This window comes from Electrophorus electricus, chromosome 16 (genome assembly GCF_013358815.1).
Source record: "Electrophorus electricus isolate fEleEle1 chromosome 16, fEleEle1.pri, whole genome shotgun sequence".
In the NCBI taxonomy this organism is placed as follows: domain Eukaryota; kingdom Metazoa; phylum Chordata; class Actinopteri; order Gymnotiformes; family Gymnotidae; genus Electrophorus; species Electrophorus electricus.
In genome coordinates this window covers 16,194,629-16,338,807 of record NC_049550.1, presented here as the reverse complement: position 1 = coordinate 16,338,807, position 144,179 = coordinate 16,194,629, and the positions used below count along the sequence as shown (strand labels likewise).

Below are 144,179 nucleotides of genomic sequence, written 5' to 3'. Positions count from 1 at the left end.
TTGTACTAAGCTACTGTCACAAATGGCCACCCTCCTGGTGCCACTGTTTCTTTAGTTTCCCTATCATGTCTGTTTTCCTTTACTTCCTCGTTCCGCTCCTTGGTTTCATTTTCTCCTCCCCCGTCTGTTCCTTTATTCTATTCATTGTTTTAGTTTTCACTGTTCCCATGTTCACCTTTATTTGTTTAGTGCCTGATTGTTTTGGTTGTTTAAGCCCTGTGTTTTGTTCCCTAGGTTGTCGGTTATTTTGGTAAGTTAGCTTGAAGTGGGGGAAGCGAGCTGGGGTCTGTGCTAAAATAACAGCTAATCCTAGCAGACCAGCTCTACCATCTCTATTCCTCTCAAATGTCTGCTCCTTGGATAATAAACTGGAATGCATCAAACTCCAGCAGACTACACAGCGAGAGTTCAGAGACTGCTGTGTTTTAGTCTTTACTGAAATGTGGCTCAGCTACAGCATTCCAAATGCCACCATTCAGATGGAGGGATTAGTCTCAATCCATACCGATAGAGACAATGCACTCTCCGGCAAAACACACAGTATATGCGTTTATATCAATGAGACCTGGTGTAAAAACTGTGTGCTTGTCACCGCTGGTGGAGTTTGTTAGATGCAGACCTTTTTATTTACCGCGGGAATTCACCTCCATGTTTATAATCGCGCTGGTCGTGCTGTACATTCACCCAACGCGAACACACGAGATGCTCTCCAGGAGTTGTATGGAGTGATTAGTGAACTGCAGAACGTTCACCCAGACGGACTGTTTATTGTTGCCGGAGATTTCAACCACACAAATCTCAAGTCAGTACTGCCTAAATTCCATCAACATGTGAATTTTGCAACGAGAGGAGCGAACGCGCTGGATCTCGTTTACACAAACATCTTCAGTGCGTACCGGGCGGAGCCCGGTAATGTTGCCTGTAATGTTGCCTGTAATGTTGATCCCTGCATATAGACCGATTGTCAGATGCTCAAAACCGCTTCTGAAGCAGGTGAGAACATGGCCAGCAGGAGCCATCTTTGCTCTTCAGGACTGTTTTGAGCAGGTGACACTGTTAACCTGGAGGAGTATACAGCATCAGTGACTGGCTACGTAAGAAAGTGCATTGATATTACTGTCTCCAAGACCATCATCACACACCCCAACCAGAAGCCATGGATGACTGCTGAGGACCCACGACTCAGCCTTCAGAGCAGATGACAGAGGCTCTTAGAAAAGCGAGAGCCAAACTGTCAAGTGCGATCAGGGAAGCAAAGCATGTACCCACACAGAGGATCCATGGACACTTCAGAGACACTGGTGACACACAGCGCATGTGGGAGGGTATTCAGGCCATTACTAACTACAGGGAAACATCACTTTCCTCTGATGGTGATTACTCCCTCCCAGATGCACTGAATGACTTCTATGCACAGTTTGAAGCACAGAACAATGTTGCAGTGGCAAAGTCCATTCCTCCGTAAAAATGACCAGGTGCTGTGCCTGACTGTGCAAGCTACTGGACCAGACAACATCCCAGGTCGTGTGCTCAGAGAATGTGCTGACCAGCTTGCAGATGTCCTGACAGACATCTTCAATATCTCTCTGAGCTGCACTGATGTCCCAACATGCTTCAAGATTACCACCTGCTTACCATCACTTGGCTCCTCAGTGGAGAAGGTCAAGAACACCAAGTTCCTTGGTGTTCACTTAGCGGAGAACCTCACCTGGACCCTGAACACCAGTTCCATTACCAAGAGAGCCCAGCCACGTCTTTACTTTCTTCGGAAGCTGAGGGAAGCCCATCTCCCATCACCCATCCTCACTACCTTCTCTAGAGGTACTATAGAGAACATCCTGAGCAGCTGCATCACTACCTGGTTTGGGAAAATTCATTTTTGGAGGCATAGTAAGGTCACTAGTGTCTGTAGTTTCCTTGCTTTGCCCAGTTTGAACACCGTGTGGTGTCAGAGGTAGCAAGTGTAAATACAGTATAAGGGAGCAACAGGCACTGTCATGAGAAATGCACTAGAAACTGGACTGGAGACACATTTGGAGGAACTGTTTTTTTTTTTAATTATTATTATTATTTTTTTTTTTTACATTTTTATGTTTGTTTGAAATCTTAAAGCTAAATCTGTTTAAAATTATTATTTTTTAAATTTAAATAATAAAGAGATGCAGCTTTAAGATTTCTGGTAGCCTGCATGTAACCATGCTCACACACATCAGGCCTCTTTGTGACTGTGCTAGAAAAGGCATTGTAATTCTATTACAGGTGTAGGCCTGCTAATGACCCATAGTCATGACTCACCCCATGGCTGTGTGATAGTTATGACTCATCCCATAGATGTGTGATACAGTCATGATTCACCCCATGGCTGTGTGAGGAGTCTTGGACAGACTGGCCTTTGGACAATGCTGAGAAGGAATTAAGGAATTAATCACAAATTAATAAATTAAATAATAAAATGTTACATGAATACATGATATTGTTCACATTAAATCTACAATGTTTAATCTACAATGCTTACAGCACAGATACATGCTGCACTCACATCTGGACATACATCTGAATGTGTTATTCTTATGACAATGTTGATTGATAAGCATTGCTTTGTGTGATCATTTTTGAAGGGTGTGTGTGTGTGTGTGTGTGTGTGTGTGTGTGTGTGTGTGTGTGTGTGTGTGTGTGTGTGTGTGTGTGTGCGGTAATACCCTGCTTCTTCCTGCTTCTCTTTGTTAGAGCCACAATGAGGAATGAGGTTCCCATCAGAAGCAGCACCAGAATCACACACACAACACTGATCACAGTGGAAGATGGAAATCCTGGAGAGGAAACAGAGTCATAATCAGTGAACCAATCACATTTAACCTTTATCCTGATCATTCAGAAGTGACTGATGAAGCTGACAGTATGTGAATAGTTTCACTCCATGCTGTACAGTCCTGATACAGTGTGTCAGCACCTGTACCAGGAGAGGAAGCTGATGTGTGTTTGGATCCTGAGAATGTGGTTGGTGTGGTGAACTGTGGACTGATGCATGATGATGAATGTGATGATGAGGTTGAAACAGGAATCTCTGGATAGATAGAAAAATAAACACAGGAGTGACAGATAATCTGAGTCCATGTTATTATTGGTATAGACTGTGGACAGTGACATGTGTCCAGTGCATCTGTAACATATTTTAATGGATTTGCTGTAGAAGAGAATGTGACAGTTGCTTCAGATGTTGTGCATGGAGTTGCTTATATACTCTGTGGTTGTAAATGATGGAGGTGTTCGTGGTTGTATTTCTGGACAAGCACTTTAAAGCTTAAAGATTACTAAAGTAAAAGGCTATGTGTGTTTTAACAGATTTCTGAACGTGTAATGAAATATGTGGTTCATTTGACTCATACACTTATAAATGTGTTTAATGCACATCACATTTGCTTTGACATGCTGAATACCGTTAAGTGAAGATACATTTAGCAGAATAAATTAGATGGATAGTAATGGTCAACTTCTAATTCAGACTCTTCTCATTTAGAGAGAATTAATTGCTGATCAGACACACGGGTCAGACAGGAGCAGTGAACAAACTGCTCACAACTACCTACAGACACTAGACTTTACAGCCTTGCATACCTCAAGATTAGAAACATATTAGACAGGTTTAGCATGAACAATTAAACATGATTTCCTCTATATTGTGAAAAACAACAAATATTACACAGGTCATGTTATCTACTCACCTGTAACTCTCAGGTAGATCTGTGGACTATAAACCCGGTATCCATGGTTAGATTTCCAGTTTGATGTAGCTCCACACCAGTATGTACCAGAGTCCTGCACTGTTACATATCTGATAGTCACAGTCAGGATTTACTTTTCTCTGACATCATACAGTGATATGTTTCCCTTAGTTATATGTAAGTTATATGTATATCTCTGTTTAATGTGTTTTATGTGTATCTCTGTTTTATTAACAAATGTTTTATTAGAACAGTCAGCAGTGTCCACTAACTTGCAGAAAATACTTGGGTTCAGTCTTGTGGGATTCTGGGTATTTGTAGCTGATGTTCACATTTCCTTCTAGACAGCTGGTCTTATTGATGAAAATTCCATAGTGCAGATCTATCAGATCAAAACATTTGCATTTATTAACAATGTTTAATATTTCTATTCTAGAACTTACCATCCTAATAAAAAAATACTATAATAATAATAATAATAATAATATAATCATAATAAAAAGGAAATGTGACACTTTTTGCTCTACTGGTATTAACCTGACTGACATGACGATGACTGATTTAGGAATTCATAGAACAATTATCTGATTCAGAGATCAGATCTACTTCATACACACTTCCCTTACTGCTACAAACCCATGAAAATATCAAGTTTAGCTTAACCAGTGTACATTTACATTTTCAGCTTTTAACAAATGCTCTTATCCAGAACAAATGTGCAGTTTGGAGAAGTTAGGTTATTCTTTCCAAAAGTATTTGTGGCTAAACTGTATGTTATATGCTACTAACCTGCTTTACACTGAGCTTCACTTCAGTGTAGTTGTGCAGTTGATCAGATACATTAACAGCACACTGGTATGTTCCACTGTCATTTACAATCAGCTCTCTCATAAAAACGCTGAATAATCCTACAATTCCTTTATCATGAATTGCGAATCTGTTCTTATGTTCTTATGATAGAGACTCCTCCTCCTGCATACACAGTCACTGATCTAGACATCACATCCTGCTTAGACTCTCCTGTATCTGAAAGACATGACAAACATCCATCCATTATCTTTTTGTTTCACTTCATTCTTCCCTTTTATGTGCTGTGTTTAGTGTTTTGCTGGTTCAAGCCTCACCACTGCCAAGTTGCCACTGTTGGGCCCCTGAGCAAGGCCCTTAACCCTCAATTGCTCAAGCTGTACTCATTCATAATTGTAAGTCGCTTCTGGATAAAAGCATCAGCTAAATGCTGCAAATTTGGTTTGTTCAGCACCCTCTGCATGTCACTGTATGAAATTCCCTGAGAGATGTTCTCAGTTTTAACACCATTGTACCACTGCTCGTCAGTACTGTAACAATGTGCTACAGGAGTGTAATGTTAAGAAGGATGATTAAAATATCACACTGTCATAAGGACACTCAGGACTTCTGTTCAGATGCCTCTGTCTCAGAGAGTTATGTGGCTCCTTATTGGACTCTCCAGTAGCTGAAAAACATGATTAATGTTTGGAAGAACACTTCCTGTTTACTTCAAAAATGCTCCATACCAGCACCTTAAAACTACATTCTTTCCATCCTTATTTGTTTATCTTTTTAGTTCATACTGAAAGCTTTACTTTGGTTTTATTCCTCTACATTACTGTAGACAGTGCAGTCAGTGAGTGTGGACATCAAGTCTGGTTTCAGTCGTTGTTCATCAATCTCGTTCCAGTCTCCCTGCTGTAGAACTAGTGCAGGCCTGCCTAAGGAAGTTAATATCCTGCTGATCATTCAGAAATAATTAATAAGTAAAAAAGAAATAAATTTAAAAATGCTAAAGCTTCACAAATGGTTTCTTTTACAACAGAAGTATATACTTAAAAGTTGCTTTACTTTTTATATGTTTTTGTGTATATGTCTACACAGAGACATCAACATATTTCAGAATATTCAGAAAAATGTTTGCACCTTATGGCTGTGTTGGATTTTAACTTTTCATAGAGATAAAAGTTTTATTGTGATCACAGGTGGAAGAAATTTCAGGGTGGTCATAAGCACAGATATCTAACCGAAGGAGTCTCAGAAAGAGGAGAATAAGAAAAAAAAAAACTATTACAAACTGGATGTACATTCAATGAGAATTCACTCACTTCATGACTCTTAATGCTGTATCTGTGTGTTCACAGTGTTCATTTAGCAGTTATATTGAGTCAGTCTTAACAACTTCAGAACTCTTAATGACCATGGTTTGTGTTTGAAATACAATAAGAGACTGGTACTATGGAGCTCCATAAGTGATGAAGTTATAGGTCCCAAATCCTTAGTGTCTGCCTGAGAACTATATTTCCTGTGCCATGTTCTGTTGGGCTGGTCTTACCTGCAAATTCAGTTGTTTGTCCATTTGAATGTGTGTTCTGGGATCATGCTGAACTACACCTAGTAATGTCGCCACTATCCTGACCAGGTGACCTGACAATTTAGAGCCCATAGCCCTCACCCACCACTGCACAGCCATGATATTGAATTACATGAGCTTTATTACAGTTCATACACAAAGAAACAAAGAAAAACAACTCAGTGAAGCTAGTATAGCAGTAACAATCAATAGAACTTCTCTGTCTGGGAAGTGCCAACTCAACCAGTAATACATCGACTAATACACAGCAACAAATTAAGTGCTGCTCAAGACAAAATGCACACGCTCACAAATTACACTAAAGGCCCCACAGTGCAGTTTTATCAGTTCACACAGTCTGTTTCGCTCCCCCCAGTTTACATGTGGGAAAAGATACAGCTTTTGTACAGCCTTAACCTCAGCCATCACTCTGTCAAAACCAACTGAGGATATACAGCTAAAACAATAATGGAAAACTAAAATAAAATGAAATTAACCTAATAAATATAAGACCTAATAAACTACACATATGCTAAAGAAGCACGTTTGAATCTGTATTTAAAGACACAGAAAAAACCATCAACCAACAAATTTGAAAATGATTCTATCCATTTCCAGTAGACCTGCCTACTGGACCTTTTCACGGTAGAAAGATCAGTGCATCATTACAGGACTTTAGAGAACTCAGCGATTAAGAATCCCTGAGGCAGTGTGATGTGCATGTTCCAATTAACAGCCCAATAGCATAGTTCAACCTTTACTCAGCTAAGCCTAGCCTTTGTTTTCAGCAGTGTGCAATAGAGTAGAGAAAAGTCATGATTCTTGTTGAATTTACAGAAATTGAAGTAGCAACCCTAAAATAGTAACTTGACAAAGTTGATAATACTGAACTCCATAGTTTAGGTTAAAGTGGGGCATGACCATACCGTAACCAATGTGGGGCATGGCCATTGCATTGCACAATTAAACCCAATGCCATCTGAACTGCATACCACACCCAATAAAGATTTAAAGAAAATACTGTTCAAGAGCTATGATGGCTAGTCCCATATGAGGGCATACAAATCATACCTGTTCAAAGATGCTCCAACAAATGAGAAGCACCATGTGGGTGAAGACGTAGGCATATTTTCTTCACAAAAAAAAAAAAAAAAAAAAAGGTTTTTAAAAAGTTTTTGCCTTTTTAAAGGTTTCCATCATGGCCTTTGCTAACTTTCTTTTTTTTTTTTTTGCATATCAGGTACAATCAGTCTCACATCAAAAGTAATATATCTCAGTTTAAAGGTTATATGAAATATGCTGATGAACAATGTGTAAAAAACATGTGATTGAATTAGCAGAAGTGTACCCATGACTTGCTGAGCCAGAGACTTGAGGACAGGTTCAACCGCCGGTTCATCTGACCCTTTGTTTATATGAAAATAAGTCAGATATTAGGGATTTAAGTTAGTGTTGCATCTTAACAATGAATAACTGACATTATGTTTCATATTTTAGATGTACCATCTATACTGTTGTAATGCTACAGATGTAATGCTTTCAGAAGAAAACCAGATTGTGGCTCTGCTTCTCTGGACAGCAACATTTCATATTTTACTGAAACCTACTCACATATAATGGAGAATTATTCATTTAATTTTCTACAGCTGTGTCATATCACCCGATTCCTCAACACACTACAATACCCTGCAGGCTGTTCATCACCCAACCCAGGACTCAACCAATCATGAGCATTGCGTCAGATCATCATCACCCGAATATTGAACTCACATGTGTATCATTTAGGAACATATATATATAAGATGGTCTAAAATGTCATCACATTGCAAAGTATTGCCTCCAGAATTTTCTGTGCAGGTCAAGCGGTTTTTCCCTGATTTCATTTCCGTGCATCGTACCTTGGATTTTCTGTTTATTGTTACTGGTTATTGTCTGCCCCTTTAGATACTTTTGCCTGGATTTTTCGGATTGTCTTTCTGGTTTGGATACACCACGATTCGCGTTGCTCTCTCTACCTGGCCCATCTTGTTGCAACCTTTTCTTTCTTCCACTACGTGGAACTACAATAAAGCCCTATCTTTTATCCCCAAGGGTCTGATTTTTTTTTTTTGCCTGGCCCATTACAAACTGATTGCTGTCACAACCAACATGGGTGTCTACACTGCAAGTGAAAAACAAATAATGTGTGAATCTTTCCCAGAAGAATAAAAAAAAATGTTATTTAATTTAAGACTGCCAAGTATATTTCCTAGTCCTAGCGACTTTGCATACCATCTTCAGGTTTCAGAACTGTAGACAAATTAGTTGTAATATTATTTCTGTGAACAACAATAAAATAATATTTGGAATCATAATATTTGTAACTATTTTCAGCTCAGATGGATTAACTTACTCATAACATGGGGCAAGTTGAGCCACAACTTTTATTTTGTTATCTATTTGGTACACTGTTTTATACACTGCTAATGTTTGAGTTGACGACTTACATCCTGCACGTTTGGCATAAACATCGTGTGACTTGCTCTGTAAAGAGACGAGGCCATAGTGTTGAGAAAGGCAGTGCTGGATGGAAATATGTTTAATTATTCAGGGACAGTGGAGGGGCCCAATAAAGGAGGATGTGGGGCCTGGTACAATGCACATGAGTGGTTGTAAAGCTTTTCACCCAGACGCCACGTTTGGTTTTGCATACTAGGTTGGGTGTGTCATGAAAAGATGTTTTCTGTGTTTTCATGCCAGCCGCTCTGCCTATTTAATGGCCACTCCCAGGAGAGAGACGGAGAAAGAGAAAGAGTTTTTGGACTGTGAAACAATATGTAAATATTGTTTTGTGTATGGTGTTTTGGTTTTGGATATTCGTAGTAAGAAGTAACTTGTTGGGTGTGGGTTTTTACCTCTGTGTATGTGTTAGGTAGTGAGGGTAGTGTTTTGTATGTTTCCTTTTGTTAGGATTATTTATTTTGTATTTTCTTTGTTTGATGTTTTGGCCTGGGTCATTTCTGAAGACATTGCACCAGTATGTGTTAGAAACTGTTTCAAAGTTACCAGTACTTCAGGTTTGATCTCCTCTATGTTACCCTCTGCCCTCCATCCTCTGTACCCAGATCTGGGGAAGTCAAGAAACACTGACACCATGGTAGTGAATCAAGAGAGTTTCACTTTAATGAGGAAAGCACAGAGTGTATATGTGTCCTATATATACTATCTAAATCTACAGGATGATGGGGAAAAGTCAGGCATGTTCTAAGGGTCTATGTAGAAGGGACAGAAGCAAGGTTAGTAAAGATTAGATGTTCTCTGCATGAACGAGCCACAAGCTGTTCCCGTGCCCGCCATGAGCCACTCCTGTGCTTAGAGAGAGACAGAGAGAGAGAGAAAGAGAAAGGGAGGGGTAAAGGAGACAAGAAGAGGGAGCGGATGACCTCGGGCGACCAGCTCGTGGTCAACCAGCCACGTCATGGCTGATAAGCAGAGACCTTACATTGGGTGCCAGAAAACAGAAAGGCTCCAGTGTCTAATATTCCCCCCTTTGATTCTAATAGGAATCATATATCAGTATATAGACCTTTCTCATACGCAGGCGCCAAGGCAGCATTAGCATGATTCATCACAGAGGTAGAGATGCGAGTTATGAAAGAACACAACAATGGCAATAAACAGGGGCCCATTATTAGTACAATAAGTTTTTGCAGGCAATTATCAGGAAAACAAGGAGAGAAAGGAACAAAGAGTCTGCAAAGGATGTTAGTAGGCAGATAGGATATCTATCAATTTATAGTATAATGCTAAAGTGTATTTACTTCAACAGGGCCAAGGAGTACTTCTTTGATATGTGGTGCAGCCGAGGGGCAGCCCCCCAGCATGAAATCATATAACAAATTTTGTACTATATGTGAATGTGTTAAGGTGCATTTGTCTTGTTGGACGCGTCAGCTACTGGTGATTTCTTCAGCCGGCTGGCGTGTATCCACTGTGCTGATCCCTATGTTAGCACAGGGGTTTGCCTCACCACAATCACGGTTGTTGGGGGTCCGTATGCAGCTTCACCAACATTCCGAGGATTCAATGATTTGACCAGAATTGTGTCACCTGGAATAAATGGATGAGTAGGGTTGTCTGTGGTAAGAGGGAGAGCAAGAGTCACCATGCACACTGTTCAATTTCTCAATCAACATTTGGCTGTAGTCTGCCAGGATCATGTCCATGTCACCTGAATGAGAAACACCTGGGTTACCTCTGACCCATGGGGTGGTAAATGGTCTACCAAAAATGACCTCAAATGGTGACAATATAGTGGTGGCATTTGGGGGTCATTCTGATCTCACAAAACAATGCTGGCAGTAGATCTATCCACTTCTTTCCTGTTTCCATCATGGCCTTTGTTAACCTTTATTTCAAGGTAGGATTCATTCTCTCAACAATACCAGATGACTGAGGATGATAAGGGATGTGAAACTTCCAGTCGATAGTTAGGTAGGTGCATAGTTTCTGAGTTACCTTAGAAATGAAGCAGGGTCCCTGATCTGAATCTATTACCCGTGGCACACCGTACCTCGGTATTATCTCATTGGCTAGGATTTTAACTACATTGCGGGCATCTTCCTTAGAACAAGGAAACACTTCAGTCCACTTGGAAAACTGTCTACAATCACTAGCAGGTACTTCACCTAACCACAAAGTGGCATGTGCGTAAAGTCAGCACCAAGCAATAAGAAAACATGAAGACAGCTTCACATGTCGACAATACAGCGTATGGACATGAGGGGGCATTAACAGCTGACCAACATGCAACCTCGTCTGCTAAGGCATTGCAAGTGGCCGTGTCAGATTCAGAGCTTGTGTCATGACCCTTGACCTTTACGATAACCAGCCGAGCTGGTAGTGTACATGCAGACAAAAGTGCAGACAGTAGTCCTGAATTAGAAATGGGCTTACCATCTGAGATGCGGAACAGCCTGGAGTGCCAAATCTTACTGAAGTCATGAGCAACCCCAAACACATAACTGGAATCAGTGTATATGGTGACAACCTGATCCTGGAATAGATGACAGGCCCTGGTCTGCTGCTTGTACAGATCTGTAAGGGATAGAGTAAGCCTCCCAAATGAGATTAGGCAGAGAGCAGACAAAATAACCACAGGGAAATTCGGAGTCAGAAGGTTTAAAACATGAGGTATCTACAAAAATGCGATAGCCGCCTTCAAGCAGCATGCTAGAGAGATCAGAGTCCATGCTCGAGGACGCATGGATAGCCTCCATGCAGTCATGGGGCACAGAGTCAGCAGAATGATTTAGCAATGTCAAAAGCGATTGTAACAGACTAGCAGGCGAACTCAGGGTCATGTGTGCCTTGAACGACCGAATCAAAAGTTTTGGAAAAGTAGGCCACATGGCGATAACTGTCACTGTGCTCCTGGGCCAGGATGCCCACAGCTGTGGAGCCATTTTCAGAAACATAAAGGTGGAAGAGCAGATTATAGTTTAGCAGGCCAAGTTCTGGAGCAAAGCACAAGACAGATTTCAGAGACCTAAATGAGTGAGACCTGAGTTCAGTCCAGACCAATGTAACAGGACAGTCTTTTCCACAGCCCTCCCTGAGGACTTTATGATGAAAGGAAGAATCTGGCACCCATTGGTGGCAGTAGTTAACCAGACCCAGGAAACTCAGCATGGCTTGTTTTGTGTTGGGCAGTCATGTATGACTGCCCGAGGGTCATCAGAGAGGCAGCATTCACCAGCACACAGCAGGAAACCCAGATAGATGGCAGATGGTTTGCACAACTGGAGTTTAGATGGTGAAAGCTTAAAATTGCATGAAGCCAGATGTTTCAGTAGTGAGCAAGATCCCATCAAGCAGCGCTCTTCCATTGTTGAGGACAAAAGGATGTTGTCTGCATAACTGATAATATCACAGTCCTCAGGATGGCCCCTGGACGCCAATGTGTCTCTTACGACAGCAGAGAACACAGCCGGGGAGTCCAGGAAGCCCTGGGGGAGCTGGCACCATGTGTATTGCCTACCCTGAAATATAAATGCGATGAGTGGTTGGCTGTCTGGGTGGATTGGTACAGAGAAAAAGGCAGAGCAAATATCTATAACAGTGAAATAGTGATGTTGTGCAGGTATTTTGGTTTAAATAGCAGACACATCAGGCGCCAGTGGCACTATAGGAACTACTATATCATTAATGCACCTGAGATTTTGTGTAGATCTCCACCCCTTACCGACTGGTTTACACACCAGGTTTACAGGTGTATTGTAGGGTGACACAGTGGGAATGATAATGCCTTGGGCAAGCAGGGAGTCAATGATAGATGACAGACCTGCTTCTTTTTCAGGAGATAGCAGATACTGTTTACAGTAAACAGGGGTGCCATGCTTGAGTCGAGCCTTGTAGGGAGAACAATCTATAAACCCCACATCATTCCTATGGGCGGCCCACATAGATTTATGGATGTCTTCCAGCTCAGGAAGTATAGAATGGTCTGCTGTGTTGCTAGGCTGGCCCAGTATGCCTGTAAACATAGAGATATTTGGTTCGGAATGGATCGTCATTCAGAGCTATGCTCCAAAGTCTCACCCTGCTGTAGAGAGGCGAGGTTAGGATAGAGGGTGGGTGCAGGCTTGCCATCTGCTCCTCCTCCATAAGCCACCCTCTCAGCTGTGGCCTGCGACACAGAAACATCTGCCTGAACATGAGCCTGTCTTATCAGTGCACGCTTCACAAGCAGAGGAGGGGATCCTTTCAGCTAATTGGCAGTAAAAATGGTTATTTCAGACCCAGGCATATTATTTGGTTTTACACCATGCTCCTTGTCCCACACCAGCTTGGCCTTACTCCAGGCCTGCCATGAATTCTTCATATATTGAAAATCCCAGCTATGGTCCCCATATCCCTCATAAATAAACATAGCACTGAGGACTATAAACTCCCATTCAAACGAGCCTGTACATGGATAGTGTCTAAACCCAGCATATTCAGCCCAACCAGCCAGACAATCCATGTACGGATCACAATGTGAGCCCAGACCACACCGGGATATCCAATTATTCTGGGTTTCCCCCTTTTTTGGGTTTTATGTAACTAACACCAGATCCCATGGGTCACCCAGCAAAAATCACAAGAAGTCTACAACTATACAAAGAGCACTCAAATAGGTACAGTGGAGGGAGGGTTCACCAATAAATAGTAAATTGTGTTTCAATAAGTCTCAGACAGGATAACAATTCATTACACAGTGTACACAAAATTCAGCTCATGCCAACAGATGAGACTTCTTCCGCCCTATCAGCAGGCAGGATAACAAATACGTACAGAATTCAGCATTCAGCTCGTGCCAACAGAAAAGACTTCATCAGCCTTATTAGAGACAAAAATGCTCCTAAACTGAATTTAAACAAAATTTAAGCACAGAGATACTGAGCAGGAAGAAGACACATTAAATGGGGTGTCACTTACTTGCGTAGTATCCCAGTTTCTGACACCAAGCTGTTAGAATCTGTTTCAAACAGTATGTTTATTTGGCTGTAAATAATAACCCCTTGTAATATTCCAGATTGGCCCTTTTCCTATTGGCTCTTATTCATGGAAAGGTACATATGATCAAATATGATCAACAAGGAAAATCCATGTATACAAATTTCTGTGAAGGTATCATTCCTCATCATGTTCACCTTTGACAAATATGTATGTATGATAAACTTTTATCTGGTATGAATATGTTTGAGAGTAATAGCACATGGTGTAACAGATTGAAATACTGGGTTTCTGTTTAAATGATCAAAACTGTTGCAAATATGACATATTCAAAATATCATGGAAAATCAGGAAATAATAATAATAATTTTGCACACCTCACTCTTAATAATCAGTGCTTCAGTTATATAAACTGTTTGATCTGTATCAATAATCAGTTAGAGCTGGGCCCTTTTTGTATGCAAATTTGAAGAATAAGGTCATTATGTGCAATGCACCCTTTTGTGGTTCAATTCCATTTGTATTCTTAGATGGAGATCATGGAGGAGATTGTCCAGAGTCACTTACTCATTACTGCTCAGTAACACACTAAAATGCACAAAATTCAACAAACAATATTCTGTTTTTATTTAATGTTTAATTACAGTAGCTATTATCACACACCAAAATAAATGTTCAATAATTTAGTCAAATGTTACTATATATTATTAAACTATTTCGTATCTAAAGGTTAGTACACAGTATAGCAGGTAAAGCAATGAGCAATACCAAGGTCATGGGTTTGAGTCCCAGTGATCACAAACTGTCATACTGATAAATGTGTAAATTTCACTGGATAAGAATGTCTGACAATTGCATATAAAGAAAAATGTGAATAGATAAAATATATATTATTTGAATAAAAAAGCAATAATACAACAGTACAAGGGAATACAATTTATATATATATATATATATATATATATATATATATATATATATATATATATATATATATATATATATATATAATTTTTTTTTTTTTTTGTTTACAAGGAATCTAAGGATATGCATATTTTGCCCTATAAATATGAAAGAAGGCAGGGTGCCAAAAGGCCACAAACTAAGCTATGAAAACATCACATCAACAAACCAAAAGCATATAGCAAAATAACTGAAAACATACAGTTAACATGTACAGAAATCACATATTTTTATGTTATTTGTATATGTTTAAATTCAGGATTAAAATGATTCCGATCTATTGTATATACGTCAGCCTAATATTTGAATTAAATTGTAATATTTTATCCATTTATTTATGGTTTGGAGCATAAGGATAAGTGACATTAATGGCTGTGTTCAGACTCTGGTAGACTGAATCTCATTGGTTGTTGGCAAGATTCAGACTCTGGTAGACAGAATCTGCTTGGTTACTGGCAGGGTCTGTGGGGAGACGAGAAGCAAAAAAGGAAAAGAGTAGTTTTAATTATGGGGAGTGAATTTAGTTCAGGCTGTCATCATTGTAGGATACCATTACAGATACATGCTACACTCACATCTGGACATACAGATCTGAATGTGGTGATGAGGCTGAAACTGGACTTTCTGGTTAAATAGAAAAAAAAAACACTATTTGTGTTTGCTTTTAAACTCTGCATTTTGGTGCTGGTGGTTGTAAATTTGAAAACAAATTTAGTGCTGTAAATTAGATGGGAAGTGTAACAATGTTCAACAGCTAATTCAGACTCTACTCATTTAGACAGTTATAATATTGTTGATCAGTCATATGGGTTGGGAGGGCAGTGAACAAATAAAACACACAAAAGACACTTGGCGACAAACAGACACTAGTCAAATTTACAGCCTTGTCTACCCATAGACACTAGACTATTTTACAGTCTCCAGGTAACCTACAGACACTAGACTACAGCCTTGGCTACCTACAGGCACTAGACTACTTTACAGCCTTTACTACCCAAGGATAAAAACATTTGCTTAGTTCCTGTCATCTAAACAGCATCAACTGATTCTGGACTCTCTAGGATTTGCTAAAATAGTTTTTTGATTAAGCAATTTAGAATGATGTATAGATGCTGCCTCTGCATTGTCAAAACAATAAAGCATTATACAGATTTTGTTATTTACTCACCTACAACTTGCAGGTAGATCTGTGTACTATAAATCTTGAGTCCATGATCAGTTGTCCAGTCTGATGTAGTTCCACACCAGTATTCACCAGAGTCCTGCACTGTTACATATCTTATAGTCACATTCAAGTTTTCCTTTTCTTTGTCATAATACAATGATATGTTTTTTTTAGTTTCTGGTTTTCCTGTTTTATTCACCGATCCTATATAATTACAGCCACCAGTGTCCAGTCTCTTGCAGAAAAGCTTGGGTTCACTCCTGTGGGATTCTGGGTAACGGCAGCTGATGTTCACAGTTTCTCCTACATAGGCATTGATGGTCTTACCACGGCATGAGTCTGTCAATCATACACATTCAGGTTTGCATTTATTAATAGTTCTTAATGTTTCTTTTGTTCTAGGATTTGCTATGTTAATAAAAGGGAAATATGTCACTTTAGGAATGCTTCAGAGATCAGATCTGTATCAGTCTCACTTACCTTATAGCTACAAACCTATGAAAGTAACAAGTTTATCTTAACCTGTATACATTTATATCTTCGGCATTTAGCAGATGCTCTTATCCAGGATGATTTACAAAAGTGCAGTTTGGCAAAATTGTTATTATTTCTGAAAGCTTTAATTGATGAAGTGATTTTGGCAAAACTGTATGTTACATGCTACTAACCTGCTGTTACATTGAGCTTCACTTCAGTGTAGTTATGCAGTTAATCAGATACATTAACATCATACTGGTATGTTCCAGTGTCATTTAGACTCAGCTCTCTGATAAATAAACTGAAGAATCCTACACTTCTGTTATCACAAATTGAGAATCTGTCTTTATGAGTCCAATTATTGTTTGGATTTGTTGTTATTTGATCTAAGCCTGACTGATCTGTTACATTCTTACAGAAATATTTCAGGTTGGTGTTGTATTCATCCTCATATTTGCACTTGATGGTGACTCCTTCTGCACATGCAGTCACTGATCTATACACGTCTTTGGACTCTCCTGTATCGGAAAGGCCTGACAAACATCCATGTAAGAAACGGCTTCATATTGAAGTTGATCATTTTGTTTCTCTACTGTGTTTTAGTCTTAGTTTTAGTCTTGGTTTGGTTTGTTCTGCACCTTCTGTAAGTCACTGTATGAAATTCCCTGGGAGATGTTGTCAGTTATAACACCATTGTACCACTGATCATCAGTACAGATTACAATGTCACACTGTCATAATTACACTCAAGACTTCTGTGGCTCAGAGACTTCCAACTAAAATTGAAAAAAAAATAATTAATTATATATATATATATATATATATATATATATATATATATATATATATATATATATATATATATATATACATATACATATATATATATATATATATATATATATATATATATATATATATATATATATATATATATAATTTCTATGAGGTCTTTGTGGATACCTTTATTTAAAATTAATTCTGTCACTGTTCTATTGCTTCCTCCTCAGAAACTATACTACTTATAACGCTGGAGATTTTAAGAAGGATGACGGGACGAGTCGCGTGTAATATAAGACTATACTTATTTTATGTAACATTCACAATTAAACATGCACACAGATGGACTCAAACATCGGCAACGAACACCTAAACGACACTTAAACATGCATGTTAACGACACAATGAGGAGCAGGTATACTTGGTTCTATTCCGTAGTTTGGTTTCCCACACCTGTTCTTCATTTTTAGCCTTGTTAAGTTCATGTATTTAAACCCTGACTGAGGCCCCGTGTTTTTGCTGTTCGTTGTATGGATGTGTTTGAAAGCTCGTCTCTTTTTCGAAGCCTTCGGGGTTTTTTTTTGGTTTTTTTTTTACCCCGTGTGTTATCTTAACCCTTTGCTTTTCCTTACCTCCATGCGTTATTTCCTAGTCTCTGTTATAGCCTGCTTCCCCTGTTTGCCTTCGTGTGCTTTGGTTTGTTTATCATGTATCCCTGTAATCTCTGTATTGGTAAATTCACCCTGGACTACTCCGACGACTACGACCCTGGATTTGCTCCTTTTCTCCGTACTTGCCACCGCCTCCCTACCGTTCACCGTTATAATCTACCACTCAACAGACACACATTATATGTCCTCAGTGAGGGACATGCTGAGGTATGAGGACATCAACAACCAACCTGGTTACTAACATGAACCAAAACAAAAGACCTCATCAGTATGTTTATGTGTTAATGAGGTCTGTCTAAAATCGTTTGTATAAAGAGATATAAACATGACAGATAAAGTATTAACAATTAAATCAGTGGTCTGCAGGGATTTTTTTTGCTTACAACTTTTTTAAAATCAGTAAACTCTGCCTCTCAGCTGTATGCATTACTCTGATCTTTGACTACTTCAAGGTTAGAAGGGTTAGATGATCTTCTTGTTTGAGGTTTATTTAATAATACCCTGGTTATAATTTAAATGTGTGCTTCACATTTAACAAATGTGACTACGAGTATACGTCAGCTCCACAGTGAGGCCTCTGATCTTCCTGTTTTACACATTACAAAATGCATTTTTGATTCAGGCAACACACAGTTGCAATGAACTGCTAGTCAAACTATCTTTTAGGTTAACTCTCTTTAAATCTCATCTTTGCACTTCATGGCGACTCCCAGTTACTTTTGTAGAGACCCCACTAAGATCTAAAAATTCACCAAAAGTGACCATCTAAACAAATACTATATTTGACCCTGCTGATAATGATGATTAAAGTTTGAGTATTCATACATACCTGAGATCAGGTGCAGTGTCAAGATGAGAAGAATCTTCATTCTGAGTTCAGCTTTATGTCCACTGACTCCAACTCCTAGATAAGATGTGTGTTAGAGATTGTGTGCCTGTCTGTGTTGGTCCCTGCCCCTGTGTCTGGGCGTACCCATTCTGTTCATCTTCTTATGGCTTAACTCACATGAAAAAACCCTCTCATTTCTATTTTTGAGGGCAGTGAAAAATAGAATGGCATTAATAGAATGGCCTTAAGCCTCCTACTACAGAGAGAGAAACATGCGTCTAACACTAATATTTCTTTCTCTCTGTGATGGAAAATATTATTCGATCATGTATTATCGTGTGATTCATATGTAATGATTCATATATAATCACGTTAATCCTTTCATTCTATAATCCTATATGAATAGTTTAGTCTGCACACTCTGTCTCTGTATATTGTGTGAACAAAGCGACTGTTGGAATGTTGCTTCGTGACCTGAATGTGTCGTAAAGAGGGATTCGTCTTATCTTGCAAACTGTGTCTGTCCTGGTGAGTGCTCTGGTACTGCAGGAATGTTCATCGCCATAAGGAGCAGGGAATGGGTAAACAGATTACAGAGCACCCCTCTCTGGGGGTGAAGTCTAGGTATAAGGAGCAGGGAATGGGTAAACAGGGATACAGAGCATCCCTCTCTGGGGGTGAAGTCTAGGTATAAGGAGCAGGGAATGGGTAAACAGGGATACAGAGCATCCCTCTCTGGGGGTGAAGTCTAGGTATAAGGAGCAGGGAATGGGTAAACAGGGATACAGAGCACCCCTCTCTGGGGGTGAAGTCTAGGTATAAGGAGCAGAGCCAGTCTACCCCTTTAGAGCTTTTGCTTCAGAGCATTAGCTCTCACACAGCTTTTTGTATGTTTTGTATGTCTTATTTTCTTTATTAAATTACTCTCTTAATCACGTCTGACTTGCTGTTTATTCAAAATTCCACCACAGTATGCAATAAAAATCCTTTCTGGTCATAAATTCTTGTATATGTTTTTAGTAAGCCTCTTTAATAAAATTAAGGAATATAACAGGGTGGTATCTGGAGAAAACAAATGTTCAGTAAGTTTTACCCACATTTGTAAACACTTCAAAGATACATTTCCACAAGTGTGTGGACACCTATACAAGCAAAAGAAGAGTTATGGCAAAGAGATAGTTGAACTTCAAAACACATTCATAACAGGATGGTGTCTGGAGACAACTAAGTTTTACTAAGGAGGTTTTATTAGCAAACTCTTAAATGTCTATTTACCATGCACACATGTCCAGTGAAAACAAATGTTTAAACAGGATGTTCTATTAGCATGCCCATAAATGTCTATTTACCATGCACACAATGTGTCCGGGGAAAACAAATGTTTACTAAGGAGGTTTTATTAACATGCCCTTAAATGCCCTTAAATTTACCATGCAGACCATGTGTCTGGGGAAAACAAACATTTAGGAAATGTTTACCAGCTGTTATAAAATTAAAACATTAAAAATACCCCCCCCCCCCCCCCAACATGATATGACATGTTCAAGAAAGGTGGAGTTTGGAGTTAGTCTAAGTCAAATAAATAGACCAACTTCAAAACACATTTATAACAGGACAGTGTTTGGAGAAAACAAGCATTTACTAAGGACATTTTATTGGGGAGAATATAAATTGAACACTTTAAAAATCCAATTCCACCAACATGTGGACACCTGTACAAATCAAAGAAAGAGTCTAGGTGTTTCACATATGTCAAATAAATAGACCAACTTCAAAACACATTTATTACTCAGGGTATTGCTTGGAAAAAATGTTTACCTAGGAAGTTTTATTGGGGCTATAAAATTAACACATCAAATTTACAATAATCCTGAAAGGTCCACAATATGTCTGGACATGTACAAGAAAAGTGGGGGGAGTTTGGATTTAGCCTACTTCAAAGAGATCAACCAACTTCACAACACACCCTACAAATAACTTAGTGTGCACAAAACTCCTTGAATGCGGAGGTGGAAGTCTGTGCACAGGTGTTATGGGATGTTAAGGTGCCAGGAGTTGGGCGGAGGTGGGGTCACAGTGGCTGTGCAGGTGTTATGGGATGTTAGGGCGCCAGGAGTTGGGCGGAGGTGGGGTCACAGTGGCTGTGCAGGTGTTATGGGATGTTAGGACGCCAGGAGTTGGGCGGAGGTGGGGTCACAGTGGCTGTGCAGGTGTTATGGGATGTTAGGGCGCCAGGAGTTGGGCGGAGGTGGGGTCACAGTGGCTGTGCAGGTGTTATGGGATGTTAGGGCGCCAGGAGTTGGGCGGAGGTGGGGTCACAGTGGCTGTGCAGGTGTTATGGGATGTTAGGGCGCCAGGAGTTGGGCGGAGGTGGGGTCACAGTGGCTGTGCAGGTGTTATGGGATGTTAGGGCGCCAGGAGTTGGGCGGAGGTGGGGTCACAGTGGCTGTGCAGGTGTTAAGGGATGTTAGGGCGCCAGGAGTTGGGCGGAGGTGGGGTCACAGTGGCTGTGCAGGTGTTATGGGATGTTAGGGCGCCAGGAGTTGGGCGGAGGTGGGGTCACAGTGGCTGTGCAGGTGTTATGGAGTGGAGAGGCTGGGAGTAAAACAGGTTTTATTAGGTGGGGGTTGTAAAATTAACACATCATAGATACAATTCCCCTAAAAGCTCTACAACATATAAGGATATATACAAACATTTATGACCAGAGAGAATTTTTAATATATCCCTAATCATGACCAAGTGTCCAGACCTATCCAGACTAGTTTTATGACCCTAAGGAGGTTTTAATGGGTGGGAGAATAAAACTGCCAAAAGTAATGTTGTCAATGGGGTCCTGTATTTTGTATCTGGTGGATAAACATGAATTTGCAAACAAATAATCAAAGCAAACATAACTGGTTTTCTGCAGTAAATGTTTACATGTGGCTAGAGTTATTGCTATCATTACTACCACACATGCTTTACCAACGGTGTCGGCAAGATTATCTTAAAAATGTGCAGAACTTATGTGGGCTAGCGGAGCGTGAAGTTTCAAAACAGCAGACTGCTATTTGACACCTCTTAGGATCTGTGAGAGGCACTGAAATCGCAATTTAAAAATTTATGGGATACTAGTCCATCACTTATGGGATAGTAGTCCATCATTTATGGGATAGTAGTCCATCATTTATGGGATAGTAGTCCATCATGGCTGCCACCTTCTTTCACAGATGGGAGAGAGAGGAAGACAAATAGATAAAAGAAGGAGAGCAGAATAAAGGGAGGACATACATTTGACAATATTATGCTTAATGCAATCATTAGATGTGTCGAAGTGAGTAAAATTGAGTTGATCTGAATGACCTTGACTAGATCTGGACAGAACTGAGAGGGTGAGAGCGAAGCAGAAGCAGAGACACACAGGTAGATGACGTCAGATCAGAAAGAGGCGTCACCTCCAGTGAAGGAATATAACGGGTCTTCTTTGACAGGCAAATAGTCACTTCACTTCACCTCACCGAAGCCGACACCGTGCACCAGGGCCGACAGAAATTACATGGTCAGTTTTGGACTTGTGGCATTAAGTTTCTTTTGTCAACACGACTATCTTTAAACTACCTTTATGTTACTTTTCCACAATGTGTGATCTTTTATCTTTTGTATAATGTAATCTGTGTGCTTCATCTGAGATGAAGATATAGCGTTATATATATGTGTGTGTATAGACAGATAAATAATTGTTAGTCCTTCATCGGCCATTTAAGTAAACTGCTTGAATTCATGTCTCTTACTTTAATGACCTTTGGGGCCCAGATGAAGACCATATGCTTTAAAGTGGTGCGGATCTTTATCATTATGATTATATGCACCTGCTTCTTATGTGGGTGCAATAATAATGGAATCACAAAAAAAAACTTGGCAATCATCATTGAACGAATGCTGGAGAAGTGAGTATTGATTCACTTTCAATCACAGTCCACTTTGACCTGCTTACTTCTGTGGAGTAAGTGGTGGTTTTTTTTAACCAGCTTCTTTTCCAGCCTGTAGAGTTGGCTGGTCACATTCGCAAATGTTTTAATGTGCTCAAGATTTCTTGAGTGTCTATTGATGAATGATCTTCTCTTCAGGATTGATCGAGATCAACTAAGAAAAGAAGTTAATCAACAGAATAACAATCTTCCTGAGGATCTAAGAATAGGGTAACTATTCATCATAGTTTGTCACAATGCGCAATACTACTATTAAAATGTTTACTGATTTTTACACATTATACTCATGTAATAGATACATTTCTATTGATCTATTTTCTGGAGTGTTAATCTGCACCATCACTCTTATTATTATTATTATTTTTTTTTTTTTGCTGTGAATTTGTAATTTACTTGTAAATTGTTCAATGTAATGTGTATAAAGAATAGAACAGTGCTTGACCACTAAATTCCAGAGAGTTTGTGCAAAACCAGTATGTGACTGCAATACATACACAATTTGAGTGAAAGTTTGTTTGCAGTCCAGTTTTGTGCCAGTTAAAATGTATTCTTGACCGTCTCCCTTCCTCCTTCTTCAGAGGTGTTCAGTTTTCTTTTGCATTACGCCTTACCAAGAAGGACTGTAATGAAGGAAAAACTGACAGCTTGAACACTGTTGACTTCGATGTCGTCAGAAAGATGATGGCAAAACGAGACATATACTGTGATGGAAGGATCACAGCAGCGACTCCCACTCGGGTGTACAATGCTAATTCTAAAGTAATTGACACCCATGCAGAACAACGAGTGTTAGAACATTTTGTCTATACCAGTACCGGTGGTCAACCGGATGATCAGTGTGTCATCGTCTACACATATCTAAGCCCCTGCACTCAATATTGCCTAAATGCAAAGTTCGATAAAAACATCTATGAACCCCTAAAAAACACATTTGTACATGTAGCAGAAGGATACAAAGCCTTGGTTTTTACAAACATATACAACAAAGACCTAAAAACTCGTAAAAGCGAGGAAGTGTTTGAAGCCATGACAGCAATTCAAGGACCAAACATATACTGCTGTTACTATAATAAAAATTTTAAGTGTGAGCAGCTAACCAAAGAGAAAGGTGTAAATCAGAACTGTCTCTCTGAGTTTCTGCACAAGCAATGGACTACCGAAGAATTGTGAAATTCTCTGGAAATGGTAAAAATGAGGATTAAATTGATCATATTCAGTAATAAAAAAAAAATGTCAATAATATTATAATGCTGTTATTGTGGAGGGCTTTTGGTTTTTTGTAACAGATTTAGTTTTTCTCCTGTCTTTCATATAATATTGTAATGCACCCTTGAGTTTAAGATAAATTTGATAAATATTATTATTATTTTAATAATAATTATTATTCTATTCCATTCAATAGTTGTAAAGATGAGCGATAAGGAGGCGGACGCAAGTGCGGAGATTTATTAGGGGCAAATCCAAAGTCCATGTCGTTAGGGTAGTCCAGGGTCAGTTTACCAACACGTAGAGTATGAGGATACATGACAAGACCAAGGGCTAGGTTACACAAACAACTAATAAACACAAACAGCGGCTAGAATGAAACACAGGCTTGAGTGAACAAAGATGAGAATAAACATACAGGCTAGGAAAAATAAACACGACTTTACATACATGGAATACAGACAGCGGTTAGACTTGGATAATCAATGAACCTACTTACATACAATGAACAACAGAGACACAGGCAACCAGACAGGGTTTAAATGTATGAACTAATCAACTCTAAACCAGACACGTGTGAAAGTAATGATATGCGTGGAAAAACAGACGAGGGGGCGGAGAAAACGAAACCAAGGAACGGAACAACAAGGAAGTAAAGGAAAACAGACGCGACAGGGAAACCATGGAAACAGAGACGCCAGGATGATGTCCATTCATGACAATAGTATTCATTCCAGAGACTCTAGGGACCGTGCCGTAATTCTAGTTTCTTATGGACGGTTTGTCCTAACAAGCACACATACATAGTGTACGAGTGAGGTAACATCTGTACTTGCTTATCTTGTTCACACATGCAGGTGAAATTTTGTATGCATCTGTGAGAAATGTCTTGCAATAACTGGTCTTCTTACCTGTACGCATACACAGAAGTGGTATAGTCAAAAACATATCACTATTATAAAAATGCTGCCCTTTTTTAATATACTATACCATGATATATTTCTATAAATGTTTGGAACTGTTAATAATTTCAGATTAAAATCGGATCAGAAATAATAAAGTACTTACAGAACTTGATGTGAAAGATTTTAAATAAAACTAGATAGATGTGTCTGGTGAACAACAAAGCAATACAACAAATGTAATCCATATTCTGCTTTAGAAAGTGCTGTTGTGTTAGAAAGCAGAACTAGAAACAGTAAGAAGAGGGCTGTAAACAGAAGCACATGACAATGTTTGCCTTACACAGTGACTAACGATATCCAGTCAGTGTTAGGACTGCACTTCAGCATCTTGTCTTATTCCAGTCTGGAAAACCAGGACCTTTGTGTCACATGTTCTTTTGAACAGTTTCCAGAGAAAAAGAACATTTCAGACATAGGTCCTTCATCAGCTGTGTTTATGGTCTGTAATATGAACAGCATGGACCTACTTCACCATGACTGTAATATGAACAACATAGACCTACTTCACCATGACTGTAATATGAACAACAAAGACCTACTTCATTATGACTGTAATATGAACAGCATGGACCTACTTCACCATGACTGTAATATGAACAACATAGACCTACTTCACCACGACTGTAATATGAACAACATAGACCTACTTCATTATGACTGTAATATGAACAACATAGACCTACTTCATTATGACTGTAATATGAACAACATAGACCTACTTCACCATGACTGTAATATGAACAACATAGACCTACTTCACCATGACTGTAATATGAACAACATAGACCTACTTCACCATGACTGTAATATGAACAACATAAACCTACTTCACCATGACTGTAATATGAACAACATAGACCTACTCACCATGACTGTAATATGAGCATCATGGACCTACTTCACCATGACTGTAATATGAACAACATGGACCTACTTCACCATGACTGTAATATGAACAACATAGACCTACTTCACCATGACTGTAATATGAGCATCATGGACCTACTTCACCATGACTGTAATATGAACAACATGGACCTACTTCACCATGACTGTAATATGAACAACATAGAACTACTTCACCATGACTGTAATATAAACAGCATGGACCTACTTCACCATGACTGTAATATGAACAGCATGGACCTACTTCACCATGACTGTAATATGAACAACATGGACCTACTTCACCATGACTGTAATATGAACAGCATGGACCTACTTCACCATGACTGTAATATGAACAGCATGGACCTACTTCACCATGACTGTAATATGAACAACATGGACATACCTCACCATGACTGTAATATGAACAACAAGGACCTACTTCACCATGACTGTAATATGAACAACATGGACCTACTTCACCATGACTGCAATATGAACAACATAGACCTACTTCACCATGACTGTAATATGAACAACATGGACATACTTCACCATGACTGTAATATGAACAACATGGACATACTTCACCATGACAGCTCAATTTCTGGCTTTTTTTTCTCCTTTAAGTTAATGTCATTGTGTCTGTGTCAAAATGTGTTTACTGCCATCTAGAGGAAAATATGTGCAACAAAGGAAAACAGTAACTGTAAAAATCACTTGTTAGGTAGCAGATTCTGGCTGCGTCGGATACCTCAAGGACTTTGTATTAAACACCAGTAGCATAGATTAATGGAGGAAAATAGTTTATTTAGCATTACAATAGGTCAAGGAAGAGAACAGCAGCAACATGTGAGGAAATGCTGCAGTTTTCTTTGCTGGCCTGTAAGCTGGTCTGACAGTTTGAACTGGGGGTGTTCTGGATAGGTGCGAAATGGTGCCCCAGATAGTTTAGACAGCAGATGGTGATTCATCAGTGTAGAAGTCTCCATGTTGGGGTGGAGTATGGAGGAAAACTGATTTCTCTTTCTGCTTTACAGCAAGGCTATGTCTCTCACAACCTATTAAACTATGCGTAGGGGTGTCTAACTTTACTTACTTACTGGTTCATCTTGGATGTCTACTCACACCAAAATGTCCTCACACGGACACATCCAGAGCTCTTGCTTTGTGATATTTCTCATTTTTTTAAATCTCTTGGACATTACAATAAAATGTGTGTGAAATCATGAGAAGTACCAGAAAAAGTTTCACTAACATCATCATCTCAGTGTTTAAATGGTAGAATAGACATTTTCTGCACATATACACATGCTGGACAGTTTTCTCTGCCATTAAATATAATTATTTAATAGAAAACAATTTGATGTAACACATGAAATTGTCTCAAGTAACTGGATATCATAGATATAATGGAAAAACAAAGTTGTTATAAAAGTCACAAACAAGTCCATGACAAAAGTAACCAAAGGTGTTCATATAAATTGCTATATTCTAACCCTATGAAAAGTGTTATTGACAATATTGTTACAAAACTACAGCACTATTATATGGAAATTCAGTTTAGTTGTAGTTGAGTTGTGGATTAAATGTTCACATCAAGGAAGCTTGAAGGTGGTTGAGCTAAATTTGGGGGGGGAGGGATCTGAGGGGTTTGTGGGTAATTGTGTGTGTTGGCATAAATACTTTCAGAGGGATTTGTGGGTAGTTGTGTCTTGGCATAAAAGGTTTGGGAGGGATCAGAGGGGTTTGTGGGTAGACTGAGAGTAGACTGTGGGAGCTCCAGTGTCTGAGACAGAATGGCTTCTTGTGTCTTTAATATCCTCATAGTCACAGACAGAAAGTGGATCCTGACATTTTCCTGTGTAACAAAATGCATGTGGATTAGATAAATGTTTCAGCTATAGACGATATACATTTTATTGGTGAAACTTGTGAACATGTTCCAGTTGTGACCTACTTTAAAACACCATCATGACTCACCCCATGATTTTGTGAAATTTGGAGGGACTGGTTTGGAGTTGCAGGTGACTCTGAGGATAAATAATATTCACATCTACTACAAATAAACCAAATATACAAACACCAGTGTCCACGCTCTTGCAGAGAAACTTGCGGTCTCTCCTGTGGGATTCTGGGTAACTGTAACTGATGTTGACAGGTCCTCTTACATAGCCAGTCTTACTGATGCACCTTTCACAGTATGAGTCTGCCAAACAAAACATCATGTATAATAATTTTCTTTCTTAATTTGCATTCTTATTTGTCAATAATAAATACAATATCTGCTGTGGAGGCATTACACCCTGACACAACTAGAGTCAGCACTGTCACGGGACGCTCCCCCCCACAAGTCATGTGGTTCACCCATGTTTGTAGCCACACCCCCGTGAAGGCACGCACCTGTACGGGGTTACGTGTTAATGTGTATCCGTCTATTTAAACCCCCGTCAGTACGTGCCTCACCATTGGTCATTGTTTGTTTGCTGATGTATGTAAAATGCGTATGTAGTCATCGTTAGATGTTACTGTAGCCTGTGTTTATTTAAATGTATAAGTCATGTCTGTTGTTAATGTTGTGTGTGAGTGCCACCTTTCTTCATGTTTTATGTTAATAAATGTTTCACATCATCGAGGGAGCCTGTGGGTCCTGCTCCACGCCTATCTGCACTTGGGCCAGCGACAACGTTACAAGCATTAGGGTTGACATCAAAGATGCGAAATATTTGAAGTGGGGTAATGTTCCTGGTCAAAGTCCCATTGTGAGAAATTGCATAGATCTGTATGTGCCTGCTTGTAGTGAGGAAGTGAGGACACTTGTGTTTGTGATGAGAGCAGGTCTGAGGAGGCAGAACTGCAAGTGTTGTTTTAGGCCAAAATGGGTTCAGAACTAAAGCAGCACCACTGTATTTAAAATGTCACAGCACTGTTGCATCACTCCACCGACCTTATCACAGGTGCATTTATTTCTGCCTGACAAATTAACCAAAGGTAATAAATGTGCCTGTGCTCATATTAGTAATGAAATTATTGAAAGGTAGCATTAGGCAGCACAGGGTGAAGCACTAAGTGTACAACAACATAAATGGACAATCTCCTCAATGACCTGCATTTAAGAAGAGTGATTGATATCCAGAAGACGAACACCACATGTTCACATGTTATTTGGAAGTGGTAAATATCAGCCTACATCAAAAGAACACAGCCTTTCAGTCCAGTTTGTGTTTGGATTGTCTATTATGAATGCTTTGCGTCACTGTGATGACCACAAGCATGTTATCAGCAGTATTGTGAGCATGTCCATGTTACCATTGAAGCCCAACAGTGCATGCACTTCCTGTGATGGTCCTGACACTGATACCTAAAGTAGATACAGTAGTTAACAAAAATGCTCTCTGCTCAAAAAGGCAACATGGCTAACTGTTAAAACTACATCTTACTCAATCAGTAACACTGCCAAGCAATCACAAGTAAATAAACTCCATAACTGCAGTAGTCAGTCAGATATGAAGTGATGTAATGGAGCTGTCAAATCCAAACCCTGTCCTACTCTAAAGTTTATTGTTTTCAAGATTTTGTGATGGGCCAGGCAAAGTCAGATGCTCGCGGATATGAAACAGGAGCTTTATTGGAGTTCAACACAGTGGTAGCGGAACAAACCGGGGTTGAAACCAAAAGGACAAAATAGGTGTTAATCTGAATCATTGAGAAGAAACAGTCTGTGTCTCAACCAGAAAAGCAATCCAAAACCAGGCAGAAAAATCCAAAAAAGGGCAGGCAAAAATCAGAAACACAAAATCAAGGACAGTACACTCAGATAATACTAGAAACAATCCTTCTCAATGTATGGGAGCTCTAAACAGGCTTATATACACACTCCTGAGTAAACACAGGTGAATTCAATATTCTGGTGATGATGATCTGATGGCACATCCATGGTTGGATGAGTTGCTGGCCAGGTGACAAACAGCCTGCTGGGTAATGTAGTGTACTAGGGGATCAAGCGAAATGACAGATTTCCTCCCCAAATATCAACAGCACAACATACTTTGTTTTTTTATTGTCATATTCTGTGGACTACTGAGTTATAAAAGTTTATATGAAAATTAAACTGCTATGCTATACAGCAGATGACTATGATAGATGTGTCAATCCTATAGCAGTCAAAGCAGTCTAAAGCATTTTGATTGGACGGCCAGGATGCAATCTTTTGAAAAACAACAAAGATTCCTAGTGCGGCCCCTGATTTAAAAAAGCCTTAATGTAAAACAAGACCAGCCTATCAGGCAATATGTGCACATGTCAGTGTCACTGTTGGGCGGAGAGGACTCTGTCCTACAGGTCTTGCAGTTGGTTCTAGACTAAATTATGTGTTTCTGCTGAGGACTCACAGGTTGTGGTTGTGGTTTTGAATGGTCACTTTGTTTATCTGCATATGTTCTCCAATCACACCACAGGATAATTAATAATTAATAATTAATAGTTAAGTGAACAGTCTTCAAACGCAGACTTGTGTGATGCTCTCCTAGAACAGATGAGAAAGAAATGGCAGAAGATAAAATGTAGCTAAAACCTTTTACTAGCACTATTTTCATTCACTGCATCTGAACATTGTTGGGCTTTATTTGTTCAGGAAATTCGATAGTCTATCGAAATATTTATTGACTAAACATACTTTTTTAATTGTCTTTTTTAAAATTAGAAATTACATGCATGATAATACTCTATAGTCATAGGAAAATGTCAGGAAATAAACAGGTGATAATACATATACAATGTGAATCATATACAATGTGAATGAAATATAAAGATATGTTTTACCCTGCAAAACACGAAAGAATCCTCTGCAGATTCAGTACAAAAGCCAAGCCAGTAGATCAAACATGATCCAACTATAGATGACCCATTGTGCCATCTAGCGTGTTGTTGTTGTACTAAGCTACTGTCACAAATGGCCACCCTCCTGGTGCCACTGTTTCTTTAGTTTCCCTATCATGTCTGTTTTCCTTTACTTCCTCGTTCCGCTCCTTGGTTTCATTTTCTCCTCCCCCGTCTGTTCCTTTATTCTATTCATTGTTTTAGTTTTCACTGTTCCCATGTTCACCTTTATTTGTTTAGTGCCTGATTGTTTTGGTTGTTTAAGCCCTGTGTTTTGTTCCCTAGGTTGTCGGTTATTTTGGTAAGTTAGCTTGAAGTGGGGGAAGCGAGCTGGGGTCTGTGCTAAAATAACAGCTAATCCTAGCAGACCAGCTCTACCATCTCTATTCCTCTCAAATGTCTGCTCCTTGGATAATAAACTGGAATGCATCAAACTCCAGCAGACTACACAGCGAGAGTTCAGAGACTGCTGTGTTTTAGTCTTTACTGAAATGTGGCTCAGCTACAGCATTCCAAATGCCACCATTCAGATGGAGGGATTAGTCTCAATCCATACCGATAGAGACAATGCACTCTCCGGCAAAACACACAGTATATGCGTTTATATCAATGAGACCTGGTGTAAAAACTGTGTGCTTGTCACCGCTGGTGGAGTTTGTTAGATGCAGACCTTTTTATTTACCGCGGGAATTCACCTCCATGTTTATAATCGCGCTGGTCGCGCTGTACATTCACCCAACGCGAACACACGAGATGCTCTCCAGGAGTTGTATGGAGTGATTAGTGAACTGCAGAACGTTCACCCAGACGGACTGTTTATTGTTGCCGGAGATTTCAACCACACAAATCTCAAGTCAGTACTGCCTAAATTCCATCAACATGTGAATTTTGCAACGAGAGGAGCGAACGCGCTGGATCTCGTTTACACAAACATCTTCAGTGCGTACCGGGCGGAGCCCGGTAATGTTGCCTGTAATGTTGCCTGTAATGTTGATCCCTGCATATAGACCGATTGTCAGATGCTCAAAACCGCTTCTGAAGCAGGTGAGAACATGGCCAGCAGGAGCCATCTTTGCTCTTCAGGACTGTTTTGAGCAGGTGACACTGTTAACCTGGAGGAGTATACAGCATCAGTGACTGGCTACGTAAGAAAGTGCATTGATATTACTGTCTCCAAGACCATCATCACACACCCCAACCAGAAGCCATGGATGACTGCTGAGGACCCACGACTCAGCCTTCAGAGCAGATGACAGAGGCTCTTAGAAAAGCGAGAGCCAAACTGTCAAGTGCGATCAGGGAAGCAAAGCATGTACCCACACAGAGGATCCATGGACACTTCAGAGACACTGGTGACACACAGCGCATGTGGGAGGGTATTCAGGCCATTACTAACTACAGGGAAACATCACTTTCCTCTGATGGTGATTACTCCCTCCCAGATGCACTGAATGACTTCTATGCACAGTTTGAAGCACAGAACAATGTTGCAGTGGCAAAGTCCATTCCTCCGTAAAAATGACCAGGTGCTGTGCCTGACTGTGCAAGCTACTGGACCAGACAACATCCCAGGTCGTGTGCTCAGAGAATGTGCTGACCAGCTTGCAGATGTCCTGACAGACATCTTCAATATCTCTCTGAGCTGCACTGATGTCCCAACATGCTTCAAGATTACCACCTGCTTACCATCACTGGCTCCTCAGTGGAGAAGGTCAAGAACACCAAGTTCCTTGGTGTTCACTTAGCGGAGAACCTCACCTGGACCCTGAACACCAGTTCCATTACCAAGAGAGCCCAGCCACGTCTTTACTTTCTTCGGAAGCTGAGGGAAGCCCATCTCCCATCACCCATCCTCACTACCTTCTCTAGAGGTACTATAGAGAACATCCTGAGCAGCTGCATCACTACCTGGTTTGGGAAAATTCATTTTTGGAGGCATAGTAAGGTCACTAGTGTCTGTAGTTTCCTTGCTTTGCCCAGTTTGAACACCGTGTGGTGTCAGAGGTAGCAAGTGTAAATACAGTATAAGGGAGCAACAGGCACTGTCATGAGAAATGCACTAGAAACTGGACTGGAGACACATTTGGAGGAACTGTTTTTTTTTTTTAATTATTATTATTATTTTTTTTTTTTTTACATTTTTATGTTTGTCTGAAATCTTAAAGCTAAATCTGTTTAAAATTATTATTTTTTAAATTTAAATAATAAAGAGATGCAGCTTTAAGATTTCTGGTAGCCTGCATGTAACCATGCTCACACACATCAGGCCTCTTTGTGACTGTGCTAGAAAAGGCATTGTAATTCTATTACAGGTGTAGGCCTGCTAATGACCCATAGTCATGACTCACCCCATGGCTGTGTGATAGTTATGACTCATCCCATAGATGTGTGATACAGTCATGATTCACCCCATGGCTGTGTGAGGAGTCTTGGACAGACTGGCCTTTGGACAATGCTGAGAAGGAATTAAGGAATTAATCACAAATTAATAAATTAAATAATAAAATGTTACATGAATACATGATATTGTTCACATTAAATCTACAATGTTTAATCTACAATGCTTACAGCACAGATACATGCTGCACTCACATCTGGACATACATCTGAATGTGTTATTCTTATGACAATGTTGATTGATAAGCATTGCTTTGTGTGATCATTTTTGAAGGGTGTGTGTGTGTGTGTGTGTGTGTGTGTGTGTGTGTGTGTGTGTGTGTGTGTGTGTGTGCGGTAATACCCTGCTTCTTCCTGCTTCTCTTTGTTAGAGCCACAATGAGGAATGAGGTTCCCATCAGAAGCAGCACCAGAATCACACACACAACACTGATCACAGTGGAAGATGGAAATCCTGGAGAGGAAACAGAGTCATAATCAGTGAACCAATCACATTTAACCTTTATCCTGATCATTCAGAAGTGACTGATGAAGCTTACAGTATGTGAATAGTTTCACTCCATGCTGTACAGTCCTGATACAGTGTGTCAGCACCTGTACCAGGAGAGGAAGCTGATGTGTGTTTGGATCCTGAGAATGTGGTTGATGTGGTGAACTGTGGACTGATGCATGATGATGAATGTGATGATGAGGTTGAAACAGGAATCTCTGGATAGATAGAAAAATAAACACAGGAGTGACAGATAATCTGAGTCCATGTTATTATTGGTATAGACTGTGGACAGTGACATGTGTCCAGTGCATCTGTAACATATTTTAATGGATTTGCTGTAGAAGAGAATGTGACAGTTGCTTCAGATGTTGTGCATGGAGTTGCTTATATACTCTGTGGTTGTAAATGATGGAGGTGTTCGTGGTTGTATTTCTGGACAAGCACTTTAAAGCTTAAAGATTACTAAAGTAAAAGGCTATGTGTGTTTTAACAGATTTCTGAACGTGTAATGAAATATGTGGTTCATTTGACTCATACACTTATAAATGTGTTTAATGCACATCACATTTGCTTTGACATGCTGAATACCGTTAAGTGAAGATACATTTAGCAGAATAAATTAGATGGATAGTAATGGTCAACTTCTAATTCAGACTCTTCTCATTTAGAGAGAATTAATTGCTGATCAGACACACGGGTCAGACAGGAGCAGTGAACAAACTGCTCACAACTACCTACAGACACTAGACTTTACAGCCTTGCATACCTCAAGATTAGAAACATATTAGACAGGTTTAGCATGAACAATTAAACATGATTTCCTCTATATTGTGAAAACAACAAATATTACACAGGTCATGTTATCTACTCACCTGTAACTCTCAGGTAGATCTGTGGACTATAAACCCGGTATCCATGGTTAGATTTCCAGTTTGATGTAGCTCCACACCAGTATGTACCAGAGTCCTGCACTGTTACATATCTGATAGTCACAGTCAGGATTTACTTTTCTCTGACATCATACAGTGATATGTTTCCCTTAGTTATATGTAAGTTATATGTATATCTCTGTTTAATGTGTTTTATGTGTATCTCTGTTTTATTAACAAATGTTTTATTAGAACAGTCAGCAGTGTCCACTAACTTGCAGAAAAAACTTGGGTTCAGTCTTGTGGGATTCTGGGTATTTGTAGCTGATGTTCACATTTCCTTCTAGACAGCTGGTCTTATTGATGAAAATTCCATAGTGCAGATCTATCAGATCAAAACATTTGCATTTATTAACAATGTTTAATATTTCTATTCTAGAACTTACCATCCTAATAAAAAAATACTATAATAATAATAATAATAATAATATAATCATAATAAAAAGGAAATGTGACACTTTTTGCTCTACTGGTATTAACCTGACTGACATGACGATGACTGATTTAGGAATTCATAGAACAATTATCTGATTCAGAGATCAGATCTACTTCATACACACTTCCCTTACTGCTACAAACCCATGAAAATATCAAGTTTAGCTTAACCAGTGTACATTTACATTTTCAGCTTTTAACAAATGCTCTTATCCAGAACAAATGTGCAGTTTGGAGAAGTTAGGTTATTCTTTCCAAAAGTATTTGTGGCTAAACTGTATGTTATATGCTACTAACCTGCTTTACACTGAGCTTCACTTCAGTGTAGTTGTGCAGTTGATCAGATACATTAACAGCACACTGGTATGTTCCACTGTCATTTACAATCAGCTCTCTCATAAAAACGCTGAATAATCCTACAATTCCTTTATCATGAATTGCGAATCTGTTCTTATGTTCTTATGATAGAGACTCCTCCTCCTGCATACACAGTCACTGATCTAGACATCACATCCTGCTTAGACTCTCCTGTATCTGAAAGACATGACAAACATCCATCCATTATCTTTTTGTTTCACTTCATTCTTCCCTTTTATGTGCTGTGTTTAGTGTTTTGCTGGTTCAAGCCTCACCACTGCCAAGTTGCCACTGTTGGGCCCCTGAGCAAGGCCCTTAACCCTCAATTGCTCAAGCTGTACTCATTCATAATTGTAAGTCGCTTCTGGATAAAAGCATCAGCTAAATGCTGCAAATTTGGTTTGTTCAGCACCCTCTGCATGTCACTGTATGAAATTCCCTGAGAGATGTTCTCAGTTTTAACACCATTGTACCACTGCTCGTCAGTACTGTAACAATGTGCTACAGGAGTGTAATGTTAAGAAGGATGATTAAAATATCACACTGTCATAAGGACACTCAGGACTTCTGTTCAGATGCCTCTGTCTCAGAGAGTTATGTGGCTCCTTATTGGACTCTCCAGTAGCTGAAAAACATGATTAATGTTTGGAAGAACACTTCCTGTTTACTTCAAAAATGCTCCATACCAGCACCTTAAAACTACATTCTTTCCATCCTTATTTGTTTATCTTTTTAGTTCATACTGAAAGCTTTACTTTGGTTTTATTCCTCTACATTACTGTAGACAGTGCAGTCAGTGAGTGTGGACATCAAGTCTGGTTTCAGTCGTTGTTCATCAATCTCGTTCCAGTCTCCCTGCTGTAGAACTAGTGCAGGCCTGCCTAAGGAAGTTAATCACAGGTGGAAGAAATTTCAGGGTGGTCATAAGCACAGATATCTAACCAAAGGAGTCTCAGAAAGAGGAGAATAAGAAAAAAAAAAACTATTACAAACTGGATGTACATTCAATGAGAATTCACTCACTTCATGACTCTTAATGCTGTATCTGTGTGTTCACAGTGTTCATTTAGCAGTTATATTGAGTCAGTCTTAACAACTTCAGAACTCTTAATGACCATGGTTTGTGTTTGAAATACAATAAGAGACTGGTACTATGGAGCTCCATAAGTGATGAAGTTATAGGTCCCAAATCCTTAGTGTCTGCCTGAGAACTATATTTCCTGTGCCATGTTCTGTTGGGCTGGTCTTACCTGCAAATTCAGTTGTTTGTCCATTTGAATGTGTGTTCTGGGATCATGCTGAACTACACCTAGTAATGTCGCCACTATCCTGACCAGGTGACCTGACAATTTAGAGCCCATAGCCCTCACCCACCACTGCACAGCCATGATATTGAATTACATGAGCTTTATTACAGTTCATACACAAAGAAACAAAGAAAAACAACTCAGTGAAGCTAGTATAGCAGTAACAATCAATAGAACTTCTCTGTCTGGGAAGTGCCAACTCAACCAGTAATACATCGACTAATACACAGCAACAAATTAAGTGCTGCTCAAGACAAAATGCACACGCTCACAAATTACACTAAAGGCCCCACAGTGCAGTTTTATCAGTTCACACAGTCTGTTTCGCTCCCCCCAGTTTACATGTGGGAAAAGATACAGCTTTTGTACAGCCTTAACCTCAGCCATCACTCTGTCAAAACCAACTGAGGATATACAGCTAAAACAATAATGGAAAACTAAAATAAAATGAAATTAACCTAATAAATATAAGACCTAATAAACTACCCATATGCTAAAGAAGCACGTTTGAATATGTATTTAAAGACACAGAAAAAACCATCAACCAACAAATTTGAAAATGATTCTATCCATTTCCAGTAGACCTGCCTACTGGACCTTTTCACGGTAGAAAGATCAGTGCATCATTACAGGACTTTAGAGAACTCAGCGATTAAGAATCCCTGAGGCAGTGTGATGTGCATGTTCCAATTAACAGCCCAATAGCATAGTTCAACCTTTACTCAGCTAAGCCTAGCCTTTGTTTTCAGCAGTGTGCAATAGAGTAGAGAAAAGTCATGATTCTTGTTGAATTTACAGAAATTGAAGTAGCAACCCTAAAATAGTAACTTGACAAAGTTGATAATACTGAACTCCATAGTTTAGGTTAAAGTGGGGCATGACCATACCGTAACCAATGTGGGGCATGGCCATTGCATTGCACAATTAAACCCAATGCCATCTGAACTGCATACCACACCCAATAAAGATTTAAAGAAAATACTGTTCAAGAGCTATGATGGCTAGTCCCATATGAGGGCATACAAATCATACCTGTTCAAAGATGCTCCAACAAATGAGAAGCACCATGTGGGTGAAGACGTAGGCATATTTTCTTCACAAAAAAAAAAAAAAAAAAAAAGGTTTTTAAAAAGTTTTTGCCTTTTTAAAGGTTTCCATCATGGCCTTTGCTAACTTTCTTTTTTTTTTTTTTGCATATCAGGTACAATCAGTCTCACATCAAAAGTAATATATCTCAGTTTAAAGGTTATATGAAATATGCTGATGAACAATGTGTAAAAAACATGTGATTGAATTAGCAGAAGTGTACCCATGACTTGCTGAGCCAGAGACTTGAGGACAGGTTCAACCGCCGGTTCATCTGACCCTTTGTTTATATGAAAATAAGTCAGATATTAGGGATTTAAGTTAGTGTTGCATCTTAACAATGAATAACTGACATTATGTTTCATATTTTAGATGTACCATCTATACTGTTGTAATGCTACAGATGTAATGCTTTCAGAAGAAAACCAGATTGTGGCTCTGCTTCTCTGGACAGCAACATTTCATATTTTACTGAAACCTACTCACATATAATGGAGAATTATTCATTTAATTTTCTACAGCTGTGTCATATCACCCGATTCCTCAACACACTACAATACCCTGCAGGCTGTTCATCACCCAACCCAGGACTCAACCAATCATGAGCATTGCGTCAGATCATCATCACCCGAATATTGAACTCACATGTGTATCATTTAGGAACATATATATATAAGATGGTCTAAAATGTCATCACATTGCAAAGTATTGCCTCCAGAATTTTCTGTGCAGGTCAAGCGGTTTTTCCCTGATTTCATTTCCGTGCATCGTACCTTGGATTTTCTGTTTATTGTTACTGGTTATTGTCTGCCCCTTTAGATACTTTTGCCTGGATTTTTCGGATTGTCTTTCTGGTTTGGATACACCACGATTCGCGTTGCTCTCTCTACCTGGCCCATCTTGTTGCAACCTTTTCTTTCTTCCACTACGTGGAACTACAATAAAGCCCTATCTTTTATCCCCAAGGGTCTGATTTTTTTTTTTGCCTGGCCCATTACAAACTGATTGCTGTCACAACCAACATGGGTGTCTACACTGCAAGTGAAAAACAAATAATGTGTGAATCTTTCCCAGAAGAATAAAAAAAAATGTTATTTAATTTAAGACTGCCAAGTATATTTCCTAGTCCTAGCGACTTTGCATACCATCTTCAGGTTTCAGAACTGTAGACAAATTAGTTGTAATATTATTTCTGTGAACAACAATAAAATAATATTTGGAATCATAATATTTGTAACTATTTTCAGCTCAGATGGATTAACTTACTCATAACATGGGGCAAGTTGAGCCACAACTTTTATTTTGTTATCTATTTGGTACACTGTTTTATACACTGCTAATGTTTGAGTTGACGACTTACATCCTGCACGTTTGGCATAAACATCGTGTGACTTGCTCTGTAAAGAGACGAGGCCATAGTGTTGAGAAAGGCAGTGCTGGATGGAAATATGTTTAATTATTCAGGGACAGTGGAGGGGCCCAATAAAGGAGGATGTGGGGCCTGGTACAATGCACATGAGTGGTTGTAAAGCTTTTCACCCAGACGCCACGTTTGGTTTTGCATACTAGGTTGGGTGTGTCATGAAAAGATGTTTTCTGTGTTTTCATGCCAGCCGCTCTGCCTATTTAATGGCCACTCCCAGGAGAGAGACGGAGAAAGAGAAAGAGTTTTTGGACTGTGAAACAATATGTAAATATTGTTTTGTGTATGGTGTTTTGGTTTTGGATATTCGTAGTAAGAAGTAACTTGTTGGGTGTGGGTTTTTACCTCTGTGTATGTGTTAGGTAGTGAGGGTAGTGTTTTGTATGTTTCCTTTTGTTAGGATTATTTATTTTGTATTTTCTTTGTTTGATGTTTTGGCCTGGGTCATTTCTGAAGACATTGCACCAGTATGTGTTAGAAACTGTTTCAAAGTTACCAGTACTTCAGGTTTGATCTCCTCTATGTTACCCTCTGCCCTCCATCCTCTGTACCCAGATCTGGGGAAGTCAAGAAACACTGACACCAGGGTAGTGAATCAAGAGAGTTTCACTTTAATGAGGAAAGCACAGAGTGTATATGTGTCCTATATCTACTATCTAAATCTACAGGATGATGGGGAAAAGTCAGGCATGTTCTAAGGGTCTATGTAGAAGGGACAGAAGCAAGGTTAGTAAAGATTAGATGTTCTCTGCATGAACGAGCCACAAGCTGTTCCCGTGCCCACCATGAGCCACTCCTGTGCTTAGAGAGAGACAGAGAGAGAGAGAAAGAGAAAGGGAGGGGTAAAGGAGACAAGAAGAGGGAGCGGATGACCTCGGGCGACCAGCTCGTGGTCAACCAGCCACGTCATGGCTGATAAGCAGAGACCTTACATTGGGTGCCAGAAAACAGAAAGGCTCCAGTGTCTAATATTCCCCCCTTTGATTCTAATAGGAATCATATATCAGTATATAGACCTTTCTCATACGCAGGCGCCAAGGCAGCATTAGCATGATTCATCACAGAGGTAGAGATGCGAGTTATGAAAGAACACAAGAATGGCAATAAACAGGGGCCCATTATTAGTACAATAAGTTTTTGCAGGCAATTATCAGGAAAACAAGGAGAGAAAGGAACAAAGAGTCTGCAAAGGATGTTAGTAGGCAGATAGGATATCTATCAATTTATAGTATAATGCTAAAGTGTATTTACTTCAACAGGGCCAAGGAGTACTTCTTTGATATGTGGTGCAGCCGAGGGGCAGCCCCCCAGCATGAAATCATATAACAAATTTTGTACTATATGTGAATGTGTTAAGGTGCATTTGTCTTGTTGGACGCGTCAGCTACTGGTGATTTCTTCAGCCGGCTGGCGTGTATCCACTGTGCTGATCCCTATGTTAGCACAGGGGTTTGCCTCACCGCAATCACGGTTGTTGGGGGTCCGTATGCAGCTTCACCAACATTCCGAGGATTCAATGATTTGACCAGAATTGTGTCACCTGGAATAAATGGATGAGTAGGGTTGTCTGTGGTAAGAGGGAGAGCAAGAGTCACCATGCACACTGTTCAATTTCTCAATCAACATTTGGCTGTAGTCTGCCAGGATCATGTCCATGTCACCTGAATGAGAAACACCTGGGTTACCTCTGACCCATGGGGTGGTAAATGGTCTACCAAAAATGACCTCAAATGGTGACAATATAGTGGTGGCATTTGGGGGTCATTCTGATCTCACAAAACAATGCTGGCAGTAGATCTATCCACTTCTTTCCTGTTTCCATCATGGCCTTTGTTAACCTTTATTTCAAGGTAGGATTCATTCTCTCAACAATACCAGATGACTGAGGATGATAAGGGATGTGAAACTTCCAGTCGATAGTTAGGTAGGTGCATAGTTTCTGAGTTACCTTAGAAATGAAGCAGGGTCCCTGATCTGAATCTATTACCCGTGGCACACCGTACCTCGGTATTATCTCATTGGCTAGGATTTTAACTACATTGCGGGCATCTTCCTTAGAACAAGGAAACACTTCAGTCCACTTGGAAAACTGTCTACAATCACTAGCAGGTACTTCACCTAACCACAAAGTGGCATGTGCGTAAAGTCAGCACCAAGCAATAAGAAAACATGAAGACAGCTTCACATGTCGACAATACAGCGTATGGACATGAGGGGGCATTAACAGCTGACCAACATGCAACCTCGTCTGCTAAGGCATTGCAAGTGGCCGTGTCAGATTCAGAGCTTGTGTCATGACCCTTGACCTTTACGATAACCAGCCGAGCTGGTAGTGTACATGCAGACAAAAGTGCATACAGTAGTCCTGAATTAGAAATGGGCTTACCATCTGAGATGCGGAACAGCCTGGAGTGCCAAATCTTACTGAAGTCATGAGCAACCCCAAACACATAACTGGAATCAGTGTATATGGTGACAACCTGATCCTGGAATAGATGACAGGCCCTGGTCTGCTGCTTGTACAGATCTGTAAGGGATAGAGTAAGCCTCCCAAATGAGATTAGGCAGAGAGCAGACAAAATAACCACAGGGAAATTCGGAGTCAGAAGGTTTAAAACATGAGGTATCTACAAAAATGTGATAGCCGCCTTCAAGCAGCATGCTAGAGAGATCAGAGTCCATGCTCGAGGACGCATGGATAGCCTCCATGCAGTCATGGGGCACAGAGTCAGCAGAATGATTTAGCAATGTCAAAAGCGATTGTAACAGACTAGCAGGCGAACTCAGGGTCATGTGTGCCTTGAACGACCGAATCAAAAGTTTTGGAAAAGTAGGCCACATGGCGATAACTGTCACTGTGCTCCTGGGCCAGGATGCCCACAGCTGTGGAGCCATTTTCAGAAACATAAAGGTGGAAGAGCAGATTATAGTTTAGCAGGCCAAGCTCTGGAGCAAAGCACAAGACAGATTTCAGAGACCTAAATGAGTGAGACCTGAGTTCAGTCCAGACCAATGTAACAGGACAGTCTTTTCCACAGCCCTCCCTGAGGACTTTATGATGAAAGGAAGAATCTGGCACCCATTGGTGGCAGTAGTTAACCAGACCCAGGAAACTCAGCATGGCTTGTTTTGTGTTGGGCAGTCATGTATGACTGCCCGAGGGTCATCAGAGAGGCAGCATTCACCAGCACACAGCAGGAAACCCAGATAGATGGCAGATGGTTTGCACAACTGGAGTTTAGATGGTGAAAGCTTAAAATTGCATGAAGCCAGATGTTTCAGTAGTGAGCAAGATCCCATCAAGCAGCGCTCTTCCATTGTTGAGGACAAAAGGATGTTGTCTGCATAACTGATAATATCACAGTCCTCAGGATGGCCCCTGGACGCCAATGTGTCTCTTACGACAGCAGAGAACACAGCCGGGGAGTCCAGGAAGCCCTGGGGGAGCTGGCACCATGTGTATTGCCTACCCTGAAATATAAATGCGATGAGTGGTTGGCTGTCTGGGTGGATTGGTACAGAGAAAAAGGCAGAGCAAATATCTATAACAGTGAAATAGTGATGTTGTGCAGGTATTTTGGTTTAAATAGCAGACACATCAGGCGCCAGTGGCACTATAGGAACTACTATATCATTAATGCACCTGAGATTTTGTGTAGATCTCCACCCCTTACCGACTGGTTTACACACCAGGTTTACAGGTGTATTGTAGGGTGACACAGTGGGAATGATAATGCCTTGGGCAAGCAGGGAGTCAATGATAGATGACAGACCTGCTTCTTTTTCAGGAGATAGCAGATACTGTTTACAGTAAACAGGGGTGCCATGCTTGAGTCGAGCCTTGTAGGGAGAACAATCTATAAACCCCACATCATTCCTATGGGCGGCCCACATAGATTTATGGATGTCTTCCAGCTCAGGAAGTATAGAATGGTCTGCTGTGTTGCTAGGCTGGCCCAGTATGCCTGTAAACATAGAGATATTTGGTTCGGAATGGATCGTCATTCAGAGCTATGCTCCAAAGTCTCACCCTGCTGTAGAGAGGCGAGGTTAGGATAGAGGGTGGGTGCAGGCTTGCCATCTGCTCCTCCTCCATAAGCCACCCTCTCAGCTGTGGCCTGCGACACAGAAACATCTGCCTGAACATGAGCCTGTCTTATCAGTGCACGCTTCACAAGCAGAGGAGGGGATCCTTTCAGCTAATTGGCAGTAAAAATGTTTATTTCAGACCCAGGCATATTATTTGGTTTTACACCATGCTCCTTGTCCCACACCAGCTTGGCCTTACTCCAGGCCTGCCATGAATTCTTCATATATTGAAAATCCCAGCTATGGTCCCCATATCCCTCATAAATAAACATAGCACTGAGGACTATAAACTCCCATTCAAACGAGCCTGTACATGGATAGTGTCTAAACCCAGCATATTCAGCCCAACCAGCCAGACAATCCATGTACGGATCACAATGTGAGCCCAGACCACACCGGGATATCCAATTATTCTGGGTTTCCCCCTTTTTTGGGTTTTATGTAACTAACACCAGATCCCATGGGTCACCCAGCAAAAATCACAAGAAGTCTACAACTATACAAAGAGCACTCAAATAGGTACAGTGGAGGGAGGGTTCACCAATAAATAGTAAATTGTGTTTCAATAAGTCTCAGACAGGATAACAATTCATTACACAGTGTACACAAAATTCAGCTCATGCCAACAGATGAGACTTCTTCCGCCCTATCAGCAGGCAGGATAACAAATACGTACAGAATTCAGCATTCAGCTCGTGCCAACAGAAAAGACTTCATCAGCCTTATTAGAGACAAAAATGCTCCTAAACTGAATTTAAACAAAATTTAAGCACAGAGATACTGAGCAGGAAGAAGACACATTAAATGGGGTGTCACTTACTTGCGTAGTATCCCAGTTTCTGACACCAAGCTGTTAGAATCTGTTTCAAACAGTATGTTTATTTGGCTGTAAATAATAACCCCTTGTAATATTCCAGATTGGCCCTTTTCCTATTGGCTCTTATTCATGGAAAGGTACATATGATCAAATATGATCAACAAGGAAAATCCATGTATACAAATTTCTGTGAAGGTATCATTCCTCATCATGTTCACCTTTGACAAATATGTATGTATGATAAACTTTTATCTGGTATGAATATGTTTGAGAGTAATAGCACATGGTGTAACAGATTGAAATACTGGGTTTCTGTTTAAATGATCAAAACTGTTGCAAATATGACATATTCAAAATATCATGGAAAATCAGGAAATAATAATAATAATTTTGCACACCTCACTCTTAATAATCAGTGCTTCAGTTATATAAACTGTTTGATCTGTATCAATAATCAGTTAGAGCTGGGCCCTTTTTGTATGCAAATTTGAAGAATAAGGTCATTATGTGCAATGCACCCTTTTGTGGTTCAATTCCATTTGTATTCTTAGATGGAGATCATGGAGGAGATTGTCCAGAGTCACTTACTCATTACTGCTCAGTAACACACTAAAATGCACAAAATTCAACAAACAATATTCTGTTTTTATTTAATGTTTAATTACAGTAGCTATTATCACACACCAAAATAAATGTTCAATAATTTAGTCAAATGTTACTATATATTATTAAACTATTTCGTATCTAAAGGTTAGTACACAGTATAGCAGGTAAAGCAATGAGCAATACCAAGGTCATGGGTTTGAGTCCCAGTGATCACAAACTGTCATACTGATAAATGTGTAAATTTCACTGGATAAGAATGTCTGACAATTGCATATAAAGAAAAATGTGAATAGATAAAATATATATTATTTGAATAAAAAAGCAATAATACAACAGTACAAGGGAATACAATTTATATATATATATATATATATATATATATATATATATATATATATATATATATATATATATATATATATATAATTTTTTTTTTTTTTTGTTTACAAGGAATCTAAGGATATGCATATTTTGCCCTATAAATATGAAAGAAGGCAGGGTGCCAAAAGGCCACAAATAAGCTATGAAAACATCACATCAACAAACCAAAAGCATATAGCAAAATAACTGAAAACATACAGTTAACATGTACAGAAATCACATATTTTTATGTTATTTGTATATGTTTAAATTCAGGATTAAAATGATTCCGATCTATTGTATATACGTCAGCCTAATATTTGAATTAAATTGTAATATTTTATCCATTTATTTATGGTTTGGAGCATAAGGATAAGTGACATTAATGGCTGTGTTCAGACTCTGGTAGACTGAATCTCATTGGTTGTTGGCAAGATTCAGACTCTGGTAGACAGAATCTGCTTGGTTACTGGCAGGGTCTGTGGGGAGACGAGAAGCAAAAAAGGAAAAGAGTAGTTTTAATTATGGGGAGTGAATTTAGTTCAGGCTGTCATCATTGTAGGATACCATACAGATACATGCTACACTCACATCTGGACATACAGATCTGAATGTGGTGATGAGGCTGAAACTGGACTTTCTGGTTAAATAGAAAAAAAAAACACTATTTGTGTTTGCTTTTAAACTCTGCATTTTGGTGCTGGTGGTTGTAAATTTGAAAACAAATTTAGTGCTGTAAATTAGATGGGAAGTGTAACAATGTTCAACAGCTAATTCAGACTCTACTCATTTAGACAGTTATAATATTGTTGATCAGTCATATGGGTTGGGAGGGCAGTGAACAAATAAAACACACAAAAGACACTTGGCGACAAACAGACACTAGTCAAATTTACAGCCTTGTCTACCCATAGACACTAGACTATTTTACAGTCTCCAGGTAACCTACAGACACTAGACTACAGCCTTGGCTACCTACAGGCACTAGACTACTTTACAGCCTTTACTACCCAAGGATAAAAACATTTGCTTAGTTCCTGTCATCTAAACAGCATCAACTGATTCTGGACTCTCTAGGATTTGCTAAAATAGTTTTTTGATTAAGCAATTTAGAATGATGTATAGATGCTGCCTCTGCATTGTCAAAACAATAAAGCATTATACAGATTTTGTTATTTACTCACCTACAACTTGCAGGTAGATCTGTGTACTATAAATCTTGAGTCCATGATCAGTTGTCCAGTCTGATGTAGTTCCACACCAGTATTCACCAGAGTCCTGCACTGTTACATATCTTATAGTCACATTCAAGTTTTCCTTTTCTTTGTCATAATACAATGATATGTTTTTTTTAGTTTCTGGTTTTCCTGTTTTATTCACCGATCCTATATAATTACAGCCACCAGTGTCCAGTCTCTTGCAGAAAAGCTTGGGTTCACTCCTGTGGGATTCTGGGTAACGGCAGCTGATGTTCACAGTTTCTCCTACATAGGCATTGATGGTCTTACCACGGCATGAGTCTGTCAATCATACACATTCAGGTTTGCATTTATTAATAGTTCTTAATGTTTCTTTTGTTCTAGGATTTACTATGTTAATAAAAGGGAAATATGTCACTTTAGGAATGCTTCAGAGATCAGATCTGTATCAGTCTCACTTACCTTATAGCTACAAACCTATGAAAGTAACAAGTTTATCTTAACCTGTATACATTTATATCTTCGGCATTTAGCAGATGCTCTTATCCAGGATGATTTACAAAAGTGCAGTTTGGCAAAATTGTTATTATTTCTGAAAGCTTTAATTGATGAAGTGATTTTGGCAAAACTGTATGTTACATGCTACTAACCTGCTGTTACATTGAGCTTCACTTCAGTGTAGTTATGCAGTTAATCAGATACATTAACATCATACTGGTATGTTCCAGTGTCATTTAGACTCAGCTCTCTGATAAATAAACTGAAGAATCCTACACTTCTGTTATCACAAATTGAGAATCTGTCTTTATGAGTCCAATTATTGTTTGGATTTGTTGTTATTTGATCTAAGCCTGACTGATCTGTTACATTCTTACAGAAATATTTCAGGTTGGTGTTGTATTCATCCTCATATTTGCACTTGATGGTGACTCCTTCTGCACATGCAGTCACTGATCTATACACGTCTTTGGACTCTCCTGTATCGGAAAGGCCTGACAAACATCCATGTAAGAAACGGCTTCATATTGAAGTTGATCATTTTGTTTCTCTACTGTGTTTTAGTCTTAGTTTTAGTCTTGGTTTGGTTTGTTCTGCACCTTCTGTAAGTCACTGTATGAAATTCCCTGGGAGATGTTGTCAGTTATAACACCATTGTACCACTGATCATCAGTACAGATTACAATGTCACACTGTCATAATTACACTCAAGACTTCTGTGGCTCAGAGACTTCCAACTAAAATTGAAAAAAAAATAATTAATTATATATATATATATATATATATATATATATATATATATATATATATATATACATATACATATATATATATATATATATATATATATATATATATATATATATATATATATATATATATATATATATATAATTTCTATGAGGTCTTTGTGGATACCTTTATTTAAAATTAATTCTGTCACTGTTCTATTGCTTCCTCCTCAGAAACTATACTACTTATAACGCTGGAGATTTTAAGAAGGATGACGGGACGAGTCGCGTGTAATATAAGACTATACTTATTTTATGTAACATTCACAATTAAACATGCACACAGATGGACTCAAACATCGGCAACGAACACCTAAACGACACTTAAACATGCATGTTAACGACACAATGAGGAGCAGGTATACTTGGTTCTATTCCGTAGTTTGGTTTCCCACACCTGTTCTTCATTTTTAGCCTTGTTAAGTTCATGTATTTAAACCCTGACTGAGGCCCCGTGTTTTTGCTGTTCGTTGTATGGATGTGTTTGAAAGCTCGTCTCTTTTTCGAAGCCTTCGGGGTTTTTTTTTGTTTTTTTTTTTACCCCGTGTGTTATCTTAACCCTTTGCTTTTCCTTACCTCCATGCGTTATTTCCTAGTCTCTGTTATAGCCTGCTTCCCCTGTTTGCGTTCGTGTGCTTTGGTTTGTTTATCATGTATCCCTGTAATCTCTGTATTGGTAAATTCACCCTGGACTACTCCGACGACTACGACCCTGCATTTGCTCCTTTTCTCCGTACTTGCCACCGCCTCCCTACCGTTCACCGTTATAATCTACCACTCAACAGACACACATTATATGTCCTCAGTGAGGGACATGCTGAGGTATGAGGACATCAACAACCAACCTGGTTACTAACATGAACCAAAACAAAAGACCTCATCAGTATGTTTATGTGTTAATGAGGTCTGTCTAAAATCGTTTGTATAAAGAGATATAAACATGACAGATAAAGTATTAACAATTAAATCAGTGGTCTGCAGGGATTTTTTTTGCTTACAACTTTTTTAAAATCAGTAAACTCTGCCTCTCAGCTGTATGCATTACTCTGATCTTTGACTACTTCAAGGTTAGAAGGGTTAGATGATCTTCTTGTTTGAGGTTTATTTAATAATACCCTGGTTATAATTTAAATGTGTGCTTCACATTTAACAAATGTGACTACGAGTATACGTCAGCTCCACAGTGAGGCCTCTGATCTTCCTGTTTTACACATTACAAAATGCATTTTTGATTCAGGCAACACACAGTTGCAATGAACTGCTAGTCAAACTATCTTTTAGGTTAACTCTCTTTAAATCTCATCTTTGCACTTCATGGCGACTCCCAGTTACTTTTGTAGAGACCCCACTAAGATCTAAAAATTCACCAAAAGTGACCATCTAAACAAATACTATATTTGACCCTGCTGATAATGATGATTAAAGTTTGAGTATTCATACATACCTGAGATCAGGTGCAGTGTCAAGATGAGAAGAATCTTCATTCTGAGTTCAGCTTTATGTCCACTGACTCCAACTCCTAGATAAGATGTGTGTTAGAGATTGTGTGCCTGTCTGTGTTGGTCCCTGCCCCTGTGTCTGGGCGTACCCATTCTGTTCATCTTCTTATGGCTTAACTCACATGAAAAAACCCTCTCATTTCTATTTTTGAGGGCAGTGAAAAATAGAATGGCATTAATAGAATGGCCTTAAGCCTCCTACTACAGAGAGAGAAACATGCGTCTAACACTAATATTTCTTTCTCTCTGTGATGGAAAATATTATTCGATCATGTATTATCGTGTGATTCATATGTAATGATTCATATATAATCACGTTAATCCTTTCATTCTATAATCCTATATGAATAGTTTAGTCTGCACACTCTGTCTCTGTATATTGTGTGAACAAAGCGACTGTTGGAATGTTGCTTCGTGACCTGAATGTGTCGTAAAGAGGGATTCGTCTTATCTTGCAAACTGTGTCTGTCCTGGTGAGTGCTCTGGTACTGCAGGAATGTTCATCGCCATAAGGAGCAGGGAATGGGTAAACAGATTACAGAGCACCCCTCTCTGGGGGTGAAGTCTAGGTATAAGGAGCAGGGAATGGGTAAACAGGGATACAGAGCATCCCTCTCTGGGGGTGAAGTCTAGGTATAAGGAGCAGGGAATGGGTAAACAGGGATACAGAGCATCCCTCTCTGGGGGTGAAGTCTAGGTATAAGGAGCAGGGAATGGGTAAACAGGGATACAGAGCACCCCTCTCTGGGGGTGAAGTCTAGGTATAAGGAGCAGAGCCAGTCTACCCCTTTAGAGCTTTTGCTTCAGAGCATTAGCTCTCACACAGCTTTTTGTATGTTTTGTATGTCTTATTTTCTTTATTAAATTACTCTCTTAATCACGTCTGACTTGCTGTTTATTCAAAATTCCACCACAGTATGCAATAAAAATCCTTTCTGGTCATAAATTCTTGTATATGTTTTTAGTAAGCCTCTTTAATAAAATTAAGGAATATAACAGGGTGGTATCTGGAGAAAACAAATGTTCAGTAAGTTTTACCCACATTTGTAAACACTTCAAAGATACATTTCCACAAGTGTGTGGACACCTATACAAGCAAAAGAAGAGTTATGGCAAAGAGATAGTTGAACTTCAAAACACATTCATAACAGGATGGTGTCTGGAGACAACTAAGTTTTACTAAGGAGGTTTTATTAGCAAACTCTTAAATGTCTATTTACCATGCACACATGTCCAGTGAAAACAAATGTTTAAACAGGATGTTCTATTAGCATGCCCATAAATGTCTATTTACCATGCACACAATGTGTCCGGGGAAAACAAATGTTTACTAAGGAGGTTTTATTAACATGCCCTTAAATGCCCTTAAATTTACCATGCAGACCATGTGTCTGGGGAAAACAAACATTTAGGAAATGTTTACCAGCTGTTATAAAATTAAAACATTAATTTTAAACATGATATGACATGTTCAAGAAAGGTGGAGTTTGGAGTTAGTCTAAGTCAAATAAATAGACCAACTTCAAAACACATTTATAACAGGACAGTGTTTGGAGAAAACAAGCATTTACTAAGGACATTTTATTGGGGAGAATATAAATTGAACACTTTAAAAATCCAATTCCACCAACATGTGGACACCTGTACAAATCAAAGAAAGAGTCTAGGTGTTTCACATATGTCAAATAAATAGACCAACTTCAAAACACATTTATTACTCAGGGTATTGCTTGGAAAAAATGTTTACCTAGGAAGTTTTATTGGGGCTATAAAATTAACACATCAAATTTACAATAATCCTGAAAGGTCCACAATATGTCTGGACATGTACAAGAAAAGTGGGGGGAGTTTGGATTTAGCCTACTTCAAAGAGATCAACCAACTTCACAACACACCCTACAAATAACTTAGTGTGCACAAAACTCCTTGAATGCGGAGGTGGAAGTCTGTGCACAGGTGTTATGGGATGTTAAGGTGCCAGGAGTTGGGCGGAGGTGGGGTCACAGTGGCTGTGCAGGTGTTATGGGATGTTAGGGCGCCAGGAGTTGGGCGGAGGTGGGGTCACAGTGGCTGTGCAGGTGTTATGGGATGTTAGGACGCCAGGAGTTGGGCGGAGGTGGGGTCACAGTGGCTGTGCAGGTGTTATGGGATGTTAGGGCGCCAGGAGTTGGGCGGAGGTGGGGTCACAGTGGCTGTGCAGGTGTTATGGGATGTTAGGGCGCCAGGAGTTGGGCGGAGGTGGGGTCACAGTGGCTGTGCAGGTGTTATGGAGTGGAGAGGCTGGGAGTAAAACAGGTTTTATTAGGTGGGGGTTGTAAAATTAACACATCATAGATACAATTCCTCTAAAAGCTCTACAACATATAAGGATATATACAAACATTTATGACCAGAGAGAATTTTTAATATATCCCTAATCATGACCAAGTGTCCAGACCTATCCAGACTAGTTTTATGACCCTAAGGAGGTTTTAATGGGTGGGAGAATAAAACTGCCAAAAGTAATGTTGTCAATGGGGTCCTGTATTTTGTATCTGGTGGATAAACATGAATTTGCAAACAAATAATCAAAGCAAACATAACTGGTTTTCTGCAGTAAATGTTTACATGTGGCTAGAGTTATTGCTATCATTACTACCACACATGCTTTACCAACGGTGTCGGCAAGATTATCTTAAAAATGTGCAGAACTTATGTGGGCTAGCGGAGCGTGAAGTTTCAAAACAGCAGACTGCTATTTGACACCTCTTAGGATCTGTGAGAGGCACTGAAATCGCAATTTAAAAATTTATGGGATACTAGTCCATCACTTATGGGATAGTAGTCCATCATTTATGGGATAGTAGTCCATCATTTATGGGATAGTAGTCCATCATGGCTGCCACCTTCTTTCACAGATGGGAGAGAGAGGAAGACAAATAGATAAAAGAAGGAGAGCAGAATAAAGGGAGGACATACATTTGACAATATTATGCTTAATGCAATCATTAGATGTGTCGAAGTGAGTAAAATTGAGTTGATCTGAATGACCTTGACTAGATCTGGACAGAACTGAGAGGGTGAGAGCGAAGCAGAAGCAGAGACACACAGGTAGATGACGTCAGATCAGAAAGAGGCGTCACCTCCAGTGAAGGAATATAATGGGTCTTCTTTGACAGGCAAATAGTCACTTCACTTCACCTCACCAAAGCCGACACCGTGCACCAGGGCCGACAGAAATTACATGGTCAGTTTTGGACTTGTGGCATTAAGTTTCTTTTGTCAACACGACTATCTTTAAACTACCTTTATGTTACTTTTCCACAATGTGTGATCTTTTATCTTTTGTATAATGTAATCTGTGTGCTTCATCTGAGATGAAGATATAGCGTTATATATATGTGTGTGTATAGACAGATAAATAATTGTTAGTCCTTCATCGGCCATTTAAGTAAACTGCTTGAATTCATGTCTCTTACTTTAATGACCTTTGGGGCCCAGATGAAGACCATATGCTTTAAAGTGGTGCGGATCTTTATCATTATGATTATATGCACCTGCTTCTTATGTGGGTGCAATAATAATGGAATCACAAAAAAAAACTTGGCAATCATCATTGAACGAATGCTGGAGAAGTGAGTATTGATTCACTTTCAATCACAGTCCACTTTGACCTGCTTACTTCTGTGGAGTAAGTGGTGGTTTTTTTTAACCAGCTTCTTTTCCAGCCTGTAGAGTTGGCTGGTCACATTCGCAAATGTTTTAATGTGCTCAAGATTTCTTGAGTGTCTATTGATGAATGATCTTCTCTTCAGGATTGATCGAGATCAACTAAGAAAAGAAGTTAATCAACAGAATAACAATCTTCCTGAGGATCTAAGAATAGGGTAACTATTCATCATAGTTTGTCACAATGCGCAATACTACTATTAAAATGTTTACTGATTTTTACACATTATACTCATGTAATAGATACATTTCTATTGATCTATTTTCTGGAGTGTTAATCTGCACCATCACTCTTATTATTATTATTATTATTTTTTTTTTTGCTGTGAATTTGTAATTTACTTGTAAATTGTTCAATGTAATGTGTATAAAGAATAGAACAGTGCTTGACCACTAAATTCCAGAGAGTTTGTGCAAAACCAGTATGTGACTGCAATACATACACAATTTGAGTGAAAGTTTGTTTGCAGTCCAGTTTTGTGCCAGTTAAAATGTATTCTTGACCGTCTCCCTTCCTCCTTCTTCAGAGGTGTTCAGTTTTCTTTTGCATTACGCCTTACCAAGAAGGACTGTAATGAAGGAAAAACTGACAGCTTGAACACTGTTGACTTCGATGTCGTCAGAAAGATGATGGCAAAACGAGACATATACTGTGATGGAAGGATCACAGCAGCGACTCCCACTCGGGTGTACAATGCTAATTCTAAAGTAATTGACACCCATGCAGAACAACGAGTGTTAGAACATTTTGTCTATACCAGTACCGGTGGTCAACCGGATGATCAGTGTGTCATCGTCTACACATATCTAAGCCCCTGCACTCAATATTGCCTAAATGCAAAGTTCGATAAAAACATCTATGAACCCCTAAAAAACACATTTGTACATGTAGCAGAAGGATACAAAGCCTTGGTTTTTACAAACATATACAACAAAGACCTAAAAACTCGTAAAAGCGAGGAAGTGTTTGAAGCCATGACAGCAATTCAAGGACCAAACATATACTGCTGTTACTATAATAAAAATTTTAAGTGTGAGCAGCTAACCAAAGAGAAAGGTGTAAATCAGAACTGTCTCTCTGAGTTTCTGCACAAGCAATGGACTACCGAAGAATTGTGAAATTCTCTGGAAATGGTAAAAATGAGGATTAAATTGATCATATTCAGTAATAAAAAAAAAATGTCAATAATATTATAATGCTGTTATTGTGGAGGGCTTTTGGTTTTTTGTAACAGATTTAGTTTTTCTCCTGTCTTTCATATAATATTGTAATGCACCCTTGAGTTTAAGATAAATTTGATAAATATTATTATTATTTTAATAATAATTATTATTCTATTCCATTCAATAGTTGTAAAGATGAGCGATAAGGAGGCGGACGCAAGTGCGGAGATTTATTAGGGGCAAATCCAAAGTCCATGTCGTTAGGGTAGTCCAGGGTCAGTTTACCAACACGTAGAGTATGAGGATACATGACAAGACCAAGGGCTAGGTTACACAAACAACTAATAAACACAAACAGCGGCTAGAATGAAACACAGGCTTGAGTGAACAAAGATGAGAATAAACATACAGGCTAGGAAAAATAAACACGACTTTACATACATGGAATACAGACAGCGGTTAGACTTGGATAATCAATGAACCTACTTACATACAATGAACAACAGAGACACAGGCAACCAGACAGGGTTTAAATGTATGAACTAATCAACTCTAAACCAGACACGTGTGAAAGTAATGATATGCGTGGAAAAACAGACGAGGGGGCGGAGAAAACGAAACCAAGGAACGGAACAACAAGGAAGTAAAGGAAAACAGACGCGACAGGGAAACCATGGAAACAGAGACGCCAGGATGATGTCCATTCATGACAATAGTATTCATTCCAGAGACTCTAGGGACCGTGCCGTAATTCTAGTTTCTTATGGACGGTTTGTCCTAACAAGCACACATACATAGTGTACGAGTGAGGTAACATCTGTACTTGCTTATCTTGTTCACACATGCAGGTGAAATTTTGTATGCATCTGTGAGAAATGTCTTGCAATAACTGGTCTTCTTACCTGTACGCATACACAGAAGTGGTATAGTCAAAAACATATCACTATTATAAAAATGCTGCCCTTTTTTAATATACTATACCATGATATATTTCTATAAATGTTTGGAACTGTTAATAATTTCAGATTAAAATCGGATCAGAAATAATAAAGTACTTACAGAACTTGATGTGAAAGATTTTAAATAAAACTAGATAGATGTGTCTGGTGAACAACAAAGCAATACAACAAATGTAATCCATATTCTGCTTTAGAAAGTGCTGTTGTGTTAGAAAGCAGAACTAGAAACAGTAAGAAGAGGGCTGTAAACAGAAGCACATGACAATGTTTGCCTTACACAGTGACTAACGATATCCAGTCAGTGTTAGGACTGCACTTCAGCATCTTGTCTTATTCCAGTCTGGAAAACCAGGACCTTTGTGTCACATGTTCTTTTGAACAGTTTCCAGAGAAAAAGAACATTTCAGACATAGGTCCTTCATCAGCTGTGTTTATGGTCTGTAATATGAACAGCATGGACCTACTTCACCATGACTGTAATATGAACAACATAGACCTACTTCACCATGACTGTAATATGAACAACAAAGACCTACTTCATTATGACTGTAATATGAACAGCATGGACCTACTTCACCATGACTGTAATATGAACAACATAGACCTACTTCACCACGACTGTAATATGAACAACATAGACCTACTTCATTATGACTGTAATATGAACAACATAGACCTACTTCATTATGACTGTAATATGAACAACATAGACCTACTTCACCATGACTGTAATATGAACAACATAGACCTACTTCACCATGACTGTAATATGAACAACATAGACCTACTTCACCATGACTGTAATATGAACAACATAAACCTACTTCACCATGACTGTAATATGAACAACATAGACCTACTCACCATGACTGTAATATGAGCATCATGGACCTACTTCACCATGACTGTAATATGAACAACATGGACCTACTTCACCATGACTGTAATATGAACAACATAGACCTACTTCACCATGACTGTAATATGAGCATCATGGACCTACTTCACCATGACTGTAATATGAACAACATGGACCTACTTCACCATGACTGTAATATGAACAACATAGAACTACTTCACCATGACTGTAATATAAACAGCATGGACCTACTTCACCATGACTGTAATATGAACAGCATGGACCTACTTCACCATGACTGTAATATGAACAACATGGACCTACTTCACCATGACTGTAATATGAACAGCATGGACCTACTTCACCATGACTGTAATATGAACAGCATGGACCTACTTCACCATGACTGTAATATGAACAACATGGACATACCTCACCATGACTGTAATATGAACAACAAGGACCTACTTCACCATGACTGTAATATGAACAACATGGACCTACTTCACCATGACTGTAATATGAACAACATGGACCTACTTCACCATGACTGCAATATGAACAACATAGACCTACTTCACCATGACTGTAATATGAACAACATGGACCTACTTCACCATGACTGTAATATGAACAACATGGACCTACTTCACCATGACTGCAATATGAACAACATAGACCTACTTCACCATGACTGTAATATGAACAACATGGACATACTTCACCATGACTGTAATATGAACAACATGGACATACTTCACCATGACAGCTCAATTTCTGGCTTTTTTTTCTCCTTTAAGTTAATGTCATTGTGTCTGTGTCAAAATGTGTTTACTGCCATCTAGAGGAAAATATGTGCAACAAAGGAAAACAGTAACTGTAAAAATCACTTGTTAGGTAGCAGATTCTGGCTGCGTCGGATACCTCAAGGACTTTGTATTAAACACCAGTAGCATAGATTAATGGAGGAAAATAGTTTATTTAGCATTACAATAGGTCAAGGAAGAGAACAGCAGCAACATGTGAGGAAATGCTGCAGTTTTCTTTGCTGGCCTGTAAGCTGGTCTGACAGTTTGAACTGGGGGTGTTCTGGATAGGTGCGAAATGGTGCCCCAGATAGTTTAGACAGCAGATGGTGATTCATCAGTGTAGAAGTCTCCATGTTGGGGTGGAGTATGGAGGAAAACTGATTTCTCTTTCTGCTTTACAGCAAGGCTATGTCTCTCACAACCTATTAAACTATGCGTAGGGGTGTCTAACTTTACTTACTTACTGGTTCATCTTGGATGTCTACTCACACCAAAATGTCCTCACACGGACACATCCAGAGCTCTTGCTTTGTGATATTTCTCATTTTTTTAAATCTCTTGGACATTACAATAAAATGTGTGTGAAATCATGAGAAGTACCAGAAAAAGTTTCACTAACATCATCATCTCAGTGTTTAAATGGTAGAATAGACATTTTCTGCACATATACACATGCTGGACAGTTTTCTCTGCCATTAAATATAATTATTTAATAGAAAACAATTTGATGTAACACATGAAATTGTCTCAAGTAACTGGATATCATAGATATAATGGAAAAACAAAGTTGTTATAAAAGTCACAAACAAGTCCATGACAAAAGTAACCAAAGGTGTTCATATAAATTGCTATATTCTAACCCTATGAAAAGTGTTATTGAGAATATTGTTACAAAACTACAGCACTATTATATGGAAATTCAGTTTAGTTGTAGTTGAGTTGTGGATTAAATGTTCACATCAAGGAAGCTTGAAGGTGGTTGAGCTAAATTTGGGGGGGAGGGATCTGAGGGGTTTGTGGGTAATTGTGTGTGTTGGCATAAATACTTTCAGAGGGATTTGTGGGTAGTTGTGTCTTGGCATAAAAGGTTTGGGAGGGATCAGAGGGGTTTGTGGGTAGACTGAGAGTAGACTGTGGGAGCTCCAGTGTCTGAGACAGAATGGCTTCTTGTGTCTTTAATATCCTCATAGTCACAGACAGAAAGTGGATCCTGACAGCAAAGAAAACAAAAATAAAAACACAAATACTGCTTGTCCCTTGTAATAAAATTGTGACATTTTCCTGTGTAACAAAATGCATGTGGATTAGATAAATGTTTCAGCTATAGACGATATACATTTTATTGGTGAAACTTGTGAACATGTTCCAGTTGTGACCTACTTTAAAACACCATCATGACTCACCCCATGATTTTGTGAAATTTGGAGGGACTGGTTTGGAGTTGCAGGTGACTCTGAGGATAAATAATATTCACATCTACTACAAATAAACCAAATATACAAACACCAGTGTCCACGCTCTTGCAGAGAAACTTGCGGTCTCTCCTGTGGGATTCTGGGTAACTGTAACTGATGTTGACAGGTCCTCTTACATAGCCAGTCTTACTGATGCACCTTTCACAGTATGAGTCTGCCAAACAAAACATCATGTATAATAATTTTCTTTCTTAATTTGCATTCTTATTTGTCAATAATAAATACAATATCTGCTGTGGAGGCATTACACCCTGACACAACTAGAGTCAGCACTGTCACGGGACGCTCCCCCCCCACAAGTCATGTGGTTCACCCATGTTTGTAGCCACACCCCCGTGAAGGCACGCACCTGTACGGGGTTACGTGTTAATGTGTGTCCGTCTATTTAAACCCCCGTCAGTACGTGCCTCACCATTGGTCATTGTTTGTTTGCTGATGTATGTAAAATGCGTATGTAGTCATCGTTAGATGTTACTGTAGCCTGTGTTTATTTAAATGTATAAGTCATGTCTGTTGTTAATGTTGTGTGTGAGTGCCACCTTTCTTCATGTTTTATGTTAATAAATGTTTCACATCATCGAGGGAGCCTGTGGGTCCTGCTCCACGCCTATCTGCACTTGGGCCAGCGACAACGTTACAAGCATTAGGGTTGACATCAAAGATGCGAAATATTTGAAGTGGGGTAATGTTCCTGGTCAAAGTCCCATTGTGAGAAATTGCATAGATCTGTATGTGCCTGCTTGTAGTGAGGAAGTGAGGACACTTGTGTTTGTGATGAGAGCAGGTCTGAGGAGGCAGAACTGCAAGTGTTGTTTTAGGCCAAAATGGGTTCAGAACTAAAGCAGCACCACTGTATTTAAAATGTCACAGCACTGTTGCATCACTCCACCGACCTTATCACAGGTGCATTTATTTCTGCCTGACAAATTAACCAAAGGTAATAAATGTGCCTGTGCTCATATTAGTAATGAAATTATTGAAAGGTAGCATTAGGCAGCACAGGGTGAAGCACTAAGTGTACAACAACATAAATGGACAATCTCCTCAATGACCTGCATTTAAGAAGAGTGATTGATATCCAGAAGACGAACACCACATGTTCACATGTTATTTGGAAGTGGTAAATATCAGCCTACATCAAAAGAACACAGCCTTTCAGTCCAGTTTGTGTTTGGATTGTCTATTATGAATGCTTTGCGTCACTGTGATGACCACAAGCATGTTATCAGCAGTATTGTGAGCATGTCCATGTTACCATTGAAGCCCAACAGTGCATGCACTTCCTGTGATGGTCCTGACACTGATACCTAAAGTAGATACAGTAGTTAACAAAAATGCTCTCTGCTCAAAAAGGCAACATGGCTAACTGTTAAAACTACATCTTACTCAATCAGTAACACTGCCAAGCAATCACAAGTAAATAAACTCCATAACTGCAGTAGTCAGTCAGATATGAAGTGATGTAATGGAGCTGTCAAATCCAAACCCTGTCCTACTCTAAAGTTTATTGTTTTCAAGATTTTGTGATGGGCCAGGCAAAGTCAGATGCTCGCGGATATGAAACAGGAGCTTTATTGGAGTTCAACACAGTGGTAGCGGAACAAACCGGGGTTGAAACCAAAAGGACAAAATAGGTGTTAATCTGAATCATTGAGAAGAAACAGTCTGTGTCTCAACCAGAAAAGCAATCCAAAACCAGACAGAAAAATCCAAAAAAGGGCAGGCAAAAATCAGAAACACAAAATCAAGGACAGTACACTCAGATAATACTAGAAACAATCCTTCTCAATGTATGGGAGCTCTAAACAGGCTTATATACACACTCCTGAGTAAACACAGGTGAATTCAATATTCTGGTGATGATGATCTGATGGCACATCCATGGTTGGATGAGTTGCTGGCCAGGTGACAAACAGCCTGCTGGGTAATGTAGTGTACTAGGGGATCAAGCGAAATGACAGATTTCCTCCCCAAATATCAACAGCACAACATACTTTGTTTTTTTATTGTCATATTCTGTGGACTACTGAGTTATAAAAGTTTATATGAAAATTAAACTGCTATGCTATACAGCAGATGACTATGATAGATGTGTCAATCCTATAGCAGTCAAAGCAGTCTAAAGCATTTTGATTGGACGGCCAGGATGCAATCTTTTGAAAAACAACAAAGATTCCTAGTGCGGCCCCTGATTTAAAAAAGCCTTAATGTAAAACAAGACCAGCCTATCAGGCAATATGTGCACATGTCAGTGTCACTGTTGGGCGGAGAGGACTCTGTCCTACAGGTCTTGCAGTTGGTTCTAGACTAAATTATGTGTTTCTGCTGAGGACTCACAGGTTGTGGTTGTGGTTTTGAATGGTCACTTTGTTTATCTGCATATGTTCTCCAATCACACCACAGGATAATTAATAATTAATAATTAATAGTTAAGTGAACAGTCTTCAAACGCCCACTGAAGACCCATCTATTTGTGGAATATTTAAATGACCACTGACTAACTGAAACTCTAGTACTTATTGTAGGGTATTGTTTATTACACTGATTGTTGTCTGAGATAGAGCTTATAGGTGTTTTGCACTTCTAGGCATCAGCATTGATTCCGGTATATAAACAGCAATCTAGTTCAATGGTAGTTTGGACTCTAACCTACTGTACTGGCTAGGATGCATTCTATGAGTAAATGACAAAGCACTTTTGTAGTCACTCTGGATAAGAGCTTCTTCTAAATACTGTAAATGTAAATGTAAATGTAGCCATGTGGCTACAGTTTGGGGAAGGTCCCTTCCTGTTCCAGCAAGTCCATGTCACTGTATACATAAAGACATGGTCTGAGGAGTTTGGTGTATATAAAAAATGTATTTTTCTATAAGAAAAATCCATATGTGATTTTATATTTTATATATTCTAAATATTTTATATTTTATACATTGCTTTTTGTATTAAAATCCACACATGATTTTAGGATAGGATATACAACAAGCTCATATAGGAGTGATAGTCAGGTATTAGCATGCTTTTGTCTGTTTTGACAGTGTAAATAAGGATCAGCGATATGGCAGATTTGTTGTGGTAAAAGAGCTCTACTTCCATCTAGAGGATACTCAGAGTAAAGTCATTAGCACAAATGTTAAAGATCTAAAAAATGAAAAAAACAAAACAAAACAAAACAAAAAACAAAAAAACAATGCAGAGTTGAAATAATTCATGAAATATACCTATTATGAAACATTGCTCTTCGCTACAATAATTTTATCAACATATTATTTACCTAAAATGAAATTTAAAATGTATACTGTCTACCTGCTTACTTTGTGAGGTATAACAATGATATATAGAACAAGCGCACAGACACAAAAGTGGTGAACAAATTATCCACATTACCCCAATAGATAGATAGAGTACAACCAGTTACAGATAGGTTGCACCCTGCTGCACAAGAACAGGGTTTTAATTTTCAGAACATTTCCACTAGATGGCACGATTGCCTTTGTTTAGCGCATGTGGACATTAACAGCGTAAGCCCCCCTTAACATTTTACTGTTTATATTATTTAAGGTAAACATTTGGTGTCAACCAACATCATTTTACATAACATTGACTGGTACATACATTATGTGTAAGTTTGTCTATAAATGTACTTTAAACATAATGTGTATGTTTGTCTTTATATGTACTTTACACATTATGTGTAATGTTAACATGACATTGTTGACCTGTTGACCTGTTCAGCTGCATATAATAAATAATAAGTCAGAGTAAAGACAAAGTGCACATAATGTGTAAAGTACATATAATATTTAGACAAATGTACACATTATGGGTAAAGTACAAATAATATATAGACAAGCAGGTGAACAGTGGTGAGTTGTTAAATGTAGGTAACTTCTCAAACTTGTATCTAAAAGACCCACTTTCATTAGACTATGTTGGTGTGATGCAGATAATAGATACGGTTAGTCTCTGTGCTCAGAATTTTTTGATTTTACACTGAATCTTAATGGTTACATTTGAGACTGAAATTCTGATAGACAGACTCTGATTGTTTTTTTTGTTGTTGTTGAAAAGCAGAAATTGTTAGGATGTTAACATAATCTTCATTTATCTGAAAGGGGTGAAAACAAGTAACATTTAAAAGTAGATATTAATCTACATATTGAAATAGATATTTGCCCAATGAATGACTGGAGCCAATCATATGATCATATTTTGTACTCACCTCTCTAGACTGTGTTACTGTCTCTGGTTCTGCAGGGAGAAAATGAGGACAACAGAGAAAAAGTAGAGGTGTAGTAATGCTGAGTGAGTATTAACACACTGAGTATTAACACACTGAGGATTAACATGCTGAGTATTAACACACTGAGGATTAACACACTGAGGATTAACACACTGAGGATTAACACTACTGAGTATTAACACACTGAGTATTAACACACTGAGGATTAATAGTCTTTTCCAGTGTTTTCCAGTCTTCTCTGATGATTAACACACTGAGTAGTATTACCGAGTATGCACCGAGTATCAGTGCACTGAGTATTAATATAGCCTTCCCCACTAGTATTGGTCTAGAGGTGTTTTTGTTGGAGTGTTTTTGGCTCTGAACTCTGACTCCAGTGGAATATGCAGTTCATTGAGTATTCACATAAAGGCCCATGCATTGATGGACCTTCTGCACTTCAAATCTACTAATGGTTTTATCTTAAAATCCACTGTGTGGCAGTAAAACTGAATCCCACTGCACCAGTGGTGTAACTCACCACATGTTTGCATTACATGTGCACTAGTGTTTGTAGTTCAGCATATGTTTGCAATTTGAAGTGTATTTTACCTTTTCTCTTTATTTTGCAGTAAATTGCTGTAATCACACCAGCTATAACCAACACTAGACTGACAGCAATAGAGGAATACATGGCCAGACCAGGAAATGCTGTACAAAGAAATGTGTACACACACACACACACACACACACAGAGAGAGAGAAAGAGAGAGTTGTAAAACCATGTGATGAAGCCTAATAATATTGGTGTAAGAGAGTGGTGTGTGAAGGGACAGAGGGGTCTCACCTGGTGGAGAGTCTCTGTGTTCAGGTTGGATTGAAGGAGCAGGTGATGGGGAGTGGTGAGCTGACCACGTGGATAACTGCACTAATGGAGTTACTGGGTACACACCTGAGGTAATAAATTGCACTTGTTTCATAAACAATTCATTATCAACAACTAGCCAAGCTCTATGTGGTCGATGTGAACTGCTCTGACACCCATAGCTCCTTTTCATCTGAGCATGCTCACTGCACTCTTCATGTAATTAGCAAAATAAGAAACACTCTGTATATCATTACATCATGCTGACTGCACCAAGATCAGCTGTGTCAGTTACACTGTACTGAAGATAAAGAAATTTATGAGACCTGTAATGACCTGTAATGTTTGTGGATTTTGATCTCATGGAAAAGCCCAGAATACGTGTTTGTGGTTTCATGTGCCATTTACACATTTCCTAATATTGTTTTTTCAGTTCTCAATTAATTTTTCATAAAGTCATGAGACTTGTTCAAGTTGCTACGACAACTAAGTGCTAGTTGGTCTCTGTGGTTTTAACTGTTCTCTCTAAAACTGAACCTGGTCACTTCTATGTGGCAGTTTTAGTGCAGGTTTAGTTTAGAATCTTTAAGTATTATTATTATTACCATATCAAATATTATACCATATCAAATATTAATATTATCGCTAAATTGGAAAGGTGGGGGCTTGTCTTCATTAACTGTATTAGCTGGAGGGAGGAGAAGTTGGACTCCAACTTTAACAAACAGTATTCAGAGAAATGTGCCTCAGCAACAATACGCTCAGTGTTTTCTTTGGGTGAGCTAATAAAACAGTTCAGGTGCTGAAAACCATATAATTGATACCATACCCTGTGGAGCAAACATGATACCGAAAGCAAGACTCTGCTCACCAGTTACTCTCAGGTAGATCTGTCTGATATAAATGTTATATCCCTGTTCAGATTTCCAGTCTGATTCAACTCCACACCAGTACTGTCCAGAGTCTTGACCTGTTACATGTCTGATGGTCACTGTCAAGATGTGCTTTGTTCCATCATCATATAGAGACATGTGTCCCTCACGTATCCATCTTCCACTCTCTTTAACTGATGTTTTATAAGTACAAACAGCAGTGCCCACTGTCTTGCATAGAAACTTAGGATCCCTCCTGTGGGATTCTGGGTAATTGCAGCTAATGTTCACAGTTCCTCCTATATAGTCAGTCTCATTGATGGACTTTCCATAGTAACGATCTGTAAATTGAACAAAATACGGTGTACATATTTTCATTAATAAGCAGTGGTAAATGAAATTTACATTATCAGATTCAAGTTTATATGTTCCACAAAGTTCCACGTTTCATTTTGAAAATTTAAAATTATGTCTTTTTTTTTTTTTTTACATTCATCTTCACTCCATTGTAGGTGTGCAGTTGATCAGATATAGTAACAAGACACTGGTATGTTTCCAGTATCCTTTACCCTCAGCTCTCTGATAAACACACTAAAGAGTCGTGCACTTGTCATGAATTGAGAATCTGTCCTTATGAGTCCAGTAACAGTTTGGGTTTGTTGTTATTTGATCTAAACGCTACTGATCCTTTCTAATCTTACAGAAATAATTTGTTTGGTATACTGTTCACCCTCATATCTGCACTTGATAGTGACTCCTCCGCCTGCATATGCAGTCATTTCCTTAGAAGGTTAAATGTATGAAAAATCACAGTACTAAACTGTGTTCCTAATAGGGGTCTACAGATAATTACTTTGACTACACACCTGATGTGGTTTGTCCCTAATGAAAACACGTCCATGCAAGTTTGAACAATAAACTGGTGTGAGATACTTACCCTCCTTTACATTCAGTCTCACTGGTTTGTACTTGTCTATCTTTACTTTTATATCCACTCCACACTGGTAGGTTCCAGAATCCTCCACAGTGAGGTTTCTCATGACCACCCAGAAGACTTTAGCACTATTATTATCATACAGAGAGAATCTGCCTTCATGCACCCATGTGTGTTTGGCTCCTGTTTTAATTTGGTCAGCACATGGTGTACTTTCACCCTTGCAGAAATATTTCTTGTTTGTTTCATATCCTTCCTCATATTTGCATTTGATCCTGACTCCTCCTCCTGAATATGCTGTCACTTCATTGGTGGACTCTCCTGTCACTGCAATACATGCCATACATTCATGTAAGCAGACTCCTCCGTTGTTTCTAAAATCTCTACAAAGACTTAATCATCATCCAGATTACTACACAATTGATGTCATGAAACTGGGAGATTCTGCCTGTCTAAATGTATACCCCAGCCAACCCTTCATTTGATACTGCTGGGATTTAGCAGTGTCTGTTCTTACCTGAGATCAGGTAGAGTATGAAGAGGAGGAGGATCTTCATTGTGAGTTCAGGATCACAGATGTCCAGACCAACTCCACTCCACTCCAGACAGATATCAGAGGTTGTGTAGCTCAGTGCTTGGTCTCTCTATCTGCACTGTTTCACCCACTTATTAACTAGTTCATGATAGAATGTTCAGTTCCTTTTTTGACCCAGTAAGAAAGAGAGAGAGAGAGAGATCTGGAGATCACTTCCTTTGCAACTCAGCTCAGATACAATTACCTCATCCAACTTGGCAGTTTATGGCATTTTAGCTGACACTTTTATCTAAAGCAACTTACAATTATAACTGAATACAACTTGAGCAATTGGGACCCAACAGTAGCAACTTCGTAGCAGTGGGGCTTGCACCAGCAACCTTATGATTACACATCAAGTACCTTAACCATTGAGCTACCCACTGCCCTTCATACAATGTATGTTTATAACATTCATAACACTGCCCTTCATAACATTTAAGCTCATAACATTTAAGTGAACAAACAGATGTTTTAGCTTCATGGGCTAAAGATGTGTCATGACTTATTTTACTGCATTCTCCAAGTCTCTCTTACTTTAAAAGGTTAACCAGCATTTATTCTTACACTTGTGTATGTTTCCTTCTCTGTTTCAGTTTTTTTTTTTTTTCCAATTCATTCACTGTTACATGTTCATATTTAACCTCACACTTTCATAAATTAACTTATGTACAGCTCCAACTACAGGCAGATCCAGCTGTTGCCTCACAGTATATTTTTTATTAGTTGCAATAGTTTGAATAGCTTGTGTTGCATTTTTATATAAAAAGGAAAAGTTATTTTAAAAATCCAGTCAAGTTTTTCAGTACCCATTCATTTATTGTAGCACTAAATAACATAAATGACTATCATTTGATCTTTTATGTTGATCTATTATGAAGAATGAAATCAATGCAGTGTTGTGTAGTCTGGCTGTGCAGTTTTGAATCCAAGATTGCTATAATTTCTGCAAACCAACAGGTGTCACTGCTTTGGTGTTTGCATTAAATGCACAACTGCTTTGACTCTTTTACCTGCCCAATCATGTGGAAGTCCCTCTAAGCCTCACAAAGCCTCATCTGACAGTCCCTACTGGTCATGTCTGTCAGCAGTGTCCTTAGGAAGACACACACAAGAAAAAGAAAATGTGTCCAGGACTGGAACTCCTGTACTGGAGTGACATCACAGGATTGGACTGGGACCTAGAACAGACCCAGACAAACAGAACACAGACAGAGTTATTCCCCTGGCTTCAGAGGACAGTAGAGTTGCCTGCAGTGTTTGATTACAATTGATACTTGACTATAAAATGTTTGGGAGTCTATTTATAATTGCTGTAGGATAAGTACATAATAAAGAGATGACAGTGTACATTTGTGTCACTGAGTCTGTACTGCCACATAGAGGATAAAGCAAGATACACCCCTGTTTAAATTTAATTTTGTAAACTTTTTTTGCATTAAACATGTTCATGCTGAATATCCCATCAGGCCCTACATTTTCATGTTAGTGCATCCCTATCATTATTCTTCTCATATCCATGCTGCTATATTATGAAAGGATCAGTGTCCTCTACTGTGCTGTAATTTTCAGGTTGGTTTTGTTCCTACTATTTGCATTCCATTGTTTTTCTGGTGATGTGTTAGACTGTATATATTAGATATTCATTCAAATTTCCTGATGATTTTTACACATTAAAATGAAGTGCACTGAAGCTTTGTTTTGGTTTTGGACCTTTTATTTTCAGATATCAGAAAGCAAAAAATTACAGTCTAAGTAAGAAACTTAAAAACAAAACAAAACAAAACAAAAAACTGGAAAACCTCATAATAACAAATAGGTTGTTCCAACCTAGAATACAAGACATATTCAAATGAACCCTTATATAATGCTACTAATCATGAAAAAAAAATAAAATAAATAAACATTAAGCTCTATAAAAACACTTAAAATAAACATGCATCTCTCACCTAACCATTTACATAAAGTAGTTTATCCCTCCCATCACTTGAGCAATTCATGTATGTACCCAATCATCAGTGATCATACCATACAGAACAGAGGGTTGCTAGCTCAACATTGCACAAATCTAGATTAAAAAAATCCTTTTGGTGAAAACATTGTGATTTCTTTCTTGAAGGTCTCCTTGGTAAGAGCATCATTAGATCTATCTGCATTCTTATAGAACTTCACTGTAGCATAAGCTGCAGCTTCAGCAGACGTCCCTGCTGACTGCTGAACAATCAAGACAGAAATGTGGGTAACCGAGCAATGCAGTAAATGTCCTGAGAGTGATGGTTGTAGAGCAGTAGCATAAACAGCATGTGAGAAATCATAGAGGGTTGTGGGTAACTACTGTAGTCCTCAAATAGGCTGCAATCCATATGGAATGTATTGTATGTACCTAGTTAATAAAGGACTGAATTTAAATCACATCAGTAAATGTTGAATGTTGAACTGTTGACTGTTGAGCATCTGGTAGCTCACTTTGGATAAAAGTGTCAGCTAAATGCCATAAATGTAAAACCATTCACCCTCCAGCTTAATTTAGATAACGCAAGATAGATAGATAGATGAGTGAGATAGTAAGGGAAAGTTATACACTTCCTATTAGTAGACAAATTTACAATAAAAACATGCAGCTCTAACTGAACCACTTCCTGAGTCATGATTGACAGTAGCATAGTCGCATGAGTCGTCCTCCTTCTTACAGGTCTCTGTGGTAATGAAATGTTTAAAACTATCAGGTTTTCTTATGGAACATCACTGCTGTATAAGTGGGTCCTTCAGCAGATGTTTTCGCCAATTGTGCCTCTTACTGAGTAATCAGATGGAGTTGTGGGTAATTGAGCTGTGGAGTAAATGTCCATATCATGGGAGCATGATGCTGGTTGAACTAAAGCTTAAACAGTTTGTGAGGGATAAGAGGGCTTGGTGGGTAGACCAACAGTAGAGTAGACTGTAGAAGCTCCAGTGTCAGAATGGCTTCTGGTGTCTTTAGTCTCCTCATAGTCACAGACAGAAAGTGGAACCTGAGAGCATAAACAATACATCAATAATTATAACAATAAAAGCTATGGTCTGCCGGTTGTGTTAAAAGATAGTTCAAGTTCAAGTTTGGTATATTTGTCACATACATAGTCATACACAGTATAACTCGCAGTGAAATGGTTGACGTCCCTGCTTAGTTAGTAAAAGTACTAAAATTTTGTTCATTATATGTGTTTCAGGAGTGTCTGCATGTGTATTTTGTGCATCTGTGAACGTGCAAAAAGCTAGAAGGTAGTTTTTCACCATTAAAAATCATGTCATGTTACCAAGTTAATAGGAAGGAAGCTTATTTTATCTTTTTTGTACATGTGAGGTAAGAAAAAAGTCCTCTGTAGAAATGGGTGAACATACATGTGTCATACAGTCATGACTCACTGCCTGGTTGTGTGAGGAGTCTTGAAGGGACTGCCGTTTGGATGATGCTGAGAAAGAATTTTGACATTGATGCAAACATTACAACAAAAATACCAAAGCCAGTTGTGAAGGTCAAAAACTTGATATTTTGACTCCATGGTCTTTGCTTCATTTGCTTTGTGCATGCATGCTCATTTTTAGTCAGCAGGGGGCAGCATCAGACTGCACTCTTACACCCTCTGGCATCAAATGAACCCTGTTCCTCTTTAATGAATGTGGTTAATCTACAACACAGATTATATGTAGTATTCATATCTGAGCATGGAGATCTGCACATGTGCTGTCCTTTACAAACCTGCTGTCCATGTGTAAAACCAATAACATAACTTTTAACACTGGAAATTGTTATGACCGTAACGTACAAACAGTTGAACATGTGGTAAATATTTTGGTGAATCTAATTTTCAGAATGAACATAAATATGCAAACATGTGCACAAGAGTGTGTGTGCATGTGTTACCTTGCTTCTTGCTTCTCTTTCTGATAGACCCAATGAGGTATGAAATTCCCTTCAGAACCAGCATGAGAAACACAGAAACAAGACTGATCATAGTGAAAGTTGAAATTCCTGTAGAGGAAGCAGAGTCATAATCACTGAGCCAGTCACACTGAACCTTTATCCTGGTCATACACATGGGATATGGTTGGTTTGGTGTCCTTTGGACTGATGCATGATAATGACTCTGGGGATGAGTCTGAAACTGGAACATCTGGATATACACAACCACAAGAGTGACAGATTAACTGAGTCCATGATGTGATTGGTATTGTGATTATGATTGTTGACAGTCACAAAAGGAACATTATTTAACACCTATTGTGTTTTTGTATCAGAGGAAGTCACTGTGGTTTCAGATGCTGTGTGTGCAGTTGCGCTTAAGGATGAGGATGATGAAGGTGCTGAAGGTGCTGGCACTTGTGGTTCTGTTAATTGAGATGAAGAGATTAGTGGTTAAACATTCAGTTGCAAAGGAAAAAAAAAAGTGTTATCCTCCCTCCTGTTCCATGTGCGCAGTGCAGTCCTCAAGGGCTGTGGTTTCTGGTTGAGAGTACACTGTGTGTCACTGGTTGTTGCTTCTCACCAGGGTATTGATTGGGTATAAAAAAAGAATGTTGATTGTAAATTGTCCTTGGGTCTGAGAAAGGCAAGTGTATGTGTAAATAATAATAATAATAATATAATAATAATAATAATAATAATAATAATTACTGTTGTCATCAGCAGTAGATGTCAGTCAAACATACTTCATGTATGTACATTAATTAGCTCATAGTCAACCATTTAATAAATTCCCACATTTTTTTGATATATACTGACTGCTTTTCTCTAAGAAAGTGAATTCTGCGGTGTAAACCATCATGCATACGGTGATAAAAATGCTAATACAGGCTTTTTTTCTGTTCCTCATTTAAAGCACTATTAATATGATATTCACTTTCCTATTTAAACACATTTTTTTAGCATGGATGTTGTGGGCAGAATATTTAGCCTTCTGAAAGAAAGTCTGCAATAAGATTAACTGAACATGTTATGTACTAACCAGTTACTCAGGAAGATCTGTGTGATATAGATCTTGTATCAAGTGATCGGATTCCCAGTCTGATTCAGCTCCACAGCAGTATGTACACCAGTATGTACCAGAAGCAGTCAGTTTTCAGATGATCACTGTGAATATTTGATTTGTTTAGTCATCATATAGGGATATATGTTCTTCATTTATCCATCATCCACTTTCTTTGTCAGAGTACGTGGAAGAGAGACAGAGTTGATTGCAGGAAACAGGCGTAGGTAATCCAGAGATGTAATCAGTAAGCAAGCAGAGGTCACAATCTAGTTAGTAGTAGTCAAATATACAAGAACCAATACAGGGACAGGTAAGAGGGCAAAAAGTGAGACAAAAGGCATGTATTGATAAACCAGAAGACCAGAATAATAAACAACAAATCTGCAAATTATGTCCCTCAGCACATCATTGATAAATGTCTGAAACACAGAAAGGGTGAGGCCATAAGGCATAACCTGGTACTCAGTGTCCAGAATTGGTAATGACAGCCATCTTCCATTCATCCCCCTTCCGGATTCTGACTGGGTTATATGCGCTCCTTAAATCCAGCATGTTTATTAAGTACCTGGCTCTCATTTGTTCCAGGGCTGAAGGCAGAAGTGGTAATGGATAGGGATACTTTATGTTGACATCATTGACCCCCTATGATCTATGCAAGTATGTAGACCTCCATCCTTGAAAATAAAAAAAAAATACAAACTCCTACAGCTGCTAGGGTTTTGGTAGGACGAATATATCCCTGTGCTAATGCTTCATGGATATAGTCCTCCATGGCTTTATTTTCTGCAGTAGATAGGATACGGATGTACTCGAGGGGGCACACCCCCTTCCACTAAACATATGGAGCAGTCATGCGGTGGAGTCAATCAATGCTTGAATTACAACACATCCCTTATGGATAACTTCTGTTTCTAATACAGATGGTCTAGGAACAAGATGGAAAGATGTGTTACTCACTGCCTTGGTGTGCAAGGATTCCTTGGCTTCTGTCCTGCATCTATTGGGACTAATATGGCAATCACATAAAACATGCCCTGACTCTCCATAAAACACATACATCCCAAGTATCTTCTCTCATAGGAGTTGAGATGGTTGTAATCTGTAATGAAGGCACACACACAAGGGAGAGGTTTTATTTCTTAGAGATTTTATTTTGGATACGGGGCAGGTAGAAATCATAGGGAGAGGTAGTAGGGCTTGGAGCTTTCCCAGACAGATAAGAGGAATTAGGCGGGTAATTGTGGTCAGGTCAGCCCAAGGTCAAAAACGCAAGGCAGAGTCTGGAAGGTGTCCAGGGGTCAGGCAGGAGATGAGGTCTGTAACACAGGCAGGATTTGAAAACCAGGAAGACCAACACTTACATGGAAGGCTCAGTATGCAAAATGAGAATGGCAATACTTCGCAAAGTGTGTGTGCTGGAGGGGAGCTTAAATAGGGAGGTAGTAATGGAGATAATTGTCATCAGGTGAGTAATTAGTACTTTGGTGAGCCAGATCAGAGATGTCGGTAGTAAGGTAGGTGTGGCAGTGATTGGATGAGCATGGTTCCTGGAGTTCATGAACCAACTTGCGTTTCTTCCATCTCAGCTGGTGGAGGTTAGCTCCTCAATCAACTTGGACTCATCTCGGCAGTCTTATTCCAACGTGTTCAGCATTAAATCCCTGCCAATGTGCAGTAGTCAGTGCTACCTCTTTGCACCCTCTACTCGCAGCCAGAGTTTCAGGGTATAATCTACAGCAGAACAGGAACTTTGCTTCAACCTTGAACCTTGCTTCAAATTAAACAGTATCTCTCCACTTGCTTTGCCTTCTTTAGGGTTATCAAAAACAGCATGAACTTAAATAGTGACGAGGTTACAATCTCTTGTTATTTCTCCACCTTTTGTCCATACTGCATTAGCCCACTCCAAAGCATTATAATCAAAGATATGCAGACAGTCTGTACAGGGAGGCTGTTGGGCAAAATATAAGAAGCCTTGCAGCAAAAAACTTTTACACCCTGCTGGGTTTCCATCATATTTATCCAGCAGATCCAGATAAAAGGGAGAGACATTAGAGGTCAGTGAAGGAGGTGTAACAACACTGGGAGTTCTCACCTTCCAGGAAGTTAAAGTTGCTAGATGATGTTTTAGCTCGTTTACGAAAGGAACTAAAGCTGTAATATGCTGTTTCTGCCAGGTGAGTTCCTCTACCCTGTTGCCCAGTGAATCCAGACGCTGGTGGAGCTGATTGAGCAACTGGCCTTGAGCGGCTAACGTCCAGTACCTGATGACTCCACATGTAGGCAAGGTCTTCTGTCTGAGTTGGTGCAACAGAGACGGAGTCGATTCCAGGAAAACAGGTGGATTTTAATTGTACAGGGGTAATCCAGAGACTTAGTCACAAAACAAGCAGAGGTCACAATCCAGGTAGCAGTAGACAAATATAGAAGAACCAATACAGAGGCAGGTAAGAGGTCAAAAACCAGGAGGACAACATAATATTAACAAAGACAACAACTCTCAAACAATATTTCACAATGACTGAATGAATAGGAACGTTTATATATGGAAAAAGAGAGACAAGTGACACTAATAATCAGGGGACTGGCAACACAGAAGAGGTTCATGGGTATTGTAGTCTGTGGTAGGTTGTGTCCTTGTAGAAGGTTTGACACTTTTAGAAGTACAAACAGCTGTCTACTCTTTTGCAGAGAAACTTGGGGTCACTCCTGTGGGATTCTGGGTATTTGCAACTGATGTTCCCAGTTACTCCTATTTAGCCAGTCTTATTGATTGCCAGATCCATACTATTATACTATTATTGTACTATTAAAGTCTATTATAAATATTCAGATCACAACATGTGCATTTATTAATACTCCTTTTGTTATTCTAGCATTTTCCATGCTAATAAATGTAATTATCTGACACGTTAACTCATCTAAGCTTAGTCTTATCCCATTTCATATGATCAAGACTTTTAGGATTTAGGATTGAGAGATCAGATCTGCTTCATACTTGCTTCCTTACTGCTACTGGTCAGCACTGCTGCCTCACTGCTCCAGTGTCCTGCGTTTAAATCATGGCCTGGCCACTGCCTGTGTGGAGTTTGACTATTCTAGCTGTGCCTGTGTGGGTTTCATGTGGGTACTTGTGATTCTTCTCCCATTAAAAAGATGTGTTAGATTGATTTATGTCTGTGGCCATGTGTGTGTGTGTGTGTGTGTGTGTGTGTGCGTGTGTCCTGTCCAGGGTTGGTTCCTGTCTTGTGTCCTATGCTGCTGGAATATGCTCTGACATGCTTTTTACCTTCTGTTATGTTCACCTTCACTCCAGTGTTGTAGGTGTGTAGTTTCAGTGTCATTTACACTCAGCTCTCTGATAAACACACTAAAGAATCCTGCACTTTTGTTATCTGGAACTGAGAATCTGTCCTTATGAGTCCAGTCACTGTTTGGGTTTGTTGTTATTTGATCTAAACACCACTGATCCTTTCCAGTCTTTCAGAATGATTTTGGTTTGGATTTGTATTCATCCTCAAATCTGCACTTGATGGTGACTCTTCCCCCTGCATATACAGTCACTACTTTAGAGGCCACACCCCCTGCTAAAGACACATTGACATCACACTGTTATAATGAGTCCTGTATGAGAGCTTGGAGCTTCACCCTCCCTGAAGTTGGTAATAAAACATGCTGGAAGAGGTAGTATGATGAAGAGGAGCAGTAATGAGGAACACTCACCTGCCTTTACCTTCAGTTTCACTGGTGTGTGCATGTCTTCCTTTGCCTTGTCTGTTATATCCACTCCACACTGGTAGGTTCCAGAATCCTTCACAGTGAGGTTTCTCATTACCACCCAGAAGACTTTAGCATTGGTATCATCATACAGAGAAAATCTGTCTTCATGCACCCATGTGTGTTTAGCTTCTGTTATTATTTGATAACTGCATGTTGTTTCTTCATCCTTGCAGAAATATTTCTTGTTTGTTTCATATCCTTCCTCATATTTGCATTTGATTCTGACTCCTCCTCCTGAATTTGCTGTTACTTGACTCGTGGACTCTTCTATCACTGAAATACATGTCAAACATGTAAGCAGAGTCTTCCTTTGTTTCTAAAATCTTTACATTGGCTTTATTAATTATCATCCAGATTACTATATAACTGCTGTCATGAAACTGCGAAAATCTTCCTCTAAATGAACATCCTACTCAGCCCTTCAATTGATACTGCTGGGATTTAGAAGTGTCTGTTCTTACCTGAGATCAGGTAGAGGATGAAGAGGAGGAGGATCTTCATTGTGAGTTCAGGATCACAGATGTCCAGACCAGCTCCGCTCCACTCCAGACAGATATCAGAGGTTGTGTAGCTCAGTGCTCGGTCTCTCTATCTGCACTGTTTCACCCACTTTTAACTAGTTGTGATAGGATGCCCATATCCTCTTTTGACCAAGAGAAACAGCGAGATATCTGCATGTCCAAGATAGGGACATAAACCCTAACCCTATGAGAGGCAAACATACTGACTACCAAGTCACTACATTGAACTTAAACTGTATCCAGCCTTAATTACTGCACTGCATATAAAAATAAAATAAGATTGTTTTTCTTTGATTTTAAGTAAGATAGTAATGTGTAAGATACTCACCTTCTTTTACCTTCAGTTCCACTGGGTTGTACTTGTCTATCTTTGCCTTTATATCCACTCCACACGGGTTCCAGGTGCCTACTCTACAGTGAGGTTTCTCATGACCACCCAGAAGACTTCAGCACTGGTAATATCATACAGAGAGAATATGCGCTTCATGCACCCATGTGTGTTTGGCTACTGGTTTAATTTGGTCAGCACATGGTGTACTTACACCCTTGCAGAAATATTTCTTGCTTGTTTCATATCCTTCCTCATATTTGCATTTGATCCTGACTCCTCCTCCTGAATATGCTGTCATTTTATTGGTTGACTCCTGTGACTGAAATAGATGCCAACTTTGTTTCTTAAATCTCTACATTGGCTTTATTAATTTACATTTACAACATTTAGCTGATGCTTTTGTTATCCAATGTGACTTATAATTATGACTGAGTACAACTTGAGAGGGTTAGGGGCCTTGTTCAGGGAACTGACAATGGCAACTTGGTGGGGCTTGAACCAGCAACCATCCAATTATAAGTAATAATGTAACATTAACATGTAACATGTAAGCAGAGTCTTCTGTTGTTTCTAAAATCTTTACATTGGCTTTATTCATTATCATCCAGATTACTACATAACTGCTGGCATGAAACTGGGAGAATCTTCCTCCCTAAATGAACATCCCAGCCAAACCTTCATTTGATACTGCTGGGATTTAGGAGTGTCTGTTCTTACCTGAGATGAGGTAGAGGATGAAGAGGAGAAGGATCTTCATTGTGAGTTCAGGATCACAGATGTCCAGACCAGCTCCACTCCACTCCAGACAGATATCAGAGGTTGTGTAGCTCAGTGCTTGGTCTCTCTATCTGCAGTGTTTCACCCACTTATTAACTAGTTTATGATAGGATGCCAATGTCCTCTTCTGACCCAGAGAGAGACAGCAAGAGATCTGCACGTCCAAGTTGCATGAAATAATTTTATCTGAGCCAAATTGCGAAGGAAGTGGTCTCCAATGAGTTCGAGTGCTGCAGGGCGCGGAGCAGGACGCACAGACTTCCTCGACGTTGAAACATTTATTAACATGAAACATATATGATACAGGTGGCACTCACACATAACACTTACAGTAAACATGACTATACATCTAACATTAAATAAGACGTATACACATTAACAGGAACTACACAAACCAACGTTACTGCTACAGAGCTAGGAGTTAACACACACGTAGTGACATTGACCAACAAAAGGGAGCACACACAGACAGGGGTTTGAATAGACACAGTAACACTTAACAATAAACTCTTGTTTGTGGCCACACCCCCGTGAGGGCACACATCTGTACAAGGTTAATCGTTAGTGCTTGTTAGTCTAATTAAACCCCCTGTCAGTGCATCCCCCTGTTGGTCATTGTTAGAGTCAGAGTATAATGTGAGTATCCATGGTTGTATAGCCTGTGTTAATGTTAAGTGTGTTCATGTTCACTGTTAATGTTATGTGTGAGTGCCACCATTGTCTTTTACATTTTGTGTCAGTAAACGTTTCACAAATTCGAATCCTGTTCCATGCCCTGTGGCACTCGGGCCATTACAATAACATAAATAAATAATTTTATATCATTAAAAAGAATTGTATCTTTTTAAAAATAATTTTATCTATAAGATCTATTATGAAATATGAAATTGATGCAGTGTTTTGTAGCTTGGCCGTGCAGTTTTGAATTCCTGATTTCTATAATTTCTGCAAACAACCATGAGTCACTGTTTTGGTGTCCCACCATCTTCATTTATAAAAAAACAAAACACCTGCCTAGATGGATATAAAGTTAGTGAAAGGGAAAGATATGCACTTCCTATCAGTAATCAAATAAAAATGAATGTTCAGTAAAAACATAAACCTTTAACGGAACCACTTCCTGGGACATGATGGACATTACCATATTCACGTGAGTTTTCCTCCTCTTAAAAGGTCTCTTTGGTAATGACATGGAACATTACTGCTACATATGAGGGTCCAGCACAGCAGGTGTGCTGGTTAATTGTGCCACGTCCTATGGTCATGACCTACAGTATAACTCACTCCTTGGTTGTGTGATACAGTCATGACTCACTCCTTGGTTGTGTGATACAGTCATGACTCACTCCTTGGTTGTGTGATACAGTCATGACTCACCGCAAGGTTGTGTGAGTAATCTTTGTGGGACTGGACTTTTGATGATGCAGAGAAAGAATTTTGACATTAACATGCGAAGATGAAAAACTGCAGGGGGCATCAGATTCCACTCTTACACCCTGTTCCTATTTAATGGCACTAACATTTGAACATTCAGATCTATAAATATGTTGTCCTTTTCAAACATGCATAAATGTCTGTGTGTAAAACCAAGTGTGTGCACACGAATGTTTGTGTGTGTATTACCTTGCATCTTGCTTATCTTTGTCACAATGAGGAATGAGGTTCCCATCAGAGACACAACACTGATAACAGTGGAAGCTGGAAATTCTATAGGGGAAACAGCATCATAATCAGTGAACCAATCACATTTAACTTTTTTCCTGACCATACAGAAGTGTCTGATGAAGCTGACAGTATGTGGGTAGTTTCACTCCATGCTGTACAGTCCACTGTGCACCTGTATCAGGAGAGTTTGGATCCTGAGGATGTGGTTGGTTTGGTGTCCTTTGGACTGATTCATGATGATGAATGTGGTGAGGCTGAAATTTGAATATCTGGATATACAAACACAAGAGTAACAGATTATCTATCAAGTCTATCAAGTTCATAAAATGTTTTGGGTTAAAGGCTTTTTTAGCTCTCTGGGTGCAGAGCAGAGGCTTTGATGAATGTGGTTTCAAGGCCTCCGTGGAAGTCTAAGGCAGATTACTCTGCACTATTCTTGTGATAAATATCTTCATTAGTATTGGAAAAGATTATTGTTTTTAAAAGACTTGAAAGCCTCTTTGAGAGTTCAGTGGCTAAACAATGTTAATGATGATGCAGACCTGGAAACCTTATCTTGCAGGTGTTTGGTGGTGTTAGTTGAGATCATTTTTGTTTAGGAAAAGGAACATCTTCCAATGGGATATAATGCTGTCAAGCTTCAATTTCCATAATGCTAGGTAACATGCCCATCATTGGATCTCAATTTGCATATGCCAAATAATGCATGGTTTGGATATAATGGTGGAGATTTCAAATACTAGTATGTAAAGAAGGTGGGTCAATTTTAAAATCACAACTGATACTATAAAAATGTGGGTTCTTTATGTGATTATCAGACATTCTCTAGAGGATGCCTCAATAATGCCGGTTAATGTTGACCTGCAGTAAAGAACGGGACCTGCTATTTTCTTGATTCTTGAGTTTGCATCTTTACTTTATATTTGAAATAAATATTTGAAATAACTTTGAATTCAACTAATTGGGGGTTTAGGCATGGCACCAAGATATGATTGGTATAGACTGTTGACAGTCACAAAAGAAACATTATTTGACACCTATAATTGTGTTTTTTTGTATCAGAGGAACTGTGGTTCCAGATGTGTGTGCAGTTTTGCTTGATGGTGAGGATGATGAAGATGCTGAAGGTGCTGGTACTTGTGGTTCTGTTAATTGAGATGAAGAGATTAATGGTTAAACATTCAGTTGCAAAGGAAAAAAAAAAGTGTTATCCTCCTGTTCCCTGTGCCCAAAGCAGTCCCCAAGGGGGCATTGGTTTCTGGTTGAGAGTACACTGTGTGTGATTGGATGCTGCTTCTCACCAGGGTGTTGATTGGATATAAAAGAAGAATGTTGATTGTAGTGTCCTTGGGTATGAGAAATGCAAGTTTATGTGTAAATAATAATAATAATAATAATAATAATAATAATAATACATGTCATCCAGTTGGTCAGCCAGTTAGCAGGGGAGACACACCCACCCCTGCTAAAGACTACACATCGCACCTGTCCCGTTCACAATCCCCTGATTACTAATTACTTTTACCTATTCTACATTCACTCCCTGCTCTATTTTAACCCCCAGATCCGAGGAGATGGAGCTGCACATTAGCGGTCCTACTACGTCAAGCCGAACCACACATGATCTATTGCCTAGAAGAAGACTAACTCCTCTGTATTTTGTATTTGAGGTCCCGTGCTTCCATCGCGGACAACCGATGGAGAATAAAGATTACCTCTTTGCTGACCTGACTCTTGATTCCATTCACCTGCTGCCATCACAATAAAATAACAACAATAATAATAATAACAACAATAACAACTGCTGTCATCAGCAGTACATGTGGGATCTGTCTCATACTCAAACATACTTCATGTGGGTGCATTAAATAGCTCATAGTCAGCCATTTAACAAATTCCCACATTTTCTTATATATACTGACTGCTGTTCTCTAAGAAAGTGAATTCTGCAGAGTAACCCATCATGTTATGTACTGACTAGTCACTCCAGAAGATCTGTGTGATATAGACCTTGTATCAGTGATCAGTCTGACACAGCTCCACAGCAGTATGTACTAAAACCAGTCAGTTTTCAGATGTTCATTGTGAATACTTGCTTTGTTCTCTCATCATACCAGGATATGTGCCCCTTATTTATCCATCTTTTACTCTTACTGATATTTTATAAGTACAAACAGCTGTATCCTCTCTTGCAGAGAAACCTGGGCTCACTCCTATGGGATTCTGTGTATTTGCAACTGATGATCACAGTTCCTCCTCCAGCTTAGCCAGTCTACAGATCTGTACTATGGGAAGTCTATCATGCTAATAAATGCTAATAAATGTATATATCTGACACATTTAGCTCTACTGTTTCACATGACCAAGATTTAGGATTTAGGATTGAAAGATCAGATCTGCTTCAGACTTGCTTCCCTTACTGCTACTGGTTAGCACTGCTCCCGGGGTTTAAGTCCTGTTTGGATTTGATCATGCTAGATGTGCCTGTGTGGGATTCCTATGGGTACTCAGGTTTCTTCTCCCATTCCAAAGATCTGTTAGATTGATTTGTGTCTCTGACCTGGGGTGTGGGTGTGTGGGTGTGTGGGTGTGGGTGTTTGTGTGTGTGTGTGGGTGTGTGTGTGTTTCCTGTGCAGGGTTGGTTCCTGTCCTGTGTCTTGTGCTGCTGGAATAGGCTCTGGCCCGAATGATTCAGAATTTGAAAGTGATTTAGAAGATGAATGTGTATTACATGCTTTTTACCGTCTATTACATTCACCTTCACTCCAGTGTAGGTGTGTAGTTGATCAGATATAGTAACAGCACACTGGTATGTTGCAGTGTCATTTGCACTCAGCTTTGATAAATACACTGAAGAGTCCCACACTTGTGTTATCATGAATTGAGAATCTGTCAATTCATGTTTAATGTTTTGGATTGTAGATAATAAATAATTTAATAAGGTAATAAATAATGTTGGAAGAGGTAGTATGATGAAGAAGAGAAGTAATGAAGAAAACTCACCTGCCTTTACCTTCATTTCCACTGTAGGTATGTACACGTCTATCCATCTCTCTATATCCACTCCACACTGGTAGGTTCCAGAATCCTCCACAGTGAGGCTTCTCATTACCACCCAGAAGACTTTAGCACTGGTATTATCATACAGAGAGAATCTGCCTTCATGCACCCATGTGTGTTTGGCTCCTGTTTTAATTTGGTTAGCACATGCTGTACTTTCTCCCTTGCAGAAATATTTCTTCTTTGTTCATATCCTTCATCATATTTGCATTTGATCCTGACTCCTCCTCCTGAATATGCTGTCATGTCATTGGTGCACTCTCCTGTCACTGAGAAATATGACAAACATCTATGTAAGCAAAGCCTTATTTTGTTACTGCTAATACTGTTGATTGTTTTGATGTATATTTCCAAATGTTTATTGATATTTTTATTGCGTTTTGCATCTGCTGTCTCTTTTCACTTCCCCAGACTGTGTAGGTATGGTTCAGTCCTAACCCGAAAGACTGAGTGAGACACCTGCTTCTCTCTTTAACTCTAAAATGATTTGCATGGTTATCAGTTTGTTTTGCTCTGCATTTTTTCAGATTACATGTTGTGTTCACATATGCTAAAATAGCACAGAGACAGGATAGTGGATCACAAAGTGATGGAGTGAGTTTGGGAACCTTGTTAATGGCAAAGGACCTCTTTAAATAAATGGCAACCTACTTGTATGCGGATTGCACAGACACAAAAGTGCTACCAATCTGCTCACCTGTATACATCTGCTAGTTAAACAATCAGATGAAACTGTTTAATCCCATTTATTTATGTATATTCCATCAGCATTTCTGCACTTGGTGACTCCACTGTCACTAACACTACTGCTAATGATGATGTCTTTGAAGTGCATGTTCTTACTTGAGATCAGGTAGAGGGTGAAGATGAAAAGGATCTTCCATTCTGAGTTCAGGATCTCAGATATCCGGACTATCTCCACTCCGCTTCTAATAGATATCAGATGTTCTCTGATATCAGAAAGAGAGAGTTGTCACGCTGTGAGAGAGATGTCACGCTGTGAGATAATTATGTGAAATGTGTGTAATATTTAATTATTCTCAGGTTTGCCCTCATAACAGACCACCATTCACCAACAAGCCTTTATAACTCCATTTATTGAATAATATATTAAGATTAATTCACCTTATTGGGCAGATACAACTGGGTCAGTAAGGTTCCCATCAGACGCTGCACCAGTTTCACACACACAACACTGATCACAGTGGAAGATGAAAATCCAGAGTCATAATCAGTGAATCAATCACATTTACCCTTTATCCTGATCATACAGAAGTGTCTGATGAAGCTGACAGTATGTGAGTAGTTTTACTCCATGTTGTACAGTCCACTTTGTGTCAGCACCTGTGCCAGGGGAGGAAGCTGATTTGTGTTTGGATCTTGAGGATGTGGTTGGTTTGGTGTCCTTTGAAATGATTCATGATGATAAATGTGGTGATGAGGCTGAAATTGGAATATTTGGAAATACAAACCCAAGAGTGACAGAGTCCATTGAGGTCTCATGAAGCTGACAGTATGTGAGTAGTTTCACTCCATGCTGTACAGTCTTGATACAGTGCGTCAACACCTGTATCAGGAGAGGAAGCTGATGTGTGTTTGGATCCTGAGGATGTGGTTGGTTTGGTGAACTGTGCACTGATGTGTGATGATGAATGTGGTAATGAGGTTGAAACTATAATCTGTGGATCTGGAAATAAACACAGAAATGTGTCAAATTATAAATCTGTGCTGTTTATCAAATTTATTAGAGTAATAGACTGTAACAACAAGCTCAACATTTTCTGATGAGGAAGTGGTCACATGGCCACTATGATGTCAGAGCATCCTCTATTCTGCCCCACAGCCTTGACAACATTCCTAAATGGACTTGCCAAAAATATAAAGGCCATTTTAGTGTTTAAGCACAATATGGAGGAGTGTGTTTCACCCACTTATTAAGTAGTTCATGATAGGATGACCACTTCCTTTTTTGACCCACAGACAGACAGACAGACATAGAGAGACAGAAAGAGACAAAGAGAGAGAGATAGACAGATAGAGGCAGAGAGAGAGAGAGAGAGAGAGAGAGAGAGAGAGAGAGAGAGAGAGAGAGAGAGAGAGAGAGAAATCTCCATTTCCAAGTGGGATACAATTATTGCATCTGAGGCAAGTTGCGAAAGGAATGATCTCCAATGAGTTCATAACATTTAAGTAAACAAAAAGATGTTTTGGCTTCATGGGCTAAAGATGCTTCCTGACTTATTTCACTGCTTCCTCCAAGTCCCTCTTACTTTATAAGGTTAACCAGCAATTATTATTACACTTGTGTACGTTTCCTTGTGTTTCAGTTCTTTTCCAGTTCATTCACTGTTACATGTACATATCTGTGTGTGTGTGTGTGTGTGTGTGTGTGTGTGTGTGTGTGTGTGTGTGTTTGTGTGTGTGTGTGTGTGTGTGCGCGCACGCAAACGCAACAAGGGGGAAAAATGTTCAAACATTTCAACAACTTTTGCCTCCCAGTATATTTTTTTTGGTTTGCAATAAAATCGGTTTGCAATTGCAATTAGTTTGTTATTATAAAATTGCAATTGGTTTGTTATTATGCTGTATTTTTATATGCAGAGGGAAACACATGCATATATAAAGGAATGTATATATGTATAAAGTGATGAGACAGCATACATTTGACACTAAGTCTATATTGCCATCTAGAGGACAAAGCAAGATAAACAATTATGCATCAGTGTTTAAATGTAATTTTGTAAAGGTTTTTTTTTTGTATGAGCTTTGCATTAAGCATGTTAATGTGAATATCTGACCAGGACCAACATTTTATGTTAGTGCATTCCTATCATTATTCTTCTATGTGTTAGACTGCTCATATTAGTTAACTTATTCAAACTTCCAGAGGATTTTTACACATTAAAATGAAGTGTGCAGAAGCCTTGCTTTGTTTTTTTTTTGTGTGTTTTTTACTTTCTATTTTCAGATTTCTGACAACAATTTACAGTCTATGTAAAAAACTGAAAGATGTGTCATTATTACTAATGACAAGCACATGATGCCTGTCCAGGTACACATTGCACAAATCTAGATAAAAAGATCCTTCTGATGAAAACATTGTGATTGCTTTCTTAAAGGTCTCCTTGGTAACAGCATCATTAGATCTATCTGCATTCGTATAGAACTTCACTGTAGCATAAGCTGCAGCTTCAGCATACGTCCCTGCTGACTGCTGAGCAATCAAGACAGAAATGTGGGTAACCGAGCAATGCAGTAAATGTCCTGAGAGAGAGGGTTATAGAGCAGTAGCATAAACAGAATGTGAGAAATCATAGAGGGTTGTGGGTAACTACTGTAGTCCTCAAATTAGTCTTCAATCCATATGGAAGTCCTGTGTGTAACCAGTGTGTAAAGAACATATCAAGCCAAACTGTAAATTTATGTCTCATCTGTAAACAATGGTGGTGATTGTTTATGAGAGACACAAAACCATTGTTAATGTGGATCAACCACTCTCCCACCATCTTAACTTAGAGAAAATAAAACACCTGCTTAGATAGATATTAAGGCAAAGTAAGTGAAAGGGAAAGTTATACACTTTCATAAACAATCAGTGAATTTTGGGTAAAAACATACAACTCTAACCTAACCACTTCCTGGGTCATGATTGACAGTAGCATAGTCGCATGAGTCTTAAAGGTCTCCGTGGTAACGACATGTTCAGAACTATCAGTTCTCTTATGGAACATCACTGCTGCCTAAATGAGTCCTTCAGCAGATGTGCTGGCCAATTGTTGACCGTGTCCTACTGAGGAATCAGATGGAGTTGTGGGTAATTGAGCTGTAGAGTAAATGTCCATATCATGGGAGCATGACGGTGGTTGAGCTAAAGCATAAACAGTTTTGGAGGGATCAGAGGGGTTTGTGGGTAGACAGACAGTAGAGTAGACTGTAGGAGCTCCATTGTGTCTGGGGTCTTTAATCTCCTCATAGTCAAAGACAGCAAGTGGAACCTGAGAGCATAAACAATACATCAATAATTATAACAATAAAAACTATGGTCCGCCAGTTGTATTAAAAAGTAGTAAGTAACTTTACTAATATTTTGTTCATTATATGTGTTACAGCAGTGCCTGTGTCTGTGTTTGTGCATGTGAGAACATGTGCAAAAAGCTAGAATGTAGTGTTTCACCATTAAAGGCATTCTGTTACCAAGTTTATAGGAAGGAAGCTTATTTTATCTTTTTTTGTGCATGCGAGGTAAGAAAAAAATTCCTCTGTAGAAATGGTTGAACACCTCGCTCCATGGTTGTGGGATACAGTCATAACTGACCCCATGGCTATATGATGCAGTCATGATTCACCTCATGGTTGTGTGAGATGTCTTGGAGGGCTTGGCCTTTGCATGATGCTGAGAAGGAATTTTGACATTAAAGCAAACATTACAAGAACAACAAAAAATAAATAAAAACAAATCAATACCTCTTGTGAAAGAGTTCATTTGATCTTTTTACTCCATTGTCTGCTCAATTTGCTTTGCACAGACATACTCATTTCTAGTGCATCAGATTGCATTGTTCTATAATGCATGTGGTTAATCTACAACACAGACATATGTGGAACTCACGTCTAAACATTCAGATGACTTTTAACCTTGGAATGACAAATATTTTACCATGTGGTAAATTATTTGGTGAATCTGATTTTCCAAATTATTGTGAATTTGCAAGAGTGTGCACAAGAGTGTGTGCGTATGTTACCCTGCATCTTGCTTCTCTTTCTGAAAGTCACTATGAGGAATGAGGTTCCCATCAGAAGCAGCACTAGAGTCACACACACAACACTGATCACAGTGGAAGATGGAAATCCTGGAGAGGAAACAGAGTCATAATTAGTGAACCAATCACACCTTTATCCTGATCATTCAGAAGTGTGTGATGAAGCCGGCAGTATGTATGATAAATGTGGTGATCAGGCTGAAATTGGAATATCTGGATATACAAACACAAGAGTGAAAGAGTCCATCGAGGTCTCATGAAGCTGACAGTAGGTGAGTAGTTTCACTCTGTGCTGTACAATCCACTGTGTGTTAGCACCTGTATCAGGAGAAGAAGCTGATGTGTGTTTGGATCCTGAGGATGTGGATGTTTTGGTGAACTGTGGACTGATGCGTGATGATGAATGTGGTGTTGAGGTTGAAATTGGAATCTCTGGATAAATAGAAAAATACAGGAATTACATTACCTGAGTCCATGATGTGATTGGTATTGTGATTATGATTGGTGACAGTCACAAAAGGAACATTATTTGACACCTATACACTCAGAGGTGGTCACTGTGGTTTTAGATGTTGTTTGTGCAGTTGTGTTCGATGAGGATGATGAAGATGCTGAAGGTGCTGGCACTTGTGGTTCTTGAGATGAAGAGATTAATGGTTAAACATTTAGTTGCAAAGGAAAAAAAAGTGTTATCCTCCCTCCCATTCCCTGTGCCCAAAGCAGTCCCCAAGGGGGCATTGGTTTCTGGTTGAGAGTACACTGTGTGTGATTGGATGCTGCTTCTCACCAGTGTAGGTGCTGATTGGGTGTAAAAGCAGAATGTTGATTGTAAAGTGTGTGCGACGATGGGAGTATGCAGAGGGGGTAAGTCGCCATCTTAATGTCCGTTTAACAAACAGACAAACGTTTAATAAGTGAAACAAACAAAATGAAAAAAAATACAAAAACAGGAGAAACAGCACTGATCATGAGCAACACAGAACACGACAAGCATTAAACGGCATATGCATACAGCATCAGCTGAAAGCGCAAGGCACATGGGGTCAAACACTGACAAAGGATGATCATTTAAAACAAGACCTTAAATACACACATTAACCCTTAGATAACAAGAGACAGGAGTGACATGGACTGTGTAACAAGGGAGGGGCATGGCAACGAAGAAACACACACACACACCAACAAGGAGGAGGGGGCTGTGCTGTGACAGTGTCCTTGGGTATGAGAAATGCACTATATACATGTAACTAATGATAATAATGAATGTTGTAACCAGCTGTACATGTGTAGTCTATCTCATACTACAAGCATACTTCATGTGTGTACATTAAATAGCTCAGTCAAAAAAAAATCCCACATTTTCTTATATATACTGACTGCTGTTCTCTAAGAAAGTGAATTCTGCAGAGTAAACCATCATTGCATATGGTGATAAATATACTAATATAGGCCTTTCTGTTCCTCATTTAAAGCACTATTAATATGATATTCACTTTCCTATATACACATTGTTTTACAATTATGTTGCATTGATGTTATGGGCAGAATATTTAGCCTCCTGAAAGAAAGAGTCTGCAATAAGACTGAAGATTAACTGAACATGTTATGTACTAACCAGTCACTTTCAGGTATATCTGTATGCTATAAACCTTATATCAATGATCTGATTTCCAGTTTGCTTCAGCTCCACACCAGTATGTACCAGACCCAGTCAGTTCTCAGATGATTACTGTGAATACTTGCTTTATTCTGTCATCATATAGTGACATGCGTCCCTCATTTATCCATCTTCGACTCTCTTTAACTGATGTTTTATAAGTACAGCAGTGTCCATGTTCTTGCAGACAAACTTGGGGTCATTCCTGTGGGATTCTGAGTATTTGTAACTGATGTTCACAGTTCCTCCTATATAGTCAGTTTTATTGATAGACCTTCCATAGTCAATCATAAATACTCAGATCAAAACATGTGCATTTATTAATACTCCTGTTGTTATTCTAGAATTTACCTTGCTAATAAATGCTAATACATGTAAATATCTGGCACGTTTATCTCATCTAAGCTTAGTCTTATACCATTTCATATGACCAAGACTTTTAGGATGTAGGATTGAGAGATCAGATTTGCTTCAGACTTGCTTCCCTAACTGCTACTGATCAGCACTGCTGCCTCACTGCTCCAGTGTTCCGCATTCGAATCCTGATCTGGCCACTGCATGCGACTCACCTGCCTTCACCTTCAGTTTCACTGCTTTGTATTTGTCTGTCCATCTCTTTATATCCACTGCACACTGGTAGGTTCCAGAGTCCTCCACAGTGAGGTTTCTTCATTACCACCCAGAAGACTTTAGCACTGGTATTATCATATAGAGAGAATCTGCCTTCATGCACCCATGTGTGTTTGGCTCCTGTTTTAATTTGGTCAGCACATGGTGTACTTTCACCCTTGCAGAAATATTTATTGTTTGTTTTATGTTCTTCCTCATATTTGCATTTGATCCTGACTCCTCCTCCTGAATATGCTGTCACTTCATTAGTGGAGTCTCCTGTTACTGAAATACATGATAAACATCCATGTGAGTGACATCATAACATGTTCATGAAAGCTCGGTTATGACATTTGTAATCACAAATAGAACACTACTGTGCAGGTGAATTCAAACTGTAACAACCTTCCTGTGCTAATAACCCTTGGACAAATAACTTCTTCTTACCATGTGGACAGTGTTGATGATGTAGAAGTGCATTTCATTACCTGAGACCAGGTAGAAGGTGAAGATGAACAGGATCTTCATTCTTAGTTCAAGATCACAGATATCCAAACCAACTCCTCTCCACTGTAATCAGATATCAGAGTTCCTGTAGCTCACACCGCAACACTGTCTCTGCCTGGGCTGTGTCTTCATCTGATTATTAAACAGAAAGTGAAGATGAACTTCCCTTTTTTCATAACAGACAGTCAGTGAAAAGATGCCAAGTCAACTGTAACCTTCTCAGCAAGTAAAGTATGAAATGTTTATTAAAATCTTGTAGCAAAATATTTTCAAATAACTAACGAATCTGCTAGCAAATTTAATGGCATTAGTTAAAGCTGTATGATATCAGAGTAAAATGAACAACTATATGTATGAATTGTTTAAAGGAATCTGACAAAGGATACTTCCATTATTGCAAAAATATTTGTTGTTTGTTTCATATCCTTCATCATATTTGCATTTGATCCTCCTCCTTATTTCTCACAAGGCCTGAAGTCATAAGTCATAAGTTTCCAGAATAATCAGTATTCTGGTTTTCTGGCTCTTCTGTCTTGGGGAGGGACTTTCACACAAACCAGTAGAAGTAATGATGGAATAAAGGAATAAAAAGTAAAGCTTATTCCATCTCCAGATCTATGTTGCATGTGTACGTGTGCGTGTGTGTGTGTGTGTGTGTGTGTGTGTGTGTGTGTGTGTGTGTGTATGTGCACATGTGTGTATGTGTGTGTGCCTGTGTGTGTGTGTGTGTGTGTGTGTGTGTGTGTGTGTGTGTGTGTGTGTGTGTGTGTGTGTGTGTGTATGTGCACGTGTGTATGTGTGTGTGCATGTGCGTGTTTCATTGGCTGGGTGCCAACTGGATCTTGACACAGAGAACCAGAAAGGCATAACAGTGAAAAGAAGCCATTTGCAGTTTAAGTGTTTCTTATAATTTCAATCTGGAACACCTGCTTCCCCTTCAGCCTGAGGGGCAGGTCTGCAGACCACCCAGTGGTGTGCCTCATGTTCTCAGTGTTCAAAATCCATTCAACAGTGACTCTAACTATTTTAAATGAGCTTCTGTAACACTTGATTATTATTGTTGTTCTTGTTGTCTTTGACCACATCAAATCTATAAATATATTAATATATAATTTAATATCAAATACTTTATTTAATTTCACTTAATTCATTAATTTGTTTAGCTTTACTTTTAACATGAAAAATACATATTTTAAGACTGCAATCCATGAATGTGGATTTCTTGTATTTTGATTCTAGGTGTCTGGGAGTACAAATACTGACCAATGGCACAGATATACTGACCAGTGTAGAATACTCACTAAGAGAGGCAGCTGAAGAAGCTGCGGGCATGGTCAGAAGCCAAGGGCATGGCCAGAGGTCCACTGGTGCACAACACTTCTGGGAAAAGTCATTGAACTGAAGGAGGAAGCCTTCATTTCCACTAGATGGCACTGTGGTGAGCAGGGCTTGTTGCATTCACTGGGGCTAGAGTGTTTTTTTTTTGTTGTTGTTTTGTTTTTTTTTGGGGGGGGGGGTTTACATACAGTTGCAAAACATAAAATGCGACATTCGCAGAAACATTTCAATAGTGCATTTATTTTATTATAGAGAACCATAGCAAGCCTGATTTGTTACAAGCACTAGAACACCGGAATTTCTAAGTGAATAGGGATGATCAGAGTCATAGGAATCTCTATGGGACACACAACAGAAAGGTTGGGGACACACAGCAGAGTGCCCATCTGCAGCAAAGTAAACCACAGAGTCCTCAGCTTCAGTGGAGTTCGGTAGGTGGGTTGTGCTTTGCTGAGGCACATTTACAGTGCAGTATGTGATGGAGTCAGATGGCTCATCTACACTGGAGTAGATTACAGTGTGTGAAGACCCCACTGTGGTGTAGACAGTGGTGAGTGTGGACGTTACTGCAGTACTCAGCTCCTGATCTTCAATCTCCTGATAGATCCACTCATTCTGCAGAAGAACAATCTTAACTGTGTAAGGAAATATAACAATGGCAAATAATCTAACAGAAACTCTGACTGTGTCAAATAATTTAATTGTGTATGGAAATCTAATTATGTCAAAAAATCTAACAGATCTACAATAAACCTAACTGTGTTCATCAAGTACTTTTTAATTAATCAATTAAATAAAAAAATTGTCAATGCTTTAGAAATAATTTATATGTGCTGAAAAGTTTATCTAAAACTTTAACTGTATGCATCTTTATGATGCATTCATTTATATATCTATATCAACTCATTTGTGATTTCAGTGTCTCAAAAATGTTATTCAGTATTGCAAGCGTAAATGTTCATTAGCACCAAGGCATTTTTCATTAGTACCCAGTACAGTCCCTGGCCACTAGATGGCAGTAATCAGCTAGTTGAGGGCGCTACCTCTCCAGAGGTGCCTGGCATTGTGCTTATACGTACTGACTCAGACAGAACTGCAAGGCATTAACAGAAAGTACACTGTTAGACAGCATATGTGCATTACAGTGTGTGTGTGTGTGTGTGTGTGTGTGTGTGTGTGTGTGTGTGTGTGTGTGTGTGTGTGTGTGTGTGTGTTTATATTTACGACGCAAATCACGTGTTATGAAGGGAGGGAATCAGAGACAACCTACCTGACTGTGTGGACCCAGTATGTACTGATGCACTGACGCAGAGAGTTGGAGTGGAGTAGCTGAAGTGGATGATGGTACTGTTATCAGAATCTGAGGGAAGGAAACGGTGACAGACTAAAATCTGTGGCAACAACTCATATTGTCTGTCCATACATAAACCAGTCTTTGTTGTAATGAGGAATCTTGTGTAATACTGTGATATACTCCACTTTGGTAGTTTGAACTGTGCATTTTAAAATTGAAATAATCTAATTGTGTGTGTGTGTGTGTGTGTGTGTGTGTGTGTGTGTGTGTTTGCTGGCTTATATTCCAGGTCCTTTTTGTGTCAGCAGCTACAGCATATTGTAGTTTCATCATTAATTTACATTTGTTTGTTTCTCTTAGGACTATTATTATTATTGTTGTTGTTGTTGTTGTTATCTGCTCAACACTCTAACATAATCTTAAACTCTAACATAATCTCTTTGTAGTGGTCATGAAATCTCCCCTCTATCCCACACCAGTATTTTCCTCCATCCTCTGATCTCAGATCAGTGATGGTGACAGTGAAGACTCTGGCTGCTGTGTCATCATTCAGAGAGAATCTCTCGTCTTTAGCAGTTTTAGAATCAACAGGGATGTCTTTAGTCTGGAAAGTATACCATTCTCCTCCGCAGAGGTACTTCATGCGGGTTTCATACTGAGACTCATACGGGCATCTGATCTGAACTGAATGCCCTGTATATCCAGTTACCGTAGTTACAGCACCAGTTCCAGCTGCAAAACAAATGATTGTGTTAGTAATGTACAGTAAATGTAAAAGATTCATTGTTATGAACATCCACACCACTACGAGACTCAGAGATCTGAATCTAGAGACAGCCTGCAACACCACTATATCAGCCTGCTGTATTAGCTGATCTTTACCTGAAATAATAATGTGCTGAACATGTCTGATGATAAACTGAGCAGTAAATGGACGACTCATCTGGAAATAGACTGGACAAGACGAGTAGAAGTGTGCACATGTTGAACTGGTTGTTTTGTGAGGAGTTCTGTGAGGACTGTGCCTCACTATTTATCACTGGACATCAAAGAGCCTTGTCAAACCTCACTGTCATTCCCCCTCTCTCACTGAACCTGTGTTGTATCTCTTTTCTCTTGTTTCTTTCCCTTGATCTCTATCTGTGTCTTTGTTGAAGACATTTGTATTTAAACATAATTTTAAGGATGAAGTGAAATCTCTATTTTAATCACATCAACAACACATTGTTTATGTCTTAAAGTGTAGGAAAGTTGAAACAGAGGCTTACAGGTTTCCTTACAGACATAATGTATTGGATAATTTGCTTGCACAGCTGATGAAAAATCTCTGTCTAAAAAGTCCTTCTATAGGAACCTTGTGTACTTCACTTCAGTTTTGACTCCCTGTACATCTTTTACTAGAGTACACTGCAATTACTCCCTGAAACCTCTTCTTGTGCTCAGAAAGATGTTGTAGGTCACTCTTAAACAATTACAATTATTTAATATCTTCCCAAAGAGCATCACACACCACTTCCTGTGGCCTGTCACTCTTTCAGTATGAGCTGCTACTCTTTGGTCTACTGCATGCTCCAGAAGCTTGAACAAACACAACACATTAACATTAGAAATGGAAGTGTTTTATGGGCCTTAATTATTGGGCATTATGTGGAGGATTCTGGATCTGGGTCCTAAATTCCTCCTCACACATGACTGAGGTTGGCTGAATTCTGAGTATAAGGAAGCATTTGCATTGTCTGGGGCAGTGTTGCTATGGCAGTGGATGGGGAAATGTGCACAGTCCCACACTTTCTTGCAACTTGTGCAAAACTAGCATGCTTAGTGGCGTATAACTGTTTCAGTGTGAGCTGCTTCCCTTTGGTCTACTCTGCTCCATAAGCTTCAACAAATGTGAGGGATTCTGGATCAGAATGCTGCTTCACACACAGGTCAATATTTAGTCAGCTGCTCTGCCTATGACAGTTCCTTTAGAATGGAGTTCATCTGTTTTATTAATTATTCCTTAATCAAAGAATATAATGAATGTAAACAGGACAAGGTAAGTAATTGCATGGTGACAACAGATGATGAAACAGTCCTGTGTTGCCATTGTGTTTCATACACATCACAGTTTCAAAGAATCACTGGATGATTAGTAGAAATGAACATTTTGTTTTTCTGTTTTGTTGAACATTACATTAGAATACACCACAAGAGCACAGGAGTGTGCAGCACTGATTAAAAGTTCAATTCTCATTTTATGTTGTCAATATTCAGACTTCCACATCTTACATAATTTTGTGATTTTTAATGTGTTTTTGTATTAACTTTTTTTTTTTTGTGGCATTACAGATGCTGACACATTTTTCCTTAAAAGTGGACATTATTTTCCCATTTAACATTTCATTATAGTTAAGTATGACTGGATGATGTTACATCCATTAAGTATTCTCTGTGATCTTAACTAGTGAATATATATTGAAGAAAGCTTAAACATTGTAGTTAACTGTTTGTTACAGCTTGTTGTGTTTTGATGTTGAAAGTTCATAATGCTGATTTTGTTTTGTTGCTGCTATTTGTGTGTGTATTATTTGTGTAATTTATTTGTATTGAACTTGTCATTGTTTGATATAGTACTTCTGCTCATTTTGCATTTCTAGGTACTAACATCAGTTCCTGTATCTAGCAATGTTACGAGCCTGTCTAGGCTGTGAGGCCTAGGAAAAAACGAAACAAGGAAAAAAAAATGTAAATGACTCAGAATCTAAGTTGTAAAAAGTGAACAGCAACAAAACAAACAGAAGCACTAATGAAAGTCTCCTTTTTGGTTTATTTCACAGTGGATATTAATTACAAACAATTTCACTGCTGCAATGTCTTCAGAAGTGACCCAGGCCAAAACAACAAACAAAACTCACATTATTGAAAGAAAAATGCACACTAAATAATCCTAACAAACAAAATAAACATACAACAGACTTTCCGAACTTCCTGACACACCCAACAAAAGTGGCATTCACTCCAAACCACCAGTGTCCAACACCAAAGGCAATTTTTGTTTTAATTGCTGATCTAAGGTCAGTTGTGTGAGATCACATATGTTTCATGGTCATGTTTACATAAGGGTCAAGTAAACTTTCCCTGGAACAGTGCTATACAAATTAAAGCTGTACTGTACAGCAACGTAGACGTTAAACACTAAATTGGTAAGCGTGGATAACATCTGAAATTTGCTGGGCTGAACAACTGAAAGTCCTTTTCTATAACTGTTAACCTCCTTTCTTTGTAATTACATTTACCCAGAAAGACAAGACAGAAACATTTCTGTTTTCACTGTTTATTGATTTCTTTGTATTTTTTATACTAATAAACATTTCATTAATATTTATTTAACTAATGACAAAAACACAATGCAAATGTATTCAGCTGAAAGAAAACAATAAATGAAATTTATTCACAAATAATCACATGGGGCTTGTTTCACTGGAAGCTCCCTCACTGGCATGGCAAATGGAAAAAGTTGTTGGTTATAGGAAACTATATTACTGCATGGTGGCCATACGTAGAACCTCCCGGTTCTTTGTGCCACTGGACGGTGGTGTAGACAACCTGTGACTTGCCTAAGAAGGGAGAGTTGTCATTGGCTATGAGAGAGAGCTGCCCAAAGTCGATAGGAATGTATTGAAGAGAAAGTGACCGTGATAAAGTGGAAGGTGGTTCATGGTTTGTGGAAAGTGGATACGTCTGAGGGAGTCTAATAAAGGAGGAAACCATTGGCTCAGGATGCAGGTCTCGGCACTCTGCATAGGAGCGTGGGTCTTCTGCAGGAGTCCTGAGGGCCAGCGGAGGGTGAGATCTGAGGATTTGAGGAAGTGCGCTGCATGGTGTTGTGGTGTCTGCTCTCTGATTGGCTGAACATCTGGTGTTTGTGGGGAACATAGAAACAGGTGTCCTGAAAGGTTTGAAAGATCGACAGAGCACAAAGTGTGTGTGTTAGCCATAATTGTTAGCCATAATTAGCCATAATTATTAGCCATAATTGTTCAATTACCAAATAGATCAAACATGAAACACATGCACTTAACTGAGGAAAAATAAAACAAGCAAACATTTTTGATCTGCTAGTTGCATTTATATAAGTAATTTGTTCTAAATCTTTACCACAACAGAAAACCATGCCTTGTTAACAACCTTCCGAAAGGATTATTACTCATCACCATATTACAATAGTGGCGGACGTATGGCACTTTAACACCTGTAAAGTTTGCATCTGGACATAAGGTATCACTGAATATTTCCAAATTGTAAAACTGATAAATAAATCACCTAACTGATCACTTATAAAAGAATAATCTATTTTAAACTTATTTATCATGTCTGTCTTGTTACCGTCATGCTGCTTCCCAGGAAACAGTCAATCAATGCTGATCAACCAGCCCCGACCCCCTTGAACATGATCACCTCCTGGCATATGTTGATAGCCTTATCTATATGCACGCTCTGTCTTTTGGCTAAGATCAAGTGCAGTATATTTTTATACTACAAGCTTGATTTTATTTGGCAGGATTTTATTGCATGATTTTAATTGTTCTTATTCTTTGTGTTTTAGGCCCAGCTCATGCAGACTAGAAGCAGCAGCCCCTGGAGAAGTTACAAGATCTTTGGCCTTTTTTTACTGTTATCCATTGTTTGCTTATATTTTTTATACTTCTGCCTTCTGTCCATCTGTCCCAGTCTACCTTTACCCTGTTTTGGAACAAGGTTTTTGGACTGCCTTAAATAAATTAAATGCTTTCCAAATGAATGCCCTTGGTTTGCCCATTATAGAACTTATAAACCAATCACTTAATATTTGTAACCAATTACCTAAAAGTTACAATATTTTAACTCTTATTAACTCCATATGGACACATTGCCAGTTAATAGCTTGATCTGTCATAAAGGCATTTTACCATCTAACATCCTCTTATATTAATTTTGTGGTAACCAAATAGATGCATAATCTGAATTGACATTAGCAGAATACTGGGAAGTAACAGTGGCTGAGTAGACAGGCCTTTGATTTTGATAAGGTTTTTTTACAGCTGAATATAACTCCTCATTAACCACTGATGGATTCCAGGTTTTGTCTTTTGGGAAACTCACTTGGCAGTAAATTGGTTTTCTTGAGCTGTCAGGAGTTTTGTTCTTCTGGCTACTCACCAGTCTCACACTAGAGATAGTAGCGATGTTTGTGAATGGAATATGATTGGTTGCCAGTGTGTTACCAGAGAGTGCATCTTGCCTCTCATTTGCTGATTTCATTTGTTGAGTATATATCGTACTGCATGCTGGGGGAGGGTCAGAATGTTGGTGAGTTGTCATGGCATTGTCAGTGGGTGGTACCGGGCCCTGATTGGTTGAGACTGACACATTAGTATGGGTGGGATCACTTTGCTGCATCTCCTCATACAAGGGAAAATTCTGGAAATAAAAAAGAAAAAATAGAACGAACACAAATATTTTGAAAGTAACTGAACAAAATAATTATAGTAAATAAATACAGACCTCCATATTCTCCTGTGAATTTGGCAGACTTTTGTCTGGGAAAGAGAGTAGCATGACTTAGCACAATGCCTTTATCGAAGGCATCTAGATGATGGTTTTGTTTTGTTTTGATGGCTAATGTTACATACCTGCCCTGCATCTTAAGGCAAAGAAAATTCCAGAAGTAATTGGCAGTACCAGCAGAACTGTGATAAAAACACCTCCAGCATAAATAAAGGTACCTGTATATTTTTGGATAACAAAGAAAATACCAGAAACACACACACACACACACACACACACACACACACACACGACTAACTAAATATCTCCATATTTTAGTTTTACTTGTTTACTGAATATTATCTCTGATCACATTATTTAAATTCTAGACTAGAAATGTAGGATGCCTTTGTGTTACACCCTTCGCTGCAACTCGATCTACTGCGGACTATGCATGCCATAAAACTCCTGTACGTTCCCAGTCACCTGAGTTCTAACCTCACCTGGGTCTCGTTCTTCTTAATGTGTTCACTCTATATAGCCTCTTGTCTCTATTTGTCATTGCAAAGTCTCGTTTGCCAGCCTTGCGTTTCTGAGCTGAGCTGTAGTTTGTTGTCTTGATTATTGTTTTGGATTATTGGATTGCCTGCCTGTTTTCAGATATTCTCTTGCTTGTTCCCTTTAGATCTGTTTGCTCTGTGCCTCTACTTGCATTGACCATTTGCCAGTATTTGACTACTCTTTGGATTGCCTCTATTAAGCTGTATATCTTTACTGCATTCGACTTTGTCTCTATTCACAAACCTGACATGTTGTTTGATATCTGTAGTGTTAATGTTCCATCAGCTGTCTACTGGACTGCCCACCTTTATTTAAGATCACTTTTATATTTAACTAATTTAATTAAGTTATTTAACACACTGTTTATTACTATTTTATTAAAGACAGCACATCAACAATTGAAAACCACTGAAATAAAGGGGAATTCTTAAATTAACGGAACGAGGAACACTACTCTGAAACACATGCCCACAACAGCTACAGCTGTTACACACTGATAGAGACTCATACAAGGTAAAATGTCACTGAAAGAAGAAAAATGTGATTGCTGTACTGGTGAGCTGCCACTTTGTTCTGGTGGTTCGAGCACATGTTTACCACCTAAGAAACCTGAAATTGAGACCAAGTGTGATGCTGCCTTTGTGGTTTCTGGTACCTGAAGGCTGAGTGGAGTTTCCTGTTTCTGTTGCATTTCCTGTTCCATTAGTAGAAAGTGACAGCCCTGTGTGTTCACAAACATTCTCACACTGGAACCAATGCACGTAATGTAAATGTGTGTTTGGTATTCTGACTAAACAAATACTAATGAAATTAATCGGTTGAATTATGGAAACATGAGTAATCACTCATGCTGACATTAACATTTTCTTTTACATGGTTATGTAGTAACTATTTAACATTTAATTACAATAAATTTAGCTTTGAATGTAGCATTACAAACACTGAACTGCAGGTTTAATTGTACTTCGTCTGATTGGCTTCTTGCAACGTCAGTACAGAAAAATTCATCAGGTCAGAGCTGAGCTTAGCTCTCCACCTACTGCTATATATTAGCAATCAAGTGATATTTTACTGTTCAGTCAAAACACCTTCAAGGGGCATTGTAGGACAGAAGTGGGAAGATCTTACCTTTAGTGGTGTGGGGGTAGAGTGGAGTAGAGGACTTGGGTGAGGGTTTAGGTTGTGGAGTCTTAGGAGCTGGTGGAGAGAGAGACTGAACAGATTACAAATGCAGGAGCCCCACAATGAAAACAAAATATTCAATTTAGATACTGAAAAATATCCAGATTCTGAATCAAGATACTGAAATGTTTATGAAAAAAACACGCACCCTTACTCACAGTCAGCTGGACTACAGTGAACGGGTCTGACCCGACTGATTCAATGCCACAACAGTATTGTCCTGTGTCCTCTATTCTGAGGGCAGTGATGGTCACTACAAACATTTTTTTCTCTGTGTTGTCATGCAGAGAAAACCTTCCTTGAAACGCCCAGGGCTCCTTACCATCAGTTTTTACAACTGAGACACAGTCTTTATAGGTTCCCTTACAGAAATACTTGAGATAGGCTTCATATCCTTTAGCATAAGGACACTGGATAACTGCAACATTGCCCTCTGTTCCTGTCTTTCTGATCTGGGCACACAGCATACTCCCCACAGCAGCTACAAGAAAGCAGAGTGTAAGTGCTTGGTTCTCTTCACTGAGAGCTTTCCAAAAACACAATCTACTCAGATTCTCAACATCCTGTTTTGTAGAGTCCAAATGCTCTTTTTTAATTATCAAAGCCACAAGCTCTGGAATTCTCTACCTGACAATTTGAAATCAATTGGCATCCTTAATGCCTTTAAAAATAGAAAAATGCTTTTATTCAGTACTGCATTAGTTACAACTTCTAGCATGCTGTCTTATATTTCACTCTAAAACACTTTGTACGTACCTTCTTATTGTTCTTTTCTCTATCATTTTTTAAAAATCTTGTATTTAATATTTATCTTTGTCATTTAAAGAAATATAAAATTTGTTTAAAATATTCTTTACAAATAATGCTTATTATTATTGTTATAACTAATATTATTATGTCCTGTAAAACTGGTTTCAGTTAGTCAGTACTCATGGTAGTCTTAATAAATGTGCATAGTCATTATTTTTGTCAAGGACTTCATTTGTCTTGACAGTTTGAGTGATCTTATAAAAGAAGATTTTAAAAATTCTAACACCTCACCAGATAATAGAGTACAAGAGAGGCTGACAAAGGTCTTCATCTCTCAGGAAATTCAAGCATCAAGCACGTTTTGAAACTCTTCAGGTCTTCGTCAAATGCACTTTCACCCCTGAACTTCCATGGGAACCCTTCAGTGGTTCTGTATATTCTTATTCCCAAAATATTATTTTGTTGCCTCTTTTAGATGTTTTCAGTGTCCAGTTCACTTCCATGCTGTTGTGATGGTCTCATGTGAGTGTACAAGTAACTGTTTGTGTGCATATGCATGTGTGTGTGTGTGTGTGTGTGTGTGTGTGTGTGTGTGTGTGTGTGTGTGTGTGTGTGTGTGTGTATGTGTGTGTGTGTGTGTGTGAGGGAGAGTGAGAGAGGAAGGATGTGGTTTTTGAGCCGCTGTTAGCCTTCTGGTAGTTTCTCTTTGGGTTCAATGAAGTTTAAAATGTAGTGTGAGGGAAAATGCTTAATGCTTGCTTAAAAGAGGAAGTAAGAAATATGTGACCTTTAAGTGACCTTTGGCCTTGTCTTGACCAGTCTGCAAGAAAGGCGAATAGGGAAGTGATGGAGTATGACAGTTATCGCTTAACTGTTGCTGGGCAGGGGTGCAGCAGCAGGGAGTAACAACTTGTTTTTAGCAGGAAAGAATGTTCACAGACGGTTGAGATGCATGGCACCTGGAGTCATGAGATTAGCACATGAGAGAACAACGGGGAATGGTGGGGGTATATGAACTCATGTGAGAGAGAAGTTTGAGGCTTCTCTCCCTCGGTGCATAAGGGACAGAACCAATAAAGATCACTCATCTGCACATCTGGCTCGAGTCTAATTGATTTTTCCTCCAGAACAGTTTAACATAAAAAGAAAATCGGTGTAGTTATGGTATCCTCAGTCATTTGTGAATTTTTCAGTTAATGAACTTAATAAAATTAACATATAAATCCTGACATCCTGACGTACTTTAGGCATCAGGCCTAAAATCAACAGTTAACTGGCAATTTTTTTTTCAGACTCCTTTCCTCACTTAGTGTGTTTGGAAAGTCAAACTACATGGTCCACTCCAGAATCTACAGAACTATAGAACAGGGCCCCCTTCTCCAATGCACCGGCTCCCACTCACACAGGGCTCAGTGTGTGAATCAGCAGGTTGACTGTAAGAAGTGTTGAGTGGCTGACAAGTGAAACAGGTTACCCCAGGGACAGGGCTCAGTGTGTGCAGTGCTGGTGTTCCCTGCAGGACTGGAATCAGGCTTCTTTGACTTTAGTGCCTGCTATTGTTTTGATATTGGCAGAAACAGTGCCATCTACTGGTATGGAAAACAGCAGCAAAAGCTGCTTTTTAAGTGCACTGTACTTTGACTATTCTATCATACTCTTCTATTATAGAGTATTATATTTGCTTCTTCTTCTTCTTTAAATTCTTTGTATCTCAAAACAGTTGATTTATTTACACTTTTAGGAGTATATCCTACCCACTAATGGTGTAATAATCAGAAGCCACTGCCATGCAAAACCTAGTTATGTGCCCAATAATTACTAATGATAAATGAAATTTACTGTATAGTTATTTCCTATATTTTAGTGTTTGTTTTGATTACTACTAAACAAAAAAGTTTGTTTTGATAGGTCTATATTGATTACTCTGCTTTCTTCATAAGCCAAATCAAAATTATGAAAGAAATTAACCGCTTTACTATTAGTGTAAAATAGGCCTTAAATAATCAATCCATGGACACATAATCGTGGTTTGTGTACAACCTAGCTAATATTTTCAATATATGTACAAATTACCTAATATTCTCAATTAATAATGAGAATAATAATGTTAATGTCTTCAGAAAGTGCAGCCAGAATATGTCGCATTGGTGTGACTGTGCTATTTAAAGTGTAAATTTCTCAAAAATCATGGAATCGAAAAACAAATGGTGGCTATTTGTTTGTTTGTTGTTTGTTTATAGTTGTCTACAGACTTTTTGTACTGGTAATGAATCAAAAATGCATTCACAGTTGTTCCCGTAAGAGATATTTAGGTATGAAAGAAATGGACCAAGGTCCTGCATCCAATGTTTATTCAAAGTTGTGTACTTTTAAGCAAAAGGAAAGCACGTTTGGCCTTGCTTGTGAAGTTTACATTCACATAATTTAGAGAGTCGCGCGAGTCTGTTGCTGACATTATGGTTGAGTATTCAACTGAACTGGCATCTGGGAAGACCTATTATTGGCTGTAGGGGTGTTCTGTAGGCATGGAGCCTTCATGTGATTGGATGTGAAACTGGTGTCTTTCTGGTGATTGGTTGTAGTAAAGCTGTTGAATTTCCTGATGGGATTGTTTCTGGTGGGCTCATTCACAAAAGGATGAACCTCCGTAACCAATTGGATTAAAAATTAAACACAAAAAGTAAGCTAGGTCTATTTACTTTTTCTTATTCTACAATATCTCTGTCTCTCTCTAACATACCTAGATGCACATAAAACTAATTATTCTTACCTTCACTATTGTTTTGTTTTGTGACTTTCTTGTGCTTTTTTTTTTGTTTGTTTGTTTTACCAGCATGAAAAGGCAGATGGCAAGAAGGAGCATCACTGCAGCCAGACCAGCACCTATATACACCCTCTCTGGAAAACAGAACAGAGAAAACTAAATTAACGTTTTAAACTCTCTTTGGAATACATAACAGAGCAATTAAATCTGACCAAATTGTTTAAAAATGCTTTGCATTCACTTTAACATTTGTTGATATCTTGTCATCAAATAATGCTTAATTCCTAGGATGCACAGGTACAGATGACACTGTTGCATGCTAAAAGCAGTAAAATGGCACAAAAAACATTTGAAGTACTGTTACCAGGTGTGCTAGTTGTACTAGTTGCGTGTATGGTTGTCCGATGCCATCTTGTATTGAAAGAACCGGTCACTTCCCTTACTTCTGTTAAAACAATCAAACAGAACAGCCCAGCTGTGTGCTTTTAATAGACAGAAACCAAGCCAAACCAAGCAACCATACCAACACAAACCAATCATCCAAATCAACGCAGCTGTGTGCTTTTAATAGATTCAACCAACCCGGCGGTGTGCTTTTAATCGCTGGTGTGTGTCATGCTGAAGCAGTGAGCCATTTTAATTTGCATCCTGATCAAAGTTTACAGCATTTAGCAGACGCTCTTATCCAGAGCGACTTGCAAAAGTGCTTTGTCATTTACTCATATAATACATCTTAGTACAGTACAGTAGTACTGAATACAGAAGCCAAACAATAGTACAGAAGCCAAAATAAACAGAAAAACAGATTGTTCATTGTTTTGCCAACTAAGCAGATTAAGGTTGGGATGGAAGACTTGCACTTTAATTATACCAAAAAAGAAAATAAGAAAACATGTATTTAGTTTTTATAATTTATATAATTTATATCATTTATTTTTAATTTAAAAATTATAATTTATACTTTTTTTAAATGTAACTTTCAAATATATAATACAATTCTTACTGATCTGTGCTGATTTGAGATTAGTTGTAAGAAAGATGAAGAAGAAAAAGAGAACAAATATACATGAATATGAGGTAAATGAACTTTCCAGTGATGTAATATTGTCTTTAGCCTCTAGGTGGTGTAGTAGCTGTGGGAGAGACCGGGAAATTGTGCTGTACAGGTGAAGTGTGGCTTCTGTCCAAGATGCTGATTTATATACTTTTTTTTTTCCTAATACAGAACATCTACTCTATTTCTCATGACACGTATGTCGATCTCAACCCAGGGTCCAGATCCTGCAATGATGTCTACCACACACTTGAAGTATGCGTCTGCTCAGAAATCTAATTTATACACAAAGAAAAGCAGTCTTAACCAGGACAGCACAACAAATTTGATCATTATTAATGTCTCCCCCTCTTGTCTGCAGCATGTTGAAGCTGATGCTATGGATGTCATATGTACAACTCTTGATCCCACAGCCAGGGCCTCTGGTGATATCTACCACACACTTGAAGTTAGTATCCTGCCAAACTAAGAATTTCCATATTTCATTATTAAAGAGCACAATCCGAATACTATTATAATTTACAGCACACTATGCTATATGTGTAAGTGTGTGTGTATGTGTGTGTGTGTGTGTGTGTGTGTGTGTGTGTGTGTGTGTGTGTGTGTGTGTGTGTGTGCTTACTTTTTTTCTTTTTTTTTTGGGCTTAGAGAACTGAGCTCTTAAGCAGGTGTGGACACCACTGAAACACAGCATAGCTATGCAGCACAGAATTAAAGTGCCACCCCCAAAGCAGCACCTGTCTCTAAACTATGCCTTCTGGACATCCTGTGACCTGTTTCTACTGTGCTCACAAAACATTTCATGCATTGCTGCAAAGCCTCCCAACTGTTTTATAGTGTGCTGTTGTTCACTTTACTCCAGTAAACAGTGTTAAATTGGGTCAAGGCTCCCATGTTTTCAGAGTCATGGTGATTTTGTGTTTCTGTGGGTATGTGTGTGTGTTTAGACTGAGCCCAGATCATTTCAAAGTTAACCAGATTTAACCAGATCATTTCAAATTAAGTTTTTCCTCACTCCTACATGCACTGTCCTAATGTCTATAATTTAATTATCGCAGGACATGTGGTGTGTAAAGATTCTCAGTAGAAATACATAATGACCTGAGAAATAAAATGGCTTGGCATGTTAGGGGCAGGCAAATGAATAAAGAGTACAGCTAAGATAATCTTCCATGTAGATTTCTACTTCTGTCACAAAAAGTAGAAGTTGCATTTCAGACACATTTCAGCACAACTCTGCTCACACTGCCTCATGAATAAATGACGGAAGAGCAAGAAACTTGTGCATTGAACAGCCTGCACTTAAGTTATAGGCCAGATTCTGAACCCAAACAGCATTCACCCATTGAAATAACCCAGTGGATGACAGTGTCAGTGATGAGAGCTACACGATGGTAACTTATTCTCATTAATTAGACATTTAATTCATACTTTGGTATGTTTATGTTTACTGATAAGGTTTTTATGCAGTATTGTCTACGATGACAATGAAAATTCCATATGTATTGTACATTGTTAGTTGCACAGAGTTCCAGTCTGAAGAGATAACAACAGATACAGTTAATCAGTTACAGAGATAAAGAAGTGTGTATAAATTAGCTGTTGTAAATATTCTCAATAATATGTAGTTAAAGTGGTCAGTATAAAACCTTTTTTTTTTTTTTTTTTTACAGCTTTATTTGAAGTCTCTCATAATCACTTTTCAGCTGTTTTTAAAGCTGAGCATTCTGGGTGAGTCTTTATTGTTATATGTTGTCTGTTTGTCTGACTGCTTGCCCTGTGCTGTCTGACAGTCGTAAGCAATGTAGTAATGTAATTCTGGAAAATGGTATAAAACGTGACCTGGCATGATGGGTATGAAACACAGCCTGGGGGTGGTAGCAGGTTCTCTCTGGAGGACTATGAGCTATGAGATCTTTCCCCAATTTCGCCATCTGGCCAATACACAGAGAGGCCCAGCAGTAGCTTTTGAACTGTTGGCGATGAGGATCCCAATGTGCAAACTTATTGTAAGACATGGAACTTTTGGTGTAACAAAGAAAATAAAATGAGCAATTAAATGAGCATTAAACGTTTCTACGTTGAAACAACAACGAGCATTATTTCAACCACATTTCAATGTTGAAGGTCGGTCAAATGCCAGCTGGGTCATCCTTTCATGAATCCTTCCTGTACCTCTGGACTCCTCTTCTTCAGCTCGTAAACATTAATTTAGTTTTTCATTCACCCTGACTTTTTTAAATATAGCTCCAAGGACATTACTAAATACGGTATCAAACAAAGCTCCAGCCTCAGCTTGAACTAGCTAACACAGCAAATAGCTTTTATTATAATATTTTAAGAAGTGATTTGGTGTGGTGTTGCGAGCGTTTGGGAAACATGATAGGATGCAGAAGCGAGTCAGGGAACAACATGAGACGTTTAATACGGAATCCAAAGTGAAACTCAAACAGCGACAGACAAACGGTGAACAGTGTATGCACAGACATACACATGAGTATAATGTGGTGCAAGCCACACAAGACATGACATTGTCAGGACAATGAGTTGGACACCACAATGGTTTAAAATTATGCACTAATGGGGCGAGTAACAAGTGCGTGCGTGCCCACACACGTATGTGTGTGTTTGTGTCTGTGTACACATATATATGTGTAGACACGTGAAACAGAAACAGCAACAATAACAAAGCCGTGTGGCGAGGAGGAGGGAGTAGGGGAGGAGGCCGTAAGATTATTTAGAATTGTTACTGGTTTTTAATTATTGTTGTTGTTTTGCTTGTAATCCTCCACTTTGTACCAATTCTTATGAAATGATGAGGCCCTTCTTCCTGTCTCTGTAATGAGGTTAATCATGCATCATATATTTCAGGGGCTTTTGGGAAGGAGTGGAGTGTGGTGTACACCCCAGCACATGAAGCCTGTGTTTTAAAGGACTCACAGGTATATATACAAGGTACTTACAAATACCCATCTGGTCTAAAATTGATAAAGACGTTTTGGATCCAAAACCCAACAAAACATGTGGAACCAACTGACCTGAAGTTCCACAGTACTCAGGCAGGATCAAGTATTTTGAAGAGACCAAGCAAATCTTAGCCCTCAGACTGGATAATGTGACAAAAAGTGATGAGCATATGTACTGTCTTAGAATCACAACAAACATCCCGAAGAAACAATATCTTGGTTATCCTGGAGTGGCACTCACAGTCACAGGTGTCAGGACTTTATTCATATCATTGATATAGGATGTATCATTCCGAAATCATTTCCACTATTATAATTAATTACATTAATGGAATCAATTAAGTAAATAATTTAAAGGCATTTGGACAAGTTCATAAGCATATGAATCATTCATTTCTTTGATCGGTAAATAATTTATTTATTTTATTTATCCATTTTGGTTTGTTTCATTGTTTGTCAAATTGTGATTGTTATTCAGTCAGAACTGAGAGTGGAGACTCCTGAGCATGTGACTGAAGGAAACACAACACATCTAACATGCAGAACTGACTGCAGACTGCCAGACACAGCAGCATTCACCTGGTATAAAAATGGACAACGCATACTGACAGAAAAACAAGAAAACATTCTCTCTCTCAAACCGACACAAAAAGACACAGACAGTTCTAGGTGTGCTGTAAGAGGATATGAACATCTCCCCTCTCCTGCTCAAACTCTCACTGTCAGATATGTGTACATGCAACAACCTTCACCGTTTATTTTGTAGAGGAAAAACTGCAGTGAAGTACACAAGCTTTCCACTCACACACACACACACACACACACACACACACACACACACACATAGATATTACCAAATTATCCTGTTTTTTGCAATGGCAGAGAGCCATACACTGGAAGCTGGGACATCACACAAATGTGGCCTGTCTAGAAAGTCCCAGAAGATTGGATGGGAAAATTTTTGTAGCGTAGTGATGATAATAATATAAATAATAATCATCATAAACATTGTTGTCATTTGACCATCACCATATCTATATGTAGATCCTCCAAAGAATGTGTCAGTGTCCATCAGTGCCTCTGGTGAAACAGTGAAGGGCAATTCAGTGACTCTGACCTGCAGCAGTGAAGCCAACCCACCTGTGGATGACTACTATTGGTTTAAGAATAAAGGTGCAGTAGGGAGTGGACAAAGACTCACTCTCTCCCTGATCAGCTCGGAGGACAGTGGAGAATACAAATGCAAATGCAGGAACGCCGTGGGTCATCAGTACTCTGCTGGTGTAGTGCTGAACGTTGTTGGTAGGGTGAACTCTCCTCTGTGAAAGTACATTCCTCCACAAACAGCACTGCTGAGATTGATAGATGGTTTTTTTTTTGTTTGTTTTGTTTTGTTTTTTTTTTCTCCCACACAGCTGGGCAGAATAAAGTGCTTCACGCAGGTGTGGGAGTCCTGGTTGCCTGTGTGTGCTTAGCCGTAGTTTTTTTTTTTTTTTTTACTTGAATTTACAGTAATTTACAGTAATTTAGCAATTATTTCCAAGGCACAGTGGCCAAAATGAGTGTTAGATACTGGAGCCTTTCTGTCTTCAGGCACTCAACGCAAGGTCTCTGCCTATCAGCCAGGGCGACTTGACTGCGAGCTGGCCACCCGAGGTCATCCGCTCCCTGTTTTTTCTCCTTTACCCCTCCCTTTCTCTTTCTCTCTCTCTCTGTCTACTAACCTTGTCTCTTTCCTTTCTACGTAGACCCTTAGAACATGCCTCACTTTTCCCCGTCATCCTGTAGATTTAGATAGTAGATATAGGACACATATATACCCTGTGCTTTCCTCAATAAAGTGGAACTCTCTCGATTCACTACCTTGGTGTCAGTGTCTCTTGACTTCCCCGGATTGATCTGGCTACAGAGGACAGAGGGCATAGGGTAACTTGGAGGAGATCGAACCTGAAGGACTGGTCACTTTGAACCAGTTTCTAACAGTCTGGTGTTAGAAGTGGAATACTGCACAGATAAGTGACACCCTAGTATTTAATGTGTCTTCTTCCTGCTCAGTATCTCTGTGCTTAAATTTAGTTTAGGTGTGTTTTTGTCTCAAATAAGGTGGAGGAAGTCTCGTCCATTGGGACGAGCCGAATGTTGAATTTTATACTTGTTATCCTGCCTGTTGAAAAGGTGGAAGAAGTCTCGTCTACTGGCACAGGCTGAATTTTCTGTACACTGTGTAAAGAGTTGTTATCCCACCTGAGACTTATTGAAACGCAAATTTACTGTTTATTGGTGAACCCTCCCTCCTCTGTACCTATTTGAGAGCTCTTTGTATAGTTGTATACTGGTTGTGGTTTTGCTGGGTGACCCATGGGTTCCAGTGTTAGTTATATAAAACCCAAAAAGGGGGAAACCCTGAAGGATTGGATGTTTCGGTGTGGTTTGGGCTCACATTGTGATCCATGCATTGAGTGTCTGGCTGGATGGACTGAATGTGCTGGGTTTAGACACTATCCACGTACAGACTCGTTTGAAAGGGAGTTTATAGCGCTCAGTGCTATGTTTGTTTATGAGGGCTATGGGGACCCTTGCTGAGATTTTCAGTATATGAAGAATTCTTGGCACTCTTGGAGTAAGGCCAAGCCGGTGTGGGACAAGGTGCAGGGGATAAAACCCAATAAGACGCCTGTGTATGAAATAGTTTTTGCTGTCACATCTGAAAGGATCCCCTCCTCCACTTGTGAAGCATGCCGTGATAAGACAGGCTCCTGGTCGGGCAGATGTTTCTGTGCCAAATGCCACAGACACGTCTGAGCTGAATCAGGAAGCTGGGTGGGGGGCTTCTGGTGGAGGAGCGGATGGCAAGCCCACACCTGCCCTCTATCCTAACTTTGCCTCTCTACAGCAGGGCGAGACTTCGAGGCATGGCTCCAGCCCCCCCAATGAACGTTTCTGCTCCGTTCTTGATGCTGGGTTAGAAACTGTGTAGAGTTAAGCCTCGTAGCATGACTGATATTAAAAATATTTGTGACAGTTTACCTGATGCAAATCATGTTCATGCATTTGTGGATGCTTTAAAGGGATGCACCAAATATGCTCCATTAACAGGACCTGATTTCAGGACCATTCTGATGTGTTGTTTAAAGCACAAGTTTACTGAGGAGAAGTTGATTAATGGCATTAAGTCACTGTCGTTTAGCCACGACACCCTCCCAAATTCGAATAGCGACAGAGCCAATGTTTATTACTGGGCACAGCACACTAACGTTGATACTTTTTATCAGGAACTGAAGGAATTCCTGCTTAGACTACAGGTCACTTCGAGAGACATTTATGTGGGAATTTCGGCAGTGGACTGTTCTAAAACACACTTTCTGCCCATTAGAAGTCCGGGTGACCCCTCAATTTTTTTGATGTATCAATTTGTAGTTATTCCTGGTTCTCCATTTAACCTGTTGGGTCGCGATTTAATGTTTAAAATCAATCTCTCTCTCCCTTTTGAGCAGGGTAAAATGACGATCCATTCCGGACCAAATATCTCTATGTTTACAGACATGCTGGGCCAGCCCAGCAGCATAGCCGACCACGCTATACTTCCTGAGCTGGAAGACATCCCCAAATCACTGTGGGCATCCTGGCCCAGGAGCACGGTGGCAGTTATCGCCCTGTGACCTACCTTTCCAAAACTTTTGATTCGATAGTTCAAGGCATGCCGGCCTGCTTACACGCTGTGGCTGCTTCAGCCCTGCTGGTCACTGACGCAGAGAAATTAGCACTGTCTCATCCCATGGTTCTACACACTTCACATCAAGTTATTAATATTATGAATAACATTCAAACACAGCACATGACAGCTATATATATATATATATATATATATATATATATATATATATATATATATATATATATGTATGATGTGAAAATATTATATGAAAATAAATTAAAACACAGTGAGGGATCCTCAAAATAGTTTTACTGATTAAAAAAAAACAACAAATCTTTAATTGTGAAATATCCAAGTGATTAAAGTAAATAAAAGTTAGGAGTCTTAAACCATTACGTACCACCCAGTCTTTAATGTCTGCTCTGCTCCGCTGATACACAAACACGCCTATGGGACTCGGTTGTGTGTGTGTGTGTGTCTCTCTCTCACTCACCCACTCACTCACCCATCCCACTTTCTCTCATTGCCTGATTCTCTAAGAAGTCACACCTCCTCAAAAGTCCTCACCCTATCATGCAGTAAACCCCCTCCTAAAACCAAATTCCTCCCAAGGTCAAAACTAGGCCAAAAACAAAGTTTTGGTGCCTTTTTTTCCTTTCTACTCAATCAACCGGCCCTGTATAAAGGAGGTTTCTTTAATTGCAAAGTGTTAATGTGATTAAAGGAACTGAAAGGTTTCAGTCTCATACTACACCAGTTTTTCTGCACTTTCTTTTCACTCTTGCACTCTCTTTCCCCGACACCTCTTTACATCTTATTTGCCAGATGTACTCAAACAGTGGCAATAAGCAAAACTTTTCAGAAAACATCACAAAGTTTCCTTTTATTTATTTTTTTTTCTGTGATCTCTAAACAAATGTGGTTACTTTACACGTTTTATCAAATTAGTTTCTTGTCCGTTATCACACTTTGGGCCTTTAACACTTTTCAGTGCATTCCACATCTGAGAGTTGTGTTGCGTATGGGGTGGATTGTAATTTACAGCTTTTATACGAAAACCATTTATTTTCTCTACCTACACACTTCTTTTCTTAAAGCTGTGTTTTACGGTACTTCACTCCTTTAGTTCACAGTCGTAATTGTAGTGATACATCTGAAAACCTTTGTCAAGATCTCCGAACGAACATGGACATCGCTCAGCCGTTTCCAACAGGCACGTTCTTTTTATTCTTTCATGTTAGAACATATTAGTATAAGTTAGTAAAAAGGCTGACGTGTATCTAGTTATTTATTTAGCTAATGGTTGAAATACTTTATCATGCGTTGTATGATTTAACTCGGTGGGGCTTAGCGTCGTAATTAATTTCAGGTCTAGACAAAATATACATTTTAACAAACAATTAATACGTACTATCTATAAGGTATTGTATCTATTCTTTTTGCGAGCTAGCTAGGAAAAGGATATTGTCTTTATTCTGATGATTTTTGATCAATATGTAATATGACCGCTGTTCCATAGAGTACGTGAAACATTTTGATCGTCTGAAACTCTTTTGATCGACGGCTATTCTTATTCTCATGGCTACCTATATAAAAAAAAAAACCTGTAACTTAGAAGTAGGTGATTCTATTTGCTTAAATTAAGCATTAAATGACGTAACATCTATTTGTTCTGGTAAAGAGGACATCATCATGACGATCTTTTATGCTCACGGTCTATAATTATGTTCTATGTATTTCGGTAGGTTCAGATGATCACGGGTTCCTTGAATCTGTCGAGAGAATTGCCGACCAAGGTAATTTCTAATTTGTGAACTTTTTTACATTTTAATTTTATGTAATTTATTTATCATTTTATTTTTTTGTTATTTTTTTATCAGCAAATATAAGGACACAAGATGATGATGAAACAGTTTATATACTGAATGAATTGATACAAGGTAATATATTCTAGAGGGAGTCTAACATATGTTAAAATACGACATTTTGTCTAATAGTTTATCAGTGCATTAATTTGTCACACAGAGGCAAAAGGGGTGAATCCCTCTACCGTCAACCACTATTCATCGAGCCCTACGGCTGAGATCACAATTTTTTTCAGGGGGACTTCGCTGCGTTCCACAGCTGAGAGAGGTGTTGGGGGCGGGGTGGAAGTGACGTAATTTACAACGTTTATCCAAAAACCATTTCTTTCCTCACCGACTTTTTCTTAAAGCCGTGTTTTCGGTACTTCACTCCTTAGTTCACAGCCGTACAACTTTTATCCGAAAACCATCTCTTTCCCCACCGACTTTTTCTTAAATCCGTATTTTCAGTACTTCACTCCTTTAGTTCACAGCCGTAATTGTAAGCGATACATCTGAAAACTTTGCCAAATCGTCCGAACGAACATGAACATGGATTAACATGGAAAGTTGCCAGGGTTAAACCAAAGTATCCACTCATTGCATTTGTGTACACCATATGTAGTAGTGTCTGATCCTGGTACGACATGTCACTGCTGACTAAACACATTTGATAACAGCTTTAGGAATTGAGTAGGAAAAATATGGAATATTTTCAGTAATTAGTTAGAATTCTTTATCCGACCACTCACATGATGGGGGAGGCTCTTAAATCTGCATCTCAGTTGAACGGACTCAACTCTTGATCCCCGTCGTCCGAGTATCTTAGAAAAAAAAAAAAAGATCCAATTATTCTAGTATAAATGTGATTAATAAACATGCTTTTAAAAATATACTTACGTGTATATGGTGGCCTACAGTTTAGTGTGGTTGAACAGCGTGAATAGGCCTAGAATTATTTAGATGTATGTTATAAGCCACAGTGACCTCAGTATACGTTTCTATAGACGTTGCCGGTTGTACGAGGTGAAATATTTGTGAGCTCCGCAGGAGGGCTCGATGAATAGTGGTTGACGGTAGCGGGATTGACCCCCTCTGCCTCTGTGTGACAAATTAACGCACTGCCTAAACTTTTAGACATAAAGCGGGCTTTTAGCATATGGTAGACGCACTCTAGAAAATATTACCTTGTAACAACTCATTCAGTATATGAACTGTTTCATGAGCTTGTGTCCTTATATCTGCAAATAAAAAGTAACAAAAAAAATTAAACAAAACAAATACATAAAATTAAAATTTATAAAAGTTCACAAGTAAGAAATTACTTTGGTCGGCAATTCTCTCCACAGTCAAGGAACTCCTGAGCGTCGTAAACTATGAAAATACATAGAACAGAATTATAGACCATGAGTAGAAAAGATCATTACGATGATATCCTTTATACCAAAACCGCATTGATGTTACGTCATGTATTGGTTATTTTAAGTAAATATATTTTATATCATTAAAAAGAATTGTATCTTTTTTAAAATAATTTTATCTATAAGATCTATTATGAAATATGAAATTGATGCAGTGTTTTGTAGCTTGGCTGTGCAGTTTTGAATTCATGATTTCTATCATTTCTGCAAACAACCATGAGTCACTGTGTTGGTGTCCCACCATCTTAATTTATAAAAAAACAAAACACCTGCCTAGATGGATATAAAGTTAGTGAAAGGGAAAGATATGCACTTCCTATCAGTAATCAAATAAAAATGAATGTTCAGTAAAAACATAAACCTTTAACGGAACCACTTCCTGGGACATGATGGACATTACCATATTCACGTGAGTTTTCCTCCTCTTAAAAGGTCTCTTTGGTAATGACATGGAACATTACTGCTACATATGAGGGTCCAGCACAGCAGGCGTGCTGGTTAATTGTGCCACGTCCTATGGTCATGACCTACAGTATAACTCACTCCTTGGTTGTGTGATACAGTCATGACTCACTCCTTGGTTGTGTGATACAGTCATGACTCACTCCTTGGTTGTGTGATACAGTCATGACTCACCGCAAGGTTGTGTGAGTAATCTTTGTGGGACTGGACTTTTGATGATGCAGAGAAAGAATTTTGACATTAACATGTGAAGATGAAAAACTGCAGGGGGCATCAGATTCCACTCTTACACCCTGGTCCTATTTAATGGCACTAACATTTGAACATTCAGATCTATAAATATGTTGTCCTTTTCAAACATGCATAAATGTCTGTGTGTAAAACCAAGTGTGTGCACACAAATGTTTGTGTGTGTATTACCTTGCATCTTGCTTATCTTTGTCACAATGAGGAATGAGGTTCCCATCAGAGACACAACACTGATAACAGTGGAAGCTGGAAATTCTATAGGGGAAACAGCATCATAATCAGTGAACCAATCACATTTAACTTTTTTCCTGACCATACAGAAGTGTCTGATGAAGCTGACAGTATGTGGGTAGTTTCACTCCATGCTGTACAGTCCACTGTGCACCTGTATCAGGAGAGTTTGGATCCTGAGGATGTGGTTGGTTTGGTGTCCTTTGGACTGATTCATGATGATGAACGTGGTGAGGCTGAAATTTGAATATCTGGATATACAAACACAAGAGTAACAGATTATCTATCAAGTCTATCAAGTTCATAAAATGTTTTGGGTTAAAGGCTTTTTTAGCTCTCTGGGTGCAGAGCAGAGGCTTTGATGAATGTGGTTTCAAGGCCTCCGTGGAAGTCTAAGGCAGATTACTCTGCACTATTCTTGTGATAAATATCTTCATTAGTATTGGAAAAGATTATTGTTTTTAAAAGACTTGAAAGCCTCTTTGAGAGTTCAGTGGCTAAACAATGTTAATGATGATGCAGACCTGGAAACCTTATCTTGCAGGTGTTTGGTGGTGTTAGTTGAGATCATTTTTGTTTAGGAAAAGGAACATCTTCCAATGGGATATAATGCTGTCAAGCTTCAATTTCCATAATGCTAGGTAACATGCCCATCATTGGATCTCAATTTGCATATGCCAAATAATGCATGGTTTGGATATAATGGTGGAGATTTCAAATACTAGTATGTAAAGAAGGTGGGTCAATTTTAAAATCACAACTGATACTATAAAAATGTGGGTTCTTTATGTGATTATCAGACATTCTCTAGAGGATGCCTCAATAATGCCGGTTAATGTTGACCTGCAGTAAAGAACGGGACCTGCTATTTTCTTGATTCTTGAGTTTGCATCTTTACTTTGTATTTGAAATAAATATTTGAAATAACTTTGAATTCAACTAATTGGGGGTTTAGGCATGGCACCAAGATATGATTGGTATAGACTGTTGATAGTCACAAAAGAAACATTATTTGACACCTATAATTGTGTTTTTTTGTATCAGAGGAACTGTGGTTCCAGATGTGTGTGCAGTTTTGCTTGATGGTGAGGATGATGAAGATGCTGAAGGTGCTGGTACTTGTGGTTCTGTTAATTGAGATGAAGAGATTAGTGGTTAAACATTCAGTTGCAAAGGAAAAAAAAAAGTGTTATCCTCCCTCCTGTTCCCTGTGCCCAAAGCAGTCCCCAAGGGGGCATTGGTTTCTGGTTGAGAGTACACTGTGTGTGATTGGATGCTGCTTCTCACCAGGGTGTTGATTGGATATAAAAGAAGAATGTTGATTGTAGTGTCCTTGGGTATGAGAAATGCAAGTTTATGTGTAAATAATAATAATAATAATAATAATACATGCCATCCAGTTGGTCAGCCAGTTAGCAGGGGAGACACACCCACCCCTGCTAAAGACTACACATCGCACCTGTCCCGTTCACAATCCCCTGATTACTAATTACTTTCACCTATTCTACATTCACTCCCTGCTCTATTTTAACCCCCAGATCCGAGGAGATGGAGCTGCACATTAGCGGTCCTACTACGTCAAGCCGAACCACACATAATCTATTGCCTAGAAGAAGACTAACTCCTCTGTATTTTGTATTTGAGGTCCCGTGCTTCCATCGCGGACAACCGATGGAGAATAAAGATTACCTCTTTGCTGACCTGACTCTTGATTCCATTCACCTGCTGCCATCACAATAAAATAACAACAATAATAATAATAACAATAACAACTGCTGTCATCAGCAGTACATGTGGGATCTGTCTCATACTCAAACATACTTCATGTGGGTGCATTAAATAGCTCATAGTCAGCCATTTAACAAATTCCCACATTTTCTTATATATACTGACTGCTGTTCTCTAAGAAAGTGAATTCTGCAGAGTAACCCATCATGTTATGTACTGACTAGTCACTCCAGAAGATCTGTGTGATATAGACCTTGTATCAGTGATCAGTCTGACACAGCTCCACAGCAGTATGTACTAAAACCAGTCAGTTTTCAGATGTTCATTGTGAATACTTGCTTTGTTCTCTCATCATACCAGGATATGTGCCCCTTATTTATCCATCTTTTACTCTTACTGATATTTTATAAGTACAAACAGCTGTATCCTCTCTTGCAGAGAAACCTGGGCTCACTCCTATGGGATCCTGTGTATTTGCAACTGATGATCACAGTTCCTCCTCCAGCTTAGCCAGTCTACAGATCTGTACTATGGGAAGTCTATCATGCTAATAAATGCTAATAAATGTATATATCTGACACATTTAGCTCTACTAATCTTATACTGTTTCACATGACCAAGATTTAGGATTTAGGATTGAAAGATCAGATCTGCTTCAGACTTGCTTCCCTTACTGCTACTGGTTAGCACTGCTCCCGGGGTTTAAGTCCTGTTTGGATTTGATCATGCTAGATGTGCCTGTGTGGGATTCCTATGGGTACTCTGGTTTCTTCTCCCATTCCAAAGATCTGTTAGATTGATTTGTGTCTCTGACCTGGGGTGTGGGTGTGTGGGTGTGTGGGTGTGGGTGTTTGTGTGTGTGTGTGGGTGTGTGTGTGTTTCCTGTGCAGGGTTGGTTCCTGTCCTGTGTCTTGTGCTGCTGGAATAGGCTCTGGCCCGAATGATTCAGAATTTGAAAGTGATTTAGAAGATGAATGTGTATTACATGCTTTTTACCGTCTATTACATTCACCTTCACTCCAGTGTAGGTGTGTAGTTGATCAGATATAGTAACAGCACACTGGTATGTTCCAGTGTCATTTGCACTCAGCTTTGATAAATACACTGAAGAGTCCCACACTTGTGTTATCATGAATTGAGAATCTGTCAATTCATGTTTAATGTTTTGGATTGTAGATAATAAATAATTTAATAAGGTAATAAATAATGTTGGAAGAGGTAGTATGATGAAGAAGAGAAGTAATGAAGAAAACTCACCTGCCTTTACCTTCATTTCCACTGTAGGTATGTACACGTCTATCCATCTCTCTATATCCACTCCACACTGGTAGGTTCCAGAATCCTCCACAGTGAGGCTTCTCATTACCACCCAGAAGACCTTAGCACTGGTATTATCATACAGAGAGACTCTGCCTTCATGCACCCATGTGTGTTTGGCTCCTGTTTTAATTTGGTTAGCACATGCTGTACTTTCTCCCTTGCAGAAATATTTCTTCTTTGTTCATATCCTTCATCATATTTGCATTTGATCCTGACTCCTCCTCCTGAATATGCTGTCATGTCATTGGTGGACTCTCCTGTCACTGAGATATATGACAAACATCTATGTAAGCAAAGCCTTATTTTGTTACTGCTAATACTGTTGATTGTTTTGATGTATATTTCCAAATGTTTATTGATATTTTTATTGCGCTTTGCATCTGCTGTCTCTTTTCACTTCCCCAGACTGTGTAGGTATGGTTCAGTCCTAACCCGAAAGACTGAGTGAGACACCTGCTTCTCTCTTTAACTCTAAAATGATTTACATGGTTATCAGTTTGTTTTGCTCTGCATTTTTTCGGATTACATGTTGTGTTCAAATATGCTAAAATAGCACAGAGACAGGATAGTGGATCACAAAGTGATGGAGTGAGTTTGGGAACCTTGTTAATGGCAAAGGACTTCTTTAAATAAATGGCAACCTACTTGTATGCGGATTGCACAGACACAAAAGTGCTACCAATCTGCTCACCTGTATACATCTGCTAGTTAAACAATCAGATGAAACTGTTTAATCCCATTTATTTATGTATATTCCATCAGCATTTCTGCACTTGGTGACTCCACTGTCACTAACACTACTGCTAATGATGATGTCTTTGAAGTGCATGTTCTTACTTGAGATCAGGTAGAGGGTGAAGATGAAAAGGATCTTCCATTCTGAGTTCAGGATCTCAGATATCCAGACTATCTCCACTCCGCTTCTAATAGATATCAGATGTTCTCTGATATCAGAAAGAGAGAGTTGTCACGCTGTGAGATAATTATGTGAAATGTGTGTAATATTTAATTATTCTCAGGTTTGCCCTCATAACAGACCACCATTCACCAACAAGCCTTTATAACTCCATTTATTGAATAATATATTAAGATTAATTCACCTTGTTGGGCAGATACAACTGGGTCAGTAAGATTCCCATCAGACGCTGCACCAGTTTCACACACACAACACTGATCACAGTGGAAGATGAAAATCCAGAGTCATAATCAGTGAATCAATCACATTTACCCTTTATCCTGATCATACAGAAGTGTCTGATGAAGCTGACAGTATGTGAGTAGTTTTACTCCATGTTGTACAGTCCACTGTGTGTCAGCACCTGTGCCAGGGGAGGAAGCTGATTTGTGTTTGGATCTTGAGGATGTGGTTGGTTTGGTGTCCTTTGAAATGATTCATGATGATAAATGTGGTGATGAGGCTGAAATTGGAATATTTGGAAATACAAACCCAAGAGTGACAGAGTCCATTGAGGTCTCATGAAGCTGACAGTATGTGAGTAGTTTCACTCCATGCTGTACAGTCTTGATACAGTGCGTCAACACCTGTATCAGGAGAGGAAGCTGATGTGTGTTTGGATCCTGAGGATGTGGTTGGTTTGGTGAACTGTGCACTGATGTGTGATGATGAATGTGGTAATGAGGTTGAAACTATAATCTGTGGATCTGGAAATAAACACAGAAATGTGTCAAATTATAAGTCTGTGCTGTTTATCAAATTTATTAGAGTAATAGACTGTAACAACAAGCTCAACATTTTCTGATGAGGAAGTGGTCACATGGCCACTATGATGTCAGAGCATCCTCTATTCTGCCCCACAGCCTTGACAACATTCCTAAATGGACTTGCCAAAAATATAAAGGCCATTTTAGTGTTTAATCACAATATGGAGGAGTGTGTTTCACCCACTTATTAAGTAGTTCATGATAGGATGACCACTTCCTTTTTTGACCCACAGACAGACAGACAGACAGACAGACAGACATAGAGAGACAGAAAGAGACAAAGAGAGAGAGATAGACAGATAGAGGCAGAGAGAGAGAGAGAGAGAGAGAGAGAGAGAGAGAGAGAGAGAGAGAGAGAGAAATCTCCATTTCCAAGTGGGATACAATTATTGCATCTGAGGCAAGTTGCGAAAGGAATGATCTCCAATGAGTTCATAACATTTAAGTAAACAAAAAGATGTTTTGGCTTCATGGGCTAAAGATGCTTCCTGACTTATTTCACTGCTTCCTCCAAGTCCCTCTTACTTTATAAGGTTAACCAGCAATTATTATTACACTTGTGTACGTTTCCTTGTGTTTCAGTTCTTTTCCAGTTCATTCACTGTTACATGTACATATCTGTGTGTGTGTGTGTGTGTGTGTGTGTGTGTGTGTGTTTGTGTGTGTGTGTGTGTGTGTGCGCGCACGCAAACGCAACAAGGGGGAAAAATGTTCAAACATTTCAACAACTTTTGCCTCCCAGTATATTTTTTTTGGTTTGGAATAAAATCGGTTTGCAATTGCAATTGGTTTGTTATTATAAAATTGCAATTGGTTTGTTATTATGCTGTATTTTTATATGCAGAGGGAAACACATGCATATATAAAGGAATGTATATATGTATAAAGTGATGAGACAGCATACATTTGACACTAAGTCTATATTGCCATCTAGAGGACAAAGCAAGATAAACAATTATGCATCAGTGTTTAAATGTAATTTTGTAAAGGTTTTTTTTTTGTATGAGCTTTGCATTAAGCATGTTAATGTGAATATCTGACCAGGACCAACATTTTATGTTAGTGCATTCCTATCATTATTCTTCTATGTGTTAGACTGCTCATATTAGTTAACTTATTCAAACTTCCAGAGGATTTTTACACATTAAAATGAAGTGTGCAGAAGCCTTGCTTTGTTTTTTTGTTTTTTTTTTTACTTTCTATTTTCAGATTTCTGACAACAATTTACAGTCTATGTAAGAAACTGAAAGATGTGTCATTATTACTAATGACAAGCACATGATGCCTGTCCAGGTACACATTGCACAAATCTAGATAAAAAGATCCTTCTGATGAAAACATTGTGATTGCTTTCTTAAAGGTCTCCTTGGTAACAGCATCATTAGATCTATCTGCATTCGTATAGAACTTCACTGTAGCATAAGCTGCAGCTTCAGCATACGTCCCTGCTGACTGCTGAGCAATCAAGACAGAAATGTGGGTAACCAAGCAATGCAGTAAATGTCCTGAGAGAGAGGGTTATAGAGCAGTAGCATAAACAGAATGTGAGAAATCATAGAGGGTTGTGGGTAACTACTGTAGTCCTCAAATTAGTCTTCAATCCATATGGAAGTCCTGTGTGTAACCAGTGTGTAAAGAACATATCAAGCCAAACTGTAAATTTATGTCTCATCTGTAAACAATGGTGGTGATTGTTTATGAGAGACACAAAACCATTGTTAATGTGGATCAACCACTCTCCCACCATCTTAACTTAGAGAAAATAAAACACCTGCTTAGATAGATATTAAGGCAAAGTAAGTGAAAGGGAAAGTTATACACTTTCATAAACAATCAGTGAATTTTGGGTAAAAACATACAACTCTAACCTAACCACTTCCTGGGTCATGATTGACAGTAGCATAGTCACATGAGTCTTAAAGGTCTCCGTGGTAACGACATGTTCAGAACTATCAGTTCTCTTATGGAACATCACTGCTGCCTAAATGAGTCCTTCAGCAGATGTGCTGGCCAATTATTGACCGTGTCCTACTGAGGAATCAGATGGAGTTGTGGGTAATTGAGCTGTAGAGTAAATGTCCATATCATGGGAGCATGACGGTGGTTGAGCTAAAGCATAAACAGTTTTGGAGGGATCAGAGGGGTTTGTGGGTAGACAGACAGTAGAGTAGACTGTAGGAGCTCCATTGTGTCTGGGGTCTTTAATCTCCTCATAGTCAAAGACAGCAAGTGGAACCTGAGAGCATAAACAATACATCAATAATTATAACAATAAAAACTATGGTCCGCCAGTTGTATTAAAAAGTAGTAAGTAACTTTACTAATATTTTGTTCATTATATGTGTTACAGCAGTGCCTGTGTCTGTGTTTGTGCATGTGAGAACATGTGCAAAAAGCTAGAATGTAGTGTTTCACCATTAAAGGCATTCTGTTACCAAGTTTATAGGAAGGAAGCTTATTTTATCTTTTTTTGTGCATGCGAGGTAAGAAAAAATTCCTCTGTAGAAATGGGTGAACACCTCGCTCCATGGTTGTGGGATACAGTCATAACTGACCCCATGGCTATATGATGCAGTCATGATTCACCTCATGGTTGTGTGAGATGTCTTGGAGGGCTTGGCCTTTGCATGATGCTGAGAAGGAATTTTGACATTAAAGCAAACATTACAAGAACAACAAAAAATAAATAAAAACAAATCAATACCTCTTGTGAAAGAGTTCATTTGATCTTTTTACTCCATTGTCTGCTCAATTTGCTTTGCACAGACATACTCATTTCTAGTGCATCAGATTGCATTGTTCTATAATGCATGTGGTTAATCTACAACACAGACATATGTGGAACTCACGTCTAAACATTCAGATGACTTTTAACCTTGGAATGACAAATATTTTACCATGTGGTAAATTATTTGGTGAATCTGATTTTCCAAATTATTGTGAATTTGCAAGAGTGTGCACAAGAGTGTGTGCGTATGTTACCCTGCATCTTGCTTCTCTTTCTGAAAGTCACTATGAGGAATGAGGTTCCCATCAGAAGCAGCACTAGAGTCACACACACAACACTGATCACAGTGGAAGATGGAAATCCTGGAGAGGAAACAGAGTCATAATTAGTGAACCAATCACACCTTTATCCTGATCATTCAGAAGTGTGTGATGAAGCCGGCAGTATGTATGATAAATGTGGTGATCAGGCTGAAATTGGAATATCTGGATATACAAACACAAGAGTGAAAGAGTCCATCGAGGTCTCATGAAGCTGACAGTAGGTGAGTAGTTTCACTCTGTGCTGTACAATCCACTGTGTGTTAGCACCTGTATCAGGAGAAGAAGCTGATGTGTGTTTGGATCCTGAGGATGTGGATGTTTTGGTGAACTGTGGACTGATGCGTGATGATGAATGTGGTGTTGAGGTTGAAATTGGAATCTCTGGATAAATAGAAAAATACAGGAATTACATTACCTGAGTCCATGATGTGATTGGTATTGTGATTATGATTGGTGACAGTCACAAAAGGAACATTATTTGACACCTATACACTCAGAGGTGGTCACTGTGGTTTTAGATGTTGTTTGTGCAGTTGTGTTCGATGAGGATGATGAAGATGCTGAAGGTGCTGGCACTTGTGGTTCTTGAGATGAAGAGATTAATGGTTAAACATTTAGTTGCAAAGGAAAAAAAAGTGTTATCCTCCCTCCCATTCCCTGTGCCCAAAGCAGTCCCCAAGGGGGCATTGGTTTCTGGTTCAGAGTACAATGTGCGTGATTGGATGCTGCTTCTCACCAGTGTAGGTGCTGATTGGGTGTAAAAGCAGAATGTTGATTGTAAAGTGTGTGCGACGATGGGAGTATGCAGAGGGGGTAAGTCGCCATCTTAATGTCCATTTAACAAACAGACAAACGTTTAATAAGTGAAACAAACAAAATGAAAAAAAATACAAAAACAGGAGAAACAGCACTGATCATGAGCAACACAGAACACGACAAGCATTAAACGGCATATGCATACAGCATCAGCTGAAAGCGCAAGGCACATGGGGTCAAACACTGACAAAGGATGATCATTTAAAACAAGACCTTAAATACACACATTAACCCTTAGATAACAAGAGACAGGAGTGACATGGACCGTGTAACAAGGGAGGGGCATGGCAACGAAGAAACACACACACACACCAACAAGGAGGAGGGGGCTGTGCTGTGACAGTGTCCTTGGGTATGAGAAATGCACTATATACATGTAACTAATGATAATAATGAATGTTGTAACCAGCTGTACATGTGTAGTCTATCTCATACACAAGCATACTTCATGTGTGTACATTAAATAGCTCAGTCAAAAAAAAATCCCACATTTTCTTATATATACTGACTGCTGTTCTCTAAGAAAGTGAATTCTGCAGAGTAAACCATCATGCATATGGTGATAAATATACTAATATAGGCCTTTCTGTTCCTCATTTAAAGCACTATTAATATGATATTCACTTTCCTATATACACATTGTTTTACAATTATGTTGCATTGATGTTATGGGCAGAATATTTAGCCTCCTGAAAGAAAGAGTCTGCAATAAGACTGAAGATTAACTGAACATGTTATGTACTAACCAGTCACTTTCAGGTATATCTGTATGCTATAAACCTTATATCAATGATCTGATTTCCAGTTTGCTTCAGCTCCACACCAGTATGTACCAGACCCAGTCAGTTCTCAGATGATTACTGTGAATACTTGCTTTATTCTGTCATCATATAGTGACATGCGTCCCTCATTTATCCATCTTCGACTCTCTTTAACTGATGTTTTATAAGTACAGCAGTGTCCATGTTCTTGCAGACAAACTTGGGGTCATTCCTGTGGGATTCTGAGTATTTGTAACTGATGTTCACAGTTCCTCCTATATAGTCAGTTTTATTGATAGACCTTCCATAGTCAATCATAAATACTCAGATCAAAACATGTGCATTTATTAATACTCCTGTTGTTATTCTAGAATTTACCTTGCTAATAAATGCTAATACATGTAAATATCTGGCACGTTTATCTCATCTAAGCTTAGTCTTATACCATTTCATATGACCAAGACTTTTAGGATGTAGGATTGAGAGATCAGATTTGCTTCAGACTTGCTTCCCTAACTGCTACTGATCAGCACTGCTGCCTCACTGCTCCAGTGTTCCGCATTCGAATCCTGATCTGGCCACTGCATGCGACTCACCTGCCTTCACCTTCAGTTTCACTGCTTTGTATTTGTCTGTCCATCTCTTTATATCCACTGCACACTGGTAGGTTCCAGAGTCCTCCACAGTGAGGTTTCTTATTACCACCCAGAAGACTTTAGCACTGGTATTATCATATAGAGAGAATCTGCCTTCATGCACCCATGTGTGTTTGGCTCCTGTTTTAATTTGGTCAGCACATGGTGTACTTTCACCCTTGCAGAAATATTTATTGTTTGTTTTATGTTCTTCCTCATATTTGCATTTGATCCTGACTCCTCCTCCTGAATATGCTGTCACTTCATTAGTGGAGTCTCCTGTTACTGAAATACATGATAAACATCCATCTGAGTGACATCATAACATGTTCATGAAAGCTCGGTTATGACATTTGTAATCACAAATAGAACACTACTGTGCAGGTGAATTCAAACTGTAACAACCTTCCTGTGCTAATAACCCTTGGACAAATAACTTCTTCTTACCATGTGGACAGTGTTGATGATGTAGAAGTGCATTTCATTACCTGAGACCAGGTAGAAGGTGAAGATGAACAGGATCTTCATTCTTAGTTCAAGATCACAGATATCCAAACCAACTCCTCTCCACTGTAATCAGATATCAGAGTTCCTGTAGCTCACACCGCAACACTGTCTCTGCCTGGGCTGTGTCTTCATCTGATTATTAAACAGAAAGTGAAGATGAACTTCCCTTTTTTCATAACAGACAGTCAGTGAAAAGATGCCAAGTCAACTGTAACCTTCTCAGCAAGTAAAGTATGAAATGTTTATTAAAATCTTGTAGCAAAATATTTTCAAATAACTAACGAATCTGCTAGCAAATTTAATGGCATTAGTTAAAGCTGTATGATATCAGAGTAAAATGAACAACTATATGTATGAATTGTTTAAAGGAATCTGACAAAGGATACTTCCATTATTGCAAAAATATTTGTTGTTTGTTTCATATCCTTCATCATATTTGCATTTGATCCTCCTCCTTATTTCTCACAAGGCCTGAAGTCATAAGTCATAAGTTTCCAGAATAATCAGTATTCTGGTTTTCTGGCTCTTCTGTCTTGGGGAGGGACTTTCACACAAACCAGTAGAAGTAATGATGGAATAAAGGAATAAAAAGTAAAGCTTATTCCATCTCCAGATCTATGTTGCATGTGTACGTGTGCGTGTGTGTGTGTGTGTGTGTGTGTGTGTGTGTGTGTGTGTGTGTATGTGCACATGTGTGTATGTGTGTGTGCCTGTGTGTGTGTGTGTGTGTGTGTGTGTGTGTGTGTGTGTGTGTGTGTGTGTGTGTGTGTGTGTATGTGCACGTGTGTATGTGTGTGTGCATGTGCGTGTTTCATTGGCTGGGTGCCAACTGGATCTTGACACAGAGAACCAGAAAGGCATAACAGTGAAAAGAAGCCATTTGCAGTTTAAGTGTTTCTTATCATTTCAATCTGGAACACCTGCTTCCCCTTCAGCCTGAGGGGCAGGTCTGCAGACCTCCCAGTGGTGTGCCTCATGTTCTCAGTGTTCAAAATCCATTCAACAGTGACTCTAACTATTTTAAATGAGCTTCTGTAACACTTGATTATTATTGTTGTTCTTGTTGTCTTTGACCACATCAAATCTATAAATATATTAATATATAATTTAATATCAAATACTTTATTTAATTTCACTTAATTCATTAATTTGTTTAGCTTTACTTTTAACATGAAAAATACATATTTTAAGACTGCAATCCATGAATGTGGATTTCTTGTATTTTGATTCTAGGTGTCTGGGAGTACAAATACTGACCAATGGCACAGATATACTGACCAGTGTAGAATACTCACTAAGAGAGGCAGCTGAAGAAGCTGCGGGCATGGTCAGAAGCCAAGGGCGTGGCCAGAGGTCCACTGGTGCACAACACTTCTGGGAAAAGTCATTGAACTGAAGGAGGAAGCCTTCATTTCCACTAGATGGCACTGTGGTGAGCAGGGCTTGTTGCATTCACTGGGGCTAGAGAGTTTTTTTTTTGTTGTTGTTTTGGTTTTTTTTTTTTGGGGGGGGGGTTTACATACAGTTGCAAAACATAAAATGCGACATTCGCAGAAACATTTCAATAGTGCATTTATTTTATTATAGAGAACCATAGCAAGCCTGATTTGTTACAAGCACTAGAACACCGGAATTTCTAAGTGAATAGGGATGATCAGAGTCATAGGAATCTCTATGGGACACACAACAGAAAGGTTGGGGACACACAGCAGAGTGCCCATCTGCAGCAAAGTAAACCACAGAGTCCTCAGCTTCAGTGGAGTTCGGTAGGTGGGTTGTGCTTTGCTGAGGCACATTTACAGTGCAGTATGTGATGGAGTCAGATGGCTCATCTACACTGGAGTAGATTACAGTGTGTGAAGACCCCACTGTGGTGTAGACAGTGGTGAGTGTGGACGTTACTGCAGTACTCAGCTCCTGATCTTCAATCTCCTGATAGATCCACTCATTCTGCAGAAGAACAATCTTAACTGTGTAAGGAAATATAACAATGGCAAAGAATCTAACAGAAACTCTGACTGTGTCAAATAATTTAATTGTGTATGGAAATCTAATTATGTCAAAAAATCTAACAGATCTACAATAAACCTAACTGTGTTCATCAAGTACTTTTTAATTAATCAATTAAATAAAAAAAATTGTCAATGCTTTAGAAATAATTTATATGTGCTGAAAAGTTTATCTAAAACTTTAACTGTATGCATCTTTATGATGCATTCATTTTTATATCTATATCAACTCATTTGTGATTTCAGTGTCTCAAAAATGTTATTCAGTATTGCAAGCGTAAATGTTCATTAGCACCAAGGCATTTTTCATTAGTACCCAGTACAGTCCCTGGCCACTAGATGGCAGTAATCAGCTAGTTGAGGGCGCTACCTCTCCAGAGGTGCCTGGCATTGTGCTTATACGTACTGACTCAGACAGAACTGCAAGGCATTAACAGAAAGTACACTGTTAGACAGCATATGTGCATTACAGTGTGTGTGTGTGTGTGTGTGTGTGTGTGTGTGTGTGTGTGTGTGTGTGTGTGTGTGTGTGTTTATATTTACGACGCAAATCACGTGTTATGAAGGGAGGACATCAGAGACAACCTACCTGACTGTGTGGACCCAGTATGTACTGATGTACTGACGCAGAGAGTTGGAGTGGAGTAGCTGAAGTGGATGATGGTACTGTTATCAGAATCTGAGGGAAGGAAACGGTGACAGACTAAAATCTGTGGCAACAACTCATATTGTCTGTCCATACATAAACCAGTCTTTGTTGTAATGAGGAATCTTGTGTAATACTGTGATATACTCCACTTTGGTAGTTTGAACTGTGCATTTTAAAATTGAAATAATCTAATTGTGTGTGTGTGTGTGTGTGTGTGTGTGTGTGTGTGTGTGTGTGTGTGTGTGTGTGTGTGTGTGTGTGTGTTTGCTGGTTTATATTCCAGGTCCTTTTTGTGTCAGCAGCTACAGCATATTGTAGTTTCATCATTAATTTACATTTGTTTGTTTCTCTTAGGACTATTATTATTATTGTTGTTGTTGTTGTTGTTATCTGCTCAACACTCTAACATAATCTTAAACTCTAACATAATCTCTTTGTAGTGGTCATGAAATCTCCCCTCTATCTCACACCAGTATTTTCCTCCATCCTCTGATCTCAGATCAGTGATGGTGACAGTGAAGACTCTGGCTGCTGTGTCATCATTCAGAGAGAATCTCTCGTCTTTAGCAGTTTTAGAATCAACAGGGATGTCTTTAGTCTGGAAAGTATACCATTCTCCTCCGCAGAGGTACTTCATGCGGGTTTCATACTGAGACTCATACGGGCATCTGATCTGAACTGAATGCCCTGTATATCCAGTTACCGTAGTTACAGCACCAGTTCCAGCTGCAAAACAAATGATTGTGTTAGTAATGTACAGTAAATGTAAAAGATTCATTGTTATGAACATCCACACCACTACGAGACTCAGAGATCTGAATCTAGAGACAGCCTGCAACACCACTATATCAGCCTGCTGTATTAGCTGATCTTTACCTGAAATAATAATGTGCTGAACATGTCTGATGATAAACTGAGCAGTAAATGGACGACTCATCTGGAAATAGACTGGACAAGACGAGTAGAAGTGTGCACATGTTGAACTGGTTGTTTTGTGAGGAGTTCTGTGAGGACTGTGCCTCACTATTTATCACTGGACATCAAAGAGCCTTGTCAAACCTCACTGTCATTCCCCCTCTCTCACTGAACCTGTGTTGTATCTCTTTTCTCTTGTTTCTTTCCCTTGATCTCTATCTGTGTCTTTGTTGAAGACATTTGTATTTAAACATAATTTTAAGGATGAAGTGAAATCTCTATTTTAATCACATCAACAACACATTGTTTATGTCTTAAAGTGTAGGAAAGTTGAAACAGAGGCTTACAGGTTTCCTTACAGACATAATGTATTGGATAATTTGCTTGCACAGCTGATGAAAAATCTCTGTCTAAAAAGTCCTTCTATAGGAACCTTGTGTACTTCACTTCAGTTTTGACTCCCTGTACATCTTTTACTAGAGTACACTGCAATTACTCCCTGAAACCTCTTCTTGTGCTCAGAAAGATGTTGTAGGTCACTCTTAAACAATTACATTATTTAATATCTTCCCAAAGAGCATCACACACCACTTCCTGTGGCCTGTCACTCTTTCAGTATGAGCTGCTACTCTTTGGTCTACTGCATGCTCCAGAAGCTTGAACAAACACAACACATTAACATTAGAAATGGAAGTGTTTTATGGGCCTTAATTATTGGGCATTATGTGGAGGATTCTGGATCTGGGTCCTAAATTCCTCCTCACACATGACTGAGGTTGGCTGAATTCTGAGTATAAGGAAGCATTTGCATTGTCTGGGGCAGTGTTGCTATGGCAGTGGATGGGGAAATGTGCACAGTCCCACACTTTCTTGCAACTTGTGCAAAACTAGCATGCTTAGTGGCGTATAACTGTTTCAGTGTGAGCTGCTTCCCTTTGGTCTACTCTGCTCCATAAGCTTCAACAAATGTGAGGGATTCTGGATCAGGGTCCTAAATGCTGCTTCACACACAGGTCAATATTTAGTCAGCTGCTCTGCCTATGACAGTTCCTTTAGAATGGAGTTCATCTGTTTTATTAATTATTCCTTAATCAAAGAATATAATGAATGTAAACAGGACAAGGTAAGTAATTGCATGGTGACAACAGATGATGAAACAGTCCTGTGTTGCCATTGTGTTTCATACACATCACAGTTTCAAAGAATCACTGGATGATTAGTAGAAATGAACATTTTGTTTTTCTGTTTTGTTGAACATTACATTAGAATACACCACAAGAGCACAGGAGTGTGCAGCACTGATTAAAAGTTCAATTCTCATTTTATGTTGTCAATATTCAGACTTCCACATCTTACATAATTTTGTGATTTTTAATGTGTTTTTGTATTAACTTTTTTTTTTTGTGGCATTACAGATGCTGACACATTTTTCCTTAAAAGTGGACATTATTTTCCCATTTAACATTTCATTATAGTTAAGTATGACTGGATGATGTTACATCCATTAAGTATTCTCTGTGATCTTAACTAGTGAATATATATTGAAGAAAGCTTAAACATTGTAGTTAACTGTTTGTTACAGCTTGTTGTGTTTTGATGTTGAAAGTTCATAATGCTGATTTTGTTTTGTTGCTGCTATTTGTGTGTGTATTATTTGTGTAATTTATTTGTATTGGACTTGTCATTGTTTGATATAGTACTTCTGCTCATTTTGCATTTCTAGGTACTAACATCAGTTCCTGTATCTAGCAATGTTACGAGCCTGTCTAGGCTGTGAGGCCTAGGAAAAAACGAAACAAGGAAAAAAAAATGTAAATGACTCAGAATCTAAGTTGTAAAAAGTGAACAGCAACAAAACAAACAGAAGCACTAATGAAAGTCTCCTTTTTGGTTTATTTCACAGTGGATATTAATTACAAACAATTTCACTGCTGCAATGTCTTCAGAAGTGACCCAGGCCAAAACAACAAACAAAACTCACATTATTGAAAGAAAAATGCACACTAAATAATCCTAACAAACAAAATAAACATACAACAGACTTTCCGAACTTCCTGACACACCCAACAAAAGTGGCATTCACTCCAAACCACCAGTGTCCAACACCAAAGGCAATTTTTGTTTTAATTGCTGATCTAAGGTCAGTTGTGTGAGATCACATATGTTTCATGGTCATGTTTACATAAGGGTCAAGTAAACTTTCCCTGGAACAGTGCTATACAAATTAAAGCTGTACTGTACAGCAACGTAGACGTTAAACACTAAATTGGTAAGCGTGGATAACATCTGAAATTTGCTGGGCTGAACAACTGAAAGTCCTTTTCTATAACTGTTAACCTCCTTTCTTTGTAATTACATTTACCCAGAAAGACAAGACAGAAACATTTCTGTTTTCACTGTTTATTGATTTCTTTGTATTTTTTATACTAATAAACATTTCATTAATATTTATTTAACTAATGACAAAAACACAATGCAAATGTATTCAGCTGAAAGAAAACAATAAATGAAATTTATTCACAAATAATCACATGGGGCTTGTTTCACTGGAAGCTCCCTCACTGGCATGGCAAATGGAAAAAGTTGTTGGTTATAGGAAACTATATTACTGCATGGTGGCCATACGTAGAACCTCCCGGTTCTTTGTGCCACTGGACGGTGGTGTAGACAACCTGTGACTTGCCTAAGAAGGGAGAGTTGTCATTGGCTATGAGAGAGAGCTGCCCAAAGTCGATAGGAATGTATTGAAGAGAAAGTGACCGTGATAAAGTGGAAGGTGGTTCATGGTTTGTGGAAAGTGGATACGTCTGAGGGAGTCTAATAAAGGAGGAAACCATTGGCTCAGGATGCAGGTCTCGGCACTCTGCATAGGAGCGTGGGTCTTCTGCAGGAGTCCTGAGGGCCAGCGGAGGGTGAGATCTGAGGATTTGAGGAAGTGCGCTGCATGGTGTTGTGGTGTCTGCTCTCTGATTGGCTGAACATCTGGTGTTTGTGGGGAACATAGAAACCGGTGTCCTGAAAGGTTTGACAGATCGACAGAGCACAAAGTGTGTGTGTTAGCCATAATTGTTAGCCATAATTAGCCATAATTATTAGCCATAATTGTTCAATTACCAAATAGATCAAACATGAAACACATGCACTTAACTGAGGAAAAATAAAACAAGCAAACATTTTTGATCTGCTAGTTGCATTTATATAAGTAATTTGTTCTAAATCTTTACCACAACAGAAAACCATGCCTTGTTAACAACCTTCCGAAAGGATTATTACTCATCACCATATTACAATAGTGGCGGACGTATGGCACTTTAACACCTGTAAAGTTTGCATCTGGACATAAGGTATCACTGAATATTTCCAAATTGTAAAACTGATAAATAAATCACCTAACTGATCACTTATAAAAGAATAATCTATTTTAAACTTATTTATCATGTCTGTCTTGTTACCGTCATGCTGCTTCCCAGGAAACAGTCAATCAATGCTGATCAACCAGCCCCGACCCCCTTGAACATGATCACCTCCTGGCATATGTTGATAGCCTTATCTATATGCACGCTCTGTCTTTTGGCTAAGATCAAGTGCAGTATATTTTTATACTACAAGCTTGATTTTATTTGGCAGGATTTTATTGCATGATTTTAATTGTTCTTATTCTTTGTGTTTTAGGCCCAGCTCATGCAGACTAGAAGCAGCAGCCCCTGGAGAAGTTACAAGATCTTTGGCCTTTTTTTACTGTTATCCATTGTTTGCTTATATTTTTTATACTTCTGCCTTCTGTCCATCTGTCCCAGTCTACCTTTACCCTGTTTTGGAACAAGGTTTTTGGACTGCCTTAAATAAATTAAATGCTTTCCAAATGAATGCCCTTGGTTTGCCCATTATAGAACTTATAAACCAATCACTTAATATTTGTAACCAATTACCTAAAAGTTACAATATTTTAACTCTTATTAACTCCATATGGACACATTGCCAGTTAATAGCTTGATCTGTCATAAAGGCATTTTACCATCTAACATCCTCTTATATTAATTTTGTGGTAACCAAATAGATGCATAATCTGAATTGACATTAGCAGAATACTGGGAAGTAACAGTGGCTGAGTAGACAGGCCTTTGATTTTGATAAGGTTTTTTTACAGCTGAATATAACTCCTCATTAACCACTGATGGATTCCAGGTTTTGTCTTTTGGGAAACTCACTTGGCAGTAAATTGGTTTTCTTGAGCTGTCAGGAGTTTTGTTCTTCTGGCTACTCACCAGTCTCACACTAGAGATAGTAGCGATGTTTGTGAATGGAATATGATTGGTTGCCAGTGTGTTACCAGAGAGTGCATCTTGCCTCTCATTTGCTGATTTCATTTGTTGAGTATATATCGTACTGCATGCTGGGGGAGGGTCAGAATGTTGGTGAGTTGTCATGGCATTGTCAGTGGGTGGTACCGGGCCCTGATTGGTTGAGACTGACACATTAGTATGGGTGGGATCACTTTGCTGCATCTCCTCATACAAGGGAAAATTCTGGAAATAAAAAAGAAAAAATAGAACGAACACAAATATTTTGAAAGTAACTGAACAAAATAATTATAGTAAATAAATACAGACCTCCATATTCTCCTGTGAATTTGGCAGACTTTTGTCTGGGAAAGAGAGTAGCATGACTTAGCACAATGCCTTTATCGAAGGCATCTAGATGATGGTTTTGTTTTGTTTTGATGGCTAATGTTACATACCTGCCCTGCATCTTAAGGCAAAGAAAATTCCAGAAGTAATTGGCAGTACCAGCAGAACTGTGATAAAAGCACCTCCAGCATAAATAAAGGTACCTGTATATTTTTGGATAACAAAGAAAATACCAGAAACACACACACACACACACACACACACACACACACACACGACTAACTAAATATCTCCATATTTTAGTTTTACTTGTTTACTGAATATTATCTCTGATCACATTATTTAAATTCTAGACTAGAAATGTAGGATGCCTTTGTGTTACACCCTTCGCTGCAACTCGATCTACTGCGGACTATGCATGCCATAAAACTCCTGTACGTTCCCAGTCACCTGAGTTCTAACCTCACCTGGGTCTCGTTCTTCTTAATGTGTTCACTCTATATAGCCTCTTGTCTCTATTTGTCATTGCAAAGTCTCGTTTGCCAGCCTTGCGTTTCTGAGCTGAGCTGTAGTTTGTTGTCTTGATTATTGTTTTGGATTATTGGATTGCCTGCCTGTTTTCAGATATTCTCTTGCTTGTTCCCTTTAGATCTGTTTGCTCTGTGCCTCTACTTGCATCGACCATTTGCCAGTATTTGACTACTCTTTGGATTGCCTCTATTAAGCTGTATATCTTTACTGCATTCGACTTTGTCTCTATTCACAAACCTGACATGTTGTTTGATATCTGTAGTGTTAATGTTCCATCAGCTGTCTACTGGACTGCCCACCTTTATTTAAGATCACTTTTATATTTAACTAATTTAATTAAGTTATTTAACACACTGTTTATTACTATTTTATTAAAGACAGCACATCAACAATTGAAAACCACTGAAATAAAGGGGAATTCTTAAATTAACGGAACGAGGAACACTACTCTGAAACACATGCCCACAACAGCTACAGCTGTTACACACTGATAGAGACTCATACAAGGTAAAATGTCACTGAAAGAAGAAAAATGTGATTGCTGTACTGGTGAGCTGCCACTTTGTTCTGGTGGTTCGAGCACATGTTTACCACCTAAGAAACCTGAAATTGAGACCAAGTGTGATGCTGCCTTTGTGGTTTCTGGTACCTGAAGGCTGAGTGGAGTTTCCTGTTTCTGTTGCATTTCCTGTTCCATTAGTAGAAAGTGACAGCCCTGTGTGTTCACAAACATTCTCACACTGGAACCAATGCACGTAATGTAAATGTGTGTTTGGTATTCTGACTAAACAAATACTAATGAAATTAATCGGTTGAATTATGGAAACATGAGTAATCACTCATGCTGACATTAACATTTTCTTTTACATGGTTATGTAGTAACTATTTAACATTTAATTACAATAAATTTAGCTTTGAATGTAGCATTACAAACACTGAACTGCAGGTTTAATTGTACTTCGTCTGATTGGCTTCTTGCAACGTCAGTACAGAAAAATTCATCAGGTCAGAGCTGAGCTTAGCTCTCCACCTACTGCTATATATTAGCAATCAAGTGATATTTTACTGTTCAGTCAAAACACCTTCAAGGGGCATTGTAGGACAGAAGTGGGAAGATCTTACCTTTAGTGGTGTGGGGGTAGAGTGGAGTAGAGGACTTGGGTGAGGGTTTAGGTTGTGGAGTCTTAGGAGCTGGTGGAGAGAGAGACTGAACAGATTACAAATGCAGGAGCCCCACAATGAAAACAAAATATTCAATTTAGATACTGAAAAATATCCAGATTCTGAATCAAGATACTGAAATGTTTATGAAAAAAACACGCACCCTTACTCACAGTCAGCTGGACTACAGTGAACGGGTCTGACCCGACTGATTCAATGCCACAACAGTATTGTCCTGTGTCCTCTATTCTGAGGGCAGTGATGGTCACTACAAACATTTTTTTCTCTGTGTTGTCATGCAGAGAAAACCTTCCTTGAAACGCCCAGGGCTCCTTACCATCAGTTTTTACAACTGAGACACAGTCTTTATAGGTTCCCTTACAGAAATACTTGAGATAGGCTTCATATCCTTTAGCATAAGGACACTGGATAACTGCAACATTGCCCTCTGTTCCTGTCTTTCTGATCTGGGCACACAGCATACTCCCCACAGCAGCTACAAGAAAGCAGAGTGTAAGTGCTTGGTTCTCTTCACTGAGAGCTTTCCAAAAACACAATCTACTCAGATTCTCAACATCCTGTTTTGTAGAGTCCAAATGCTCTTTTTTAATTATCAAAGCCACAAGCTCTGGAATTCTCTACCTGACAATTTGAAATCAATTGGCATCCTTAATGCCTTTAAAAATAGAAAAATGCTTTTATTCAGTACTGCATTAGTTACAACTTCTAGCATGCTGTCTTATATTTCACTCTAAAACACTTTGTACGTACCTTCTTATTGTTCTTTTCTCTATCATTTTTTAAAAATCTTGTATTTAATATTTATCTTTGTCATTTAAAGAAATATAAAATTTGTTTAAAATATTCTTTACAAATAATGCTTATTATTATTGTTATAACTAATATTATTATGTCCTGTAAAACTGGTTTCAGTTAGTCAGTACTCATGGTAGTCTTAATAAATGTGCATAGTCATTATTTTTGTCAAGGACTTCATTTGTCTTGACAGTTTGAGTGATCTTATAAAAGAAGATTTTAAAAATTCTAACACCTCACCAGATAATAGAGTACAAGAGAGGCTGACAAAGGTCTTCATCTCTCAGGAAATTCAAGCATCAAGCACGTTTTGAAACTCTTCAGGTCTTCGTCAAATGCACTTTCACCCCTGAACTTCCATGGGAACCCTTCAGTGGTTCTGTATATTCTTATTCCCAAAATATTATTTTGTTGCCTCTTTTAGATGTTTTCAGTGTCCAGTTCACTTCCATGCTGTTGTGATGGTCTCATGTGAGTGTACAAGTAACTGTTTGTGTGCATATGCATGTGTGTGTGTGTGTGTGTGTGTGTGTGTGTGTGTGTGTGTGTGTGTGTGTGTGTATGTGTGTGTGTGTGTGTGAGGGAGAGTGAGAGAGGAAGGATGTGGTTTTTGAGCCGCTGTTAGCCTTCTGGTAGTTTCTCTTTGGGTTCAATGAAGTTTAAAATGTAGTGTGAGGGAAAATGCTTAATGCTTGCTTAAAAGAGGAAGTAAGAAATATGTGACCTTTAAGTGACCTTTGGCCTTGTCTTGACCAGTCTGCAAGAAAGGCGAATAGGGAAGTGATGGAGTATGACAGTTATCGCTTAACTGTTGCTGGGCAGGGGTGCAGCAGCAGGGAGTAACAACTTGTTTTTAGCAGGAAAGAATGTTCACAGACGGTTGAGATGCATGGCACCTGGAGTCATGAGATTAGCACATGAGAGAACAACGGGGAATGGTGGGGGTATATGAACTCATGTGAGAGAGAAGTTTGAGGCTTCTCTCCCTCGGTGCATAAGGGACAGAACCAATAAAGATCACTCATCTGCACATCTGGCTCGAGTCTAATTGATTTTTCCTCCAGAACAGTTTAACATAAAAAGAAAATCGGTGTAGTTATGGTATCCTCAGTCATTTGTGAATTTTTCAGTTAATGAACTTAATAAAATTAACATATAAATCCTGACATCCTGACGTACTTTAGGCATCAGGCCTAAAATCAACAGTTAACTGGCAATTTTTTTTTCAGACTCCTTTCCTCACTTAGTGTGTTTGGAAAGTCAAACTACATGGTCCACTCCAGAATCTACAGAACTATAGAACAGGGCCCCCTTCTCCAATGCACCGGCTCCCACTCACACAGGGCTCAGTGTGTGAATCAGCAGGTTGACTGTAAGAAGTGTTGAGTGGCTGACAAGTGAAACAGGTTACCCCAGGGACAGGGCTCAGTGTGTGCAGTGCTGGTGTTCCCTGCAGGACTGGAATCAGGCTTCTTTGACTTTAGTGCCTGCTATTGTTTTGATATTGGCAGAAACAGTGCCATCTACTGGTATGGAAAACAGCAGCAAAAGCTGCTTTTTAAGTGCACTGTACTTTGACTATTCTATCATACTCTTCTATTATAGAGTATTATATTTGCTTCTTCTTCTTCTTTAAATTCTTTGTATCTCAAAACAGTTGATTTATTTACACTTTTAGGAGTATATCCTACCCACTAATGGTGTAATAATCAGAAGCCACTGCCATGCAAAACCTAGTTATGTGCCCAATAATTACTAATGATAAATGAAATTTACTGTATAGTTATTTCCTATATTTTAGTGTTTGTTTTGATTACTACTAAACAAAAAAGTTTGTTTTGATAGGTCTATATTGATTACTCTGCTTTCTTCATAAGCCAAATCAAAATTATGAAAGAAATTAACCGCTTTACTATTAGTGTAAAATAGGCCTTAAATAATCAATCCATGGACACATAATCGTGGTTTGTGTACAACCTAGCTAATATTTTCAATATATGTACAAATTACCTAATATTCTCAATTAATAATGAGAATAATAATGTTAATGTCTTCAGAAAGTGCAGCCAGAATATGTCGCATTGGTGTGACTGTGCTATTTAAAGTGTAAATTTCTCAAAAATCATGGAATCGAAAAACAAATGGTGGCTATTTGTTTGTTTGTTGTTTGTTTATAGTTGTCTACAGACTTTTTGTACTGGTAATGAATCAAAAATGCATTCACAGTTGTTCCCGTAAGAGATATTTAGGTATGAAAGAAATGGACCAAGGTCCTGCATCCAATGTTTATTCAAAGTTGTGTACTTTTAAGCAAAAGGAAAGCACGTTTGGCCTTGCTTGTGAAGTTTACATTCACATAATTTAGAGAGTCGCGCGAGTCTGTTGCTGACATTATGGTTGAGTATTCAACTGAACTGGCATCTGGGAAGACCTATTATTGGCTGTAGGGGTGTTCTGTAGGCATGGAGCCTTCATGTGATTGGATGTGAAACTGGTGTCTTTCTGGTGATTGGTTGTAGTAAAGCTGTTGAATTTCCTGATGGGATTGTTTCTGGTGGGCTCATTCACAAAAGGATGAACCTCCGTAACCAATTGGATTAAAAATTAAACACAAAAAGTAAGCTAGGTCTATTTACTTTTTCTTATTCTACAATATCTCTGTCTCTCTCTAACATACCTAGATGCACATAAAACTAATTATTCTTACCTTCACTATTGTTTTGTTTTGTGACTTTCTTGTGCTTTTTTTTTGTTTGTTTGTTTTACCAGCATGAAAAGGCAGATGGCAAGAAGGAGCATCACTGCAGCCAGACCAGCACCTATATACACCCTCTCTGGAAAACAGAACAGAGAAAACTAAATTAACGTTTTAAACTCTCTTTGGAATACATAACAGAGCAATTAAATCTGACCAAATTGTTTAAAAATGCTTTGCATTCACTTTAACATTTGTTGATATCTTGTCATCAAATAATGCTTAATTCCTAGGATGCACAGGTACAGATGACACTGTTGCATGCTAAAAGCAGTAAAATGGCACAAAAAACATTTGAAGTACTGTTACCAGGTGTGCTAGTTGTACTAGTTGCGTGTATGGTTGTCCGATGCCATCTTGTATTGAAAGAACCGGTCACTTCCCTTACTTCTGTTAAAACAATCAAACAGAACAGCCCAGCTGTGTGCTTTTAATAGACAGAAACCAAGCCAAACCAAGCAACCATACCAACACAAACCAATCATCCAAATCAACGCAGCTGTGTGCTTTTAATAGATTCAACCAACCCAGCGGTGTGCTTTTAATCGCTGGTGTGTGTCATGCTGAAGCAGTGAGCCATTTTAATTTGCATCCTGATCAAAGTTTACAGCATTTAGCAGACGCTCTTATCCAGAGCGACTTGCAAAAGTGCTTTGTAATTTACTCATATAATACATCTTAGTACAGTACAGTAGTACTGAATACAGAAGCCAAACAATAGTACAGAAGCCAAAATAAACAGAAAAACAGATTGTTCATTGTTTTGCCAACTAAGCAGATTAAGGTTGGGATGGAAGACTTGCACTTTAATTATACCAAAAAAGAAAATAAGAAAACATGTATTTAGTTTTTATAATTTATATAATTTATATCATTTATTTTTAATTTAAAAATTATAATTTATACTTTTTTTAAATGTAACTTTCAAATATATAATACAATTCTTACTGATCTGTGCTGATTTGAGATTAGTTGTAAGAAAGATGAAGAAGAAAAAGAGAACAAATATACATGAATATGAGGTAAATGAACTTTCCAGTGATGTAATATTGTCTTTAGCCTCTAGGTGGTGTAGTAGCTGTGGGAGAGACCGGGAAATTGTGCTGTACAGGTGAAGTGTGGCTTCTGTCCAAGATGCTGATTTATATACTTTTTTTTTTCCTAATACAGAACATCTACTCTATTTCTCATGACACGTATGTCGATCTCAACCCAGGGTCCAGATCCTGCAATGATGTCTACCACACACTTGAAGTATGCGTCTGCTCAGAAATCTAATTTATACACAAAGAAAAGCAGTCTTAACCAGGACAGCACAACAAATTTGATCATTATTTATGTCTCCCCCTCTTCTCTGCAGCATGTTGAAGCTGATGCTATGGATGTCATATGTACAACTCTTGATCCCACAGCCAGGGCCTCTGGTGATATCTACCACACACTTGAAGTTAGTATCCTGCCAAACTAAGAATTTCCATATTTCATTATTAAAGAGCACAATCCAAATACTATTATAATTTACAGCACACTATGCTATATGTGTAAGTGTGTGTGTATGTGTGTGTGTGTGTGTGTGTGTGTGTGTGTGTGTGTGTGTGTGTGTGTGTGTGTGCTTACTTTTTTTCTTTTTTTTTTGGACTTAGAGAACTGAGCTCTTAAGCAGGTGTGGACACCACTGAAACACAGCATAGCTATGCAGCACAGAATAAAAGTGCCACCCCCAAAGCAGCACCTGTCTCTAAACTATGCCTTCTGGACATCCTGTGACCTGTTCCTACTGTGCTCACAAAACATTTCATGCATTGCTGCAAAGCCTCCCAACTGTTTTATAGTGTGCTGTTGTTCACTTTACTCCAGTAAACAGTGTTAAATTGGGTCAAGGCTCCCATGTTTTCAGAGTCATGGTGATTTTGTGTTTCTGTGGGTATGTGTGTGTGTTTAGACTGAGCGCAGATCATTTCAAAGTTAACCAGATTTAACCAGATCATTTCAAATTAAGTTTTTCCTCACTCCTACATTCACTGTCCTAATGTCTATAATTTAATTATCGCAGGACATGTGGTGTGTAAAGATTCTCAGTAGAAATACATAATGACCTGAGAAATAAAATGGCTTGGCATGTTAGGGGCAGGCAAATGAATAAAGAGTACAGCTAAGATAATCTTCCATGTAGATTTCTACTTCTGTCACAAAAAGTAGAAGTTGCATTTCAGACACATTTCAGCACAACTCTGCTCACACTGCCTCATGAATAAATGACGGAAGAGCAAGAAACTTGTGCATTGAACAGCCTGCACTTAAGTTATAGGCCAGATTCTGAACCCAAACAGCATTCACCCATTGAAATAACCCAGTGGATGACAGTGTCAGTGATGAGAGCTACACGATGGTAACTTATTCTCATTAATTAGACATTTAATTCATACTTTGGTATGTTTATGTTTACTGATAAGGTTTTTATGCAGTATTGTCTACGATGACAATGAAAATTCCATATGTATTGTAAATTGATAGTTGCACAGAGTTCCAGTCTGAAGAGATAACAACAGATACAGTTAATCAGTTACAGAGATAAAGAAGTGTGTATAAATTAGCTGGTTGTAAATATTCTCAATAATATGTAGTTAAAGTGGTCAGTATAAAACCTTTTTTTTTTTTTTTTTTTACAGCTTTATTTGAAGAAGTCTCTCATAATCACTTTTCAGCTGTTTTTAAAGCTGAGCATTCTGGGTGAGTCTTTATTGTTATATGTTGTCTGTCTGTCTGACTGCTTGCCCTGTGCTGTCTGACAGTCGTAAGCAATGTAGTAATGTAATTCTGGAAAATGGTATAAAACGTGACCTGGCATGATGGGTATGAAACACAGCCTGGGGGTGGTAGCAGGTTCTCTCTGGAGGACTATGAGCTATGAGATCTTTCCCCAATTTCGCCATCTGGCCAATACACAGAGAGGCCCAGCAGTAGCTTTTGAACTGTTGGCGATGAGGATCCCAATGTGCAAACTTATTGTAAGACATGGAACTTTTGGTGTAACAAAGAAAATAAAATGAGCAATTAAATGAGCATTAAACGTTTCTACGTTGAAACAACAACGAGCATTATTTCAACCACATTTCAATGTTGAAGGTCGGTCAAATGCCAGCTGGGTCATCCTTTCATGAATCCTTCCTGTACCTCTGGACTCCTCTTCTTCAGCTCGTAAACATTAATTTAGTTTTTCATTCACCCTGACTTTTTTAAATATAGCTCCAAGGACATTACTAAATACGGTATCAAACAAAGCTCCAGCCTCAGCTTGAACTAGCTAACACAGCAAATAGCTTTTATTATAATATTTTAAGAAGTGATTTGGTGTGGTGTTGCGAGCGTTTGGGAAACATGATAGGATGCAGAAGCGAGTCAGGGAACAACATGAGACGTTTAATACGGAATCCAAAGTGAAACTCAAACAGCGACAGACAAACGGTGAACAGTGTATGCACAGACATACACATGAGTATAATGTGGTGCAAGCCACACAAGACATGACATTGTCAGGACAATGAGTTGGACACCACAATGGTTTAAAATTATGCACTAATGGGGCGAGTAACAAGTGCGTGCGTGCCCACACACGTATGTGTGTGTTTGTGTCTGTGTACACATATATATGTGTAGACACGTGAAACAGAAACAGCAACAATAACAAAGCCGTGTGGCGAGGAGGAGGGAGTAGGGGAGGAGGCCGTAAGATTATTTAGAATTGTTACTGGTTTTTAATTATTGTTGTTGTTTTGCTTGTAATCCTCCACTTTGTACCAATTCTTATGAAATGATGAGGCCCTTCTTCCTGTCTCTGTAATGAGGTTAATCATGCATCATATATTTCAGGGGCTTTTGGGAAGGAGTGGAGTGTGGTGTACACCCCAGCACATGAAGCCTGTGTTTTAAAGGACTCACAGGTATATATACAAGGTACTTACAAATACCCATCTGGTCTAAAATTGATAAAGACGTTTTGGATCCAAAACCCAACAAAACATGTGGAACCAACTGACCTGATTGAAGTTCCACAGTACTCAGGCAGGATCAAGTATTTTGAAGAGTCCAAGCAAATCTTAGCCCTCAGACTGGATAATGTGACAAAAAGTGATGAGCATATGTACTGTCTTAGAATCACAACAAACATCCCGAAGAAACAATATCTTGGTTATCCTGGAGTGGCACTCACAGTCACAGGTGTCAGGACTTTATTCATATCATTGATATAGGATGTATCAGTCCGAAATCATTTCCACTATTATAATTAATTACATTAATGGAATCAATTAAGTAAATAATTTAAAGGCATTTGGACAAGTTCATAAGCATATGAATCATTCATTTCTTTGATCGGTAAATAATTTATTTATTTTATTTATCCATTTTGGTTTGTTTCATTGTTTGTCAAATTGTGATTGTTATTCAGTCAGAACTGAGAGTGGAGACTCCTGAGCATGTGACTGAAGGAAACACAACACATCTAACATGCAGAACTGACTGCAGACTGCCAGACACAGCAGCATTCACCTGGTATAAAAATGGACAACGCATACTGACAGAAAAACAAGAAAACATTCTCTCTCTCAAACCGACACAAAAAGACACAGACAGTTCTAGGTGTGCTGTAAGAGGATATGAACATCTCCCCTCTCCTGCTCAAACTCTCACTGTCAGATGTGAGTACATGCAACAACCTTCACCGTTTATTTTGTAGAGGAAAAACTGCAGTGAAGTACACAAGCTTTCCACTCACACACACACACACACACACACACACACACACACACACACACACACATAGATATTACCAAATTATCCTGTTTTTTGCAATGGCAGAGAGCCATACACTGGAAGCTGGGACATCACACAAATGTGGCCTGTCTAGAAAGTCCCAGAAGATTGGATGGGAAAATTTTTGTAGCGTAGTGATGATAATAATATAAATAATAATCATCATAAACATTGTTGTCATTTGACCATCACCATATCTATATGTAGATCCTCCAAAGAATGTGTCAGTGTCCATCAGTGCCTCTGGTGAAACAGTGAAGGGCAATTCAGTGACTCTGACCTGCAGCAGTGAAGCCAACCCACCTGTGGATGACTACTATTGGTTTAAGAATAAAGGTGCAGTAGGGAGTGGACAAAGACTCACTCTCTCCCTGATCAGCTCGGAGGACAGTGGAGAATACAAATGCAAATGCAGGAACGCCGTGGGTCATCAGTACTCTGCTGGTGTAGTGCTGAACGTTGTTGGTAGGGTGAACTCTCCTCTGTGAAAGTACATTCCTCCACAAACAGCACTGCTGAGATTGATAGATGTTTTTTTTTTTTTTGTTTTGTTTTGTTTTTTTTTTTCTCCCACACAGCTGGGCAGAATAAAGTGCTTCACGCAGGTGTGGGAGTCCTGGTTGCCTGTGTGTGCTTAGCCGTAGTTTTTTTTTTTTTTTTTACTTTAATTTACAGTAATTTAGCAATTATTTCCAAGGCACAGTGGCCAAAATGAGTGTTAGATACTGGAGCCTTTCTGTCTTCAGGCACTCAACGCAAGGTCTCTGCCTATCAGCCAGGGCGACTTGACTGCGAGCTGGCCACCCGAGGTCATCCGCTCCCTGTTTTTTCTCCTTTACCCCTCCCTTTCTCTTTCTCTCTCTCTCTGTCTACTAACCTTGTCTCTTTCCTTTCTACGTAGACCCTTAGAACATGCCTCACTTTTCCCCGTCATCCTGTAGATTTAGATAGTAGATATAGGACACATATATACCCTGTGCTTTCCTCAATAAAGTGGAACTCTCTTGATTCACTACCTTGGTGTCAGTGTCTCTTGACTTCCCCGGATTGATCTGGCTACAGAGGACAGAGGGCATAGGGTAACTTGGAGGAGATCGAACCTGAAGGACTGGTCACTTTGAACCAGTTTCTAACAGTCTGGTGTTAGAAGTGGAATACTGCACAGATAAGTGACACCCTAGTATTTAATGTGTCTTCTTCCTGCTCAGTATCTCTGTGCTTAAATTTAGTTTAGGTGTGTTTTTGTCTCAAATAAGGTGGAGGAAGTCTCGTCCATTGGGACGAGCCGAATGTTGAATTTTGTACCTGTTATCCTGCCTGTTGAAAAGGTGGAAGAAGTCTCGTCTACTGGCACAGGCTGAATTTTCTGTACACTGTGTAAAGAGTTGTTATCCCACCTGAGACTTATTGAAACGCAAATTTACTGTTTATTGGTGAACCCTCCCTCCTCTGTACCTATTTGAGAGCTCTTTGTATAGTTGTATACTGGTTGTGGTTTTGCTGGGTGACCCATGGGTTCCAGTGTTAGTTATATAAAACCCAAAAAGGGGGAAACCCTGAAGGATTGGATGTTTCGGTGTGGTTTGGGCTCACATTGTGATCCATGCATTGAGTGTCTGGCTGGATGGACTGAATGTGCTGGGTTTAGACACTATCCACGTACAGACTCGTTTGAAAGGGAGTTTATAGCGCTCAGTGCTATGTTTGTTTATGAGGGCTATGGGGACCCTTGCTGAGATTTTCAGTATATGAAGAATTCTTGGCACTCTTGGAGTAAGGCCAAGCCGGTGTGGGACAAGGTGCAGGGGATAAAACCCAATAAGACGCCTGTGTATGAAATAGTTTTTGCTGTCACATCTGAAAGGATCCCCTCCTCCACTTGTGAAGCATGCCGTGATAAGACAGGCTCCTGGTCGGGCAGATGTTTCTGTGCCAAATGCCACAGACACGTCTGAGCTGAATCAGGAAGCTGGGTGGGGGGCTTCTGGTGGAGGAGCGGATGGCAAGCCCACACCTGCCCTCTATCCTAACTTTGCCTCTCTACAGCAGGGCGAGACTTCGAGGCATGGCTCCAGCCCCCCCAATGAACGTTTCTGCTCCGTTCTTGATGCTGGGTTAGAAACTGTGTAGAGTTAAGCCTCGTAGCATGACTGATATTAAAAATATTTGTGACAGTTTACCTGATGCAAATCATGTTCATGCATTTGTGGATGCTTTAAAGGGATGCACCAAATATGCTCCATTAACAGGACCTGATTTCAGGACCATTCTGATGTGTTGTTTAAAGCACAAGTTTACTGAGGAGAAGTTGATTAATGGCATTAAGTCACT

The 144,179-nt window shown here is 38.9% G+C and overlaps 8 protein-coding genes and 2 long non-coding RNA genes across 21 annotated transcripts; 2 read left to right on the top strand and 8 right to left on the bottom strand.

Moving 5' to 3' along the window:
• Nucleotides 1-14,859: 14,859 nt before the first annotated feature.
• Nucleotides 14,860-18,506, bottom strand: LOC118242613 (CMRF35-like molecule 9). The gene is made up of 3 exons (XM_035534589.1): nt 18,446-18,506; nt 15,692-16,027; nt 14,860-14,985 (listed from the first exon to the last, which is right to left on the bottom strand). The coding sequence occupies exons 1-3, from the start codon at nt 18,483-18,485 to the stop codon at nt 14,924-14,926; spliced, it is 438 nt and encodes a 145-aa protein (XP_035390482.1). The 5' UTR covers nt 18,486-18,506; the 3' UTR covers nt 14,860-14,923.
• A 26,499-nt stretch (nt 18,507-45,005) lies between these two features.
• LOC118242612 (CMRF35-like molecule 9) lies at nt 45,006-48,645 on the bottom strand. The gene is made up of 3 exons (XM_035534588.1): nt 48,585-48,645; nt 45,837-46,172; nt 45,006-45,131 (listed from the first exon to the last, which is right to left on the bottom strand). The coding sequence occupies exons 1-3, from the start codon at nt 48,622-48,624 to the stop codon at nt 45,070-45,072; spliced, it is 438 nt and encodes a 145-aa protein (XP_035390481.1). The 5' UTR covers nt 48,625-48,645; the 3' UTR covers nt 45,006-45,069.
• Nucleotides 48,646-60,584: 11,939 nt separating this feature from the next.
• On the bottom strand, nt 60,585-64,716 carry LOC113568210 (polymeric immunoglobulin receptor-like). Its single transcript, XM_026996398.2, has 6 exons — nt 64,507-64,716; nt 63,569-63,910; nt 62,680-62,784; nt 62,445-62,543; nt 61,833-61,861; nt 60,585-61,718 (listed from the first exon to the last, which is right to left on the bottom strand). The coding sequence occupies exons 1-6, from the start codon at nt 64,607-64,609 to the stop codon at nt 61,611-61,613; spliced, it is 786 nt and encodes a 261-aa protein (XP_026852199.2). The 5' UTR covers nt 64,610-64,716; the 3' UTR covers nt 60,585-61,610.
• A 2,284-nt stretch (nt 64,717-67,000) lies between these two features.
• On the bottom strand, nt 67,001-74,853 carry LOC113568211 (CMRF35-like molecule 8). Of its 5 annotated transcripts, none has more exons than XM_035534574.1 (6): nt 74,716-74,853; nt 74,328-74,537; nt 73,810-74,139; nt 68,982-69,089; nt 68,459-68,529; nt 67,001-68,088 (listed from the first exon to the last, which is right to left on the bottom strand). In XM_035534574.1, exons 2-6 carry the CDS (start codon nt 74,365-74,367, stop codon nt 67,960-67,962), a joined length of 678 nt encoding a protein of 225 aa, XP_035390467.1. In that variant the 5' UTR covers nt 74,368-74,537; nt 74,716-74,853; the 3' UTR covers nt 67,001-67,959. The 5 variants fall into 5 exon arrangements, with proteins under 5 accessions (XP_035390467.1, XP_035390468.1, XP_035390469.1 ...); XM_035534575.1 differs by having other exon boundaries at nt 74,328-74,409; XM_035534576.1 differs by having other exon boundaries at nt 68,483-68,529; nt 74,716-74,852.
• An 8,391-nt stretch (nt 74,854-83,244) lies between these two features.
• LOC113568604 lies at nt 83,245-87,303 on the bottom strand (the record flags this gene model as incomplete). Its single annotated transcript, XM_035534720.1, has 6 exons — nt 83,245-84,215; nt 84,567-84,613; nt 84,963-85,070; nt 85,299-85,412; nt 85,517-85,615; nt 87,207-87,303. Coding segments are annotated over 6 exons (720 nt in total), but the record flags the coding sequence as incomplete, so codon positions are not given.
• A 6,460-nt stretch (nt 87,304-93,763) lies between these two features.
• On the bottom strand, nt 93,764-98,983 carry LOC118242606. Of its 4 annotated transcripts, none has more exons than XM_035534550.1 (8): nt 98,678-98,983; nt 97,785-98,117; nt 97,583-97,651; nt 97,110-97,175; nt 96,040-96,132; nt 95,912-95,946; nt 95,649-95,827; nt 93,764-94,316 (listed from the first exon to the last, which is right to left on the bottom strand). In XM_035534550.1, exons 1-8 carry the CDS (start codon nt 98,715-98,717, stop codon nt 93,902-93,904), a joined length of 1,230 nt encoding a protein of 409 aa, XP_035390443.1. In that variant the 5' UTR covers nt 98,718-98,983; the 3' UTR covers nt 93,764-93,901. The 4 variants fall into 4 exon arrangements, with proteins under 4 accessions (XP_035390443.1, XP_035390442.1, XP_035390444.1 ...); XM_035534549.1 differs by having other exon boundaries at nt 97,110-97,200; nt 97,795-98,117; XM_035534551.1 differs by having other exon boundaries at nt 93,764-94,283; nt 97,110-97,200; nt 97,795-98,117.
• On the top strand, nt 98,057-103,189 carry LOC118242633. Of its 2 annotated transcripts, XR_004776964.1 has the most exons (4): nt 98,057-98,134; nt 102,376-102,459; nt 102,566-102,652; nt 102,853-103,189. It is a non-coding gene; the product is annotated as an uncharacterized LOC118242633 (long non-coding RNA). The 2 variants fall into 2 exon arrangements; XR_004776963.1 differs by lacking the exon at nt 98,057-98,134 and having other exon boundaries at nt 102,305-102,459.
• Nucleotides 103,190-119,016: 15,827 nt separating this feature from the next.
• LOC118242662 lies at nt 119,017-127,385 on the bottom strand. Its single transcript, XM_035534719.1, has 12 exons — nt 127,320-127,385; nt 127,107-127,167; nt 126,699-126,956; nt 126,171-126,260; nt 125,373-125,542; nt 123,554-123,635; nt 123,027-123,350; nt 121,339-121,437; nt 121,121-121,234; nt 120,785-120,892; nt 120,389-120,435; nt 119,017-120,038 (listed from the first exon to the last, which is right to left on the bottom strand). The coding sequence occupies exons 1-12, from the start codon at nt 127,383-127,385 to the stop codon at nt 119,817-119,819; spliced, it is 1,641 nt and encodes a 546-aa protein (XP_035390612.1). The 3' UTR covers nt 119,017-119,816.
• A 2,222-nt stretch (nt 127,386-129,607) lies between these two features.
• Nucleotides 129,608-134,894, bottom strand: LOC113568605. Of its 3 annotated transcripts, none has more exons than XM_035534555.1 (8): nt 134,522-134,894; nt 133,629-133,961; nt 133,427-133,495; nt 132,954-133,019; nt 131,884-131,940; nt 131,756-131,790; nt 131,493-131,671; nt 129,608-130,160 (listed from the first exon to the last, which is right to left on the bottom strand). In XM_035534555.1, exons 1-8 carry the CDS (start codon nt 134,559-134,561, stop codon nt 129,746-129,748), a joined length of 1,194 nt encoding a protein of 397 aa, XP_035390448.1. In that variant the 5' UTR covers nt 134,562-134,894; the 3' UTR covers nt 129,608-129,745. The 3 variants fall into 3 exon arrangements, with proteins under 3 accessions (XP_035390448.1, XP_035390447.1, XP_035390449.1); XM_035534554.1 differs by having other exon boundaries at nt 132,954-133,044; nt 133,639-133,961; XM_035534556.1 differs by having other exon boundaries at nt 129,608-130,127; nt 132,954-133,044; nt 133,639-133,961.
• On the top strand, nt 133,901-139,002 carry LOC118242634. 2 transcript variants are annotated; one of them, XR_004776966.1, is made up of 4 exons: nt 133,901-133,978; nt 138,207-138,290; nt 138,397-138,483; nt 138,680-139,002. It is a non-coding gene; the product is annotated as an uncharacterized LOC118242634 (long non-coding RNA). The 2 variants fall into 2 exon arrangements; XR_004776965.1 differs by lacking the exon at nt 133,901-133,978 and having other exon boundaries at nt 138,136-138,290.
• Nucleotides 139,003-144,179: the final 5,177 nt, after the last annotated feature.

Bases quoted from the DNA above. Each gene is read 5' to 3' on its own strand.
- LOC113568210 (XM_026996398.2), bottom strand. From the start codon at position 64,609: ATGAGAAACCTCACTGTGGAGGATTCTGGAACCTACCAGTGTGGAGTG. The intron at 62,544-62,679 runs GTGAGACCCCTC...TTCTTTGTACAG, and splicing joins ACACAGAGACTCTCCACCAG to CATTTCCTGGTCTGGCCATG. The intron at 61,862-62,444 runs GTAAAATACACT...TTCTCCCTGCAG, and splicing joins CTGCAAAATAAAGAGAAAAG to AACCAGAGACAGTAACACAG.
- LOC118242612 (XM_035534588.1), bottom strand. From the start codon at position 48,624: ATGAAGATTCTTCTCATCTTGACACTGCACCTGATCTCAG. The intron at 46,173-48,584 runs GTATGTATGAAT...TATGATTGACAG, and splicing joins GACACTGCACCTGATCTCAG to ACTCATGCCGTGGTAAGACC. The intron at 45,132-45,836 runs GTGAGTAAATAA...GTCTCCCCACAG, and splicing joins GATCTACCTGCAAGTTGTAG to ACCCTGCCAGTAACCAAGCA.
- LOC118242606 (XM_035534549.1), bottom strand. From the start codon at position 98,717: ATGAAGACCTTTGTCAGCCTCTCTTGTACTCTATTATCTG. The intron at 97,201-97,582 runs GTAAGATCTTCC...CATTGGTTCCAG, and splicing joins CTACCCCCACACCACTAAAG to TGTGAGAATGTTTGTGAACA. The intron at 96,133-97,109 runs GTACCAGAAACC...AAAAATATACAG, and splicing joins AAACTCCACTCAGCCTTCAG to GTACCTTTATTTATGCTGGA.
- LOC113568605 (XM_035534554.1), bottom strand. From the start codon at position 134,561: ATGAAGACCTTTGTCAGCCTCTCTTGTACTCTATTATCTG. The intron at 131,672-131,755 runs GTCTGTATTTAT...TTTTATTTCCAG, and splicing joins ATTCACAGGAGAATATGGAG to AATTTTCCCTTGTATGAGGA. The intron at 130,161-131,492 runs GCAAGATGCACT...CAAACCTTTCAG, and splicing joins ATGAAATCAGCAAATGAGAG to GACACCGGTTTCTATGTTCC.
- LOC118242613 (XM_035534589.1), bottom strand. From the start codon at position 18,485: ATGAAGATTCTTCTCATCTTGACACTGCACCTGATCTCAG. The intron at 16,028-18,445 runs GTATGTATGAAT...TATGATTGACAG, and splicing joins GACACTGCACCTGATCTCAG to ACTCATGCCGTGGTAAGACC. The intron at 14,986-15,691 runs GTGAGTAAATAA...GTCTCCCCACAG, and splicing joins GATCTACCTGCAAGTTGTAG to ACCCTGCCAGTAACCAAGCA.
- LOC113568211 (XM_035534574.1), bottom strand. From the start codon at position 74,367: ATGAAGATCCTCCTCCTCTTCATCCTCTACCTGATCTCAG. The intron at 68,530-68,981 runs GTAACACATGCA...ATTCTTTCTCAG, and splicing joins AAAGAGAAGCAAGAAGCAAG to CATCATCCAAACGGCAGTCC. The intron at 68,089-68,458 runs GTATGTTCACCC...TTATGCTCTCAG, and splicing joins GTCATGACTGTATGACACAT to GTTCCACTTTCTGTCTGTGA.
- LOC118242662 (XM_035534719.1), bottom strand. From the start codon at position 127,385: ATGTCTTCAACAAAGACACAGATAGAGATCAAGGGAAAGAAACAAGAG. The intron at 121,235-121,338 runs GTGTCAAATAAT...CTATTTATCCAG, and splicing joins GACCACCTCTGAGTGTATAG to AGATTCCAATTTCAACCTCA. The intron at 120,436-120,784 runs GTAACATACGCA...ATTCCTTCTCAG, and splicing joins AAAGAGAAGCAAGATGCAGG to CATCATGCAAAGGCCAAGCC.